Raw genomic sequence first — 130,502 nt, forward strand, 5'->3', positions numbered from 1 at the left:
TTTATCTCAGTTTTATTTGCAAAAATAGTATACGCAAAATACATCGAGTGAATGCACATCAGGCATATAGAAGATCTGGCAGAAACATGTTTTCTCCTGCCCATTTCCAGTCAGTATTTGAACACAGAGGCTTCCACGGTTTTGATTCTTTCCACAAAAGGTGAGTTTTGTCTGTTTTCACCATTTATGTAAGTGAAACTATAAATTATATAATTTTTATGTTCACTCACTAAACATGCTTGTGACACATCATTTTGCTATTATTCATTAATTTTATTTTGTAATACTCAATTTTATGACTATACCACAGGTTTGAGGCCTTTGCTATTGATAGACACAAAAGCAGTTTCTGATTTGAGGCTATCATGAATAAACCTGCTACGAACAAATCAGATATACATGTTTTTCTGTAATAATATTTTCACTTTTCTTGAGTTTAAGTACATAAGAGTGGATTTTCTGGGTTATAAAATAAGTATATATTTGGCATTGTATGAAATGGGGAGACATTTTCCTAAGTGGTTGTGTCATCTTAAACTACAATGAAAATGTTTGAGAGAATCAGTTCCACTTTCTAACCAATACTTGATGATGTCAGTTGTTTTAGTGTTATCCATTCTTATGGGATATAAATGCTGAGTAGCTGTCTGCCTTCCCCCACAACACAGAAAATTGAGGGCCTAGAGGACAGTCTTATTTTCATATTTGACATCTTCTATTATTTTTTATAGAAGGGTGATATGTGGGTAGTAAAATTTTCTTTCAATTTTCTAGGCTGTCTCTGAATCTTACTGGGGTTCCTTGTCCTAAACCACATTCAGAAATTTTCACGACCGACTTCTTTTTATCTTTGTCATACCAGGCCAATGAGGGATAGCATTCCCGAGACTTAAGTACTTTGTGTGTGTGTGGTGGTCTAATAATCATAGCCTTAAAACTTTCTGGCTGGGCATGGTGGCTCATGGCTGTAATCCCAGCACTTCGAGAGGCTGAGGTGGGCGGATCACCTGAGGTCGGGAGTTCGAGACCAGCCTGACCAACGTGGAGAAACCCCCAACTCTACTAAAAATAAAAAATTAGCTGGGCGTGGTGGCACATGCCTGTAATCCCAGCTACTTGGGAGGCAGGAGCTACTTGGGCTGAGGCAGGAGAATCGCTTGAACCCACGAAGCGGAGGTTGCAGTTAGCTGAGATCACACCATTGCACTCCAGCCTGGGCAACAAGAGTGAAATTCTGTCTCAAAAAAAAAAAAAAATTTCAGACTTCTGGGAGACACTGAATTTATGAATGTGTACAGCATGTCACAATAACTTTTTTTTTTTTTTGAGACCAAGTCTCACTCTGCTGCCCAAGCTGGAGTGCAGTGGCCCATCTCAGCTCACTGCAACCTCTGCCTCCCGGATTCAAGCAATTCTCCTGTCTTGGCCTCCCCAGTAGCTGGGATTACAGGTGCTGCAACCATAGCTGGCTAATTTTTGTATTTTTAGTAGAGACGGGGTTTCACATATTGGCCAGGCTGGTCTCGAACTCCTCACCTCAGATGATCCACCTGCCTCAGCCAATGGGTGGATTGTTAACTCAAAATACGTACCATTGAATACTGAGGAAAAGGTATAGCCATCATCACCAGCAGCTGAGATGCCAGTTGAGATACCAGAAATGCCCCAGCACGTAACTCCTCTTTTAATTCACACACACACACACACACACACACACACACACACACACACTCATGGTAACCACTTCAGGATGGACACAGAAACAGCCATATTCTTTTTTGGGAGCACATTCCCCTATGACACTTAGATCCTAATGCTGACTCCAATTCCCTCCCGGGACCTCCCCTCTCCTTACAGCATGCTGGGCTTTCCCTTAGAAAACCCCATGTCATTTCCTGCAATGGAACATCCATCAGCTTCACCCACAGTGTCTGCATGTCTCTGTCCACAGCAAATGTTTTTATTACTTTAAAATATAGATTTTTACCTTAACTGGCCAAAGACTTAGGACCCTTTTTCCAAGCTCTTTTAGATGAATAAATGCAAATATTAGAGATGTGTATATGTGTATAAATATATGGGGAAAAGATGTTGCCTAGTTGTACAAATTAGCTTTAACAAAACTCCTGATTCAAATTATTTGTGAGAAGGGCGATTCTAACTCAACACACCAACAAAATAAAAGCCTTATCCCTCTGCTCCGCCAAAATATCCCATTCAGAGCCTGCGCGTGTGTGTACACACACTTGTGCACTCATCCCCACCTGACCGTATCAAATTATTATTTAAACTAGATATTTTTACTTTGTTGCATAGTAGTAATGGTTTCTGGAATGAAAAAAAAAACAGGAGAATAAAACTGTTTAAATGTATCTCCGGGTGGACGCTGTGGCCACTGCACCAACCCCGCCGGTGGCGCCGAGTACCTGCGTCTCAGGAAGAGGTTCTGGCCGGGCCTCCGCCTGAGGCCGCGCCCCTGGGACCTGTGCGAAGTCCACGTGAACGCGGAGCGCAGCATTCACCATCCCCTCCCTGAAACAGCGGTACCCGAGGCGCTCCACAGGCAGGGCCGAGCTGGGCGAGGGGGATCTCAGCCCCTGCACGGGCCGCCCTGAGCGGCGGGGACGCAGGAAGAGGTCGCTGGCTCCACCCGCCCCTACCCCAGACGCGGGACCTCGCGGCCAGCGAGGACCTGGAGCCCCCGCCCCACGGCTGCCAGGAGGCGGACAGGGGCAGTTCCTGGGGGGCTACCGCCCCGAGGCCATTCTGCCAGAACTTGAGCGACTTGGCAAGGGGCAGCGCCCCGCCCCTGAAGAGGAGCCTGTGTCCTAGAGGCAGCAGCCTGGGAGCTCCTCCGAGGAGGACACGGCACAGGCGAGTGACTCTGGCGGCGCAGCGCTGGCTTTCCCGTCTGCGGAGGAGGAGAGCTGCGGGGCTGGGTGAGCTGGACCCAGCAGCACGGCTGGCTGCTCTTGGCCTCCGATGGGGAGTGGACAGCTTAGGGGGTTGCCCTCGTGCCAGCCGGCCTGCTGGCCACGCTGGGCTTCATCACCTCCTCACTTGCCTGCACAGGCGCCTAGCACCGCAGGCCAGAGCTTCTGGCCATGCTGGTCAACTTCCCCAAGGAGCCTCCGCTGCCCGGGAACAGCAAAGCCAGGACTAGCAAGGCTACACCGCCCTGCACTTGGCAGCCATGTACCTTGGAGATGGTGAAGCTGCTAGTGGGGACCTAGGACGCCAATGTGGACATCAGGGACTACATTGGGAAAAGGGCCTCCCAGTATGTGAGTCAGAGCATCAGAGAGGAGATCGAGACCCTGGTGGGAGTCCTGGACGAGGACGACGGGGAGAACACCGCCAGCAGCGAGGGTGGGTACTGTTAAGATTTAAAAGGTGCCCCCTCCATCTCATCACCTACAAACTCTCACACGTCCTGGAAGATGGGGGGACCCTCTTCACCATCACTTCTTGGCTGAAGGTGGTCCAGACGCGAAGCCAAGGATTCCAGGGCACAGAGCCTCGGGCAGGACTAATGGACTTAAAAAACACAGGCTCAACAAAATCCACTTCACAACCCAGGTGGTTCACATCACACCCTCTTTCAGGGACCCAGAGCAGCCACTGGAAGAGGAGGAGTAGGAACGCTCTCTTAAAGGCCACTTATTCTATTCCTTCAAATTAAGACCAAAGCCCAATGTATTTAGGTAAAAATAATTTCTTTTAGAAAATGCTAAGGTTTGTCTTCTGAAATTTAATAACAAAAAAAGAACACTAGATGTCAGTAAGGAAGTGAGACCAGAAAAGACAAACTAAATTATCCTTACTAGGTTGGAATGGATGGGGTGGAGTTCCCATCAGGCTAGCATTCTGGGCAAAGCGTTTTTTTTTTGTGGGTGGGGGGGATGGAGTCTCGCTCTGTCGCCCAGGCTGGAGTGCAGTGGCGCCATCTCCACTCGCTGCAAGCTCTGCCCCTCGGGTTCATGCCATTCTCATGCCCCAGCCTCTGAGTAGCTGGTACTATAGGCGCCCGCCACCACACCGGGCTAATTTTTTTGTATTTTTAGTAGAGACAGGGTTTCACCGTGTTCACCAGGATGGTCTCGATTCCTGACCTCATGATCCGCCCATCTCGGCCTCCCAAAGTGCTGGGATTACACGCGTGAGCCACCGCGCCCGGCCGGATTTCTTTTTAAGAGATTCATAATACCTTGACCTGTGCCCCATTTCCCTCCTCCACCTGTCTGACCTGGCGTCCCTATTTCGGGAGACCAGAAGTAGGGGGAAGAGAAGGGATGACTGTTTCTTTGCTTTCACCATTCCTGGATGCCATGCAAAGGAAAGAATATTGCACTTTTATGTATCTGTTTTATTAAGTGGTTACTCTTCCAAGGACAAAAAAAAATGCAAATTGTTACGAAACTGGTAGTATTTTTAAGTGCAAGTACTACATGCTGCCTTGTTCTTTTACCAATTGCATTTGCATTTTAATGTACTACTGGTACAGCCATGGTTGAGAACAGTTTGGAGGTTCCTCTAAACACTGAAAATAGAGGTATCACATGATCCAGCAATCCCACTGTTGGGTATATACCCCAAAAATAGGAAATGAGTATATCGAAGTAATTATCTGCACTCCCATGTTGGTTGCACCACTGTTAACAATAGCTAAGATTTGGAAGCAACCTAAGTGTCCATCAATAACTTAATGTATTAAAGAAAATCTGGTAGATACACACAGTGGAGTATTATTCAGCCCTAAAAAAGAATGAGATTCAGTCATTTGCAACAACATGGAAGGAACTGGAGATAATTATGTTAAGGGAAATAAGCCAAGCACGGAAAGGCAGACATTGCATGTTCTCACTTGTTTGTGGGATCTAAAAATCAAAACAATTGAACTCATGGACATAGTAAGTACTAGGGAGCTGGGGGGGGGGAAGGCAGGGGATGGGTAATGGGTACAAAAATAGGCAGAAGGAATGAATAAGACATACTATTTAATAACACAACAGGGGGACTCTAGTCAATAATTGTTCATTTAAAAATAACTAAAAGAATGTAATTGGATTGTAACACAAAGGATACATGCTTGAAGGGATGGATACCCCACCCTCCATGATGTGATTAGTTCACACTGCATGCCTGTATCGAAACATCTCATGCACCCCATAAATATATATGCCTATTATATACTCACAAAAATGTTTGAAAATAAAAATAAAGGAACTACTGAAGGTTAGGTCAGAGTCGAAATGCAAAAATACTAATTAGAGAATAATGTGAATACAACAGGAATCCTGTTGGTGTTCTATTTGTATTGTAAACAGCAGCAGTTCAATTGTTTTGTCAAAGCAATTTCAATTTTAATCACTGAGCTAAAGAAATGGGCAACACTGACTTCCGTAATATAGGTTCCACCTAACCATCTCTAACACCGCTGTCAAGGAGGACCAGTGTTAGGGTACATTATTAACAACCACACAAATTTTTAAAAGAAAAGAACACTCTTAGCAGCCTATGGTACTTTTAAATGAACTATTGCCTCTCATTCTAATTCTCACTTGTGTTGCCATTCTAAAAGTTTGAATTTGCTGAGGGTTATATTCTGGGTATTATATAACCATTGGTTCTACTTGGCATAACCCTACTAAATGGTGCTTAGAGCTGAATTACCTACAGAAACTTTCTGGTTTAATTAGCATAAATATTAGTGAGCCCATACTTCTGTGATATAATTATTAAACCAACTTAATGATTCTCACATAAGGTGTGAATTTTACTAATGCATTCATAATCTATGCTTTGTAGCAACATTTTTCAAATGTTTAAAATGCTAAATCTTCTCAATTTTCCAATCTTTTCTTGAATCTATTAGATACCTATAGTTACTGAAAAGCTGGGTAACAAATACACCTAGTTAGAAATGGCACTGCTTTATAAAAGGCACTCAAGACGAGACTATTTCTATACTTAAATGCTGCTGGCAAGTGAATTCCTTTGTATATAAATGAAAGATACCATTCATTAAGATGAAAGACTTGTTTTAAGTGTGGTTCTTACATTTCATTCATGATAGAGTAAATGGCTTTATAATTACTTTAAAATTTAACTCACTAGTATGTTAAATCTGTTCATTGCAAGATTAGAATCAACTGTTAGGGAAACTAATTTAAACAAGCCCTTCCTTAGTCTTTTGAGTCTCATATTTGCTGAAAGTACCTACAGCTTGCAGGATAAGGGAGTTCACGGACCACAGGGTGAGTGAACCCATGCACAAATTGCAAACTGCCCAAAGCTACAACATTCAGGATTTTCAGACCTTTAGTTTTCCAAGTCATAGAAATTTGTTACGAGTTCATCACATCTTTATCTAAATGGCAACTGAATTTCTTTAAAGATAGGTTTAAAAAAGGCATAAAACTATGAACTATTATCCATTTGTGTGCCTCTATTTTTGCTTTAGAATTATGGAAGTGGACCCTGCGCATTTGGGAAACACTGTTATGCATACACATGGGTGAAAAAAAATCTAATATTGTGTAAATTAAAATACTTTTTTTGAAGTTGAAAAGCATCCATTTGTTCTAAATCTATATATATTATGTGTATCTAGTACAGAATAAGCTGTAACTTCTCATTGAGGAATCTTAGGTTTTTACAGATATGTAAAGCTAAAACAACTCTAAAGAGTAGACACTTCAGAACAAGAAGGTTCTGGTCAATGTTGAGAGCAGACACTTTCACTGAAGGTTCTGGTGAAATGTGGGTAACTAATTGCTCGAAATCTGTAATTTGCTATATAGTTAACTATTAAGTTAAAATGTCATTTACCATGCTTTTTACACTAAAAGCTTTAACTTTTCTGATAAAATAATATTTTAAATGTTCAATTATTACTTCTGAGGAAAGCTACTTCTAGCATTCTTTGTCATGATGTGCTTGTGTGCAGTAAGTGGAGCATTTTCAGCTACTTACCTCTACATTCTTCCAGTTTTTCAGTTTCTGATTTAGCTTATAAAAGGCAAATGATCAATTTAATTTGATACTCAGAATTGTGTTTACCTTTAATGGACAAATATATGTCAGATACTTTGGGGTTTATTGATATGACACTGTGTGGTTAAACAACGCAAGTATGTCCATGTGTTTCTTACAGGGTACACTTGAAACTAGTAGTGTTTATGCAGCTCACTTATGTAACTTGAAAATCTGGTACTATTGCATTCAGGACTGAAATCTTGGAGTTTAGGTGTCTTGTCTCTCATTTTGAAAGTAAGTGAAAGTTGAGAATGTAAAATCTATAAAGTTCATTTTTTTAACTAGGAAAAAAACACAAATTAATGACAGAAACCAAATTACAAATCCAAAAAGCTCAGAGAACACCAAGCAGGATGAATATTTTTGAAATATAACTAGGAATATCATATTCAAACTGTAGAAAACCTATAACAAAGATAAAATATTAAAATAAGGCAGAGGAAGAAACATATTGTCTACAGAGAAACAGACGTAAGAATTACATTGGACTTCTGTTTAGAATCCATGCAAGTAAGAAGTGTTGAAAAAAATTAGAATACAGTGGGTATTTATTATCCAAGTATTCATTATCTAAAACTGCAAAGCAAAAATAATTGTAACAAGAACATATTCACTAGCAATCTGAGCACTCATGATATTAGTGACTGTTCTGGAGAGAATTATGTCCCCCCAGAATTCCTAACCTGAAGCCCTATCTCCCAGTGTGACTGTATTTGGAGAAGGAGCTTTTAAGAAGGTAAAGGTTAAATAGGGGCAAAAGGTTAAGGCCCTAATCTGTTAGGACTGGGGTCGTCATCCAAAAAGGAAGAGACACCAGAGATATCTCTCTCTCTCTCTGCCTCCCTCCTCCTCTCTCCCTCCCTCTCTCCCTCTCCCCACATGCATTTGTTAATTTGAGGTTTTTTGTTAGAACATATATAGTGGCATTTTAATAAAGTGTTACTCTACTTAAAACACTCACACACACATATACATACAATTTTGATAAATTCTTTTTTGAGAATAAGGCCAGGCATGGTGGCTCACACCTGTAATCCCAGCACTTTGGAAGGCTGAGGCAGGTGGATCATCTGAGGTAAGGAGTTCAAGACCAGCCTGACCAACATGGTGAAACCCCATCTCTACTAAAAATACAAAAAATTAGCTGGGCGTGGTGGCGGGCATCTGTAATCCCAGCTACTCAGGATGCTGAAGCAGGAGAATCCCTTGAACCGAGGGGGCGGAGGTTGTGGTGAGCCAAGATTGTACCATTGCACTCCAGCCTGGGCAACAAGAGCAAAACTCCATCTCAAGAAAAATAAAACAAAATAAAAATTAAAAAACACAAAACTGGGATGTGTCCCTGTCTTTTAGGAAGATATAACTTTACCATTACTAAAATTGAGCCTCAGAAACATTAATCATGCTACACAAACTTAGCTGGAAATGGATACTGAAATGGAACTTTGAATCCAAGATGATTTATTTTGAATCCCATGCTAATGCCGTTAACTCCTATAGACCCTTCTCAGGTGCAGCCAGAGACACACTAGCCCACTGATGGACGGACAGACGTGGACAGGGTCCATCTCACTAAACCACCCACCACTGCCACAGCTGCCTACAACAGACACATCAGATGAGACTCCAGGCAAATACATAATTTTCACTGAGGACTTATTGGTTTTAAGAATAGGTCCTGGTGTAGAGAAGTCCCTCAACCTACTGTGCAACATGTTTTGAGAAGCGGGTAAGCTATATGTTTTGTGGTTTTGTTTCATAAATGCATCTACAAGAAGACCAGTATTGACTGAATGAAGCTTTTGTTTAAAGGGCTAAAATATGCTTTGTGGTTTTATATGCAGAAACTACTTTAAACCTAATGACTATTAATTGTATCATAGCTTGTGATGTAGTCTGCTCATGGCTTTTAAGGTAAATTGTGCCATGATCCACTGCCATTCTAATTGCTTTAATTAACAAGTCATTACCACACTACTGTTACATCTTAATTATGCATACAGACAGGTAGACTTATTTTACATATGTGAACTAATAGTTGTCAAAGCAAATGCAAATTGTATTCCGCAAGTAAACTCTCTCTGAAATTTCTAGGGATGTTCTTTAAGTGAAATTAATATTCAAACTGAAGATTTTAGTTAAAAGAACTGAGTGCAGATTAAAGTCTTGTTGTGATTTAAACATAGTCAAGAGTACAACTGTGATACTTCATGGAAGTTATGCAATAAAATGTCTCTAACCTGCAAACAAATCTATCAAGCAGACGGCACAGTACTGAATTTGAAACCAGAAATACTGGGTTTTTATATAAATGCTTCATAGATTTGTTTTATGATAAAGGGTACATAACTCTCCTAAACCTCACACCACCTCTTAAATAGGGACAGTAAGTCCACATCAACACGCCTGCCTTAGCTATTATTAAACTCTTACAGTATGATGTAAAGTGAAAGTACAATGTAACATCATTCCTAGGCCAACTTTGTCCAGTTTTATACAGAAACGTGCCAACTTTTCTGTTTGCAAGGATAATATCAAAGCAAACACCAGAAGGTTGTATCTTTGATGCATTTTTTCCAAATCATACACATAATAAACCAAAGACAAATGATGAATATTATTTCAGAAAATATAAAGTCTTCCCCTTTCTTCTTTTGCCAAGGAAGTCTAATATTTTCACCATTTTTATGCACACAATCAACTTTATTTAACCTGGAAGTTAATGTCTCATTGTTTTCATTGTTCTAAATAAACACCTTTTCCCTTGAGTATTGTTCTAAAAATTTTGAAGTCGTCTGAAAAATTTTGTTCTGATTTTTCACGGTTGTGTTGATGATATGCGAAAAGGAATACAGATGGTATTTAATTATGAACAAGAAAAGGTGTTAAATATCATTAGTCATTAGAAATTTGCAAATTAAGACCACAATGACTAACACATATATATCAGAATAGCTAAAATAAAAATAAAACATCAAACGCTGAGGAGCATGAGTAAAAACTAGAGCTTTCACACATTACTGGTGGGAATGTAAAATCGTACAGCTATGCCAAAAAGGAGTATAGTAGTTTCTTAAGAAACTAAAGGAACTCAAGTCCCCAGGCCTGCAGTCTGGGCCAAGGTCACAGGCCCTGGATCAATCAGGATGGGGTTCAAGGGCCTTCCTGGGGCCATCCAGTGTTCAAGGTGCCCTTTGGTGGCCTCATCTGCCCCTCCGCCCCTGAGCACGCCCCTCTGTCCCTCCAATCCTCCCTGTCACAGGGACGTCTGTCACAGAGCCATGCCCCACCTCCTGCTTTCTGGAGATGCCAACTGCCCTCCCCATCTCTGGGTCCTGACCAAGGTGCTCTAATGGACACCCCCTGACCCAGGTCTCAGGGAGCTGCCAGCACGATGGGTCCCTAAAGCTGAGATCCAGCAAGACACATGTGGCCTGAGGGTCCCACTCTCTGGCTGGCAGAACCCAGAGGTGGGAGCACACTGGAGTGTCCTTCAGGGCATCTTCACCCCATGAGAGGGCTGGGGGCTTTGGGAGTTTGCAGCTGGCAGGAGTGAGGGCCCAGTCTCCTATCTCTGATGCGTCCTTGGTCAAATCCTGTGCCTCAGCCTGCAGGGCCTATCGTGGTCACCACATGAATGTGTTCCCTTAGTCTGGGAGCCCCAAGCAGGCAGCACCCCCTGCCAACGACTTCAGGGCACCTGGAAGTGGAGGCTGAGAAGTCTCCCACTTCGCAGAGCTGGGCTCTGGCCCAGAGGCCTTCTCGTTGGCTCAGGTGGTCTCTCGGGCTCCTGGGGCCACAGATCAGGGGACAAACACGGGCAGCTCTGCTCTGCTCTGCCTAAAGAGAGGTGCCCAGTGAATGCAGGTTCCAGACAAAAGGTGGAGCCTGGCATCCTGCCCTGCGTGTGGGCTCCAGCCTGCTGCCATCTGGGGAAACTGAGTCATGGCGAGGCTCGAGGATGTTTCTCAGACCACACCAGTCCCTGAAGGTCCCCTGACCTCCCAATTTTGATGGACAGTAAGAAGAGGTTCCCAGGCCGCCTGCCACAGGTTCTGACTCGGCCTGGGTTAGGGTAAGTCTCCGGGCTGCTGTCCTCAAAAGCCCCATCAGGAGGCTGTGTCAGGCCAGGCGCACCGTGGTGACAGCAGCATGGACTGAGGGTTCTGGCCGCGGGAGAGGCCAGGACGGGGGGAGGTCAGGTCCAGGAGGAGGGCACTGGCCGGCACATGGTGGGGCTGGAGAGACCCTGGGCGGGGTGGTGGGAATGGCCCAGGAGGAGCTCCGGCTCCTGTGGCTGGAGTGAGGGTGTGGGCTGTGGTGGGAGAGGGGGTGAAGGTGGAGAGAACAGGGGCCCAGAGGTCTGTGCTGTAGGAAGGGTATGGACTTCCTAGTGAGGACTTTCTGGTGGGGGGCTCTCAGAGAAGAGGAGGCCGGAGGGGCTGGGGGTCCCCAGGACTGCATGCGCCAGGCAGACGGAGGGGAGGCCGAGCCAGGAGCCGCAGGCTTCTCAGTGCCAGACCAACGTCGCCCTCCGCTGGCCGTGTGGGGAATCGCGCCTAGGCTGGGGCTCCCCTGGCCCCAGGTTAGGGGGACTCCGATGTGTCCTGGGGCGCTTCCTGCCCATCCAGCCTCCGCCAGGCAGCCTGGCCCTGAATGGCTTTGAGGGCAGCCTCCGCAGCACAGGACCTGCCTCCGCCCTGTGGGGCAGATTTGGGCGTCTGACTCTGGACACTTACCCAGAGGCTGAATTCAACTCCCCAGCGAAGAGCACACTCAGACTCCCTCCCCGCTGTGCCCAGCCTGAGGGGACCCTGGCTTGGACTTGGGAGGAGAAGGCCAGAGGCCAGGGCCTGGCTCTCAGGCACTAGGTGCAGGAGAAAATGGAGCAGAGTTCCTGCAGGAACTGCCTCAGACTGCCCCCGAGGGGACCTGGCCTGGAACCCTCCCTGTGCTACCAGGCTGCTGTTGGGGCCAGGAGGGCAGGGAGAGCAGCCACCTGTACGGCATCAAGTAACACTATCAGTCAGCACACCCAACACCCACACGACAGCCACAGCCCTCTGCCCTGAGGTGGCTGCAACTGAGCAGAGTCTCCTGTCTTGTTCACCCTGAGCGCGGAGCTCCGCACAGGACAGGATCAGAGCGCAAACCAGGAACAAATGGATGAACCAAGGAAGGGGCCAGGGCAGTAGGTCCCCACCCACACCCTGAACCCTAAGGGTGGGACTCAGAGGCTGGAGACGGGCTGGCCCCAGGATCCTCTAAGTGACAGGAACCCTTGGCCACTGTTGATTGCCCCGAGGCGGGGACAGGGATGGTGGGGCTGGGGCTGCCTGGCCCTTTAAGAGGGCAGTTCTGCCCACCACCCTGAATGCCCCTCCCCTAGCTACTGGAGAAGAGATCCCGTTTCTTGGCAACAGGAAGCTCTTGGTTTACACAGTGTCACCCAAGCGACTGGGAGCCGCGTCCTGCTCTGGGACTGAGCCGTTGGAGCTGCCCCGCTGACCGCACTAGGCTGACCGCAACCGGCTGACCACACACAGTCCTCACTCCCCTGGCCCTGGTGGGCGGCAGGCACCATGGCGCAGACAGTGCCGCCCTGCGAGCTGCCCTGCAAAGAGTACGACGTGGCCCGTAACACGGGCGCCTACACGTCCTCCGGCCTGGCCACCGCCAGCTTCCGCACCTCCAAGTACCTGCTGGAGGAGTGGTTCCAGAACTGCTATGCTCGCTACCACCAGGCCTTCGCCGACCGCGACCAGTCGGAGCGGCAGCGGCACGAGAGCCAGCAGCTGGCCACAGAGACCCAGGCGCTGGCGCAGCGCACGCAGCAAGACTCCACGCGCACAGTGGGCGAGCGACTGCAGGACACGCACAGCTGGAAGTCGGAGCTGCAGCGTGAGATGGAGGCGCTGGCTGCGGAGACCAACTTGCTCCTGGCCCAGAAGCAACGGCTGGAGCGCGCCCTGGACGCCACAGAGGTGCCCTTCTCCATCACCACTGACAACCTGCAGTGCCGTGAGCGCCGCGAGCACCCCAACCTCGTGCGCGACCATGTGGAAACGGAGCTGCTGAAGGTGCCAGCACCCTTGGGTGGCCGGGATTTGTGGGCGCAGAGAGGAGGAGCCCCCCCCCCCGCAGTTCATGTGGACAAGCCACGTGGCTGCTGCAAGCACGCGGGAGCCCAGCCCTCTGCACGTGAGACCCCTGAGTCCCGAAATCTGGCCCCTTAGTGACAGGAGGCAGCTTTGCCCCAGAAGACCCCTGACTTCCAAGCAGCTGTTTCTCCTCTCCTCCTCTAATCCCTTTGAGTCCTGGCACAGTCATCCTGACCCTGGGCTCCCTGGGCTAAGCCACAAGGCACCTCCCCAGAGACCCTCCCTCGCTGGGACAGTTGCTCCCAAGGTGGAAACCCAGGTCTGGGCCAGCACTGCAGGTGTGGACAGGTAAGGTGGGGTGGGCTGGGAGCCACTGCTCCCATTCATCCTATACAGAGCCGGGGACACAAAGATCTGCACCCACAGGTCCCCTCTCCTCCATGTCCCCTATAACTTCCCAATCCACCCCAGCTTGTCTGTGGGGCAGCCCCACAGGGTGAGAGAGTAACTCAGTCCTGGCCCAGATGCTGGCTCTGGAGAATTCTCTGACCTCTCAGAGCCTGGGGCCTCCCTGAGAACCACTACAGGCCTGTAGACATTCGTGAAAGATGTGGGGTGGGGGCAGCTGGTCTCCTGCCATACCCCAAGCTCAGGCAAGAACCCTTGAGTCCCTCCCTCCCCTCATGCCTTCCCTCCTCCCTTCTTTACCCTTCTGCAGGCCCTTCCCCCTGCACTCTCTCAGTGCCTCAAGAACTCCTGCAGCTCCCGCAAACTCTCTGCCCGCAACAAGGGCACCTGCCAACTGATGGAGACACTGACAGTGCACGGAGAGGCAAACCCAGGGATAGAGGGGCGCAGGACCCGGGCCCTGGCACACAAGGAAGTACCCAGTGGTTGAGGCAAAGACCCCAATCACAGAGAAAAGGCTTGTTCCTACACACAGCAAATTAAACTGGCCAGGCAATAAGAAGAAACACAGGGTCCTTCTCCTGTTCTTGGTGTGAAGATGGCCTTTCCCAGCACAGAGCCCTGAGGGGCAGCCTGGGCGGGCATCTGGGCCCCCAGAGTTTGGGTCCTCAGGGGCTGTCCAGAGGCCAAGGGCAGGCCAACGTTCCCAGGTGCACTGAGTGAGCAGCAGCGATGACTCCTGAAGCCTGGGGCGTGGGAACTGCCGCTGAGGGACCTTCCCAGCAGCCCACAGAAGGCCCTGGAGGAAAACACCCCACTTACAACGCACCAAGGAGAATGCCCAAAAGCCCAAGATAAACCCAGTGAGAGAGCAGAACTTACACAGTCAGAGCTCAGGCCCGGCATTCAACTCCTTGTGGTTGCTCAGGTGTTGACCAAGGCCTGCAGCAGCTGGGCCTCCTGGGATCCTCACCAGGGACTGGCTCTGGTGCTCAGGGCGTCTCCTCCCTCAGGAAGCCGAGCTCATCCGGAACATTCAGGAGCTGCTGAAGAGAACCATCATGCAAGCAGTGAGCCAGATCCGGTGGGTAGAGGGCTGCCCAAGGGATGATTCCTGACCCTACCCACAGCTGGTCCTGGGGCAAGGCATTGAACGACAGGACCCTGAGACTCAGAGCCAGCAGGGGCTGCCCCAGGTCACAGTGGAGCGCAGGACTGGGTGGGGGAGGTTCCGGCGCAGCCTGAGGTTGAGTGGCCAGAGCCCAGTGCCACATCTGATCTGCAGCCTCCCAGCCTGGGCCGCAGCTCCTGGTCACTGCTGAGCACGAGGGCTGCCCGGGACAGGCCCACCCAGAACTCCCTCCTGAGGCAGGCATTGGGGCCCAGCCTGCAGCACAGAGGGTCCCCAGCAGGGCCCTCCCTGGGCACACATCAAGGCCCTGCCCCACCCCGCCCCAGACTGAACCGGGAGCACAAGGAGACCTGCGAGATGGACTGGTCAGACAAGATGGAGGCCTACAACATCGACGAGACCTGCGGGCGCCACCACAGCCAGAGCACCGAGGTGCAGGCTCATCCGTACTCCACCACCTTCCAAGAGAGGTGGGCCCCAGCTCTGCCCCTGCACTTGCCCTGGCTGTGGTCTCGCCTCCCTCTGCCTGGGGGCCCCAGCGGCGCTGCTTTCACCAGCCTGGCCCGGAGGCCCTCGCCCCCGAGGGCACTTGGGCAACTGTCTGCCCCTGGCATGAGCAAGCGACCAAGACCTCCTCAAATGTCCAGCGCGTGCACAGCCTGGCTGCCGGCAGACAGGACAGAGTAGGGTGGGGTCAGACCCAGGCGCTGGCAGGATTGCGTTTCCGCCCAAGGCCAGCAGAGGGAGCCTGACCACCGCCCACTAGAGGGCGGCAAACTCCTGGGAGCAAAAAGAGGGCGCGGGCGCTGGGTACTAGGGAAGGGGGGCTGCGGGGGCCGGAGGTGCTGCAGAGGGGGCCTCCGGGGCAGCGGTGCTGGGAACGGGGTCGCGGGGGCACGAGGGGACTAAGTGCCCGGGGTGGGTAGGGTGTGGGGGGACTCAGAGAAGTTGTGGCCAGGGGGCACTCGGGGGCAGGGAGCCTGAGGGACTGGGCTTTGTGGGGCAGCATGGGGTGCATCGGAGTCCATGCACGTCCTCCAGGAGCATGGGGCGCGGACAGGGCATGGGGGCGCAGCAGGGCTCCCAGCCTTCGGCAGAGCCTCCCCGACCCTCTCCTGGCTGTCCCCCGCCCCGCAGCGCCTCCACCCCGGAGACCCGGGCCAAGTTCACGCAGGACAATCTGTGCCGTGCCCAGCGCGAGCGCCTGGCCTCGGCCAACCTGCGGGTGCTGGTGGACTGCATCCTTCGCGACACCTCCGAGGACCTGCGGCTCCAGTGCGACGCCGTGAACCTGGCCTTCGGGCGCCGCTGTGAGGAGCTGGAGGACGCGCGGTACAAGCTGCATCACCACCTGCACAAGGTGGGGCACCCTGAACCCCGAAGACGGCCCCCTCTCATCACCTGGCCTGGGCCCTCAACACCTTTCTCCTCTGTCCCATTTATCCCGAGGGACCCCAGAAGCAAGTGTCTCCTCTCCGTAAACCTATGTAAAACCAGGTGACACTGGGTATGATCGACCGGTGTTGCCACCCCTATGACTCAGCAGGAGGAGCTGTGGGGAGGATGGAGGCAGGAGGTGGTCTGGGGAACACTGACCGCCCGGGAGGTCCCCAAGAGTCCTGGCCTGGCAGGCAGGGCTCTGAATCTAGGGTCTCAGCGTGGCCTTTACCACCTCTGAGTCCCCAGTCCTTGAGCAGGATTCAGGTCCTGGTGACCACCAAGGATGGGGGTTCTTGGACCACAGCTAAGGGACAACAGGCTTCCTGACTCTCCAGAGCCCACTGGGGGCCCCGTGCACATTGTTCCCCTCATCCACGCCTCCCCAGGGCCACTGGTCAGGACTGCCCTCTGGACACAGCCCCAAGACCTGGGTAGGACCAGCCTGGTCTCGGCGTTCTATATACCCGGGCATGGGGGCACAGGCCCAAGGAGAACTGTCCTGTCTGCAGACACTGCGGGAAATCACAGATCAGGAACACAACGTGGCGGCACTGAAGCAGGCCATCAAGGACAAAGAGGCACCTCTGCACGTAGCCCAGACCCGGCTGTACCTGCGCTCGCACCGGCCCAACATGGAGCTGTGCCGTGACGCAGCCCAGTTCAGGTGCTGCCTGGGCCTCTGAGGCAGTCCCAGGTGGCCCTGTCCACCTCCTCCCTGTGACTCTCTCCAATAAACACTCCAACACCCCGCACACACATCCCCCGCAGGTGCTGAGAGGGGAGGGAGACTTTGGGGCCACACACAACAAGCAGGCATGCCTTAAACACACAGACATACACATGACACTGGGCAGGTCATGGGTCGGGGGGCTCCCAGTGCCAGGGACCTGTGCCCACGTGGTCTCACCCCACCCTATGCTACCTCATCTTCCCGGGAGGAAGCTCCTTCAGACAAGGTGAGCTCCAGGAGGCCACAGAGCCAGAGAGGCCAGGCAGGGCCATTCCCTGCTGCCCTGAGCGTGCTGTCCACACCTCTGGTGGGAAGTATGACCTACGCCTGCGCTACAGGCATAGATGTGCCGTCCTTTTGTTTCCCTTGATAACGGATGCCCGGTGGCCCCTTCTAAGTACCTTTCTTCTTTCCCTGCCCCTCAGTTCCTTCAAGGAACTGGGGGCCTCCTTCCATCAAGTATCAGGAATGGAAAGAACTGAGCCTGGTCGGCTGAGGCCAGTCCTGTCCTGCCAGGGTCGAGATTGCACACGGGTCACTCATTCCCACTCAGGCCCACGCTCCCTGGGAGGACCCTCGTAATTTATGCTCTGCCCTAGAGCTGCTTTCCTGATGGGGTTCTTTCATGGAGTCTTCCCAGGACCTCCTGCCAGCTCCCATTGGGAGTTTTGGGTCCCCTACACCCCGGTAGGTGCATACTTCTGCCCTCCCTAGCCCCGGCTCACACCCCCCCAACACCCCCAGGCTGTTGAGTGAGGTGGAGGAGCTGAACATGTCCCTCACAGCACTGCGAGAGAAGCTTCTAGAAGCGGAGCAGTCCCTGCGCAACCTCGAGGACATCCACATGAGCCTGGAGAAGGACATTGCCGCCATGACCAACAGTCTCTTCATCGACCGCCAGAAGTGCATGGCCCATCGTACTCGCTACCCCACCATCCTGCAGCTGGCTGGCTACCAGTGAGCAGCGGCACGGTGCTTCCCCCCAGTCCCCCAAATAAACAGCGCGTTAGCTTTCTGCACAGTGTGTGTGTGTGCACGGTGGGACCTCGAGTTGCTGTCCATCTGAACTGGCCTTTGGGTCCCCTGTGAGGCTGGCTCTGCCTATGGACTCATCATCCTAACAGTTGGAGATGAGGGGTCAGAGCCAGAACCAGGAATCCCTGTGCCTGAGAGGACAGGAAGTGCCCAGGTGGGGACTGGGGCTCCACAGCACAGCTCAGGTGTGGGCGCAGACGGTGTGTCCAGCTCAGAGCCAGGCCATCCAGCTCCTCCCTCCCCACTTCCCCACCAGTGCTGGCTCCTCCATTCCTTCACCAGGGTCTTAGGACCATGGGACATCTTTGGGACCTCTGCATCTCCCCAACTCCTCCCCCTGCACCTCCAGGCCCCCAGCCTCAGCTCACATACTCCTGTGGACAGGGCGCTTACTCTGCTAGAAGCTTGTCTGGCTGCTAGGTGCACCTGCTGGGGTGATCCTCCAGGCAGGCCCCACCCAGAAGCGCCCGCTTCAGCATCCCCTCTCTGTCCCCAATGACAGTGTGTACCTGAGCTCAGCCCAGCCCAGCTCTCAGTGCCCACGACCCCTGAGGCTCAGATGGGCAGATCGGCAGGGGTACATGGAGTTCCCTCCTGGGTGTAGGCCCAGTGTGGGGAGAGGGGCCTGAGAACAGCCCAGAGTGGGCATCCACCTGGAGAGCATGTGGGTGGGGGTCCCATCTCCAACATCCAGGCCCACAGGGCTCTTGTCTCAGCCTGGAGGGGACCAGGAGGTAACAGCCCCTTCCCCCAATCAACCACAAGGACACCCAGCTGGGCAGCTCTGTGAGCTGGGTGGGGTCAGCCAGGTGGAAGTTGCTGCTGGGGGTTGCTGGGAGGAGAGGCATGGGCTGCCTTTCACGTGGGGCTAACTCAGACCTCTCTCCCCGACCTGCTAGGACCCCTCCAGAGGCCACTGCTGAACATGAAAAACACTACTGCTGTTCACTGGGGGAGGTGATAATGTTGACTGCAGGCAGTTGCCTCGGGGAGGAGCCCTCTTGGGAATCTTACTCAGCCTGGATGGGGAGAAATCTGGAAGAGGCTGTGTGTGAGCAGGCAGTGCAGGGAGGGCTTCCTGGAGGAGGGAGCCTGGCTTCCACCGCACAGGCCAAGGCACAGGGGCTGGGACCAGGGAAGGAGGTGTCTGGGCTGGGTCTCTCGCTTTATCTCGCTCTGGTTCACTGCAATAGGCTCATTGCTAACCAGGCCCGTCCCTCCCCAGCTCCAAACCCGACTATCAGGCAGGGAGGATTCTTCTACCCACCTGGCCACTCTCGGAGATGCAGACCCAGACCCTGGAGGGTGGGCCCAAAAGCTTCCAGGACCTTCTCTCCAGTGCAGATTCAGGGGGAAATGTCACTTCCTGTCACCACGGAAGCCGCACTACTACTTGTCGCAAACCACCAGTCACTACAGTAACACCCAAGCCCACTCTTATTCTTTGGGGTGCCATTTAAATTCGCCCTGGATGCTGTTACCATGGGGCTTTGACAGCCAGGAGCAGAGGCAGTGGGACACAGCAGCCAAGCCTCACCTGGGGGCTGCAGACAGTTCGTGTCCTGTCCATGTAGCTCCTCAAAGCTGCTCCAGGACACCAGGCAGGAGCTGAGGCAATGACCTGCCCAGGGAACACCAAAGAACCATCTCCCTGCAATCACCCCCAGCACAGGGAAAACCTGTAGTGAAGCAGATGGTGGTGAACTCAAAGGCCCCTGAGCTGGGGGGAGGTTGTTGGGTGGGGGCTTCACTCCCTGCCACCCTAGACACGATGGCCAGGGAGGGGTCAGGTGTGTGTGGGTGGTGGCTGCAGAGCCCTCCCTGCCTGCTGCAGGGGGATGCAGGTGGTCCAACACCATCCTGGGCCTGGTCAGCCCCGGTGCCAGCCTCAGCACAGTAGCGAGGAGTCCCCCAGGAGAGCCAGGAACCTCCATGGGAGGTGGGTGGGGGCGAGGCCCCCCCATGCTGTGCCCACCCCAGCCTCAGAGGGAGCTGCTGGCACTGTCCCCTCTTGAGCAGCAGCGCTTTTCCCGGACTCTAGGGAAGTAGCCATTAAGAGGCCCAAGAAACAATGGCTCCCTCCATGCAGGCCCCACACTCAGGCTCCCATTATCGCCCAGGCCCAGGTGGCACTGCCCAGCCCTGTCGGGTCCTCATCAGGCTCAGGACCTCCTTGTCCCACCCTGGAGGGGGTGGCTGATGGAGAGCTGAGTGTGGGGGGTGCCAGGGGAGGGGGCCTGGGAGAAGTGTTTCATCTCTGATGCCAGATGGTGGCACCAGGCTAGGAGGCACCGAGCTAGGTGCCATCCTGAGCACATGGCAGGTTTTAACTCCTTCAGGCCTCATGACAGCCTCACTATCACATGCATTTTACAGCAGGGAAAACTGAGGCCTGAGGGTCCCTGCGCCCACTGTGCTCCCACCCCAGTAACAGGTTGATGCAGGGGAGGCTAATGACAGCAGTGATGTACGTCACTCCCAGCTAGAGAGAGGCCAACGCCCCTGGCCTGTAAGCTTCATGACTCAGTGCAGAGCCAGCACCTGGGGCTGCTGGGCCAGAACTCTGAGGGCCGTCTCCTCATGCTGAATTCCCTACTGACTTCCAGATTGTCCAACCCCAACCCCTGAGGCCATCTGGACAGTGGCAGCTGCTGCTAACCCACAGGCCCCTCTGTGGAGTCCCTATCGGCCTGGCCTTGAGCTGCTACCCATGGTGGAGAGCAGGTGTGGCTTGCTCCAGCCAGGAAGCCTCTGGGCTCCTGGGGATTGGGAGAGTGGCCGGGGGTGATTCAGACCTCCAAAGTGGGCAGGAAGGTGGATGGCCCACACTGGGCTGTTCTCAGGCCCCTCTCCCCACACTGGGCCCACAGCCCAGCCACCCTGGGCTTCTAGCACAAGGATAAAGGAGGCTCCAGCAGCTCTTGCCTGGAAAAGACTGTGGTACCTCCTGTCCCCGACAGTTCAGGGAGGGAGGGGTTGCTGGGGGCTGCTGGCCCGTGGCTGTTACTGACCGGGTCAGGGTGGGAATGGAGAGGTCCAGGCCCTGACATCTGCGGGGTGCAGGTGGGATGTGCCCCAGCTGCAGCATGGCCCTCTCCCAACCCCAGCCTGTCCTGACCCTCAGTGACCCACACCCTAGAGTCAGAGCTGTGTTCTGTCCTCTGCGGAATCCAGTGGAGCCTGGACACAGCTGCCCCCCTCCGTGTTGGGGTCACCCTCGGCTGTCCCACGTCGGGGTTCCCTCATCTGCCCCCTTGTGCAGTGGTTCCTAGAGATCACTCTCACAAGCATCACATGCATGGCTCAAGGTCAGCACCAGTGCCCCTGGTGCAGTGCCCGCTGTCCAGCCCACACCGGCCACCCTGGGGGGCGCAGTGGAGCCTGCGGTAACAGGAGCCTCGCTCCTTCAGGCCCCACTCCCCTTCCACACAGGCTGGCCGCTGGACTGAGGCTCATGGGCTGCCTGCCTTGTGCTAAAAATGGATCCCCAGACTTTCTGGGTTTAATAATACAATCCTGACCTCCCCAGGGCCCTCCCCATTTTGTGGGAGCACCCCAAACATCTTCCACTGGAAAAATAGGCCACATAAGCCCAGGCATCCAGGAGCCCAAGGTCTGATGCCCAGGGAGGGAAGGGCTTTCCAAGGCTCTTCCCCCAGTGCCCAGCACCCCTGCCAGCATCCCACAGTACAGTGGGGGAGGTGCTGTTGGGTGTCCATTGGGAGCCAGCCCCAGGGGCACAATGTACAGCAGCACTTTCCTGTCGTCATGGCTACACTGCAGCCATGAGTGACCAGGGCTGTTTCTGTCCAGGAGACACGCTGTCCCGCCCCGTACACTCACCCTCTGCTCTCCCTGCCCACCCTACTCTGGCCTGGCCTGGGGTCCCCGAGCCTCAGTGGCTCAGCCACCAGCCCCGCCAGCTGCCTGCCCAAACGGATGCTCCCCAGGCCACCCAGACCCGAGGGACTGGAGAGAGCTCTTCTCCTGGCCATTCAACCACCCCTCAGCCTCCCTCCACCCTGCCCTGCATTTGGAGAGTCTCTGTGACCCATCCTCCACACAAGGAACTCACAGGAATGCCCCTCTCTTTTCAGGGACAGGTCTGCTGGCATCAGGGAGCATTGAGGGAAGCACATGGAGAGGGGGACTGGGGTCCCCCATGACTGTGCCCCAGCAGCCTCCCCCACTACCTTCCCCAACAGGGGATGCTCCCAGACACTTCTGAGCTGCCATGGGTGCCCATTTCACAGGTAGGGAAACCAAGGCTCAGATCCAGGGAGCTGCATTTATGTGCGCCTCCACCCGTCTTTCTCCACAAGCCCCAGGAGCTCAGGGGCAACAATGGGGACTATGGGGAGCCCGTGCCCTGCCTGCCCCAACCCTGCCACAGGCCCACAGGCTCCCCCTGGGGATGTGGCTGCCCACCTGCGAAGCTGTGTCCTCATCACTCAGGTCTGAGCTGTGCAGAGCTGGTTCCAGTGGCTGCAGGAACCACAGTCGCAGACCTGGAAGAAGCAAGGATCCTCCCCAAGAGTCTGCAGAGGGAGCGCATTTCTGCCCACACCTTGATTTTGGACTTGTGGCCTCCAGAACTGTAAGAGAATAAATTTCTGATGTTGTAAGCCATCACTACAGCAGCCCGCGAACACTAACGTAGCTCAATACGTCCAGGCTCCTCTCTCTGTTTGTTGTTGTTCTAGGTTTTTCTGAGACAGGGTCCGGCTCTGTCCCTCAGGCTGAAGTGCAGTGGCACAATCACAGCTCACTGTAACCTCCATCCCCTGGGCTCAAGCCATCCTCTTGCCTCAGCCTCCCCCCACAGCTGGGACTACAGGCAGTGTTGCCATGGCTGGCCAACTTTTAAATTAGGTAACCCTTCCCAATAACTTTCACGATTAGTTAACATCTTCTACCTTCCTATTTATTTTCCCCTTTTTAATACAAACACATGCCCATTAAATAAGCAAAATAGGAAAAAATTTTAATCACCCAAAGCCCTACCATCTACTTACCAGAGAGACAATAATGGCACAAGGATATACTGCCAAATTACACTAACTTTTAGTAATCCAAAGCAATAGAAAAATCTCCAGTTTTCAATTTATTCTTCTTAGATTTCTAATCAAGAAAACCTATTTTCTATACTAATGCAAATACATACAAAAGGAAAAGACACACTTATGAAGCAAAGGGATGAACTGGAGTCCTAATGTTACGAGAGGCTGGTAGTCATTTATTTGTCATCACTGAGGTATTTTCAGAAAATAGCCATGGTTCCCAGAACTTTAACAAGCACAATGATCCACTCTTAGATACTTGAAAGTCAGATAAGAAGACATCTATCCCTTAACTAGTTGTTATGCACTATATGTGAATAAAACCATATAATTTAAATTTCCTCAATTAATTCTCACAGACAGTACGCAACCTCACATCACCATGATCTTTTACATAAATGTCAATGTTCTATTGTAAATCGTGACAGACTATCTACATAGAATACTCATGATTTACAATTTGAGATTGTCAACCCAGCCAGTAACCTGTGTAGCACTGAATTCAAATACCAGAAAGAGGACCCAGATTCCCTCACCACCTAGCAGAGCTCAAGTGAGCTACACAGCCCGGTAGGAAATGGGGACTAAGTAAAAGGTTGTAAGCAGGTACTACTATAGTCAGATGAGTTTTTGACAGGTTATTCTAAAAGCACTGAGAAAAGAAAACTGTTGTAATATTCCAGATAAGATCACTTGGTCTGTAAAAGGACAGTGTCAAGGATATAGAAAAGAACCATCAAGGAATTTCAGAGGGTAACCTGGATGTGATTATATAGTACCACATCAAATGATCATCAAGCTCAAAGAAGGCACAGGGGAGCAGGAGGCTGCTTTCCCCAGGTACTGTCTTTCCCAGGCTTGCCCAGCAGTCCTGGAAACTGACATACACACACACACACACACACACACACACACACATATACACACACACACATATATATACTTGTTCTTTGCCATCTGATCACACTAGAAATGCCTGAAAATAAACCAGTTCCAGTATTAGTACAAACACTGTGACTAGTGTCCTGAGGACCGCTTTGATTGATCTCATTATCCCTGCTTTCTAATCTAACCTCCATCTCCTGGGCTCAAGCCATCCTCTTGCCTCAGTCTCCCCCCCATAGCTGGGACTACAGGGAGTGTTGCCATGTATTAAATATTAAATCTGAAAATTAAGTGAGAAAAGATTTAAAGAATGGCAAAAAGAGACAGGAAGAGAGATTTTAGGATGTTACTGCTGTGTTGGTAAGAGATAAAAAATAAATGTCTTCCTCCAGCGTGGCAATACCTCAAGGATCTAGAACTAGAAATATTTGACCCAGCCATCCCATTACTGGGTATATACCCAAAGGATTATAAATCATGTTGCTATAAAGACACATGCACACGTATGTTTATTGCAGCTCTATTCACAATAGCAAAGACTTGGAACCAACCCAAATGTCCATCAATGATAGACTGGATTCAGAAAATGTGGCACATATACACCATGGAATACTATGCAGCCATAAAAAAGGATGAGTTCATGTCCTTTGTAGGGACATGGATGAAGCTGGAAACCATCATTCTGAGCAAACTATCGCAAGGACAGAAAACCAAACACCACCATGTTCTCACTCATAGGTGGGAACTGAACAATGAGAACACGTGGACACAGGAAGGGGAACATCACACACCGGGGCCTGTCATGGGGTGGGGGGAGGGGGGAGGGATAGCATTAGGAAATATTCCTAATGTAAATGATGAGTTAATGAGTGCAGCACACCAACATGGCACATGTATACATATGTAACAAACCTGCACATTGTGCCCATGTACCCTAGAACTTAAAGTATAATAAAAATAAAAAATAAAAAAAAAAGTCTTCCTCAAGTTTACCATCAAAAAGTGCTATACATGATTTGCAAGTATTTTCTTCCATCTTGTGGGTTGTCTTTTCAGTTTCTTGATGGTGTCCTTTGAAGTGCAAAAATGTTTAATTTTGATGAAGTCCAATTCATCAATTTTTATTCTTGTTGCTGGTCTCATATTTAAGAAAACTTTGCCAAATCCAAGGTCATGACAACTTACTCCTGTTTGCTTCTCAGGATTTTATAGTTTTAGTCCTTACATTTATGTGGATTCACTCAAAATGGATCCATTTGATCCATTTTTTTTTTTGCATCGTTTTTGTACATGGTGTTGGGTAAAGGTCCTACTCCAGGTTTTGCATATGTTTACATATCTAGTTGTCCCTGGGCCAGTTTTCAAACTTCTTTCCCCACTGAATAATCTTGGCACCCCTGTCAAAAATCAGTTGGTTATATATGTATGGGTTCATATCTGACTGTCAATTCTATCCCACTGGTCTATACATCTACCCTTCTGCCAGTATTATATTGTCCTTATTACCATTGTCTTGTAGTAAGTTATAAAGTCAGTAAGTATGAGTTCTCCTACACTGTTCCTCATTTTCAAAAGATTATTTTGGCTATTCTCAGTCCCTTACAATTCCATATGAATTTGAGAGTCAGCTTGTCGATTTTACAAAGAACTCATCTGGGATTCTGACAGGGATGAAGTTAAATCTGTAGATGAGTTTACGGAGGACTGCCATCTTAAATGTTAAGCCTTCGGTCCATGATCATGGGATACTTTTACATTTATTTAGATCTTCTTTCACTTCTTTCGACAATGTTTTATAGTTTTCAGAGTACAAGTTTTACACTTCTTAAATTTATTAGTAAGTATTTTATTCTTGTTGATGCTATGATAAATGAAGTTGCTTTCTTAATTTCATTTTCTGATTGCTCATTGTGAGTATGTAGTACTCAGTTAAAGTGTGTCAAATACTATTGATTTTTGTATATTGATCTTGTATCCTGCAACCCTGATGAACACAAGGGATTTGTATCTAGAATACATATGGAAGAATTACAATTCAGTAAATAAAAAGACGAAACAACCCAATTAGAGATGGATAATTCAAGAATGGATAAACAAACTGCAATACATGCAAACAAATGGAATATTATTCAGCAATTTGAAAAATAAGCTATCAAGCCATGAAAAAAACACAGAAGAACCCTAAATGTATACTGCTAGGTGAAAGAAGCCAGTCTGAAAAGGATACATACTACATGATCTATTACATGACATTCTGGGAGAGGCAAAATTAGAGAGAGTGAAAAGATCAGTAATGACCGGGGGTAGGAGAAAGAGGAGGAGGAGGAACGAATCAGTGGAGCACAGGAGATTTTTAGGGCAATGAAATTGTTCTACATAATACTGTAATGGTGGGTACATGACATTATACATTTGTCAAATCCAAAAATTTATGAAACACAGAGTGAACCCTAATGTAAACTATGAACTTCAGATATAAGTATCAGTTCATCAAATCTAATAAATGTAGCACAGTAACGCAAGATGTTAAGAGTCGGGAAGACTGGGCGGGGGCATTGTAGGGGAGCATATGTGAACTCTCTGCACTTTTCTATTTTTTCTAAAACTGCTAGGAAAAAAGAGTCTACTATGTTTTTAAAATAAAATGATCCCTAGCAGGAAAAAAAATGGCAAAAGATCTCAACAAATATTTCTCCAAAGAAGATATACACATGGCCAATAAGCATGCAATAAGACACTGGACATTACTGTCACCGTGAAAATACAAATCAAAACCACAGTGAGATACAATTTCACATACATTACAATGGCTACAATTAAAAAGTCACAGTGCTTGTGAAGATGTGGAGAAACTGAAATTTTAATACACCGCTGGAGGGAATAAAAAATAATGCAGCCATTTCAAAAAGTAGTTTGGCAGTTCCTCAATTAGACAGTTATCACGCATCCGAGCAATTCTGCTCCAGATATACACCAAAGAGAAATGTCTACACAAAAACTTGTACACCAATGTTTATAGCAGCATTATTCGTAATGGCCAAAAGGGGTTAGCAATGTCCTAAATGTCCATCAACTGACAAGTGGATAAACAAAATCCAGTGTATCCATGTAACAGACTATCATTCGGCCATAAAAAGTAAGTACTGATACATGTTATAGCATAGACAAATCTTGCAAGCATTATGCCAAGTGAAAGAATCCAGTAACAAAAGCCCGTATGATATATAATCCCATTTATATGAAACACACGCAATAGGGAATCCAGAGACAGAAAGATTGGTGATTTCCAGCGCTACAACTGCGGGGGTGCAGATGAGGGATGTGGAGAGATGGAATTGAAAGCTAAAGGGCACAGGAGGCAGGGTGTTGTGGTCCATGCCTGTACTCGTATAGCTACTAGGGAGGCTGAGGTGGGAGGATCATTTGAGCCCAGGAGTTCAAGGCTGCACTAAGTATGATTACACCACTGTACTCCAGCCTGGGCTGGTTGACTGAGCAAGACCCCATCTCTTAAAAAAATAAATAAATAAAAATAAAATAAGGTAAAGGGCATAGGATTTGATTTGGTTTTTTTTGAGGTGGAGAAACAATTCTAGAATTGATTGGAATGCTGGTTACCAACATCTGTGAATATGCTAAAACCACTGACCTGTATACTTCAAGTGGGTGAATTACATGGTATGTCAATTACCAATAAAGCTGTTTTAGAAATCCTAGTATTTGCTGTGCTGTTACTGTGGCAAAGTACCACATGGCAATAATTGCACAGCCAGCCCTACCATTACAGTATGACACAGGAAAACTTAAAACTGCACTTGCGATCAAGCTAGATGCAGAGCATATTAGCACAGCAAAAAATAAATGACTACACTAAAGACCCATCCTTCAAGGATTACAGAATTTAAATGCTGAAAAGGAGAGTACAACTCCTCTGTTTTTTTAAAAAAGGTAAGAACTCATAACTCAGTCACTTGTAAAATTCTGGATTGCTAAGAGATTTTCAAATAGAATTTAAAAGAAAACACACGACCAAGACAATAATGAAAATCTATAGATAAATTTACTATTACCTTTAGCTTCTGAACATACAGCCAAAAATCCATCTTCTGTCACTGCTTTAAACGAAGGTCTGACTCCTCATGTATCTCTGCCCAGGAACACTTTCTTATTGGCAGAATCCAGTAAAACAAATGCAAACACACCATCCAACACACAAATTGTTTGCTCAATTCCTCCTTTGTCATAAAGACGAAGGATTATCTCACCATCCACTTTGGTCTGGTATTCAAATTCAAAATAGTGTTGCACCTTAGGAAGCAATAGCAAAACCAAAACGTTATAGACTCCTTGTGCATTCACTAATAATTTTTTATTGCAAAGTTGCTTCAGTATTTCTGGAGCTCTAAAATTATTTCATGCACTTTGGTGATTTAGGAGAATCATAGCATTATCCAACTAGGGTTTGCTTCAACTCATAATTCTGCAAATTCTGTTCAACATAAGGCTGAACCCATGAAAGTTTTAGGTGCAGTCTGATAAACAGAATATAATGGGAATGTACCAGAATAGCAACCTGTAGAGGAATGGAAATGCATATTATATACATACTATGTATGTGATACATAAATATTTATGTATACGCAGATTGAGTATCCCTTCTCTGAAATGTTTGGAACCAGAAGTATTTTGGGTTTTGGAATTTTTTTTGGATTTTAGAATATTTGCATCTACGTGAGGTATCTTGGGGATGAGACCCAAGTCTAAACGTGAAGTTCACTTATGTTTCATATATCTTATACACATAGCCTAAAGGTAATTTTATATAATATTTCAAATAATTTTGTACAGGAAACAAAGTTTGTGTACACGGAACCATCAGAAGCAAAGGTGTCACTATCTCAGCTACCATGTGGAAAATCTGTGGCTGTCTGACATCACTGACCACCATTTCTGACTCCGAATTTATATGCTACTGATGAGCAATCATTTTCACACACTTATTCACACAGAAGTAAAAAATATGACATGCCATTAATACAGTAAAAAATAATAAGCAACACAGTAGCATCACCAGAATACCTGCATCAGCTGTTAAACAGCTGTACAAACAATGGCAGGCTTTCAGGCTCCACCTACAAGGTTGTGTTTTGATTAAACGGTTACTGTACATTGTATTTTTTTTCTTTTTTTAGGTGAGAAGAAATATCAGAAGAGCTGAGCAACTAAGGAGGTGAGTCCTCTGAGACTGAGGTGGCATTCTGCCAGATGGCTTTTTATAATGTTTCTCCAGAGTCATCTGCCTCATCATCAACGGCTTTTGTCTTGGAAGTCTCTCTTTAATTTTATAAACTGACGTGACCTCTTGTTCTGTTATGAATGCAGGTAGCTCTAGTCCTTCAATATCTTGAATATCTCTATCACACATTTTCACCATGTCATCCATACCTTTACACTACAGTCCAATTTCTCCAACAGCTTGACTTTCTGTGTTATAAGCGTTTCTACTTTTCCTTATCATTGCTGCTCGTAGGGATATCTACAGGCCTTATTGACATTTTCAGTATGTTAACACCACAGAGCAGAGAATAAGCAAAAATACACAACGGGTAATGCACTTATGTCCCATCTGTGGGGATCCTGCCATTGGCGTGTCCAGCTTGCACATGTGCCATTCTGTGACCCTTTGTGGGCGTGCTTGCATGGGGAAATCTGAGCACGTGTAGACAAGTTATACTGCAGCTGAAGGGGGCTGAGAGGGTCTTTTTTCACTACGGAACGTCAAATAAACTGTGTGTTGTACACCTGCATTTTGACTGGGACATCAAAATCCACACGTAGTGTCATGTCAGTGCTCAAAAAGTTTCAGATTTTGGAGCATTTCAAATTTCAGATTTTCAGATTAGGGATGCTCAACCTCTAAAGTTAAGGTAATAGGTTGCTTGGTTGCCATGACACTAAAAAATGTGTCTTCTGCAACTGTAAACTTTGGGTTTGAGAAGACAGTATTGGCTAAGAAGTTCCTCCAGTTCAGCTTCAAAGACCTAGCTATAAAAATGCAAAGCAAAGGGACAAACATTATTTGGCATCATTCCCTGAAAAATAAATGGCTCCATCACAATAACAGATACATGATCCAAAACAAAGCTGCTTGTCCTCAGGGGTGGATGACAACGCCCAGTGCTTCCACCACTGCAGTAGCATTAAAACTACCCCTCACTGAGAGATAAAATGATGGTGGCGCTTTATTAGTCTGCATGTCCCAAAGGAACAGCAAAGGGACTGTCTGCCACTGCATGCAGAGTAAGAAGGTTTGATTAGGATACTCCCCAATTCTGACACTCTCCACCATCACTGGCAAACTATGAGGATGAAAAGTCCTTGATGTATTACTGTTTGTATGTCATACTCACATTTTTGGCTGACATTAGAGAAAGAAGAGGTTTAAATCAGGTGGAAATCCTAGGTTAAGTTTAAAACATGTTTTCAAATCTCAAAAACTAAACCTATTATGTATGTGCACGACCCATAAATACGCTTCACACTCCATCCGGCTCACTCCATAATTTGTGAACCTTTTGTCTGTAAGCCCTCAATGAACGGTCCAAAAATGGGCTTTGCCTCCAGTGACTATAAAGCCACTACCTGGTCACCACTCTCTGCTCTATCAGGGATGATCTGTAACTAGCAGGTGGGGTCTGGAAACAGTCTTCTGCTGACTGTCCTGGGCTGAACTGCCTGAAGGGTAAGTGACCATAAAGCATGGAAAACTGTCATTAGCTGAAAAAAATAAACTCAGCACCTAGGACAATAGATACATGCCATATACTCCAAAATAGATGACGGGTCTCCAACTTGTTTTCTGCCTCTTAGGAGCTTATAAAACTAAGGTCACAATTAGTGGGGAAGGGAGGAGACAGATGATCTTCACTGCCTTAGTTATAAACTTGCTTTGGTCTATGGTGATCCTGTGTTAAACTGTGAAATAGAATCTATCATCCTGGCTCTCAGAGGCCCTTGACTTCATCCTTTTAGTGCTTTTCTTACTTATTTTCAAACCTTCACGTCTCTCACATTGAAAATCCCAACTCTTAATACCCTCTCTAACAAACTACCCCTTCCCACCAACCACCACCACCTACCTCACTCTATCATCTAAATCTGTTTCGAGATATAAAAATCTTAGTAATTTATATCTTAACACAAATTACATACTACCTCTTCAAAAAGCAAGTTAAGCCTGATTCTAATTGTGGGATGAAAAGCTTTTTCCCTATGAAGAAATTTTAAATATCATCAAGCATGTGGAGAGGTGCTAGCGAGGGCATGGAGCAAGGATCAAATTCCATAGGCGATTGTTTTCTCTATTTTTGTATAAAAATGTCCTTGCCCCAATTACAGCCTCCACCAAGTAAAAAAAAAAAAAAAAAAAATTTGGTGATATTAGCAAGCAAGTTTCCCAACTCTCCCTTGCCCACCTCTTTGGCCTAAACTCTGCAGGTGATTTATTTAAAAAAGAGAAGCGTCCTTTGGGTAACGGATGTATCACTTCCTACTCTCTTAAACCAAACTCCAAAGCTGCATCTTAGATAAAAGCCCTCGAATCTGGCCTCCTGAAGTCATGCTGTCATTTAACTTGGCTCCAGGCCCCCGATACTCCCCTGCAGGGAGAGGGCCTGCTCTTTGCCCCAGCCTGTATCCCATTCCTACTTTCTTTCACTCAGTCCCCCTCCACATCCAGCACACCTCTGGCTATATTTTATTAGTAGTAGTAAACTTTATTTTTTATCAAAAAGGGGTGGGGGTATTTTTGAGCTTATGTTGCAGAATACTTTATATAAGCCTACAATATACATTCTGTTCATTAGATTTATAGCTGCGCCAACTACATAAGCTGAGACGCTTGGTAGAAGCAACAGAACAAACTTCTCTAGTTTTGCAAATATAACATTTGACTAATACTAATTTAGAATGGAAATTAATTATTTTCAAAATATTTAACTTCTTGTAACTTTTTAGCAAAAAAAAAAAAAATACACTACTGTCCGAGTAAAACAGGGCACTTCCTATTTAAGGAGAAAGCCAAGCTGATAATGCCATCATACCGCCTAGCATTCTCATGTATATGACACTGATTTGACTTAGAAAGAAAAAAGTTTTAATACTCTCTTCTACTTCCCACTAGCAGGCAATTCCATTCTTGCCTTTCCTTTTCACCATTTCTTCTACGATCACCTAGAAAAATGATGTCTGGTGCATATTAGGCCCCTAATAAAGGAATAAAGAAATGTGTGAAAGGAATTTCTTGAATAACTATTTCAAAACTTTTTGAGCAAGAAGACTATTATTAAGAGTGTTCCCATGAGCAGGCAACAAACAATGACAAAAGCTATTATTCAGAGATAAAAATGTCCAAAACATAGATAGGATATAAATCTCTATCAGTGCATGACAGGTATCTATCAAAAAGTCTCAAAAAAATACCAAGAAACATCACAACCAAATGCATGAAACTTGAATGAAATCTGGATCAAAACAAACAAAAACCAGCCATAAAGATATTCTTGGTAGCACTTTGAGAGGCCAAGGTGAGCAGACTGCCTGAGCTCAGGAGTTCCAGACCACCCTGGGCCCCCGTCTTTACTAAAATACAAAAAATCAGCCAAGCTTGGTGACAGGTGGGCCTGTAGTCCCAGCTACTCAGGAGGCTGAAGAAGGAGAATCACTTGAACCTGGGAGGCAGAGGTTGCAGTGAGCCAAGATCACAACACTGCACTCCAGCCTGGGTGACAAAGTTGAGACTCTGCCTCAAAAAAAAAAAAAAAAAAAAAAATCCTCCAGACACTTAGGGAAATTTAAGTATAAACTGGATATTAGGTGGTATCGTGGTTTTTTTTGTTTTTTTTTGAGACAGAGTCTTGCTCTGTCTCCCAGGCTGGAGTGCAGTGGCTCAATCTTGGCTCACTGCAAGCTCTACCTCCCGGGTTCATGCCATTCTCCTGCCTCAGCCTCCGGAGCAGCTGGGACTACAGGTGCCCACCACCACACCTGGCTGATTTTTTTATTTTTGTATTTTTAGTGGAGACAGGGTTTCACCGTGTTAGCCAGCATGGTCTCAACCTCCTGACCTCGTGATCTGCCCACCTTGGCCTCCCAAAGTGCTGGGATTACAGGCGTAAGACACCGCGCCTGGCCAGGTGGTATTATGGATTCTTAGGTTTAATAATGGTATTGATGTTATGTAGAAAAATGTCCTTATTCTTAGGAGATAAATGCTTATATATTTAGAAGTGTCACAAAATCTGCACCACACTCTCAAATGATTTGGCAAAAAATGTGTGTGTGTGTGTGTGTGTGTGTGTGTGTAGAAAGAAAAATCAAGCAAATATGGCAAAACATTAATGATTATTCAATCTAGGTGCTCACTATTCTGTTCTTTTCTGTATGTTAGAATTTTTTTCAAAACAAAAAGCTGGGGAGAAGGAGAAAAAATTCTAAGAGTCAAAAAAACTGTGTAATCCCCATTTTTATCACTTTTTTTGTGACCAAGTCATTTCAATCACCATTTTATTGATCAGTTCCCTACCTACATACTTAGAGCAAATGAGATAACACAGAATGCTTTGCAAAATAAAAAGCATGATACAGAATATATAATATCATCGTAACCAACAAGCTCTGAAGTTTAATCGCATCCAGACATCTGGTTTCTTTTTCCTTACCTTCTTATGGTTGTAGATTTCACCATTGTAACAGAGCCACGTGTATGGATATTTCTTCACTTAAATTGGCTGCATTCCAAACAGCGGGTCAACTACCACCAACCGGTGAAATCCAAAGCAGCAGCTAGTGTATCCATTGACATTCTCAAAACAGAATGCATCTGGACCCCGTTTGCAATCTTCATAGCACACAGACACTAAACAGAAAGGCAGTCATTGCTGCCAAACAGGACCCAAATGCCACACATGGTGCAATGAAGCTGTAAGCTCCCTATGGAGAGAAAAGTAGACAAATCAAAAATATTCAATACCCAATCCAAGTCTGCATTAAATCTTGATTCCAAAAATGTGCATAAACCACTTCAAAGACTAAAATTTAAACCATCTTTTCTATAGCGATCTCCCATTAGGTTGACAGGCATACGGGAGTAGAGAATGATTTAATTTACCTACAACTATTCAGAAAAGATAGTGACCTCTACATTCAACCAGCTACAGCAGCTTAGCACCCAGCCAAAGCCTGCATCTCTCCCACCTTAAGATTTAGTGGTTGGCTAGAGTTAGCAGCATCCAGGCCACATCTATCTCTACATTCTAAGTTTGCTTCCAAGATAGAGAGACAAATGCAGGCTGGCTCCAACCTAGCCAGAGATCCCAGCCCCACTCTCTGCATCCCAAAATCGCTCAAAGATCCGAGAGACTTTCCGGATTTCTACAGTCTCCTCTGCGGTTCCCTTGACAGTTAAACGCCCTCTCTTTACCTCAACTAGCTGCAGGTAGAATATAATGGGTACAAAAGAAAATCACTGTAAGTGTAATATGAAGACACACAGCTCTTTTAAGCATTTCATTATATTAAATCTAGCTTACTTCTAAGTGATTTATTCAGATGTGACTGAAGAAAGTCTAAAGGGAAAAAAAGCAATTTAATTTGATAAATTATCAATTATAGCCAAATTATTTGGCTATAACAAATTAAACATTTTAAGTTGACAGAAGACACAAAATGTTTAAACATTTATATTATACAATGTTTATATAAATTAAACATTATAGCCAAATTATTTGGCAATAACAAAATTAAACATTTTAAGTTGACAGAAGATACAAACATTCTAAGTTGACAGAACATATAAAATGTTCACTATCAAAATGTCACAATGTCGCAACTGATAAAAGTGTTCTCAAATATTTCTGTCTCAAACTTGCATTGTTCAGTAAGCAAGCAAAATAGGTGGGACATATACAGCAACAACATCCCTCAAAAAACAACTTGGCTCATTCCTATAAGCCAGGCAGCAAATACATCATCCTTACATATGTTAATTACCTTCCAATTTCAAATTCTCAACTGTGAAATAAAGGGCTATTTTATTTGGCTGCTGCCAACTCAAAATGACTGTTTTTATTAAAACAACTCTAACTTGAAAAATATTTGGTGCTTTCTAAAAAACTGCAAATTGCAGCAAATGGCCAGATAATTTGGGATAAACACCCTACAGAAAAAATATATATTCAAGTTGCATAAGTCACTTTGTGCAATCCTTTGAGGATATTTCATTTATATCTAAATGAACCACAGGTTTAGCTGGCTTTTCCGGAAAACCAGAAGCAAATAATGTATGATTATAATGAAAATCATCTCAAGCAATTTGGAAATGAAATACCACATGTCCTATGCTGTCCCTTCCATACACTTGACAAAACAGCCTATAACAAATTTACTTTGAGATTTAGCAGGAAAATTCCATGAGATTTAAATGAAATGACTACTAATAAGCCATCTGCCTTTGACTCTATACCAATTAAAAACGGGTTAGGAAAGTGCTTTGAAAATCAAGTGTGTTCATCAGGGAATCATTTACCTAAGTCGTCTTAACACTGCTTAGTGAATATTAAGCCTGATATAGTAAATACACGCTAACCACTAAACTGAAGGGGAAAGAGGGAGAACAAAGAGGCATGTAAAGTACACTTGCTTTTTCTAGTAGGAAAAAGCCAATTAGAACTATCATCTAGGGCCGGGCGCGGTGGCTCACGCCTGTAATCCCAGCACTTTGGGAGGCCGAGGCGGGCGGATCACGAGGTCAGGAGATCGAGACCATCCTGGCTAACACGGTGAAACCCCCGTCTCTACTAAAAATACAAAAAATTAGCCGGGCGTGGTAGCGGGTGCCTGTAGTCCCAGCTACTCGGGAGGCTGAGGCAGGAGAATGGCGTGAACCCGGGAGGCGGAGCTTGCAGTGAGCCGAGATCGCGCCACTGCACTCCAGCCTGGGCGACAGAGCGAGACTCCGTCTCAAAAAAAAAAAAAAAAAAAAAAAAAAAAAAAAAAAAAAAAAAAAAAAAAAAAAGAACTATCATCTATTATTTTTATTAGAATCAGTCTTGTAAGAGGGCAAACTTCCTACTGCCCCTACCTATTCTATTTTTCTTATTTCTTCCTAAACTAGAGCTGTGCTGTCCAATAAATATGTGAGCCGCATATGTAATTTTAAATGTACTAGTAAGCCCCATTAAAAGAAAAAAGGTGAAATTAATTTTAAGTATACTTAATATGTCCCAAATAGTAATCATAGTAATAATAATTTTAACAAGTAATCAATATAAAAAATCATCAAGCAGGTATTTTTACACTGTTCTTCCTACTCCAACGACAAAATCCAGTGTATTTAACACAACACATCTCAGTTAGGACTAGCCAGCATTTCAAGTGCTCAACACTTACAGGTGGCTAGCGCCTACTGAACTGGACACTGCAGTTTCAGTGCATTGAATTTCTATCCCACTTAGCGCTACTTAAAACTTCACCCTCTCACCTGACAATTATGCTAAGATCTCAGTAAGTAACCAACTACAGGCAGTTTCAAGCCCCACTTTACCTCTGATTACTCTTACAGCAATGCAATGAATCATGATTTAAAATTTAAAAAAAAAAAAATTGCTGTTAAATTATTAGTCAAGCGCCCAGGGCAATGGACAGCAAAGAAATAATGTAGGCCACGGGCCGAGATGACAAAACGGTCCTTTTACTTAAAGCTGTAACAACAATCTGAAGCCAGCCCTGTAAAACAGACATCCATTGAAAAAGGCATGCTAGTTCTTTTGCCTTTTTGTGTACTTGGCCTCCCGTGTCCCTAAACAGACCTCTTCTCGGCAGGCTTTGCTCAGCAAGTCACTTGTTGAGTCTTGCAGTCTACAGAGGGGGTGGGGAATGGCAGGGGCTGGCATAGGAGTGAGAGGGGAGGAGGCAAGGTGAGGGGGGCCAGGTGAGGAGGGGAGCAGTTGAAGGGGAGTTCAAGACCAGCCTGGGCAACATGGTGAGACGCCCCCTGCTCCCCGCCGCCACCATCTTTGGTCTCACTAACATACAAACATGCACAAATTACATTTAAAAATTAAAAAATTGTCTAAAAAGTGAAATATTTACATGGATTATGTTTATATTCATTTTGTAGAACTATCGATCCCATGGAACTGGGAACTCTTTACTCTTCCAACACAACATTTATTTAGCCACAAATAAAAGAAGACCAGTGATATAGCCTGTACACAAAAAATAAGAAAACACTGGTTAGGCTGGGGCAGGGGTGGGGGGAAGAGATCTACAAAATTAAAATTTTATTGGGAAGGATCACTAATTAGAATCAGAACAATTACTGCTTTAAAGTAGTTAAGAACAGAGCACAAGGAACCCAGAGAAGAAGCAGATATGATTCAGAGCAGAGCTCACAGAGCAGATGGTATCTGAGCTGAGGCTGATAGAATAACATTAATAAGGGCATTCATGGCCATTTATCATCACTTAACTGCAATGCATTTTGTATAAGTTATTTCTACTCTTCATATCAACCATGGAAAATAATAATTATTCTTCTCTTTTCAAGTTAAGGAAGTGGTAAGTGGTCTAAGAAGATAAATTAACATACCAACACCAAACAGCCCAAGTTCAGTGACTCAAGAGTGCCCGTGTCTCCCCAAGAGGTTGCTTAGCAGGCAGACGAGGTAGAGAGAGCCCTTCCAAGAAGTGACAGTGAGATGTAAAAGGTCTCAGTGTGCCTCTGAGAACAACAGAAAGCAGTACGTAGACCAAGAGGGAAAAGCCACAGAAGAGGCAGGGATTTCCTCTTAAGAGAGCAAGAATAAACAGAGCAGGGCTGAAGGAAGCCATGGAAAACGGGCAGAATACCATGCATTTAGCAAGAAAAAAACAACTTTTACTTTAGAAAAGGGGAAAGAATGGTGGTGGTCTAGGTAAGCCTAGAAGAAGAGGAAAGGGCAGTGGAGAAAAAATAAAAATCTATTAGTCAGGGTTCTCCAGAGGGACAGAACCACCAGGATACACGTATATGTATAAGGGAGTTTACGAGAGAGAATTGGCTCACACAGTTACAAGGCAAAGTCCCACAACAGGCTGTCTGCCAGGTAGGGAAAGAGAGAAGCTAGTAGTGGCTCAGTCCAAGTCCAAAAGCCTCAAAACCAGGAAAGCCCACAGTGCAGTCTTCAGTCTGAGGCCGAGGGCCTGAGAGCCTCGGGGAAGCCGCTGGTGCAAGTCCCACAGTTCAAAGGCGTAAGAACCTGGAGTCTGATGTCCAAGGGCAGGAGGAAGGGAAGCAAGCGTCCTGCACGGGAAGAAGAAAAAAAGAGAGCCAGAAGCCTCAGCCAGCAAGGTTATCCCACCTTCCTCCGCCTGCTTTGTTCTATACAGTGCAGCGTGTGTACACCACTTCTGTGATATTGTTCCTAATATCCATGGGAAGAAAGGGTGATATTACTCCCAACAGCGCATGGGAGTGTACACCCCGTGATATTCCTAGTATGCAGGGGCGGGAAAACGATGACATTACTCCCAAAATCGCAGTGTGTGTACTCCCTGCCTTGTGATATTGTTCCTAATATTTAGGGGCTAGTGGATGATATTACTCCCAATATCGCAGGGGGTGTACACCCCCACCCCGTGGTATTCTTCCTAATATCTGGGGTGGGGGAGAGGATATTACTGTCAATATCGCAGGGGGTGTACACCCCTTCTGTGATATTGTTCCTAATATCCAGGTGGGGAGAGGATCATATCACTTTCAATACCGCCAAGTGTGTACATCCCCCTTGTGATACTGTTCCTAGCATTTAGGGTACAGTGGATGATATTACTGTCAATATCACAGGGGGTGTGCACCCCCCCGTGGTATTGTTCCTAATGTCCAGCAAAGGAGAAAACACTACTGCTCCCAATGTGGTGGGGGGTGTACACTTCCCATGCAATATTGTTCCTAATATCCATGGGGGGAAAAGATATTGGGAACAATATTACAAACAATATCACAGGGGGGTGTACACACCCTGTGATATGAGGTGTAATATCATCCTCTCTCCCCTGGATATTACAAACTATATCACAGAGGGGTTTAAACCCCCTGCGATGTGGAAAGTAGTATCATCCTCTCCCCCACTGGATATTACAAACAATATCACAGACGGTGTACACGTGAGGTGTTTATGATATTGGGAGTAATATCATCTCCCCCAGTGGATATTATGAACAGTATCACAGAGGGGTGTATACACACACTGACTTATAGGGAGTAATATACTCCTCTCCCACCCTGGATATTACAAACATCATCACAGAGGGTGTACACACAGGGTGTTTACGATATTGGAAGTAGTATTATCTCCCCTATGGGTATTACGAATAATATCGCAGGGGGATGTACGTCCCCTGTAATATAGGAAGTAATATCATCCTTTCCCAGCCTGGATATTACAAACAATATGGCAGGGGGCAGTACACCCCGGCGATATGGGTAGTAACATCATCTCCTCCCGCCGTGGATATTACGAACAATATCCTAGGGGGTTGTACACCCCCTGCAATATGGGTAGTAACATCATCCTCTCCCCCACTAGATATTATAAACAATATCTCAAGAAGGGTGTATACTTCCTGTGATAAAAGGAGTAATATCATTCTCTCCCCCCCCCCCAGAGATGATATGAACAGTATCTCAGGGAATTGTTCTCCCATGCTATATGGGGAGTAACATCTTCATCTTTCCCCTGGATATTAGGAAAAATAATGCAGGGGAATGTAAATCCCCTGTGATATGGGGAGTAAAATCATTCTCTCTGGCCGGGTGCAGTGGCTCACACCTGTAATCCCAGCACTTTGGGAGGACGAGGCAGGCGGATCACGAGGTCAGGAGATCGAGACCATCCTGGCTAACACGGTGAAACCCCGTCTCTACTAAAAACACAAAAAATTAGCCAGGTGCGGTGGTGGGCACCTGTAGTCCCAGCTACTCAGGAGGCTGAGGCAGGAGAATGGCATGAACCCGGGAGGCGAAGCTTGCAATGAGCCAAGATCACACCACTGCACTCCAGCCCGTGCGACAGAGCAAGGCTCTGTCTCAAAAAAAAAAAACAAAACCAAAACAAATCATTCTCTCCCTCCCTGGATATTATGGACAATATCACAGAGGGGTGTACAACTAGTTTCTAGAATATATTTGAGGAGGGTGATGGGCGGTGTGTGCGTGCTCATGGCCTTAATTCAATTAAGCACTCTGCTCTCAATTTATTGCTAAATCCTCCTTGAGCCCTTAGATTTCTTAAAGGTTGTCCTGAGATTTTTCTGGGTGTAGAAAACGTACCCATTTCTTGCCACCTCATGGGCTACACCTTGACCTAACGTTTTTATGTAGATACTTGTGCTTACCCTGCGGCCTTTCCAGAGTTTGCTGAAGATGGAGGTATATAGGCTGGGCAAGAGGTGGTGAGGTAAATTGGGGTTTATCGATTATAGAACAGGCTCCTTTAGAGGGATATAAAGCACCGCCAAGTCCTTTGAGTTTTAAGCTGTTGCTTGTAGTGTTCTGGCAAACAGTTTTGTTGATCTAACTATTCGAGTTTAGGGTTAAGCATAACGAGGTATCTACTCCCAGTTTGGGTCTTAGCTATTTTGTCTTCAGAATATTAAAGGCACCTTCGCAGTTATTTCAGCTTGGGTTTTTTACAACTTTTTTACAACTAATTTACAAACTTTCAGGTTTCTAAATATATAAATGAACCGTAATATAAGCCTCAGCCAACACAATGCCAGTTAGGCCTCCTACTGTAAAAAGGAAAATAAATCCCCAGGCTCAGAGCATTGCGGGGGATCATTTGATATTCCCGCCATGAAGTGTAGCTAGCTAGTCAGCTAAAAACTTTGACGCCAGTAGGAATAGCAATAATTATAGTAGCAGAGGTGAAGCAAGCTCATGTATCCACATCTATCCCTACTGTAAATATACAGTGGGCCCATACGATAAACCGTAAGAACCCAATTGATCCTATAGCTCACACTAGGCCCATATACCCGAATGGTTCTTTTTTTTCCAGAATAATATGTTACAATGTGGGAAATTATCCCAAAGCCCAGTCGGATGAGGATGTAGACTTCAGGGTAACCAAATAATCTGAATAAATGCTGATATAAGATAGGATCACCTCCGCCAGCCAGGTAGAAAAAAGTAGTACTAAGATTGCGGTCATTTAACAACATAGTAATGCCGGCGGCTAGGACTGGGAGACAAAGGAATAAAAGAACTGCTGTAATTAGGACCAATCAGATGAAGAGGGGTGTGTGATATTGGGACATGGCTGGGGGTTTTATATTAACAATTGTGGTAATAAAGTTAATAGCCCCTAAAATAGAAGAAACATCTGCCAAGTGGAGTGAAAAGATAGTGAAATCTACAGAGGCGCCTGCATGTGTTAGGTTTCCTGCTAAGGGAAGAGAGACTGTTGAGCCGGTTCCAGTGCCGGCCCCTACTATAGTGGATGCAAGTAATAACAGGAAGGAGGGTGGGAGGAGTCAGAAGCTCATATTATTTATGTGGAGAAGTGCTATATCGGGGGTGCCAATTATCAGAGGGACTAATCAATTGCCAAGACCTCCAATTATAGTATTACTATAAAGAAAATTATGACAAATGCATAAGCTGTAACAATGACATTATAAATTTGATCATCTAGTAGAGTACCTGGGTGACCCAGTTCAGCTCGAATAAGGCTTAAAGCTGTATCGACTATCCCTGCTCATGCACCAAATAATAAATACAATGTCCCGATATCTTTATGGTTGGTTGAGAATAGTCAACTGTCGGCGAACATAAATGAAGTGAGAAAAAAGGGTAAAATGACTTGAGTAGGGCTTACATCTACTAGATGTACATCTAAAAACAGAGTCTGTACATCTGAAAACAGAGGTCAAGACCTCTTTTTACCAGTCCCGAGATGATTTTCATGTTGAATTGTAAATTCAAAGAAGCAGCTTCAATCCTGCTTCTCTCACCTTTTTTTCCCCAGCGGCTGGAGAAGTAGATTAAAACCAGTTGACTAGGGAGTTTAGCTGTTAAGTTTTCGTGGGTTTAAGTCTCATCAATTTAGTAAGGACTTAGCTTACTTACAGTGATTGATTTGTATTGAACTGACCAAGGGTGATCTGTATCTGAGAAAGTACACTTCAGGGCCACCACACAACAACTGTTCAAAAAGGCCTCCGATATGGGATAGTCCTATGTATTATCTTGGAAATATTTTTTCTTCGCTGGATTCTTTTGAGCATTCTACCATTCTAGCCTAGCCCCTACTCCAGAATTAGGAGGACACAGACCCCCAACAGGTATTTCTCCCCTCGACCCCCTGGAAGTACCTCTCCTGAATACATCTGTATTACTTGCATCAGGAGTTTCAATTACTTGAGCCCATCACAGCCTAACAAAAAATAATCAAAAACATATAATCCAAGCACTACCTATTACAATTATATTAGGTATTTACTTCACCCTCCTACAAGTCTCAGAATACTTCAAAGCTGCCTTTGCTATTTCTGATGGTATTTGGTATTTATGGCTCAACATTTTTTATAGCTACAGGCTTTCACAGACTTCATGTCATTATTGGATCAATATTCCTCACTGTCTGCCTTCTCCGCCAATTAAAATACCACTTTACATCTAGTCATCACTTTGCCTTTGAAGGTGCTGCCTGATATTGACACTTCATAGATGTAGTATGACTATTCTTGTATGTTTCTATTTATTGATGAGGATCTTACTCTTTTAGTATAAATAGTACCATGATTTCCAAAGTTTCGATAGCATCCGAAAAACAGTAATTCACCTAACATTAACCCTAGTAATCAACACTCTATTAGCCCTGTTACTAACAATTATTACATTTTGGCTCCCACAACTTAATATATATATATAGAAAAAAAAAATATATATATATATATATATATATAATAAATATATATAGAAAAATCTAGCCCTTACGGATGCGGATTTGATCCTATCCTCTGCCCACATTCCCTTCTCCATAAAATTCTTTCTAGTAGCCATCACATTTCTTCTATTTGACTTAGAACTCGCCCTACTACTACCCTTACTGTGAGCCCTTCAAACAATCTGATACTAATAATCCCTGCGATATGTGTAGTGACATCATACTTCCCCCCCTGGGTATTACGGCCAATATCAGAGTGGAGTGTGCATCCCCTGCAATATGGGGAATGACATTATCCTCTCCCCACTGGATGTTACAGACAATATCACAAGGGGTTTACCTTCCCTGCGATAAGGGGGAATAATATCCTCCTGCCCCCGCTTGGATGTTAGATATATTTACAGGGGGGTGTCCACCCCCTGCAATATGGGGAGTAGTAATATCCTCTCCCGCCCTGGATGTTATGGACAATATATAGGGGGGTGTACAATCCCTTTGACATGGGGAGTAATATCATCCTCTTCCCCTTAAATTTTACGAACAGTATCACAGGAGGATGTACACCCCCTGCGATATCTGTAGTAGTATCATCCCCTTCTTCCCTAAATGTTACAGAGACTACCACAGGGGTGTGTACACCTCCTGAAACATGGGAATAATATTTTCTTCCCCTCTGGATGTTATGGACAACATTACAGCGGTGTGTACACCCCCTATGATATGCGGAGTAATATCCTCTCCCCCCGGATGTAAGGGACAATACCACAAATGGGTTTACATCCCCTGTGATATGGGGAGTAATATCATCCTCTTTCCTACTGGATATTACAAACAATATCATACGGGGATGTACAACCCCTGCGATATTAGAAATATCTTCTAATCCACTGAAAATTATAAACAATATCACGAGTGTACACTCCCTGCGATATTGGGAGTAATATTATCCTCTCAGCCCCTGAATATTACGAACTATATTGCAGAGGTGTTTACACCTCCTGCCATATTGGGAGTAATATCATCCTCTAATCCCCTAAAAATTACAAACAGTATCACAGGGGAGTGTATACTCCCTACGATATTGGGAGTAATATCATCCTGTCCTCTTCTAAATATTATGAATAATATTACAGGGGATTTAACACGTCTTGCGATATGTGGAGTAATATCCTCTCCTCCCCTAAGTATTGTGAACAATATAACAGGAAATTGTACACAACCTGCGGTACTGTTTGTGGTATCCAGTGGGAAAGATGATGCTATTACTCCCCATATCGCAGGGGGTGTACACCCCCACTGTGATATATTCAATAACATCCAGAAGTAATATTACTGACAAAATCGCAGGGGGTGTAAACCCCACCTGTGATATTGTTCCTAATATCCCGGGGAAGAGGATGATATTATTCCCAATATTGCAGGGGGTGTACACCCACCCTATGATATTGTTCTTAATATCCAGGAGGGAAGAGGATGGTATTACTCACAATATCAAAGAGGTTGTACAGCCCCCCCGTCACAGTTTCTAATATCCAGGGGGTGTATCCAGCCCCCTCTTGTGATATTGTTCATAATATGTAGGGGGAAGGACCATGATATTACTGTCCATATCGCAGCAGGTGTACAACCCTTCCCCGGGATATCATTCCTAATATCCATGGGAAGAAAGAATATTACAATATCGCAGAAGTTGTACACCCCCTCTGTGACATTGTTCCTAATATCAAAGACGCAAGTGTATGATGTTACTCCCAAAATCACAGGGAGTGTACACACCCCGTGATATTTTTCCTAATATCTAGAGTGAGAGAGAGCATTACTTCCAATATCGTAAGGAGTGTACACTCCCCCCGTGATACCAGGTGGGGAAATGTTGATATTACTCCAAATATCACAGTGGGTGTACACACGTTTTGCCATATTGTTCCTAATATCAAGTGGGGGAGAGGATTATATTACTTCCAATATATTACTCCCCCCCATTATACTATTCTTAATATCCAGATTTGGAGAGGATGATATTACTCCCAAAATCTCAGGAGGTGTAGACCCCTTCTGTGATATTGTTTCTTATACCCAGGGGAAGACTAGATGATATTACTCCCAACAGCGCAGGGTGTTACACGCCACCCCCCATGATATTGTTTCTAATATCAAGTTGGGGAGAGGGTGATATTACTCCCAATAGCGCAAAGGGTGCACACCAGCCCTGTGATATTACTCCTAGTATCCAGAGGGGGAGAGAATGGTATTATTTTTAACATCGCAGAGGGTGTACACCCCCCTTGCGATATTGCTCCTGATATCCAAGGGGCAGAGGATGAAATTACTCCCAATATCACAGTGGGTGTACGTCCCCCCGTGGTATTGTTCCTAATATCCAGGGGGTATAGGATGGTAGTAGTGTAAATATCACAGAGGGTGTACACCCCTTCTGATATTGTTCCTAATATCCATGGGGGGAGTGGATGATATTACTTCCAATATCACTGTGCGTGTACACCACCCTTGTGATATTGTTCCTAACATCCTGGGAGGAGACGACGATATTACTGGCAATATCGCAGGGGGTGTGCATTCCCGTGATATTGTTCCTAATGTCCAGCAAGGGAGAAAGTATTACTCCCAATATAGCAGGGGGTGTACACTTCCCATGCGATATTGTTCCTAATATCCATAGGGGAAAAGGATGATATTACTCTAAATGTTGCAGGAGATGTAAACCGCCCCTGTGATATTGTTCTCAATATCCATGGGGGGAGAGAATGGTATTACTCCCAATATCACAGGTGGTGTACACACCTCCTGTTATATTAATCCTAACATCCAGGTTGGGAGAGAATAATATTACCGACAAAATCGCAGGGGGTGTACACCCCGCCTGTGATATTGTTCCTAATATCCCGGGGAAGAGTGGACAATATTACTCCCAATATCGCAGGATGTGTACACCCCCTTTGTGACAGTGTTCCTAATAACCATAGGAGGAGAGGGTGATATCACTCCCAATAGTGCAGAAAAGGTACAGCCCCCCACTGTGATATCATTCCCAATGTCCAGAGGGAAGAGGATTATATTACTCCCAATATCACAGAGGGTGTACACCCACCCTGTGATATTGTTCCTAATATCCATGTGGAAAGGGTATAAAGTTACTCCCAATATCTCAGGGGGTGTACAACCCCCTTGTGATATTGTTCCTAATATTCGAGGGAGAGACAATGATATAGCTGTCCATATTGTAGGTGGTGTACAACCCCCTGGGAATTTGTTCCTAATATTCAGTGGGGAAGATGATATTAATTAAAATGTCACGGGGGGCATACACCCCCTTTGTGGTATTATTCCTAATATCCAGGGAAAGAAAGAATATTATTCCCAATATCGCAGGGGATGTACACCCCTCTTTGATACTGTTTCTGATATCCCTGGGGGAGTCTATAATATTACTGGCAAATCACAGGGAGTGTACATCCCCCGTTATATTGTTCCTTATGTCCAGCAAGGGAGAAAATGATATTAATCCCAATATGGAATGGGGTGTACACACCCATGAGATATTGTTCCTAATATCCAGGGAGGGAAAGGATATTATTCCCAATGTTGCAGTGGTGTATAACCCCCCCGTGATATTGTTCCTAATATCTAGGTGGGGAGAGTACAATATTACTCCCAATATAGCAGGAGTTGTATACTGCCCTTGTGATATTGTTCTCAATATCCATGGGGAAAGAAAATGATAGCACTCCCAAATATCACAGGAGGTGTACAACCCCGTGATATTGTTTCTAATATCCAGGTGGGGGGAGGATATTACTCCCAATATTGCACGTGTTGCACAGACCCCCTTTGATATTGTTTCTACTATGCAGGGGGTGGGGGGAGAAGATGATATTGGGAGTAATATCACCCTCTCTCCCCGGGTATTAAAAGCAATATTCAGGGTGGTTGACACCTCCTGCAATATTGAGTGTAATATTATCCTCTCCCAACCTGGATATTAGGAACAATATCACAGGGGCGTGTACACTCCCTTCCTTTCACCATATACAAAAATCAACTCAAGACGGATGAAGGACTTACATAAGACCCTAAACTATAAAAACCCTAGAAGAAAACTTAGGAAATATCATTCTGGACATAGACGCTGGCAAAGATTTCATGATGAAGATTCCAAAAGCAATTGCAACAAGAAGAATTGACGAGTGGGACCTAATGAAACTAAAGAGCTTCAGCACAGCAAAAAGAAATTATCAACAGAGAACACCCTACAGAACAGGAGAAAATATTTTCAAATTACACATCTGAAAAAGGTCTAATACTCAGCATGTATAAAGAATCAATAAGCAAAAAACAAACCCACTACAAATAGGCAAAAAACATGAACCCCCACATTCACCATCCTCAAGTCCGTGTGCAACTTCTTCCTGGATGCTGGACAAGGACTTGGGTACCAAGGGCACTGAATGGGTTAACACTTAAGCTGTCTGTGGATTCTTTTTTCAAAAGATGACGTACATGTGGCAAACAAGCATATGAAAAAATACTCAACATCACTAATCATCAGAAAATCAGAACCATGAGATACTATATCACTCCAGTCAGAATGGCTATTATTAAAAAGTCAAAACATAACAGACGGTGGTGAGCTTGCGGAAAAAAGGGAATGCTTATACACTGCTGGTGGTGATACAGACAGGAGGCAGGGAAATACTGGATAGAAGAGGGCGGTTCCCTGGCAAAGCCCTGCCCACAAGCCTGGAAACCCATGGCCCTAAATGGGAACAGGCATTCCTGCTTTTGCACCCAAAAGTTGTCTTTCAGCTTACCATGCCCCTCTACCTTGTACCCATATAAACCCCAGACCCCAGGCTCCAGAAGCAGACAAGCCGATGAGGAGATGAACAGAAGAGCAGAACTGCAGAATGATGTGGCAGAAAGAAGAGAAGGAGCATCTGAATGCCAAGAGGAGTTTGGCTGGCAGTGGTTGGAGAGATCAACCTCTGGATGGCAAAGCTCCTGGGGAAGATCATCTTCCCATTCCATCCCCTTTCCAGCTCCCCATCCATCCCATTGAGGGCCACCTCCACCACTCAATAAAACCCCCACACATTCACCATTCTCAAGTCTGTGTGCAACTTAATTCTTTCTGGATGCTGGACAAGGACCTGGGTACCAAGAGGGCACTGAACGGGTTAACACTTAAGCTGTCTGTGGATGACAAAGCTAAAAGAGTGCACTGTAACACATGCCCACTTGGGCTGTGGGAGTCGCAGGCACCCACCCCTAGACGCTACCATGGCCACTTGCCCTGGCTTTTGCACCTGCCTGTCTGCATGCTCTCCTGCCCAGTAGGGGTTTGACAGCGCACACGGTGGCCAGACAAGCCACACCCCTGTTGCACATCCTGCCAAGGGGAGTCAGGGAACTCTCCAGTTTCATCAGGAATGCAATTAGTTCAGCCACTGTGGAAAGCAGTTTGGAGATTTCTGAAATAACTTAAAACAGAACTACCTTTCAACCCAGCAATCCCATTACTGGGTATATACCCAAAGGAATATAAATCATTCTGTCATAGACATATGCACACATATTTTCATTATAACACTATTCACAACAGCAAAGACATGTAATCAACTTAGATGCCTGTTAACAGAAGACTAGATTAAAAAAAAAATACACCATGGAATACTACACACGTATAAAATAGGATGACATAATGCCTTTTGCAGCAACATGAATCGAGCTGGAGACCATTATTCTAAGTGAATTAATGCAGGAACAGAAAACCAAACACACACTGCATGTTCTCACTTATAAGTGGGGGCTAAACATTGAGTCCACATATGTGGACACAAAGAAGGGAACAATAGACACAAGGTCTACTGTGGGTGGAGGGTGGGGGGAGAGTGAGGATCAAAAAACTCCCTATTAGATACTACGCTCACTACCTGGATGACTACGTAATCTTTACACCAAACCCCACTGACACACATTTTACCCACATAATAAACCTGCACATGTACCCGCTGAACCTAAAATAAATGTTGGAAGGAAATAAAGTTACAACCAACTCTTGTACTGTTGTGAGGAAACAATCATATGTGTTGACAAAAAATCAACTACTAATAGATTTATAATAGTATATATGTAGCAGGAAAATATCAGATATAACCTATGTACCCAAAAGTATGACTTAAAAACAGCATGACAGTCTTTATGAAGGGATATTGTGCAACTACCAGAAGCATATTTTCAGAGATTATTTATTAACATACGATAATGACTACATTGAGTGGTTTTTAGAAGCATGAATTGAAACTATGTACAAGCATGACTTTATTGAACTTACAAATAACATTACACACACATTTACATAATTATAAGTATGCTTATACGTTAATAATTTTTACTTATTTATATTCATATGTAAGGCCAATAGGAACTAATCTCTATATCTGAGTGATTATTTCATAGATAATTTATGTTTGTTCTGTAAAAATATAAACACTGTTATGGCTCTTCCAAGTATCCTGAAAGGATACAGCTTATAATTAAACAACAACAATTTTAGAAATAATTATTTTAGATGAGGCTATGACGAATCTAGTTTCATTGCACACTTTAACTTTGGAACATTTCATGAAGCGTCCCTTGATCACGACTCTCATATTCAGGAGTTTTTTGAGATCAAAATGGGACAATCAGTATGAATCCATTTCTTAGACATGCAAATGGATAACTTCAAATAACAGTAGTGATTTAATCAGCGTGCACAGTTGCTCTGGGACAAAACTTGGAAATGAGCATATTTTTAGATTCTTAATGTTTTACACACTTTAGCAGTCCACAGCACCATTACATACTTATTTTTCTACTAAAATACCTTGGTAGAAATTCACAGTAGAGATCAGGCTTGTCCTTCATACATTAACTAATCAAGTAGGAAAATGCAAATGAGAACACAGTGCCAAACATAGGCACCACATGGAAACAAGTATGAGGCTGTCAGGAAGCCATTTTTGTAGCTTTGTAGCCCAATTATATTTTTCCTAATGTATTGCACACAAAACTTGGGGGAAAAAAAAGAGGCAGAGAGAAAACAGGTTCTATCAGCCCTGTCTCACAATCCACAAGTTCATCCTATCAGAGGAGGAACTATGTAAAACAAATTTTATTGATTGAATGTCCTATTTAATCGCAAAACTGTATGAGAACACGCTTGTGACTTATTTAGCAGCTTGTTTGCTTTCCACTGGCTTCACGAGTGTCCTCTGGAAAAAGAAAGTACATTTGGAACCCTGTACACCTTTTCTTTCTCCAGTACCCTCTTCTCACTTCCATCACTAAGGTGATAGAAGCAACTAGGGGCAATGCATTTGTAGCACACCTGAGTCAGAGGTATCCGCCAGGGGAAGGATCAGACCTGATTGAAAGCACGTCGTTGGAATTCGGAGGCTTCCAGTAGCTGTAACGTAAACAATGATGTTTACTGTTCCCTGCCCTCCACTTTGATCACTCTGGGAAACGTTTTTTTAAAAAATCAATTGTATTGAAACATAATTTACATAAAATAAATACTCCTATTTTAAAGTGCACAGTTTGCTGAATTTTGCCAGATGTAACCTCCCAGGTGTATAAAATTGATTAAACTGATCTTTCAAATAATAAATTAACCTTGCAATCTTGTTAGAAATTTCATTTGCTCACAGTTTATTATCCATTCTATGTACTGCTATATTCAATTGGTTATTATGTTTTAAGAACTTTTGAGTCTATGTTTATGAGGAATAAATATCAAAGTTGTATAATGCCTTTGTCTCGATTTAGAATCAGGGCAATACTGGGTTCATAAAATAAGGCAGTAAGGGTCCCTTTAATTTTTTTTTTTTTTTTTTTTTTTTTTTGAGACAGAGATTCACTCTTGTTGCCCAGGCTGGAGTGCGATGGTGCAATCTCGGCTCTCTGCAACCTCTGCCTCCCAGGTTCAAGCTATTCTCCTGCCTCTGCCTCACGAGTAGCTGGGATTACAGGCATGTGCCACCATGTCCGGCTAATTTTGTACTTTTAGTAGAGATGGGGGTTTCTCCACGCTGGTCAGGCTAGTCTCAAACTCCTGACCCCATGTGATCTGCCCGCCTCGGCCTCCTAAAGTGCTGGGATTACAGGTGTGAACCACTGTGCCCGGCCCTTAAATTCTATTTCTTAAAAAGAGTCCGTTCAAGATTGGCATTATAGATACTCCTCAACTTACAATGGGCTTGTCTTAATGAACTCATCCTAAATTGAAAATATTTTAAGTCTAAAACGCATTTAATATATTTAACCTACTGAATATCATGACTTAGCCTCGCCTACCTTAAACTTGCTCAGAACACTTTTATTAGCCTACAATTGGGCAAAATCATCTACCACAAGGCCCATTTTAAAATATTGAGTATCTCATGAAATTTATTGAAAACTATTCTGATAGTGAAAAACTGGTCATATTGATGCTCATCATTAATGTACACACATGAAAGCACCATTATCAAGTCAAAAGAGCACAAGGTCAAACCACTGTAAGTTGAGGACTCTCTGTACTTTCTTAAATGTTTGATAGAATTCACCTAAGAAACCATGCAGCCCGGAATTCTTATAGAAATTTTTAATTAAAAAAAATTCTTCAATACATAGAGAAGCTATTATTTCTTTCTTTTTGCATCAGTTTTAAGAATTAGTTTTACAAATAATTTCCCATGTTATTTGTCAAATTGTATTGGCCTAAAGTTTTCATAATTATATTGATGTCTATAGGTTCTGTAATTACAAACTATTTAATTCCTGTTATCTAAATTTTGTAGCTTCTCTAATTTTTTTCTGTGATAAATCTTGCTAGCCATTGTTCATTAAAACATTTTTGTCAAAGAACCAATTTGTGGGTGTATTAATTAGCTCCACCTTTGGTTATTTGCTATGTTGTTGCTTTTTTATCTTTATCTCCTTCTTAATTTGGATATACTTTGCTCTTCATTTTTTTAGCTTTTTAAAAAAGAACCTAGAGGTCATTGATTTAAGCCTTTTATTTTCAATATTACATCTAAATTTACCTTTAAGAAATGATTTATCTGCATCCCATGTTTTAAGTTTTTAAAAATTTTTCTTTCAGTTTAAGCTATTTTGTGTGTGCGTGTGAAACTTTTCTTGGCCCATGAGTTTTTCTGAAGTATTTTGTAGCTTAATGTTCAAATGTTGGGGTATTATTTTATACATCCTAGTGTTGTCCATCTCTGGTTCATGAAACAATCCATGTTCTCCATTGCACTTAGTTGACATGTCTCCATGTCTCTGGAGAATTCCTCAGTCTTTGTAAAATGCTTTTGAAGAATACTGGCAGTTATTCTGTAGAACGCCCTTCCTCGATTTCAATTTGTCTGATGTTTTCTCATGATTAGGACTAAAGTTACACATTTTGTCTAAGAATACCATAGAACTGATGTTTTGTCCTACTCAGTGCATCATATAAGAAGTTACATGAAGTTCATTTACCTTATTATTAGTAATGTTAACTTTGATCACTTGGCTAAGGTAGCATCTCCACTTTGAAGTTACTATTCTGTAATTATCCTGTGGGAAGATACTTTCATATTATGCAAATATGTTCTTTCCCAACATATATTCACCACTAATCTTAGCATCCCTCCAAGGTTCTTTCTTCCTACAATTACTATGATATTTGCAAAATGATGATTCTTGCATTTTATGTCTCCTACATTTAATAAAATCTTACTGTAATAAAATACTGCCCATTCTCCCCCTTTGGTTTATATTTAATGTATTATTTATGTCAATATGGATTCATTAATTTTTTTTTATTTTTGAGATGCAGTCTTGCTTTGTCGTCCAGGCTGGAGTGCCAAGGTGCGATCTCAGCTCACTGCACTTCCACCTTCCGGGATTCAAGCCATTCTCCTGCCTCAGCCTCCCAAGTAGCTGGGACTACAGGCATGTGCCACCATGCCCAGCTAACTTTTGTATTTTTAGTAGAAGCGGGGTTTCACCACACTGGTCAGGCTGGTCTCGAACTCCTGACCTCAAGTGATCTGCCCGCCTCGGACTCCCAAAGGGCTGGGATTACAGGCATGAGCCACTGCACCCGGCCTGGATTAACTGAAAATTTTCTTCTGTAGATTGTAATATATTACTATTGTTATTTATTTTATTGCCCCAATTTTCTCAAATTTGGCTATGTAACTTTATTCAAAGTGGATTCTGTTTCCTTTTCACATTTTCCCCGTTTTGTATTTCCTTACTTTCTAGCATGACAAAATATTTCAAACTAATCTTCTATTTTCCCTGCCTAATCCTGATGTCAAATATGTTCCCAAGGAGCCTTGGTTCCTTTAATTGGAGAATGGTTTTCTCATTGTTACTGGGATGATGTTTCTAGGCCCTTTTGTTAGAGGAGCTAGAAAATGCATGTATGTATACTCACACATTTATACACATCTATATGTATACAATTATCCGTCTGTACATATACTAAAAACAATGACTTCATATAATACTTTTGATTCCAATCCAACACTACAGGATGCATTATAGCCTTTCTCCTTCCCTTATTTGTAACTCCATGCTCTGATGGTAGAAAACCTGGCTCTCATCAGACCACCATCACGAACGTCACCGCTAACTATCCACGCTAGAAAGTTCATGACCAACAGACTACTTCCGAGGAAACAAATGCTCACTGATGTCCTTCACCTCGGGAAGGCAACAGTGCCTAAGACAGAAATTCGGGGAAAACTAGCCAAAATGTACAAGACCACACCAGATGTCATCTCTGTATTTGGATTCAGAACTAATTTTGGTGGTAGCAAGACAACTGGCTTTGGCATGATTTACAATTCTCTGGATTATGCAAAGAAAAATGAACCCAAACACAGACTTGCAAGACATGGCCTCTATGAGAAGAAAAAAACCTCAAGAAGGCAATAAAAGGGAACGCCAAGAACAGAATGAAGAAAGTCAGGAGAACTGCAAAGGCTAGTGTTGGTGCTGGCAAAAAGCTGAAGGAGTAAAGGTGCTGCAATGATGTTATCTGTGGCCATTGTGGATTTTTCATGAGATTAATAAACCAAAAAGAAAAAAAAGAAAGCCTGGCTCTCATCCACAGTATATTTACATTTTGTTCAATCCTAGCATACACAAAATTTCACATTTGCAAACTCATACCCTTGTGAAAACACATTTGTAAACTATAGTGAAGTATTTGTGCAGTTTTGTCTTTAGCCTTAAAGATACAGTCAAGAACTCTTGCTTTTTTTAAGTTACTTTGTTTAGCTCTTTTGTGCCCCAATTCTGTGTGGTTCTAATAATAATTTGTAAGAGTTGAGTTCATTTGTTACTGTTTGTATTCCATTCCCCCATATCTGGTAAATTTAAATTATTTATTTGAGGGCATGTGAAATATTATAACTCTTAAGAATTAGAGCTAAGAAAAATGCTCAGCAAAGTGTCATTCTTCCCTCTTTTGTGCTATTGTTTCTATTACCCCATTCTTTCCACCCCATTCACACTCACCCTCTGTAGGTAAACAATCTGTTTCTGGATTTTATTTCCCTGTATTTATTTTGCACAAAAGATCATACATGCATATTTCCTTAAATCCTATCCTTTTCTACATGAAGCATAGTACACTATACATACTTTTTGCACTTTGCTCTTGCTTTTAACACTAGTGCATTATATTCATTTTAAAAGTTAAACATAGTTTTATGAACTCTAATAACATTTTTATCTTCTAGTTTCAAGATCCTTCACATTTCTGATTTTGTTTCTATTGTCTAATTTACTCCTGATTATGCTTCACATTCTCCTGCATCTTGGCATGTCTAGGAATTTTTTTTTTAATGCTGGAAATGTGAGTGGTTGCACTGTTGTTTTTTTCCTTTAAAAATGCTATACTTTCCTCTGGCAAGCAGTATGAGTTACTTGTATCAGTTTGATCTTTTAAGGCCTCTTTTTAAGCTTTATTATGGTTGGCATACAAACAGGCTTCATTCCTGGTGTACTTTAGCTCGACTACTAAGGCATAGTCCCGTGAGCTATCACCAGGGACTCTCAGTAGCCAGATTGCATATATCTTTCCTCTTTGTCTCAACTCTGGGTATTATTCAGGTTGCATATTCCTAGTTATCTTATGCCAGTCTCATGGACTTGAACTCTATGCACGCACTGATTAGTTCTCAGCAAAAATGCAAAGGGTACTCCAAGGGTATTACAAGAGCTTCTTCTCTTCATACTTTCATCCTTTCTGGAGCTCTGCCATGCACCCTCTGTCTCTCCAGTCTCTGGTTTCCTCAACTCAAAAAGCCTTTGAGGTTCTATTTGGGCTCCTTTCTGTGCCTGTGATTCAGAAATTGCAACTATGCAGAAAACTGTGGTGATCATATAGCTGGCCTTGTTTGTTTCCTTTCACTGTTTTGTTCCATTGTTCAATACCTGAAACTAATTGATAAATATATTTGGTCCAGTTGTCTAGTTATTTACTTCTAGTTATTTACTTCTAGTTATTTGCTTCAAGAAAAGCAAGCTTGATCCTTGTTATTCCATCAGACCTGAGGGCAAAAATTTGGTCATTCTTATCAAATTGTAAGTTTTTGATATCAAATTATAAGTAGCACTCACTGGCCAGAATGCCACCTTTGTGCAATATAGGAACAGCTGACCATTATTTAAGGTACTTTGTTACCATCTTCAAATTGCAGCAGTAAGTAATATACCAATCTATTATATGATGACTCTGAGGTAAAGAGTGCCCCTGGAGCTGTGCAAACTACAACTTGCATGATCATGAACTGCAACTCTGGAAGAATTCTAGAAATATGGAGAAAAAAATGCTGCTACATGTCAGCTGGCAAAAGAAAATGGGGTAATGATCACACTTTTTCATTAGAGGCTAGAATGGCTTGAAGGGAGTCTTAAGATAAATTAGAAATATGTCAACTACTAAAGGAAACATAATTCAAGAAGCATGACAAGCTGGTGAATGTATACACTGAGAAGTAGTTATGGAAGACCAAATGACTGGATGCTTGACACTAAACCACAGTGTGTGATACAATCAAGAAATTAGAAATCATCAGAATGTATGCAATTACACATTATTTGTACACAGATATGATATGTATATTTAGGGTATGTATCTACAAAATAATACATAATAGTCCCTCTATCTAGAAAAAAACCACTTAAATAAGCAACAGGAAAACTACTTAGTGGGAAAGAGGAAACAAAACCTGAGTATGAGAGTATGGAGGATCTATTCTCTTGACACTCACAGGGATGATAGATAAGACATTGAGCTAAGACCTTTTTTAGACTCAGTAGCAATTAAATAATTCTGTCTATGAGACAGTCAAGTTCCATGCCTTTTCATCTTCTAAAGCCTGCCTGTATTCCATGACTCACAGCCTCCTTCCAGCTTTGAAGCCAGAAATCACATCACTCTGACTTCTGCTTCCATCAAGTCTCCTTCTCTGACTCTATTTCATACCTACCTCTTTCTCTTATGAATATTCATGCAATTACTCACCTAGGTCATCTTCCTATCTCAATCACATATGCAAAAATCTTTTACCATGTAAAACAACAAACATAGTTTTAAAAATATTTGGGATATAATTACATGCTCAAGTGTTCTATGAGGAGTATTGTGTGCCTCTACAGCGTATGCTAAATTAAATGAGTATCTTCCAAGGACTTCTCCAGAAGTGGAGAATAAAGTATAGTCCCTGAAACCTGTGAATATGTTACCTGACATGGAAAAGGAGATCTTGTAAATGTGATTAACTTAAGCACCTTGAGATAAGATTATCATGGATTCTTCAGAGGGCCCAGTATAATCACAAAGATCCTTTGAAGAGAAGGAAGGATGCATAGGAGAGTCACAAGGAAATATGAATAGTAGGAGATTTAAATTGATGTGATCTAAAGAGGACTCAACTTGGTGTTGTCTCATTTGAAGCTGTGGGCAGCAGGGCCATGAGCTAAGGAATGTAGTCAGCTCATACAAGCTGGAAAAGGTATGAAAACAGATCATTCTCTAGAGCTTCCAAAGGAAGCCCAGCCCTGCTAACACTTTAATTTTAGACTCATAGAACCATTTAGACTTATGAATTCCAGAACCAAAAGGTTAAAAATTTACATTATTTGAATCTACTAAGTTTGTAGTGATGTGTTACATCAGAAATAAGAAAACTAATACACATGAACAAGAATATATCAGAACGATTAGTATCAAGTATTAGGAGTGGTAAAATCAACCTCAGACAGAGGTTGCAGTGAGCTGAGATTGTGCCACTGCACTCTGGCCTGGGCGACAGTTGAGACTCCGTCTCAAAAAAAAAAGTATCCCTGATCCTAGGACAAATTCCTTAAGCTCTCCTATAAACTGCATAACCAGAACCCCTCACTGCAGACATACCTAGACAAAGCATCCTCTGTCTCCTTTCTCCCAATAAGATGAAGGGCAGCCCCCACTGTGTGTACATCCCCTAAGAAATGCTTTGGGCTCATCATCCCAAAGTTTAGAGCTTATTTCTTTGGAATACTAACCACCTCCATCTCAGAACAGTCTGGGGCAGTCCCTTGTGGAAATTCCCCTGTGGTCACCTTTAGGGCAACTCCAGCTAAGTGCTAGACTAGAGGAAGAAGTCGGGGAGTCAGCAGAATTTTAAGGAATGGGCTGGCGCAAAGAGGATCCCACTGGGAGATCCTGAGATGCCTGCAAAGGTCTATGTGGGCTTTGTTGCCTGCCCCTCCCTGATGCCTGTGGGCTGCCCCGGGGATGCTGAGATGCTCCAAAATCTCCAGCGGGATACAGAGGGCCGATGGAGGGTCTGAAATTGCAAACAGTCAGTAAGGAAGTCCGGTGCTTGGATAGACAGGGAAAGGATTGGTTGGCATCAGCCATGGGCGGCCTGCCAAGAAACAGGCTAAGCTGGGGGCCCAGAGCAAGGTGTCAAGGTATGCAAGGCTCTTGGGAAACAATGATGAATAAGATGATATCCTCAAGGGACACAGGGTCTAATAGAAGACATAATTATACAGAAAGATGATTCTGGTTTCTATGTTCTATGCTGGAGTAGAATTACATACCAGGGACTGAGGTGGGCAAAAAAATGGAGTGTTTAATTCTGGGTATGGTAGTCTGAGAAAGTTTCCCAAAAGAGAAGGCAGACTGATAATAATTATCAGTGAGAAATGTTTCAATAAAAGTGGCTGCCAAATGGAGGGAGGGATTTCCCCTCTGAGGGAGTTGGGGTGATGGTAGGAGTGGTGGACTCTGGAAAGCTTCACAGAAGAGCTGATGCGGTAGGCTTTGCAGGATAATTATGGGTGTGTAATTTTGAAAAGCAAAGGGAACCAACCTGGCAAACGGTTGGCAGCACAGAAGTGTACAGCGAGTTTCGTAAATGGTGTGTAGTACAGTGGCTAGGATGTAGGTGTAGGACGGAAGTCTAGTGTAGTGCCCAAGTGTAGGGGGCTTTGATTTTTATATGAGGGACTGTGACTATTACAGCAGGTCCTTGAATAATGTCTTTTCATTCAACATCATTTTATTGTAACGTTGATGAGAAAAAAACAATTCTCAGCCAGGGACTGTCTGTGTGGTCTTTCCACATTCTTCCCAGGTCCCTGGGGGTTTTCTCTGGGTATTGCAGTTTCCTCCCACATCTCAAAGATGTGCCCGTTATGTGAACTAGCATTTCTAAATGGTCCCCATCTGAGCCGTGTGTGTGTGTGTGTGTGTGTGTGTGTACACTCTGACATAGGATGGCATCCTATCCAAGATATAGGGCTGGGCTGGTTCTGCCTAGCGCCCTGAGTTGCTAGGGGACACTCTGGCCACCCACGACCCTGAACTGAAACACGTGGGTAAGTAATAATCTTACTTGTTTTTGTCACTGGTAATTAACAGGTTTTTCCCTGCTCTGTAGTAGTTGCAAAGCAAGAAAACCCAATGAGAAACAAAGTCAAACAGGTTTTCTTCCTGGCTGAGCACGGAGAAGAAAAGACTTCTTGCTCTAAAGACACTCTCCCCCTGAAAAATAGAAGGTATGGGGTTTTGAAGAACTGGGTACAGGGAGGGAGAGCAATGTTAGCATGTGCAGGGTGGGACTCCAGGTGCACAGGTTCAGTGCATAAACATACATCCTTATGCAACCCACGACACAAAATGGCAAGATTTTTTGGGGGGAAGGAATTTTAGTATTATAGTGATATGTTCATGATCTGGGCTGGTCGCTCTGGCTCATGCCTGTAATCACCAGCACTTTAGGAGGCCAAGGTGGGTGGATCACCTAACGTGAGGAGTTTGAGGCCCGCCTGGCCAATGTGATGAAACCTGGTCTCTACTAAAAGAAATACAAAAAAAAAAGTTAGCCGGGCTAGGTGGTGCACACCTGTAATCCCAGATACTAGTGAGGCTGAGGCAGGAGAATCGCTTGAACCTGGGAGCCGGAGGTTGCAGTGAGCCGAGATGGTGCCAACTGCACTCCAGCCTGGGCAACAGAGTGAGACTCTGTCTCAGAAAAAAAAAAAAAAAGATCTAAAAGCAACTAGAGGTCACCTGTTCAAGTTTGTGCTGGTTGTGGTTGGGGATGTTACCTCCTTCTAATATCTGGTTGGGGTGGAGCAACTCTGGTGCTGTTGGGCCATCTGGTTTCTTTATGCATTTGTGCCTACAAATAAAGAAACTAAAGACAACACAGTAAGAAAAAAAACTTCCCCAATTATTTCATCAGGGCGGCCCTGGTAACATTTTCATTGATTTTTTTATCTTTTTTTTTTTTTTTTGAAACGGAGTCTTGCTCTGTTGCCCAGACTGGAGTGCAGTGGCTCGATCTCAGCTCACTGCAACCTCCACCTCTCAGGTTCAGGCAATTCTCCTGCCTCAGCCTCCCAAGTAGCTGGGATTACAGGCACGTGGCACCACGCCCAGCTAATTTTTTGTATTTTTAGTAGAGACAGGGTTTTGCCTTGTTGGCCAGACTGCTCTCAAACTCCTGACCTCAAGTGATCCTCGTACCTCAGCCTCCCGAAGTGCTGGGATTACAGGCGTGAGCCACTGTGCCCAACCTAATTTTTCTTAAATGTATGTAGAGCTCACATTTATTTCAGAGTTTAATACTGGAAGTGTTCTGGGCCTAAGTTTGGTGATGTTTTCGTGACCAGAAATATGCCATGGAAACAACTATTTCTATCAATTAGGCTATGGTAAAATTGGCGTAATTACAAGTCACAGTTTTCAAGAACATATTAAATCCTCACACTATGTGAGAACTTACTGTATTCAATAGGCAATGGAGAGTCAGAAAAGTTTAAGCAAAAATGTGTAATTCTTCTATCAGAACATAATTGATAACACATAATTTTATGAAACATCATGTTTATAACAAAGTTTTTAAATTATGTAGATATTATTAGGGTTGTGAAGATGAAGACTATATAAGCCCATTTATTTGCAAATCAGCACATAAACATAGTAGGATTAACAATATAAGCTGTAGCTTATGCTAAATGTTGGTGGCAGCAGACAATAAATTATGGAGAACTTCAGAGGACACTAAGGTTGGATGGGATCTTGGAAGTTTTTTTTTTTTTTTTTTTTAATTGATCACGGGATCTTGGAAGTTTTACAGGTCAATGCCACTCCATCTATTGGCTGAGTTTCACTAGGTTAATACATGAACAACAAAAAAATAACCTAGATCAGAAGTTAAACATCATTTTATTGAGTATCTGCCACGTCTGTGCCATTGCAGTGTACTAGGTGCACTTATGAGTCCTCTACTTACAAATTGCTTTTCACAAAATATGAAACTCCAGGCAAAGGTTCAGACATATGACATTTGTTTTTAAAATCTGTATACAGCCTTGTATCCTTTTTCCTTTCCTTCCTTTTACCCTTTTTAAAATGTGCTATGGGTTTTATCTTAGACTAACATCTGTAATGTTGCTATACGCCAGGATTAAGTTGCTGTGTTTGATGAATCATAAAATGGTATAAAACTTCAATTAGTGTACTTTTTAAATAAAGTATCTATGAATGTATCCAGCAAAATGCTTATGATTTGAGTATTCACAAAATATTAGTTTTCTCTGGATCTAACAATAATGTGAAAACCCAAAATGAATATAAAATATTAGCTAATAGATTTCAAAGTATTCTAAAAGCACAAAAAGTATATGACGTTATTACTTTCATATACGTAAAACATTAATTTTTAGTCAACATAAACATCAACTTTACACCTAAACTTGTATTAATTCAATTAAGAGTAAATTTAGTATCCTAAAGTCATCAAATATTAAAAAACAATGTATTCTGACTTGGAATATACATAAAATTAACTATTTTCAGCTGAGCACAGTGGCTCATGTCTGTGATTCCAGCACTTGGGAGGCTGAGATAGGCAGACTGCCCGAGATCAGGAGTTTCAGACCAGCCTGGCCAACATGGTGAAACCCTGTCTCTACCAAAAATACTAAGTTAGCCAGGCATGGTGGAGCCTGCCTGTAATCCCAACTACTGTGAAGGCTGAGGCAGGAGAATCACTTGAACCCAGGAGGCAGAGGTTACCGTGAGCCACGAATGCACCACTGCACTCCAGCCTGGGTGACAGAGTGAGACTCCTATCAAAATAATAATAACTATTTTCTGCAAGTCCCAAGATAAAATAGCATTGCAGAATACCTAATAATCCTGAGTTTGGTTTTCTTGGTTTTATTTTGTTTAGTTTTGTTCACCTTGACCCGGTGGGCTGGTGGTTCTTAGGTGCACCAAGGTTTTCATTTCTCTGTTCAAGATTTTAAAATCTTAATGTGGTAATTTCTCTAATTTTTTTTGACAGTTACGTCCCAGGTTGCAAATTAAAATAAAATTCCCATTTTACTAAAGCCCTTGGTTTATTAATGATTTTATAATGACTTAATATATAATTTAATGAGTAATGAGGGGCACTACATTTCAGAAATCAACACTGAAGAACTTATTCATGGACCCAAACACCACCTATTTCTCAAACACCTATTAAAGTAAAAATACATATAAATAATTTTTAAAAATAAACACTAAAAATAAAGTGAATATGAAAAAATATACATCCAGGTTTAAAAAAAAACTATTTCAGTTAAACAACAAATACTTTTTGGGGGGACTCAACTCTACTACAAAATTATTTGTTGTTTATTATAATTAATAATACAGGTAAAAATGTATTTAAAAATGAAAATATAGTAAAAAATAAAAAGATATTAACAAATATTGGTATACTGGTGAAGGCCAGGCTCAATGGCTGTTTTCCAAAGTGGTTACACCAGTCGGGTTTGGTGGCACACACCTGTAATCTCAGCACTTCCGGAGGCTGAAGCAGGCAGATCACTTGAGCTCAGGAGTTTGACACAAACCTGGGCTACATGGCAAAACCCCATCTCTACCAAAAACTGTAAAAATCAGCCACACATGATAGCATGCACCTGTAAGTCCCAGTTACTTAGGAGGCTGAGGTGAGAGGATCACTTGTGCCTGGAAGGTCACAGCTGCACTGGCCGTGTTCATGCCACTGCACTACAGCCTGGGCAACAGAGCAAGATTTTGTCTCCAAAAAAAAAAGTTGGTAACAATGTGGAATAATTGGAACTCACATACATTACCGGTGGGAACATAAAATGGTGTCATCAATTTGGGTGTTTTCTTGGCATTTGACTTTTTTAAAAATCAAGATATTGTCTCCCTATGTTGCCCAGGCTGGTCCTGAACTCCTGGGCTAAGACAATCCTCCAAACTCAGCCTCCCGAATACCTGAGATTAAAGGTGTGAGCTACTGTGCCTGACTGGTGTAACCACTTCGAAAAACAACGTGGCAGTTTCTCAAAGGCTAAATGTATAGTAATCACATAATGCAACAATTTCACTCCTGGGTGTAAATCCAAGAGAAATAAAAATATATTTTCACACTAAAACTTACATATGAGTGTTCATAGCAGCCTGACTCATGGCGGCGAATACACAGAAACAACACAAATGTCCATCAACTGATGAATGGATAAACATAAACTATTACTCAGCTATAAAAGGAAAGACATACTGATACACACTAACCTGAAAGAAATTTGAAAACATTGTGCTAAGAGAAAAAAAAGCAAACCACAAAAGATCACACATTGTACAGTTCTATTTCTATAAAAGGTCCAGATTAGGCAAAACTACAATGACAGAAAATAAATCAGTGGTTGCCTATGAAGACACAGGAACATGGGGGAAGTAGGAGGTAGCGGCTAAGAGGTGAGGGTTTCTCACTCATAAGTGGCTAACTCGTAAGTGGGTAATCACTTCTAAGAGAGACTATGGTGATGGATGCCAGCTCTGTGAATATTCTAAAAACCAGTGAATTGTATACCTTTTTTCTTTATTTAGAGACAGGGTCTCCTTCTGTCACCACGCTGTAGTGTAGTGGCGCCATCTGGTCTCACTGCAACCTATGCCTTCTGGGCTCAAGTGATCTTCCAGTCTCATGTCCCCAAGTAGTTGGGACTACAGGCATGAGCCACCACACCCAGCTAATTTTTGTATTTTTGCTAGAGATGCTGTTTTCTCATGTTGCCCAGGCTAATCGCAAACTCCTGAACTCAAGCAATCCACCTGCCTCAGCCACCCAAAGTCTTAGCATTATAGGAATTAGCCACTGCGCCTGGCCTGAATTGCATGCTTTGATAAATGAATTGCATGATATGTTAATCATATTTCAATATTATTATTATTTTAAAAAGGGCCGGGTGTGGTGGCTCACGCCTGTAATCTCAGCGCTTTGGGAAGCCAAGGCAGGCGGACTGCCTGATTTCAGGAGTTCAAGACCAGTCTGGCCAACACACTGAAACTCCGTCTCTACTAAAAATACAAAAACATTAGCTGGGAGTGGTGGTATGTGCCTGTAATGCCAGCTAGTCGGGAGGCTGAAGCAGGGGAACTGCTTGAACCAAGGAGGTAGAGGTTGCAGCCAGCCGAGATCATGCCACTGCACTCCAGCCTCCGTGACAGAGCGAGAGTCCGTCTCAAAAAGAAAGAAAAAGAAAATGGGCGTTGAACACAGGTGGCTCCCACCTACATATAATCCAAGCACTTTGGGAAGCTGAGGCAGAATGATCACTTGAGGCCAGGAACTTGACACCATCCTGGACAACATAGCAAGATCCCGCCTGTACAATAAAAAATCAAGAAGTTAGCTGGGCATAGGGGCAAATGTTATGTTAGTCCCAGCTACTTGGGAGGCTGAGGTGGGAGGACTATCTGAGCCCGGGGTTTCAGGCTGCAGTGAGCCATGATCACGCCACTGCACTGCAGCCTGGGTGACAGAGCAAGACCCTGTCTCTAGGGGGGAAAAAAAAGAAATGCAAGTTTTTATCACCTACTGAGAGTAATCAACGTTCAGGAGGAACAGAGAAGAACAAAAGACCACTGAATGGTTGAGGGTGGGTTGCTGGTTAGGCTCAGTCACTAGCTGAGTAGTATCTGAAAAATTTATTAGTAAAATTACGGCGCTAGGGGTGAGTCATGCAGTCGAATGATGAATACTAAATCCAGTACAAACGCCCACGTTCTTTCTTTACATGAATTCCAGTGAAAAATTCCTAAGTGCCTAAATAGTAAGTAGTCAGAAACGATGGCAGCAGTGGTTTATTAAAGACTGAAAAAAGAGGCCGGGCGCGGTGGTTCATGCCTGTAATCCCAGCACTTTAGGAGTCCAAGGCCGGTGGATCACAAGGTCAGGAGTTCAAGACCAGCCTGGCCAACATGCTGAAACCCTGTATCTAATGAAAATACAAAACTTAGCCGGGCGTGGTGACATGCACCTGTAGTCCCAGCTACTTCAGAGGGTGAGGCAAGAGAAATGTTTAAACCCGGGAGGCAGAAGTTGCTGTGAATCGAGATTGTGCCACTGCACTCCAGCCTGGTGACAGAGCAAGACGCCGTCTCAAAAAAAAAAAAAAAGAAATGGCATCTTCAAGAACCACAAGAGAGTTCCACGCTGAAGAAGCTCTAATTCTGCATTTGCTCAACTATTGATTTGAGTTAACCAATATGACACTATCTTAGGTAAAGTGTACAAATAACTCAATTTCATCTCCTCGTTAATAACTGATTAGGTAGTTTAATATCAATTCTGATTTTTAAAAAGCCAATCAGAAAAAGAATTATGGAACCAATAAGAGGTTTGAATAGTTACAAACTGTTCAAAGGCGAATTCAAAAAACCACTCAGGTATGAGGCCATAAAGTATGATGAAATGAATTTCATTAATGTATTTTAAAATAAACCGATTAGACAGGCAACAACAGCTGGGCACGGGTCTCCTCACCTCCAGCAACACAAACCCAATCACTCAGCTATGGGGTTGCAAAGGCTGCATAGTCACAAAGAGACTGGTCTGAGTTGAGATTTCTTTACTTGTATTTGTATTCTAAGACAGGGTCTCACTCTGTCACTCTGGCTACAATGCACGGGTGCACTCACAGCTAACTGCAGCCTTGGGCTGCAGGGATCCTCCTGCCTCAGCCTCACCATAGCTACGACTACAGATGAGCACCACAACACCCAGATAATTTTTTTTTTTTTTTGTAGAAAGAGGAGCCTTGCTATGTTGCCCAAGCTGGCCTCAAACTCCCACCCTCAAGAAATCTGCCCACCTCGACAACCAGAGTAACTGGTTCTACAGGAAAATACCACTATCCCTGGGTAATTATATTTTATTAATTTTTATTTGCATAGACAGGAGGTCTTGCTATGTTGCCCAGGGTGGTCTCAAACTCCTGGACTCCAACAATTCTCCCATCTCTGCCTCCCAAAGTGCTGACACTACAGGCATAAGCCACTGCACCTGGCCCGACTTAAGATTTCTTTAATCTAGCATCCCATACTTCATATAATTGGGAAAATCGGTAGTTTTTTTTTAATTACTTAGTATTTCAACAAGAATCAACCATCTCTCACCATTGCCAGGACCCTGGTCAGAACCACTATCATCTCCTACCTGGATGTTGCCACAGCTTGGCCTCCCTGCTTCTACCCAAATCTTCCCACAATCTTTCTCAACTCAGCCACCATGGGATGCTTTTAAATCAGTAGACAGTTCATGTCACCTCTCTGCTCAGAACCCTTCCGCATCTCCCATCTCAGACAGAATAAAAGCCAAAGCCCCAGCAATAGCCTCCCAGGGCTTACACAATCTGTACTGATCTGAGCCCAACAACTCCCTGGCCTCCTCCCCTACCTTCTCTCCCTCTCTCTGCTCCACAGGGCTCTTTCCTGAGCTTCAAACACACCACGGAGTTCCCTCTTAGCATCTTTATTCTGTTTGTTTCTGCCTACAATTCTCTTCCCTCAGTACCTTGGCCAGCTCCTTCCCCTCCTTCAAGTCTTTGCTCAATTTTCACTTAGGAGGCCAACCCTGACCACTCTGTTTAATATTGCTATGTGTCCCCATTCCTGCCATGCTCACTCATTTCTTTTTACTTTCTTTTTTTTTTAAGATATAATCTCGCTGTGTCACTCAGGCTGAGGCACCATGGCACCATGGCACGATCACAACACACTGAGACCTGGAACTCCTAGGTCAAGAAATCGTCCTGCCTCAGTGCCTCTAGTAGCTAAGACTACAAGTGGATGCCACCACGCCCGCTAATTTTTTTTTTCCATGTAGACAGGGTATCACTTTGTTGCCCAGGCTTATCTTGAACTCCTGGGCCAAAGCAACCATCCTGCCTCAGCCTCCTAAATAGCTGGAATTATAGGAGTGGGCCACTACCCCTGGCTTCATGTTCATTTCTTCTTGCTGCTGTTACAAACTACCCTACATTGAGTGGCTTAATACACCACAAATCTACTACCTAACAGGTCTGGGGGCCAGAAGTCCAAAATAAGTCTATTAAGGCTAAAGTCAAGGTGTCAGCAGGACTGCATCCCTTCTGGAGGTTCCAGAGAGAATGTGTTCCCTTGCCTTTTCCAGTTGCTAAAGCCACCCCTATTCTTTGGCTCATGGCCCCTAACTGCATCTTCAAAGCCAGAAGCAAAGCATATTCGAATCTCCTTCTGTGACCTGTGCTTCCATCATCAAATCTCCTTCAATTCTGACTCTCTTACCTCCCTCTTTCACTTATAAAGACCTCTTGTGATTGCTGGACACAGAGGCTGTGGTTCACAACCATAATCCCAACAGTTTAGGAGGTCAAAGCAGGAGAAACGCTTGAGGCCAGAAGTTCAGAACCAGCCTGCGAAACACAGTGAGACCCCCTCAATTAAACAACAAAAAGAAGTAAGAAAAAATTAGCTGGGCATGGTGGTATGCATCTGTAGTTTCAGCTACTTGAGAGGTTGTGGTGAAAGGATCGCTTTAGCCCCAGAGTTCAAGACCAGCCTCAGCAATATTAACAAGATCCCATCTCTACAAAAAAATACAGAAATTAGCTGGGCATGGATGGTGTGCACCTGTAGTCCCAGATGCTTGGAAGGCTGAGGCGGGAGAATTGCTTGAGCCCAAGTGTTTGAGGCTGCAGTTAGCTACGACTGCATCATTGCACTCCAGATTGGGTGAAATAGACTCTGTGTCCAAAAGAAAAAGAAAACAAATACACATTTGGTTTCTGCCCCTCGTCTTGGCACAGAGCTTCTCAAGTTCTTATAAAGGCCTTGGTGATAAAGATGATAGGAGCATTTTTTGTTTGACTATTTGGTCTTAGTCCCAGGTTTCTAACACAAGAGCCTCTAAGACCTTTGGGTTCACCATAGTACGAATGCATTTGGTGATATTACTGAGATGACTGGGTGACTGAAAGCTCCTAGACAGCTTCAGAAAAAGGGCTGGTTGCCAGAAGAACAAACCATGCGCTTGATTAGAGGCTTGGTGTCAGCCTCACCCACTGGGCTCCAGGAAGAAATAGCGGCCTAAGACTGACTTAATCACCAATGGTCAATGACTTCATCTATCACGACTGCTTAAAGAAGCCTTCGTAAACGCCCTCAACAACTGGATTTGGAGAATGTCTGGGTTGCTGAACACAAGGGAGATACCAGGAAGGTAACATGCACAATAGAGGGCATGGAAGTTCTGTACCCCTCCCGACACACCTTGCCCTGTGTTTTATTTTTTGTTTTTGTTTTGAGACAGGGTCTGGCTCTGTCTCCCAGCCTAGAGTGCCGTGGCACAATCGTGGCTCACTGTGACCTATGCCTCCCTAGCTCAAGCCCCGTCCTCTCATCCTAGCCTCCTGAGTACCTAGAATTACAGGCACTGAGTAGCTAGAACTATAGATCACTGCACCTGGCTAATTTTTAGAAAAATCTTTTTGTAGAGATGCGTTTTCACCATGTTACCCAGGCTGGTCTTAAACTCCCGAGCACTTAAGCGATGCTCCCACCTCAGTCTCCCAAAGTGCTGAAATGAGCCACTGTGCCCAGCAGGTACATCTCTTTCACTGGCTATTTCTGAGATATAGCCTTTAAAATGAACCAGTAAAAGAAAGTAAATTGGTGAGATGCAGTGGCTCACGCCCATAATCCCAGCATTTTGTGAAGTTGAGGTGGGAGGATCATGTGAGTCCAGAAATTTGAGACCAGCCTGGGCAACATAACAAGACCCCATCTCTACAAAAAATAAAAGAACTTAGCCAGATATGCTGGTGTGGGCCTGTAGTCTCAACTATTTGGGAGGCTGAGGTGGGAGGATCACTTGAGCCCAGGAGTCCCATGCTACAGTGAGCTTTGATCACACCACTGCATTCCAACCTGGCAACAGACTGAGACCCTGTATCTCAAAAAAAAAAAAGGAAAATCTGTTTTTCTGAGTTCTGCAAGCTGTCGGAGCAAATGATTCCACCCACCAATGGGGTCATGAAACCCTGTTTTCTAACTGGTTGGTCAAAACTACATGTAACAACCCAAGACTTGCAATTGGCATGTGGAGTGAGGGTAGACTCCTGGGACTGAGCCCCCATCCTACAGGGTCAGCACTAACTCCAGGGAGTGTCAGGATGGAATTGTGGGATACCCAGTTGGGATCCAGATTGTCTGAACATCAGTGTAGAAACTCCACACGCACATTTGGTTAGAGGTGTTTAACCCTAACTACTGTTCACGAAAAGGGTCTACTCATTAGAACTGAAAATCATAAAATTGTAAGTTCTACAAAAATAAATCAACCTTATCTACTGGCCAGTCCTACCAAACTACAGAATGTGAGAACAGAAGGTCTAACCGTGGACTCGAGAGCTGACATTAGGAATGTCACCATCATCCTGCTCTCCAAGGACTCCTCATCTTCAACAGACTCCTCATCTTCAATGGGCAGGGTGGAAACTGCAACTTGTGCCATGATCCTTGCACAAGAAAAGCAGTAAGAAAGTGAGTGTAGAAATCCAGTGTCCTAAACTCACATCCAGAGCTGTGAGTTTTTCACCGGCTGGATAATTCACAGTTTTCTTGAATTAGGGGAAAAATAAGACTCAGAAACTAGGAATTCCTTTTGCCCAAAACTCTCATCAGATAGAGAATCCATCCACTAACTTTCTATCTAGTATTATTTCCATAAGTTAGATCAATATCACTCCCAAAACAAATGTACATGGCACCCAGAATCTGTGCATCTGCCAAGTAAAAGAGGAGGCGGACGGGCACAGTGTCTCATGCCTGTAACCCCAGCACTTTCGGAGGCCAAGGTGGGCAGATCACTTGAGGTCAGGAGTTCAACACCAGCCTGGCCAACATGGTGATACCGTCTCTACTAAAAATAAAAAAAATTAGCCACGTGTGGTAGCACGTACCTGTAGTCCCAGCTTCTTGGGAGGCTGAGGCAGGAGAATTGCTTGAACCCAGGAGGCTGAGATTGCAGTGAGCAGAGATCGCACCACTGCATCTGAGCCTGGGTGACAGAGTGAGACTCTGTCTCAAAAAAAAAAAAAGGAGGGGGGAAGGAGGTAAGGCACCTTACAACCCAGTGATGGGCTACCACAACTCAACACAGCAAAGAGGTGCCAAGCTCCCTTTCTCCCCTGCACACCCCGACACAGAAGAGTTGGTGCAGTGGAATGAGGCTGGATGGAGAGAAGTTCCTCTTCTTTCCTTTCCTTTTTTTTTTTTTTTTTTTTGAGATGGAGTCTCACTCTATCACACAGGCTGGGTGCAGTGGCGCGATCTCGGTCACTGCAACCTCCGCCTCCCGGGTTCAACCAATTCTCTGCCTCAGCCTTCCGAGTAGCTGGGATTAGAGGCGCCCACCACCACACCCAGCTAATTTTTGATTGTTTGTTTGTTTGTTTAGTAGAGACTGGGTTTCACTATGTTGGCCAGGCTGGTCTTGAACTCCTGACCTTGTGATCCACCTGCCTTGGCCTCCCAAAGTGCTGGGATTACAGGCATGAGCTGCTGCACTCAGCCAAGAAGTTCCTCTTCTTACTGAAAAAATAGATCACAGGGCATCAAGTAACACATGAAATTCTTTATAATAAGCAGTATTATTTTTGGAAAACCTTTCCTAATATTTTGGTATCAGCAAAAACCCTCAAATTAATTTCAAACACTATAAAAATACAATACATAAACAGAAAATATTAACTGTCAGCAATGCTATAGAGAAATTGGAAGCTGTATGCATTGCTTTTTGGAATGTAAAATGGTACAGCCCACTGTAGAAAATGGTTTAGCAGCTCCTTAAAAATATTAAGCAGAGAATTATATGATCCACCAACACCCTTTAAGTGTATATACCCAAAATAACTGAGAGCAGGGACTGAAACAGGTATTTGTACACCCGTTTAACAGCAGCATTATTCACAGTGGCCAAAAGGTAGAACCAACCCTAATGCCCATCAGTAGGTGAATGGATAAAGAAAATGTAATATATACATACACAGAGTATTATTCAGTCATAAAAAGAAAAATATCTGGCCAAATTCAGGGGCTTACACCTGTAATCCCAGTATTTTGGGAGGCCAAGGTGGACAGGTCTCTTGAGCCCTGAATTTTGAGACCAGGCTGGACAATATGGCACATTTGGTTAGAAGTGTTTGACCGTAACTACTACTCAAGAAAAATATCTACTCATTGGAACTATAAATCATAAAATTATAAATTCTACAAAAACAAATCAACCTTATCTACCACCCAGTCCTACCTAATTATAGAATGTTAGAACAGAAGGTCTCACCGTGGACTCAAGAGCTGATATGAGCAATGTCACCAGCATCCTGCTCTCCGCGGACTCATCTTCAACGGACTCCTCGTCTTCAACAGACTCCTCATCTTCCATGGACTCCTCATCTTCAATGGGCAGGGTGGAAACTGCAACTTGTGCCATGATCCCTATGCAAAAAATAGTAAGATATTGAATGGTAGAAATCCAGTATCCTAAACTCACATCCAGAGCTGTGAGTTTTTTTCACCGGCTGGCAAATTGTTTTTTTGCATCAGAGAAAAAAATAAAACTTGGTAACTTGGTATTCGATTTGCCCAAAACTCTCATCAGATAGAGAATTCATCTGCTAACTTTCTATCCAGTATTATTTTCCATGAAGTTAGATGAATATCACTCCCAAAATAAATCCACGTGGCAACCAGAATCAGTGCATTTCTCCCAAGAGGAGGTGGCCAAGCGCCCACATCTGTAATCCCAGCATGTTGGGAGGCCGAGGTGGGTGGATCAGGAGGTCAAAAGATTGAGACCATCCTGGCCAACATGGTGAAACCCTGGTCTCTACTAAAAATACAAAAAATAGCTGGATGTGGTGGTGTGTGCCTATAATCCCAGCTACTTAGGAGGCTGAGGCAGGAGAATCACTTGAACCAGGGAGTCAGAGGTTGCAGTGAGCCGAGATCGTGCCACTGCACTGCAGCCTGGCGACAAAGCAAGACTCCCTCTAAAAAAGAAAAAAAAAGAAAAAAACAGTAAAATACAAAATGTCTTTTTCTCCTAACCTTCTTAGCCTTCTGCTGGTACTTCAATTTCTGCTGGTACTGCTTGGTCATTGCCCTTTAAAGAATGATGGCTTCCTAAAAAGAAAATAAACAACATACAATAAACCAATAAAAACTCACATTGAAAGATAAAAAATAATCTAGGTGACGATGCAAGCACTTTCAAGACATAATAGGCCAGGTGCGGGGGCTCACACCTGTAAACCCAGCAGTTTGGGAGGCCGAGGAGGGCAGATCACCTGAGGTCAGGAGTTCGAGACCAGCCTGGGCCAACATGGTGAAACCTCATCTCTACTAAAATACAAGAAATTAGCTGGGCGTGGTGGCGTGTGCCTGTAATCCCACCTACTCGGGAGGCTGAGGCAGGAGAATCACTTGAACCCAGGAGACGGAGGTTGCAGTAAGCTGAGATCGCGCCGCTGCACTCCAGCCTGGGTGACGAGAGTGAAACTCCGTCTCATGAAAAAAAAGAAAAAGACATAATAAACACAAAATATGATTCTATTAACTATTAATCCAAATAACGTTTTCTAATTCAGAAGAAATATATAACATGTCTATTTGGTAGCTTGAAAACATTATTTTAAAATACAAATACAATACACCCAAGTAGGCTTGGGAATTTAATATTAATTACTCTAACCACATGATAAAATTACTGGATATTGGAATCTGAAGAAGCACAACTATGCTTCAAGTACCATGCTCATCTGTCACTGACACACACACATACACAAGTGTGAATGCTTGCTTTGCTCAGACAATTAACTGTAAATAAGCTCAGGGTTTGCTGTGGAATGTTCCCTGCTTTCCATTTTCACTATGGTGAAAGTTATGGAAACTCAATCTCCATAATTTAAGCAAACCTGTACTTTAAGTAACTCATAAGTAAAAATTTAAGGTACTACCCTTTAGTGTCAAAAACATTTTAATCCAGGTAACATAATCTGTCTGCTTCTAAAAACTGGCATATAAAGCAACAGGTCTATTAGGCAGTCACAAGGTAAACAGGCTCATCCTACTGGAACAGAAGTTTTACTCACAAATATGAAAGAAATAATCTAAAATATCAGAATGCCAGTTAGGATTAAGACCACAAGCTGCCCCCAGTACACATCCTCTGTCCTTAAAGATCTGAACTACTAACATGGAAAAGATTGAAAAACACTGTCTTCAAGTATAAATAAAAATATATTACATTTCAGTAAGAATACATTGTTTAGGGGGAAGGGAAGCAGATGCTCATCTATTTTGTCCTATCTATTGATAACTAAATTCAGAAGCTGTACTAAAAGTAAAGTAAAAGTTATTAATACATCTCTTAATTTTTAAAGAGCAATGATTACAGTCAGAAAAACTCATTTGGTGGCTAGTATTCTTGAATTAAAAGTGCCATACTGAAGTGAAATCTTTTTGGTTTTCAACATCTACCTTTTTCATGGCACAATTACTTTGGGATTCTTTTCCACTTACTGCATATTGTGAAAACTCACCTGAACTCAAAACTCTAGGTAAATCTATAAACCTGTATCTCAGAATCCATGTTTAATTCATTTGTAAAGTATACTTTCTCTGCACACATTTCCTCTCTCCTTTTAACCTTAATATTCGGATTTAGGGAGCATTAAGTTCCTTGACTGTAAAGTCAACAAAAAAAAGAGATATGAAGTCAAAGGAATGGGAGATAATGTACAAGAAGGCAGTAGTTAGAAAGTAAAATTTCAATAAAGAATAACAGTTAAGATGGTTGTTCATGTTATTACCCAAATGCCAGGAGTTTTGTCCAGGTCCTCCTGCTCACGGGACAGAAAGCCAGTCACTGAGGTGACAAGTACTGCCAAGGAAGAAAGCTTTAACCTGGTGCTGCAGCCCAGGAGCTGGGAGCTCAGTCCCAAATCCATGGGCTTGACTAATAGGAGCAGGAAAGAAACATAACAATGTGTGAGAGAACAGAAATTAGGGAAGGGCAGGAGGCATGTGGTGCTGTGATCTGGTATGTTTCAGTTATCTGATACTTCCTGAAGGTCTTTTTTTGAGGAGAGAACTCAGATAAAACAGATCCAAGTTTCAAGCTTTAACAGCAGGGTCAATTTTTACGTTCATCCAAAAAAAACACATCCATCAAAGTGGGTGCATGATGCACTTACCCATTCAATTGTGTCAATGTAAGCAATGATTCTGTAGTTCCTCTTTGTTCTTCCAAAATCTGAAATAAACAATTGAATTTATATTATATGCTAAACCTAAAGAAAATACATCTTGTGCACTTGAGGCCAGAAGAGATAGAAGTAAAACTTATTACTAATAGCCTATGAGAGAGTCAACTTTGGGAACACTATAAAAAACTCAAAAAAAGTAATAAACGCATAAAACTTACAGATTAACAGGTGCTATTTCAGAATTCTTCTAAATACCAAGTATCGACATGACCTTATCAATATTTGCATTACCAACCATACAATAAGAACCTGACTTCTGACTATACTGAGATAAGGGATAAATGTGTACTTTACCTTAAATGGCAAAGTGCATCATGTACCCACTTCGAGATTCACAACAGGGAAAACTGATTTGAAAAATTGTTGCTTGTGAAGTTCATTTGTATGTTAAAAAAAGGCCAATACGTTTTCCATTTTCCACATAGAAAACGAATACTATACTTATAAATACTAAAACACAGTCTGTGGAATACAAGGAACCATTAAATAGAAACGGTATGTAGGAAAATGGAAATGAAAAGATTATACATTGCAAAGACTTCAGTAGAAGGAGTTTTTCGTCAATATCATCAGCTTCAGAAGGGCCTGCTTTGGGATACAAAGACAATACTTCAACAGTAACTCCCCCAAGCCAGACGCAGTGACTTATGCCTGTAATCCCAGTAATTTGGGAGGCCAAGGCAGGCAGATCTCTTGAGGTCTGGAGTGCGAGACAAACCTGGCCAACAGGGTGATACACCGTCTCTACCAAAAAATACAAAAATTAACCAGGTGTAGTGGTATGCACCTATATACAGTCCCAGCTATATGGGAGGCTGAGGCCAATGTACTCATTTTTTCATTCCTGCACCCAAGAAACTGCAACCAATCTACTCTGTTAAGAGCAGAGATAAAGGGTTTAGACTCCATATTACATGTAAAATAGAAGAAACGAATCAGTTTAGTATGAACTTGTATGCACTGTTGGAGAGGAAAGTAGGTTAAGAAGCCATTAAGATACATGAAGGAAGATCAAATGTCAAAGAAAACTAGAAATTCAGATTTATTTATGTAGCTCTAGAAGGAAGAACCAGGAATGGTGGAGAATGAATGTAGAAAACATTTTTAGTGAATAAAAGCATGAGATGATAACACAAGCAGCCACCAATGGAACAAACTGATGTGAAACAGTGGATTTGCCATCACTGAAGCTATCCAGTCTCTGACTGTTGCAGGTATTACAGAGCTATCAAGAGTTTTAGTAGGCGGCTGGGGTTCCTTTCAGATCTAACATGCCATGATGCCAAAATGCTGTACATGCTCTCATCTTTTTCTGGCTCATTTTTTTTTCTCTCTTCAGGTTTCTTAACCTTTTAACTACTTCCCTGTATTAATAATCACGTAAACCATGCACTCAGTCTTCTGAAGTAAATTTCTTTATCTTTCGCTTCACAAATAAACATCTTTGATGGATGCAAACACCGCAGGAAAGCCACCTAAGCAGATATGACTTCTCAACTTTTTTTAAAGTGATTTCCATTCATCGCTAATTCCAAACAAAACAATTGCAAACTATCATAAAATTATTAGAAAGTGAAAATGGGAGGCATTGGTTAAATATGTGTTTAGTATGCTTCACCATGTCCTCAAACATATTTAAAAAGTTAATTCACACTTCTTTAAGTGCATTGGGGGACTTGCTTTAGATTAAGAAATATGTTAACTATTTCAGGACACTAAGGACCTTACAAATCTGAATTAGCTCAGATTGGCTGCTATCTCCTCAATTATTTTCTGATAAATAAGAAACAAACAGTAAATAGCAACTTCCACAAAATCTACCAGTAGTACACAAGGGCAGCCAAACTTCAAAATTCTTGCCACTCAAACTCTAGATGGTTACTATTTACTAAAATGTAAATAATAAAAAGACTTTTCTCAATCTTGTCCTCCAGAAGAAAAGCCATGAAGTTCAAACACTAACCAAACAAAGGGTAACCAAACAAAGGGTAAGGAGAAACATTTATATATTGGTGTTCCTTTTGTTAGTGTCTTCACATACAACACTCCTCAATTTTAAACAGCACTTTCTTTCAGAAGACAAAACCAAGACAAAATGGTAGAAATCAAAGGGTTACAGACTTTGATTTAAAAGGCATAACCTTTTCAAAAATGAGAGTTATCGATGGATCACTTACGAGAACAAATTCCCTGGCACTAGGATAAACAGAGGTTGGAAAACCATCTTTCCAGGTGCTATAAAACAGAATCCTCTCATGGTGCAAGAGTCCTAATTCTAGGGGTCTAGGATTATTTTTATTATTATTGTTACCTTTCCCGTTCTGGAAAATCTTCAAGACTCTCTTGTAAATGTCACCAACCCAGTAGGTTCTACAGAAGCAATAAAAGAAAAACATACCCAAAATAAGTTTCAATTTTGAAAACATTATACACACGCGCACGCACACACACTCGGTAAAAGAATAGGTCTAACATTGACTATAAAACTAACCAGGAAATACAAAGCCTAGCATTGGAAAATAACAGAATATTGATTGAAAATAATATTCTCCTTACAGTAGAAACTCCTTGTATAAAACTCCTTCAGTAAGGCTTCACTAAACAAAACTATACAAATAACAGCACAACATAGAATTTGAGTGCTAGTACTTTTTGCTAAAGTTTTGAAGCTGAATACACTTTTTTTAAAAAAAAAAAGCATTAAAAAAAGGGTGTATAACTGGCACAGCTTATGCAGTAAAGACAAAATTGAATTCAAATTTGTAGACTCCTTTACAAAGAATGGACTTAACCCTACATTCAAAAACTGGTGAATAAATACACATTTATGTACTTTATAGTAAACTGAAATGCCACAGATTTAAAAAGAAAATCATTTGCACATCCTCTGGAGTTAGTACAGCTAAGTCTCAGGCTTAAATAGTGGGCAATCACTCTACTTGTTAGTAGCAGTCTTAGCCAGAGAAGAAATTACTGGTTCTAAGAGTTTACAGAACAAGGATGACATATTTTTCAAGGAGCAATAAATTTGGGAAGAGCAAAATGGAGTACTATTAACGTAGTCAATAATTTTAAGAGGATGAGATCCTCTTCTAGTCAGATTTATTTTTTAAAGCTAGTAGCAAAAGAAACAAATAAATCAGCTGGCCAGAGTAATCTGTCTGATTCAAATCAAAGAAAACTAAAAAGGCCATGCCATTTCTATTTTCTTGAATAGAAAAAAGCTCTTAAGGAAAGAGAGAGATGTCAGGAACTATTAGTGATGACAGTGTATAACCCAGTAAAAGCCTGGCCATCATTTCATTCCTATGCACACAATTCCACATTTCTCCTTGTTCTCAGTCAAAAGCAGGAACCACTCAAAAACCATATGGAGCAGTTACAGAAGAAAACAAAATTTTTTGTTAACATGGGTCTTACATTCTTTAGATACCTAACTTTAAGATAAATGGATAACATATTTAAAACTCACAAGTAAGTGGTCAAACAACTCAAACACTAGAGAAGCAATTCTATGAATATAATAGAAAACATCTCTCTTGTCATTCGGTAACTTAGCAGAGAAGTAAGAACATCAAATGTCCTTCATACATACTGAGAGATGCTAAGAAAAATTCATAAACACTGCTGGCAAACCAAGAAAAGGCAGAAGAACATGGTTTCTTAGATTAACAAAAAATGCCTTGAGAGCACGTCTGTTAGCTTTCTTTCAAAACAAGGCAACTTTCATCTCAGAATAGGATACTTTAATTCATCAAATACTTCCCATAATAAAATCACAATATATACTACATTCAGGTCATGGATACTTTATCTAAAACTATACAGAAAGTAATTTAATTCGGAAGGCTTTTAAAAATATTTCAGTCTCAAGATCTTCATCAAATATAAAATACACATGTTTAATAACACTGAAAGGTTGGTCCTGATGGAATTCTATTTTATCAATTCTAAAAGCCAGGTTTTTTCACATACTACATTTCTGAAACTGGAATACATCTTTTATAATGGAGATATCTTACCATAGGTCTTGACTAGAGAAGAATTTTCCCAGAGAAGATGTACATCTGCTTCTGCTGTCATCTGGGAACGCTATCAGCCCGATACCATCTGAATTAATCCTTTGGGGCAGGCCTTTGTAGACCACACTGGTGGTAAGGCTGCACACCCAAAGCTTAGGGCTTGTGGTTCAAATTCTGAGAAATTTTTTTTTTTCCATTCTCTATGTAGTGTCAAGGTTGAGACCTGCATGTTTCTTTATGGTCCCTTTTCTGGATGGCCAAGTTAATTTCTCATTTATCCCTGGGTGTACCAGCCTTGTGGGTTAGGTCTCCTACTGAACTCCCTGTCCTGAGTGTTTTTTCCTTCTTAGAGGTATATAATGTAATAGCACTTTTTAAAAATAATCTATGACATCTTAGATTCAATGAAATATGGTACATTAAGCTTCTCAAGTCTACTGAGTAGGCTCCAGAACTTCTACACAATGACTCATTATACTGCAAACCTCTTTTATTCTCTTTAGTATTTCCTCTTTAAACCGTTAGCTTTACATACTGCAGACCAAGAGCAATGTTGTACTGCATTTCTACAAAGAACTTTATTAACATGTACACTGAAAAAGTCAGAAAATAAAATGTCTAGTTATAATTTATTTCTTCAAATTCCCAATACTTATAATGGCATATACATTTCTAGTTGAAAAAACAAACTTTTAGCTTTTTCCTCGAAGTATCTGAAACCCTAAAATTTAGAAAGCCAAGTTAGTTTTTAGAGAAGACATACATGATTTGACTCCCAGGACAAAAAAGTAAACTCTGTACTACTTAGTTATAATAATTCTACATAAAACGGCAACTCAAAGTACTGTAAAAAACAAACAAAAAAGACCAATAGTAATAATTCTAACTAGACCTAGAATAGCCAAAAAAAGTAGTCATTTTTTTTTTTTTAGACAGAATCTTGCTCTATCACCCAGGCTAGAGTGCAGTGGCACAATCTCAGCTCATTGCAACCTCTGCTTCCCGGGTTCAAGTGATTCTTGTGCCTCAACCTCCTGAGTAGCTGGGATTACAGGCTCCGCCACCGCACCTGGCTAATTTTTGTATTTAGTAGAGACGGGGTTTCACCATCTTGACCAGGCTGGTCTGGAACTCCTGACCTCGTGATCCACCAACACCTGGCCTTACGTAGTCATCTTTTTAACAAGTCATTACAAATTCTAATTTGATTTTGTGTCTCAGAGGTCCAAATGATTCTGCATTTTAATATTTCATTCAGCACAGGACACAAAACTGAAATTCAATAAGCTATGAGATAAATAATTCCATATCAAAGAAGCATATAATTTTCCCTTAAATATCAAAATCTTGATAATTGATTTCATTCTAAAAATTTAACAATGTCCAATAGCAATACATTCAAAGGAGAAGATGCCAAGTACATTGTAATGCAAGAGTAAAAGAAGGATATGAGAAAAATGACCTTAAAATTATTCAAAGACATGTTTTCAGACAATCCTACAACCCAGAACTGAAAAAAAGCCATTTCACTTGACCAGGTTGACATTACCTACTTAGCACAAAGAAACTTTTGAGGTGTTCTGGTTTACATCCACTTGTAGGAAAGGCTACCAATTGACAATAGCTTACATTTATTAAGCATGTATCTTCTTAATATCTATAACTACCCTGTAAGGTAATGGCCATTAGTATATTATTTCATAGATGATAAAACTGAAGCTTAGAGGTGTCAAGAAACTTGACCATGGTCATTCAGCTTCTGAGATAAGAGTGGCAATACCAATCTATTATCAGCTGGTCATTACCAGTATTTGTTGGACATTTACTATTACTGTCTCAGCTGCTATCGGGTTTTGGGGAAGCAAGAATGTTAAAGTTCAATAGAGGAAGAAGGAGATACAAAACTCAGTACAAAAGTTTTTATAAGAGCTCCACAAAGGGCTTAGGGGGGCACAAAAGAGAGGAATGGGTAGAAAAGCAACGTGTCAGTTGACTTATGCAAATAAACTACTGAACGTTTCTTTAAGTAAAGAGCATCCAAAATTTATTTCCTGGTCAATATACTTTCTCTGGTTTTTATTCATGAAAATCTTTTGATGTATACTACAGATTTCAGAGAATATGGGTCCAATTTCAGAGTATGTAAACCCCGTCCCCTTACATTTATAGCACACATTTATGCTTATACACAACATAAGCATAAAATCTAGGTTATCTTGTCGCATCATTACTACTGTTTCAATGTGGTTGGGAGAGGAAGGTTTACGTTAAACACAAAATGTTCCTCACATGTCACTTGACTTGAACTGTTCCCATCATCAAGAAAAATTACGGTAAGAATGAAAGGAGTTTACTTTTCTCTGTGACTGTTCTAAAGAAGCAGAGGAGCGTTTTAAGTTTATCTGGTTTCCTTGATGAACGTCCCTCAAACAACCTAAAAGAGTTGAAAAATAAAAGAGAGTGGAAGATGACTTAAAATGCCTTAATGATTCACAAAACTACATCCATATTGCTACCACATAATAAAAAGAAATAATTGTTCCAGAAGACAATTCTGTAATGATAAGAACTAGAAAATTCGTTTAGATTCAAACGGCATCTGGAGAGAACTGAAACCAACTAGAACCAGACTTCTCCAAAGCTGTTCAAACCAGACAGCATTTGCTACCAACCACATTTCTCCAACCTATATCTTCCACCACAAAGAAGGCACCATGCACCATCTAGCCCTCCCAGTCAACTGTGGTCAGTCAGTGCAGTCAATGGCTAATAACATTTATAATTCATAATGTTACTAGTTTGGTAAGTAACAAAAACAGTATCTGAAAAAAATCATCTGAGTGTTTGTGAGGAAATTAGAGTGGAGGGGAATGGGGGAAGGGACACAGGCAGGTATAACAAGATATCAGGGCTCAACAATCCTTGTTAATTATACTAGATTCTTTTATGGATTGAATGTTTGTGCCCTCTCAAAATTTACATATTGAATCTTTAAACCCTAATGTAGCTAAATTTGGAGACAGGGCCTGTGAGAAGGTAGTAACAGTTAAATAAGGTCATAGGGGTGGGACTCTAATCTGATAGAACTGGTGTCATTTTAAGAAGAGAAGGTGAGACTACGGTACTCTCACTCTGCCACATGAGGACAAGATGTTAGCAAACCTATAAGCCAGGAAGAAAGCCCTCATCAGGAACCGAACCAGCAGCACCCTGATCTGCAGCTTCTAGCCTCCAGAACCGTGAGAAAATAAGTTTCTGTTGTTTAAGCCACCCAGTTCTATGGTATTTTATTATGGCAGCCCAAGCTGACTAATAGAGATCCTTGGCATGGTAACCAAAACAGTGCCTACCCTGTGTCATCTAGTTTTCAGCAACCTGGACTTGGATTACTTAATTCAGTTTCCTTTGAAATGATGTGGCATTGTTATTGGTAACACGTAATTCAGTTTATTCTGAGAAAAGCAGGGCTTTAAAAGCATTATCACCCGAGTAAGTAGTTCACTAAAAGATTTCTAACACAAAAGCATGCTTTTGAGTATAAGATCTAGCTTTCCAAAGGCATTTAAAAATTATAGAGACTCAGTGGCCATGAATGATGAGGTACTCTTCATCTGCCTCTAGTCATGTGCTCTAACTTTAAAACCAGAGACCCTTCAAGTAAAGTCCACGTTAGTAAGTGCTGAAATGGGTAATTATTTTTCATGATTACAAGAGTAAGCTTATGTAACTACGCTGAGAGAAAAGTTAATTCCATGAGAAAATCCTATTGAGTAACTGAAATAAATTAGGAAAAGGAAATGCAGTTTTCAAATGGTTCCGTTTTCAACGATCTGAAATCTCTATTCAGGGTCAATTTCTGGAAAAACAGTTTATATGAGTATTTATTTCATAAAAAGAATACTTATGTAGGCTAGTATTTTAACAAAATCTAAAATCAGATCTCTTTTTAAAAAGTTTAAGACATCCTGTGTGATAATTTTTATTTATTTAAAAGAACCTATCCTTCTAAAATATTTAATACACATACTCTTATAATCCAGTCGCCAGCTTAAACAGGGTACAGATTAAATAAGATAGTATTTCTAAATTGATTCCGAATGGATTAAAACTCAATAAAATGGACATTTTATTGAGTGAATGGAGAGAGCTAATACATCTGGCAAGTCAGTTAAGAGAGCTTCTGCCATTTTTGTTGACATGTAATAGTGTAATAAAGTCACATGTAATACCATAAAGCTCTGTAAAGAAATTTTAACCTAGCCTATTTGTTTAAAGGAGATGTTAACAATTCATGCTCCCTTGAACCACTTCATTTTTGCTTTTAGGACAGGAGTGTTCATTAACACACACAATCAATTACTAAAATAAATATTATCAAGCAGTAACCAAAAAATTCAACGTAAGGCTATCATACCCAAACTCAAAGATCCAGAAGCCAATTTAACTAATCCATGCCTCCTTGGCAAAAGTGTATGGATATTACCTTTTCCTTGTGATAGTAAAACCTACCCATTTTCTTACCTCACCCAGTATCAGGTTTCATGTTTCCACAAATAAAGCAGACAATGAACATACTGTGTAGAAATCTTGAGCTCTTAATTAAAAAGTACTCACCGAGTTGTATCTAAATAATTGGCTACAATGATCTAAAACACACAGTTATATCTGGATCATTTGCTACAATTATCTAAAACCACTTTATTTACATCTTAGTATTAATCACAGGACAAAAACGCTAATATTTTCAGAACTACAGCCAGTGTTGCTATCTGGCGCAGGCAACATGTCTTCAAAACCCCATGATACTATGTGTTTGCCCCCAAGTAAACAGGAGGGAGATCCAGGCGCCCCTTCCAAAAGCAATAGCTTAGAGGAGAGAAGGAAAATCAAAGACACTGAGACGATTCATGTTAGCAAAAAGTGAACCTGCCACCCCAAACAGCAGAAAACAAAATCTGAAAACTAAGATGTATAATATGTTATGTATTATTCACAAAATTTATTCACAATATCTTTAAATAATTACAAAACCGTGTTTCTGAAAATGTTACAATAAAATTATATGTGTGTAAAGTGTATCTATTTTATGTGTACATTTGTGTGTGAGAGAGAGGGAGGGGATTATGAATTAGGAAGAGTATGTACCAAAATATTAGAAGTAGTTATCCTTGGGTAATGAGATTATGAATGATTTTCACTTTCCTCTTCATACCTTAACATCTCAAAATTTACAATCAGAATTCATTATAAGCTATTGTATTTTTATTTATTTATTTATTTTGTGAAACATGGTCTCACTCTGTCACCCAGGCTGGAGAGTGCAGTGGCACGATTTCAGCTCACTGCAACCTCGGCCTCCCAGGCTCAAGCAGTCCTCCCACCTGAGCCTCCTGAGTAGCTGAGACCAATCAAAGTTAAGTTTTCTTCGGTTTAAAGTAACTTGTTGTAATTATGTTGTTTAGCCTCATGGTAACCAGAAAGCAAAAATCAATAGACACCCTAAACATGAAAAGCAAGTTATTGAAACACACCACCAGAAAAAATTACTTTACTACAAATAAAGACCGGAGGAAAGGCAAGGAGGAAAGTAAAAAAAGGAAGAAATAAAAAGAGAGATCAGAGAGAAAAAAAAGAGGAAGGGAGAAAGAACAAAAGAAAAAGTAGCAACACAATCAAAAAAGAAGTAAAATATGGCATAGTATGTTTTTACCTGTAATAATCCTGAATATACATGAAGTAAGACAGAGTGGCTGAATGGATTAAAAGAAAAGACCCAATTATGTACTGCCTACAAGGAACTCAGTTCACCTATAAAGACATACACAAAGTGAAGGGATGATAAAAGATATCCCATACAAACGGAAACAAAAAAAGGAGTAGCTATACTTAGATAAAATAGCCTCTAAGTCAAAAAAAGAAAAAGATCATTATATAATGAAAAAAAAAGTAGCCGTTAAATGCACATGCAACCAACACTCAAGCACCTAAATACAGATGCAAATATTAACAGGCTTTAAAGGACAGATGGACTGCAATACAATAATAGAGTACGTCAACACTCCACTGTAATCAACACCCCACTATCGTGAACGGACAGATCATCCAGACAACAAAACATCATCAGTTAAACTGTACTCTATACAGAATGGACCTAACAGACATTTACACAGCCTTTCACTCTGCAACGGCACAACGCTCATTCTACTGAGTGGCACACATCGATTATTCTACAGGACAGACTATGTGTTAGGCCAAAAAAAACAAGTCACAACACATTTTTTTTTTTTTTTTTTGAGGTGGAGTCTTGCTGTGTCTCCCAGGCTGGAGTGCAGTGGTGCTATCTTGGCTCACTGCAAGCTCCGCCTCCCGGGTTCACGCCATTCTCCTGCCTCAGCCTCCCAAGGAACCCGCCACCACGCCCAGCTAATTTTTTGTATTTTTAGTAGCGACAGAGTTTCACTGTGTTAGCCAGGATGGTCTCGATCTCCTGACCTTGTGATCCGCCCGCCTCAGCCACCCAACACATTTTTAAAAACTGAATTCATATCAAGTATCTTTTCTGACCACAATCGCATAGTATTAGAAATCAATAACAGATAGAACTTTAAAAACTGTACAAACATACGGAAATTAAAATACACGCTCATGAACCGATAAACGAAATGAAAAACAAAGAAAATTAAATATTTATTGAAACAAGAATAGAAACATAACAAATCCTGTGGGATGCAGCAAAGGCAATTCTAAGAGGAAAAGTGCATAGCTATAAATGCCTACATCAGGAAAGTAGGAAGATCTCAAACAGCCTGACAGTACACCTCCAGTAATGAGAAAAACAAGAACAATCAAATGCTAGAATTAGCAGAAAAAAATATCATAAAAATTAGAGAAGAAACTTTAAAAAACAAACAATACAAAAAGTCAATGAAACAAAGAGCTGGGGTGTTTTAGAAAAAAAATCAAAATTGACAAGCTTTAACTAGATGAAGGATAAGAAAAAGAAAACGAAATCATAAGACTTACAATCGATAACCCTGAAATACGAAGCATTTTAAGAGGTTACTAAAAACATCTATATACAAATTGAAAAATCTAGAAGTGAATAAATTTCTAGACACATAACAAATTCCCAAGATAGAATGATTAAAAAAATGAACAGACCAATAATGAGTAATGCAATTAAAGCAGTCATATAAAGTCTCCTGGCAGAGAAAAACACAAGAATCATGGTTTTCCTGCTGAATTACCAAACATTTTTAAAAGAGTTAATATCGATTTTACTCAAAATATTCCCCATAAAATGAAGAGAAAGAAAGGCTTCCAAATTTGTTCTATGAGGACAGCATGACCTTGGCACAAAAACCAGACCAGAACACAACACAGAAAGAAAACCACAGGCTTTCCCTGATGAACAGAGGTGCAAGAAATCCTCAACAAAATACTTCAAAACTGCATTTGACAACACAATAAAAAGATGATCTGCCATGACCAAGTGGATTTCATCCCAGGAATATGAGGATGATTCAATAAACACAAATAAATATGCGACATCACATTCAGCAATCAAGAACAAAAACCCTATAGTCATTTCAGTAGACGCTGAAAAAAATAAAAATCAACATTCCTTCATGATAAAAACTCAACAACATGAGTACAGAAGGAACATATCTCAGCGCAATAAAGGCCATATATGACAAACCCACAGCTAACATAATAAGGAAAAGTTAAAAGCTCTTCCTCTAAGATCTGGAACAAGTGTGGCTACTTTTACACCACTTTTATTCATCATAGTACTGGGAGTCCTAGCTAGAAAAATTAGACAGGAGAATGCAATAAAAGGCATCCAAATTGGAAAAAAAGGAGTCAAATTGTCTGTTTCCAGGTGACATGAACATATATAGAAAGAACCCTAAAGATTCCACAAAAAACCTACTAGAAATAATAAATTTAATCAAGTTCCAAAATACAATATCAAAATATAAAAATGAATAGTACACCAATGCACCAATAGTGAAATACCTAAGAAAGAAATCAAGAAAGCTATTTCATTACAAAAAAAATGGTATCTAGGAATAAACAACCAAAAAGGCAAGAGATCCCAAAATGAAAACTTCATAAAACATAGATGAAAGATATTAAAGCAGACACAAGTAAATGGAAAGATATCCCATGTCCATGCACTAGAAAAATGTTAAAATATATATATCACCCAATGTGATCTACAGAATCAATGCAATCCGTGTTCGATTACAAGACATTCTTCATTGAAATTGAAGAAGAATCTTAAAATTCACATGGAAGTTCAAAATACCTCAGATAGACAAAAGAATCTGGAATAGAAAGAAAAGCGGGAGGCATCACACTACCTGATTTCAAAATACACTGCAAATCTATAGTAAGCATGGTACTATCAAAACAGTATGGTACTATCAATAAAAGGGGTGGGAGAGAGAGAGGTGAACGAATGACAGACAAGTGAAACAGAATAGAGAAATCAGAAATAAATTCAAGCGTTTACGGTCAATTCTTTTTTAACAAAGTCCCCAAGAACACACATTCGGGAAGGACAATCTCTTCAATAAACTGTACTAGGAAAACCCAACACCCACATGTCCAAGAATACATCTAGGCCATTACCCTTACCGTATGCAAAAATCTACTCAATATAAAGATTTAAATGCAGGACCTGAAACTATTAAACTACCAGAGAAGAAAACAGGATAAACGCTTCATGAAATTGGTTAGGACAAGGAATTTTCAAATAGACATCAAAAGCACAAGTAACAAAAGCAAAGATGTAATTACATTAAACTTAAAACCTTTTCTGACACAGAGTTAGCAATCAGTATAATGAAGACAGAACCCAGAGAATGGAAGAAAGTATTTGCAAACTATGCATCAGGCAAGAGGTTAATACACAAAATATCTAAAGAACTCAAACTACTCAAAAGTGAAAATACAAATAATCTTATTTTTAAAAATCTACCCAAAACCTTTGTCCCCCACCATTTCCCCACCTTCTTTTCCCGACCGCATTTGGCCCTCTCCCTCTCACCACCATTTCTCTTCCTCTACCTATCCCCAAACTTTCTCACCGTTTTCTCCCCACCATCATTTTGCAAAGCCTTCTCTACGCTCCCGCTCACCACGCTTTTCCCCATCCATCTACCCAAACACTTTCTCCCATTTTTTCCCACCGTATTTTCCCCTTCTCTCTGGCCACCCTTTTTCCCCCTCCCGATGTCATCACGCCCTTTTGCTCCTTCAGCTACGCAAAAACATTGTCCCCCATCTTTTCCCAAAACCTTTTCCCTACTCCTGCTGCTCACCATCCTCTTTTCCCCCTTCATCTACCCAAAAACTCTTTTCCTCATCTTCTTTCCCCCCGCTCCTCCTTGCCACTCTCTTTCCCTTCTCCATCTACCCAAGAACATTTCCCCACCATCTTTTCTCAAGGCCTTCTCCCCACTCCTGCTCACCTCCCTTTTCCCCCTCCATCTACCCCCCAAAATTTCCCCATCTTTTCAGTCTTCCCCCCCTTCCCACTCGTCCTCTTCTCTCCCCTATCCTGCTTGCCACCCTCTTTTTAGCCCTCCATCTACCCCAAACTATTTTCCCATCTTTTTCCCAACCTTCTTGCCCTGCTCCCTTCTCGCCACCCTCTTTTCTCCTCCTCTTCACCCTCTTTCCCCCCTCCATCTACTCACTTTTTACCTACCATCTTTTCTTTCTCCACCATCTTTCTTTTCTGCCACTGTCTTTTCGCAAAACCTTGTCTTCCTCCCGCTGGTTACCCTCTTTTTCCTTCCCCCACTTGCTATCTTCTTTTGCTCCTCTATCTACCCAAAAACTTTTCTCCCCACCCTCTTTTCACAAAACTTTCTCTCCCTACTGCTCGCCCGTTGTCCCCCCTCACCACTCTCTTTCCTCTTCCCAATTGCCACCCTCTTTTCCCCCTTCATCCACCCATAAACTTTCTACCCACCGTCTTTCTGCAAAACCATCCCTCCCTCCCGCTCTGCACCGTTTTTCCACCTCCATCTACCCAAAAACTTTTTTCCCCACCATCTTGTCCCCATCGTCTTTTTGCAACGCCTTCTCCTCCTCGCTATCCTTTTTTCCCTTTGCACTAACACCACACTCTCTACCCACCTCTATCTATCCCAAAACTATTTTCATTCTCCTACCCCTTCAGCCGCGCTGCAATCTCCATCGCCACCACCAACCGCAGCAAGGCGAGTTGCGCCGCAGTGCTCAACAGGAAAGTACGGAAACCTAAAGAAACCCTAACCTCTCTTCGGCATTACATATATACTGAGGTTTTGCGCATGATGGTTCCTGGACTGCATGTTCTGATTGGATGAGAAAAAAACTCCAGGCTTACTCGGATTGGACTTTATTATCATGTTCTGATTGGATGAGAGCAAGTCTTAAGATAACCAATCACAGCATGAAAATAAAGTCCAATCAGAGTAGGCCTAGAGGTTTTTCTCTCATCCAATCAGAACATGTAGTCCAGGATCCGTAACCTCAGTATATAAAGCATGCGGAGGGAGCCACACGTCATTTTTGGCTTTTCTGTATTGGTGTGCGGGGCTGCTACGTGCTCGGCTTAGAGAATTAGAAGGGTCCGTCTCTTTTTGCCCACTGGAGTCTGGCACTTGGGGCACTGCCTCCCTGTTGGTGGTGGTGGTGATGGAGCTGTAGGAGGGAGGCTAGCAGTGGGAGCTTCTCCTGCTGGGCTGGAAGACAAGCAGAAGGAAGAGGCACCACCGCATGCTGGAGGCTGGAGCCACGGCGGCTTGCCTCGCTGCGGTTGGTGGTGACATCGGAGACCGCAGCTACGGTAATACAAAGCCGTGTCCTCGGCTCTGAGGCTGTTCGTTTGCAGATACAGTGAGTTTTTTGCATTGTGTCTGGAGGTGGTGAATCGGCCCTTCACAGAATCTGCGTAGTATATGGTACCACCACTGCTAATAACTGAGACCCACTCCAGCCCCTTCCCTGGAGCCTGGCGGACCCAATCCATGGTATAGCTACTAAAGGTGAATCCAGTGGCCTCACAGGAGAGTCTCAGGAACGCCCCCAGGCTGTACCAAGCCTCCCCCAGACTCGACCAGTTGCACCTCAAACTGGACACTTGCAAATAAAGAGACATCCTGGTTAGAAATTGCCACACATATTCACTGTTTCTCTCACTTATATCCACTCACACTCTAACTCCCTAGTTTTCCATGAATCACCTTCTAAAATAGCAACAAGGAAAACTCAGCTCAGCCCGAACTCCATGGTGAGTCCTCTGTGTTCGGTGCTGATCACCAAGTGGAAATGCCTTGGAGTCCCGGGGTTAAGGCTCCTCTCTCAGAGCTGCAGGGTCGGGTTTGGGTTGGTTTTCATCAGTAGAGGGAGGGCACTAATTTCGTATCTCCAACTATATAGCAAGTGCTAGGGTGGGACACTTGAGAAGTAGGCTGTATCCAGATAAGAAGCTGTTACCCGCAGAAGTTGGCTGGTAATTATGGTATTTGGAAAATACGCTGTCTTATTAATGAAATTGTGCTGTGATAAACATTTTGCCTTTATCACCCTATTTCATTTTAAAATAATTGTGTAAATTATGTTCTGTAGGAGTCAATATTTTTTCATTTACAGATGTGGAAGTAAATCCACACACGGAGGGGGCTCTGTGTGTATCTAAGAGCTCATGTCTAGGATGAGTGAACCCTGGTATCTAGCCCTGTGCTTCTCATCACCGGCTCCGACTGCTCCCTAAGCCAACTCCAGTACAAAGCTGGATGTGTCTAGTGTTTTTTTTCAGAGCCCACTTTCCGTAGTAAGAGCATGTGTGGTTTTGCTGCACTCCAGCACTCATCTGAAAATACGGGGAAAACTAGGGTCCAGGCACATTAATTTTCAGGTACTTCTGACATTTAACATATTTGTTCTGTCTTTCTATTACTCCTTGTCTAAGGTTCCATTTGTTTGCTTGTAATACAATTTATGAGGCTTATTTGAAAGATAATGCATTTCACATATTTAAAATGTACAATTAATAAACATGATAGAACTGTCATCATTATCAAGAAAGTGTACATGGGAATTCTTCTCAACATTTCCTCTTGTTCAGCTATATTCCTCCTCCTTTCCCCTTCCCTTCTTCTACCAGTTTCCCGGGCAACTACTGATCTTCATTATTTTATGTTAGATGCATTTTTATTTATCAGGATTTATAACAATGAAATAACATAGTATACTTACTGGTTTAGCTTATTTTACTCAACACAAATACTTAGATATTTTAGCTTTTTCTTGTGTGTATCAGGCATTTATTTATTATAAATGATAGGTAGTATTACAGTGAACACATTTATCGTAATTTGTTTTCGTATTAAGCACCTTAACAATATTTGCATTTTTTAATTATACTTTAAGTTCTAAGGTACATGTCCATAATGTGCAGGTTTGTTACATATGTATACATGTGCCATGTTGGTGTGCTGCACCCATTAACTCGTCATTTATGTTAGGTATATCTCCTAATGCTTTCCCTCCCCCTCCCCCAACCCCACAACAGGCCCCAGTGTGTGATGTTCCCCTTCCTGTGTCCAAGTTTTTTCATTGTTCAATTCCCACCTATGAGTGAGAACACGCAGTGTTTGGTTTTTTGTTCTTGTGATAGTTTGCTGAGAATGATGGTTTCCAGCTTCATTCATGTCCCTACAAAGGACGTGAACTCATCCTTTTTTGTGGCTGCATAGTATTCCATGGTGTATATGTGCCACATTTTCTTAATCCAGTCTATCATTGATGGACATTTGGGTTGGTTCCAAGTCTTTGCTATTGTGAATAGTACCGCAATAAACATACATTTGCATGTGCCTTTATAGCAGCATGATTTATAATCCTTTGGGTATATACCCAGTAATGGGATGGCTGGGTCAAATGGTATTTCTAGTTCTAGATCCTTGAGGAATCGCCACACAGTCTTCCACAATGGTTGAACTAGTTTACAGCCCCACCAACAGTGTAAAAGCCTTCCTGTTTCTCCACATCCTCTCCAGCACCTGTTGTTTCCTGACTTTTTAATGATCACCATTCTAACTTGTGTGAGATGGTATCTCATTGTAGTTTTGATTTGCATTTCTCTGATGGCCAGTGATGATGAGCATTTTTTCATGTGTCTTTTGGCTGCATAAATGTCTTCTTTTGAGAAGTGTCTCTTCATATCCTTTGGCCAATTTTTGATGGGGTTGTTTTTTTCTTGTAAATTTGAGTTCTTTGTAGATTCTGGATATTAGCCCTTTGTCAAATGGGTAGATTGCAAAACTTTTCTCCCATTCTGTAGGTTGCCTGTTCACTCTGATGGTAGTTTCTTTTGCTGTGCAGAACCCCTTTAGTTTAATTAGATCCCGTTTGTCAATTTTGGCTTTTGTTGCCATTGCTTTTGGTGTTCTAGACATGAAGTCCTTGCCCATGCCTATGTCCTGAATGGTATTGCCTAGGTTTTCTTCTAGGGTTTTTATGGTTTTAGGTCTAATATTTAAGTCTTTAATCCATCTTGAATTCATGTTTGTATAAGGTGTAAGGAAGGGATCCAGTTTCAGCTTTCTACATATGGCTAGACAGTTTTCCCAGCACCATTTATTAAATAAGGAATCCTTTCCCCATTTCTTCTTTTTGTCAGGTTTGTCAAAGATCAGGTGGTTGTAGATGTGTGGTATTATTTCTGAGGGCTGTGTTCTGTTCCATTGGTCTATATCTCTGTTTTGGTACCAGTACCGTGCTGTTTTGGTTACTGCAGCCTTGTAGTATAGTTTGAAGTCAGGTAGCGTGATGCCTCCAGCTTTGTTCTTTTGGCTTAGGATTGTCTTGGCAATGTGGGCTCTTTTTTGGTTCCATATGCACTTTAGTTTTTTCCAATTCTGTGGAGAAAGTCATTGTTAGCTTGATGGGGATGGCATTGAATCTATAAATTACCTTGGGCAGTATGGCCATTTTCACAATATTGATTCTTCCTATCCATGAGCATGGAATGTTCTTCCATTTGTTTGTATCCTCTTTTATTTCATTGAGCAGTGGTTTGTAGTTCTTCTTGAAGAGGTCCTTCACATCCCTTGTAAGTTGGAAACCTAGGTATTTTATTCTCTTTGAAGCAATTGTGAATGGGAGTTCACTCATGATTTGGCTCTCTGTTTGTTATTGGTGTATAAGAATGCTTGTGATTTTTGCACATTGATTTTGTATCCTGAGACTTTGCTGAAGTTGCTTATCAGCTTAAGGAGATTTTGGGCTGAGATGATGGGGTTTTCTAAATATACAATCATGTCATCTGCAAACGGACAATTTGACTTCCTCTTTTCTTAGTTGAATACCCTTTATTTCTTTCTCCTGCCTGATTGTCCTGGCCAGAACTTCCAACACTATGTTGAATAGGAGTGGTGAGAGAGGGCATCCCTGTCTTGTGCCAGTTTTCAAAGGGAATGCTTCCAGTTTTTGCCCATTCAGTATGATATTGGCTGTGGGTTTGTCATAAATAGCTCTTATTATTTTGAGATACGTCCCATCATTACCTAATTTATTGACAGTTTTTAGCATGAAGGGCTGTTGAATTTTGTCAAAGGCCTTTTCTGCATCTATTGAGATAATCATGTGGTTTTAGTCTTTGGTACTGTTTATATGCTGGATTACGTTTATTGATTTGCATATATTGAACCAGCCTTGCATCCCAGGGATGAAGCCCACTTGATCATGGTGGATAAGCTTTCTGATGTGCTGCTGGATTCGGTTTGCCAGTATTTTATTGAGGATTTTCGCATCAATATTCATCAGGGACATTGGTCTAAAATTCTCTTTTTTTGTTGTGTCTCTGCCAGGCTTTGGTATCAGGATGATGTTGGCCTCATAAAATGAATTAGGGAGGATTCCCTCTTTTTCTATTGATTGGAATAGTTTCAGAAGGAATGGTACCAACTCCTCCTTGTATCTCTGGTAGAATTCAGCTGTAAATCCCCTGGACTTTTTTTGGTTGGTAGGCTATTATTGCCTCAATTTCATAGCCTGTTATTGATCTATTCAGGGATTAAAGTTCTTTCTGGTTTAGTCTTGGGAGGGTGTATGTGTCCAGGAATTTATCCATTTCTTCTAGATTTTCTAGTTTATTTGCATAGAGGTGTTTATAGTATTCTCTGATGGTAGTTTGTATTTCTGTGGGGTCGGTGGTGATATCCCCTTTATTATTATTTACTGCACATATTTGATTCTTGTCTCTTTTCTTCTTTATTAGTCTTGCTAGCAGTCTATCGATTTTGCTGATCTTTTCATAAAACCAACTCCTGGATTCATTGATTTTTTTTGAAGGGTTTTTTGTGTCTCTATCTCCTTCAGTTCTTCTCTGATCTTAGTTATTTCTTGCCTTCTGCTAGCTTTTGAATGTGTTTGCTCTTGCTTCTCTAGTTCTTTTAATTGTGATGTTGGGGTGTCAATTTTAGATCTTTCCTGCTTTGTCTTGTGGGCATTTTGTGCTATAAATTTTCCTCTACACACTGCTTTGAATGCGTCCCAGAGATTCTGGTATTTTGTGTCTTTGTTCTCATTGTTTTCAAAGAACATCTATATTTTTGTCTTCATTTCGTTATTTACCCAGTAGTCATTCAGGAGCAGGTTGTTCAGTTTCCATGTATTTGTGCTGTTTTGAGTGAGTTTCTTAATCCTGAGTTCTAGTTAGATTGCACTGTGGTCTGAGAGAGAGTTGGTTATAATTTCTGTTCTTTTACATTTGCTGAGGAGTCCTTTACTTCCAACTATGTGGTCAATTTTGGAATAAGTGTGATGTGGTGCTGAGAAGAATGTATATTCTGTTGATTTGGGGTGGAGAGTTCTGTAGATGTCTATTAGGTCCGCTTGGTGCAGAGCTGAGTTCAATTCCTGGATATCCTTGTTAACTTTCTGTCTCGTTGATCTGTCTAATGTTGACAGTGGGGTGTTAAAGCCTCCCATTATTATTGTGTGTACTTAACCCATTTTCTAAACACGTTTAAACCTCATAAATCCTGTTATCTTCTCATCCCCAGCACAGCTGCCTCCTTCCTCGAGGTTTCTCACACTCTCAGTATGTGGATTTTCACACTGTGTGTCTTGCACTGTAATATATGGCCGTGTCCTCAGATCTCACGCTGCTCAGCTCCACATAGGCTGTGTCTGTAGACATGCCTGCGGTCATGGTGACTCTGCCCTGGAACTTCTGTGCATATATTGTTTCACCATCTTCAGGATCAACATGTCCCATCCACTCAAGCCCTTTTCCAGGGGCCTGTGGCACCCAGTGCATGTAGTGGAAGGTGAAGGTGTAGCTGGAAGCCTTGGGTAGACCTTCACTAAGGCCCCAGGTTTCCTCACCTCAGCCCCAGACTGCACTTGCTGGACCTGGGACTGGGCACCTGTGGAGAGGACAGAGGAGTGAATGAGACCCCACTTAACTGGACCCAGTCCCGTCATCAGCCATGGAACTTAGAATTCTCTTACCTGTAGCTGCTGCCACCAAGAGGAGGATCCTCCAGGTCCAGTCCATGGTGATGTGCTGTGCTCTGGGGACTTCTACAGGGGAGAGATGTGGTTGTTGTGTGATGCTCTCTGGGCAAGGACAGATCTGTATTTACCTCGGTAAACACCAGTGCATTTGCATATTCATGAGGCAGCTACCTATTTCGTAGCTCAAGCCCCCCAACCTGAGGAAGAAGTTAGGTGACACACGGACCACGCCACAGTGGGATGCTGAGCTCCATGCCCTGTACTTTGTTTAATGATATTTGTCCTCTGACATGCTCAGAAGTCCATGAAGACAGAACTCGTCTCACAGAAAACCACAATCTCCCAGGACATTGTCCTCAATGTGATTCCTTGTTCCTATGGAACTCTGACAACCTGAACATTTCCTGGGCCTTCACCTCTGCACCTTAACTTCTAGGATGAGTGTATCTCCCAGTAGTAACACCCATTGAATTAATAAAACCACCACTCAATTCCTAACTATAAATACATTTGAAAAGACTAGACATTTCTCCATTTAAATATGGTTTGCATTAAATTATTGGGTTAGGTATCGGCTCCATATACAATAAAATACTTAACGGTACATCAGTACTTGCTAAATTCTTATTTAAATTTTAGGTCATTATTGCTTTGAAATAAGAAACATTCAATTCCTGAGAGAAAACCCCACCCTGTCCTCCTGTGCACCTGCTCCAGGGCTGAATCCTGTGCTGGGTGCGCCCTGAGGACCCCCCTGAAGCTCAGCTCCTGCCCTGCATAGAAGTTCCTGTCTGGGCTCACAGAGAATTCTCCACCCAGCATATCAAGCCCAGTATGAAGTGGCTATGCCTTGGCTCAGAATGAAGTTTTAGTGGCAGCAATTGCTTCTCCCACCATCTCTTACAGTAGGAAATAGGCCTTACAGTAGGAGTAGGCCTTATCCTACAGGGAGACCTCAGCACAGCAAGCAAGGGATCACTAAGGCCACGAGGGAGCCCCTTCCCTGGAGCTCCAGGTGCACTGATACGGTCCAGACACATGTCGAGTCCAGGAACTGATGGGGACTTTGGGGCAGCCTCTTTTTTAGGATTCTGTGTTTGAATATCCCATCAGATTCTAACTTTACACACAGACCCTATGTCTCAAAGCCCCCCAAAACACACAGTGGCATATTTGCACAGTAATGGGCCTCGAATTTGCCCTCCTTCATAGTGTCTTCCCAAAGAAAGGTGCTTCCAACACTGACCTTAGTCCTGCTTATGTTTGTTGTTGTTTTGTTTTTTCCAGAGCTAAAGCAAGCTCAGTACTACTGGTGATTTGGAAAGTGCCTTCATATTGTTTTTGCCAGTTCTCACCTGAGAACCCTGCAGATGCCCCATGAGAGGTAAATCTAAGGCCATTTAGGGAGGGGCTGTGATCTTGGTTCTGAAGCTGTTGGTCTCAGAGGCCTGTTGGTCTCACTTCCCTGTCCTTGATTTGTTCTCTCCTACCACCTTTGGTTTCCCTACATTCTAGTCGTTAGACGGAGTCTGTGCCTTGCCACACTTCTCTCTTTAATCCATATTAATCCTAGTGGTGAGGAGGTGATGTGGTGGGCAGGGAAGCAGTAAATGTTCTTGACATTGAATTCCAATGATTTCTTGCTGTGCTTTCTCTAGGCTGTGCCCTTTACAAGGAGTCTCCAGTGATACAGCTGATTTTCCTCCATACTCTAATCCCCTTCATGGCTGCAGCATCAACAGATTGCTCTCTTGAATCTGACCCCAGTTGTTTTATTAATTATACCCCTTTTTGTGACACAGGAAGGCTAAGATGAAGCTGTCTTGGATGGAAAAGAATTCGTTCTCCTCACATGGAATAAAGATCTTGAAAAGTATTTTTTCTATGTAGGGTCTGTCCGGACAAAGTTCTGGGCATATTTATCAGAGAACAGTTCTCCTGATATCAGAGCCATGAGGGAATCTGTTTGGATTCTCATCTTGAGAACCCAGAAGTTTCTGGAGGGAAATTTCATAAAAGTGTGGGGTGCGTGGCCCCCAGGAGTTCTTACCCTACCCTATCCACACTTGTCTGCTAGGCATTTATGGAATTATCATGTAACTGTTTCCACCAGCTTGTGCTTTCAATGGAAGAATCACCCAATTTATAAATTTAGAAAAGAAACTTTATTTCTGATAAATGGGTGAAGCTGCAGGATGGCCATCTTAACAGGCCGGAAAGCAAAGCCTCCCACAGAGACAGTGAGCAGGCACTTCAAGAGAGGGAAAGGTGAGAAATGAGTTCATGCAAATGGATTGGCCAAGTGCACATACTCAGCGGGCTATAGAAGGAGCTATGAATATTCACATGGTGGGCAGGCTGTCATGCATAATAAGCAAACACAGATGTTACATGCATTTCATGTTTGCTTTGGGGCGAGGACTTAAGAACTAAACAAATTACAGTTGGGCCGTGTACATCAAAAGGGCTTTGTGCAGAGGCAGAAGGACACACAGTGCACAGCCTCCATAATTTGGCAAGGACAAGTCCATGGTGAGTGGTCTCTTCTCAGGAGAAAGTTACTGAAATCAGTCCTTCTCCATTCAAAGCTCTTTTTATGGCTGTGGAACGGGCACAGTTACCCAGTGTCTTGAGTTCCATGAGCTGCAAATATTTTAATATTCTTATCGTAGGACCAGTGCTTTTTAGCTGCTAGAGAAAATGAAAAGCCCTGTGGCAGTTACAACATAGTCTATTTTTTAAGTGTAGGAGTGAGTGACTTAATTTTTGCTTGATGTGGACTTGGGTCTTGTTTATAATTTGGTATCTTATTGCCACAACAAGATTGTTCCATCAGTCTGATGATCTCTATTTTAATGTCTTTCTAGTTTTTGGGTCTTGGTTTTCCCTGCAATTTGATTTCTTAAATAGATCCAAGAAGTTATTGATAATCAATTTTCCAGGCTTTCATTGTTGTAGGAATGTAGGGGATGACTGACATGCTCTTTACATATTAAAGTGGAAAACAGAAGTAGCTTCAGAGATCACCATTGACCTGACAAGCAGCAGGAATCTCATCTCGTTAAGTGTAAGTGGCACCACAGATGTAGCTGAACATGCAGTGACACAGAAGACCCACACCACAGAACACATGAAAAATTTTATGATTCTGAGGTTTTCTCCAGGAAGCTGGAACTCAGGTGGTACTACAGAGATGGACTCAGTTATCTCTCAGGTGATACTATGTTTTGGAAGCTTATTTCCACTCCTGCACTGGACTCATTAGCTGCACCTCGACCAGCACACCTAAAACAGAAACTCTCAATAATTAAGCACAAAACTCACCAATAATAAAGCTGTCCCCAGAGAAGGTGCAGAGCAGGGAACTCTGCTTTTGGGAACATGCTGGTGTGCAGGGAGTGTCAGGAGCGTGACCCATTTCCTTCTGCTCCCCCTGCTGGCTTCACAGACAACTGCATCCAGGAGCTTTATGTTGCAAAGTATATAAAATATGTTATAATTGTAGAGAAATGTAATACACAGATTAAGGAATGAGGAACGTACATGAAATTAAACATAATATTATCACGGATAAGACAACAAACAAATATTAAAAACCTGTGTGTGTACGTGTTTGAGATAGTATTCTTGTAAATTAAATCATAATTTGTTTATAAAGTCCTTCAACTATGTACAAAATCTTTGCCTTTGATTGCCACAAAGATGAAGAAGGATGTGGCACCAGGACTCCAGGGCCATGCTAGTGATTTCCCCTCCTATCTCCTGAGGACACGGTGCTTCCAACTCTGAGGATCAGGATGCTGAAATTGGCTGTGTGAGAAGAGAAAATGGGATTTTCTGTGGGAACAGACTAGTGTGAATGTAACTTTCAAGCAAGTAAGTTTATTCTACCATGAGACACACAGCTATCATGCTGACTGTGTGTTGCTTTTGACATTAATATGATATTATCAGTATTGGGTTGTTCCATGGAAAATGACCAATTGTCTCAGAATTAACTGGAGTCGTTTTCATTTCAGTTTTTTCACACTTCTAGCTAAATCACCTAATTTTACTGTGTTTGAGCTTGGAAAGTTTCAGGGCGTGGGTTACAAATGATGGAGTGGAAGGTCTCCCAAGAGTTAGATGTGGTTCTGCTAAAGGATGACCCAGGATTTGTCCAGAAGCTCCCCTCCTTGTCTGTCCCAGCACTTGCTCCTCAGTGCGCCCCATCCTGCCAGAGTGCTGAGCTTCTCTGCGTTCCTGGACAATGCACGTCTGGGGCATCTGCTTCCTAGATGTGCATACATAGGGCGGGCTGCTCTTCATAATGGTTGAGAGGGAGCTGGGCCTGGATCCACCCAGGTGGCCCTACCACTGTGAACTGGGCTTCCTCCCAGCAAGGAGACAAGGTCAGTTGAGTGCCTTCACTTCAGACAACTACTAGGAGGTGATTTTAGTCAAATTGTCACATCCTTTGTCTATGTAATCCAGCAATCATGCTTTTAAGTGTTTATCTGACTGCAAAAGTAAGTCCACAAAGAAAACTGCACATGAGTAATTGCAATAGCTTCATTTACATTTTCCCAAAACTATAAACATTCAGAAAGTTTTTCTGTAGGTGAAAACCAAACTGTGATAAATTCATATAATGGAATTATATAGCAATGATAAAGAAGTGCTAGCAAACCATGAAAACACATGAATAAATCTTAAATGCATATTGTCAAGTAAAATAGTCTGATAAAGCTATACAATATATAATTTAATTTATTTGATCTGGAGAAGGCCAAACTTTAAACAAAGTGAAAAAAATTATATTTGCCGGCAATTTGGGGAGAAGGTGAGAATAGATTAAAAAATAGAAGACTTTAAAGGATGATGAAACTATTATGTATAATATTGCAATGGTAGATATATGATGTCATAAATTTGTCAAAATCCACAGACTATACAGCATGAAGGCTAGATTTTACTTTACAAAAAATAAAAGATTAGGGACCCCAAGATGGAATGCAGATCGTACAGAAAATATCTGATGTCCTTATTAATGCATGAAACAACTTTGTCGAATAAAGTATGTGAAAAAGGCTGCTAAATCACTTTAGAAATAGTGACACCAATAAGACTAAAAAATAAACCATGTCAGCACTGTCCTCTAGTTGATGATGATGTTCCACAAGGAGCACAGCTTACCAATTGTGATTCCACGCTACAAGAATCCTAGAATTGGACAACACGGGGTATAGATGGTGTGTGGTGGGAGGGGGTTCCTCACACTTGGAGTGGGAGGTTACAGACAGCAAGGAAGAACGGTGAGAAATGTCCATGTAGTACTGGATTAGAGTGAAAGTGCTAGTAATTTTGTATGATTGACATAATCTGCATGCAATAAATTAAACGAAAATACTTCTTTGAAGAAAGTGCAAAATAGGCTATGACCTAAATAACTTTGGAAATGAGGGAATTCTGAAAGTCTAAAGTGTAAGTAAACTGCACGTAATCACTGTACTCTAGTGGATAAACATGTTTCCGGCAGAGGTACAGCTTCACAATTTTGATTCCGCTATGCACGTTTCCTGAAATTGTGCTGCTAAGTAATACTATGGAATATGGTGGGATGGAGTTCCTCATTTGGCAATGGGTGGTGATTGACAGGCAAGGCAGGCAGGCTAGAAATGTCCATGTGGTATTGTAATTGGGTGGAGACAAGAATGTGTTCTCATTTTTAATGTGTTACAGGTACGGAAGACTAGATATGTAAATAGTCGAGATGTATCTCTAAACGTGGGTTAATAAACACCTGCACATTTTCTAAGCCATTTAGTTGAGAGGTCCTTGAGGCACTTACATCCCACTAACAGTATATACACCCAACTTCACAATTCTCTATTTTAATACCATTCTTCAACACCAGAAGCCAGTAATCTTCAGAAAAACAGCAGATTCTATGTATGGAAAAGATAATACGGAAAATAAGCTTAGGATTTCTTATAATACCAGAAAATAGGGAAGTGTTCAAAAACAAAAGGAGGAGATGTCATGTAAGGATACAGGATCCAAATTAAATGAACTCCAAGCACATAAAAAAAACTGTGATGATTTGAGCAAAAGCATAAATAATGAAGCATGGATCTTCCTCATAGTATAAAATAAGCATCTTTAAGCCAATACTATTATAATAGATGAGTAAATAAAATGTGAAAAGAAGGACGAATCTTCCTTACAGAGTTATTCAAAATATTTTAGGCTGATAGTATTCTCATCATGTAGGTGAGGTTTAAACACTCGTGTTGATTGTGGTCTGAGATTATAGAGATGGGAAAAAAAATCACTGCTAGTTTATTTTATAACCAGTTTTTAGAAATAATGCCAAAAACATGGTCTGTGAGTGAATACAATTATTCATGGTAATGTATCCAAATTTGCAAACACACATTTTTCTGCAATAAACACTGATAAGCAACTAAAAAGACAAATCACAGACTTGGAGAAAATATTTTCAAGTAGCATTTTTGTTAAATAATTTCTTTTAATTCAGTAAAGAATTAAAAGAATTGATTTCTATAATGAATATGCAAGTAAACTCAACAACATTATATAAAAATTGTTAAATATAAATTTTTCATTAGGGATATGAGCATTGAAACAAAAATTAGATTCCATTGCTCACCTATTAGAATGGTTAAAATGCACAATCCTCATGGTGAAAAATGGCCGTAAGAATGTGAAAAAACAAGAACTAATTTGCATTTATGTTGGGAATCCCAAATGGTGCATGCACAAAATGAAATACATTTTGACTTTTTTTTTAACAGAGATAAAAGAGTTGAAATATGATCTAGTGGCTGTGTTTCAAAATATTTAAAACACTGATTCAGAAATTGATGTTTACACAGGAAACCAGCTTCTGCTCTCTGACATATATCACCTGGTTTGTGCCAAGAGCATTAACCCTGGGAGCTCCTCCCAAAAAAATGGTTGTGCACAGGGGAGATGTTAAGCTATGGCTGCTCCTGGGACTCATCGGAGATTCCTGATGGGCATCTGTAATCAGGAAGTCATCAACAGCCTTGCCGGACTTAACTTGCTCCACAGGTTAACTAGGAAGCACCACCAAACTCCCACATTTCCCCATCACTAGTTGTAAGACTGGCATCCTGGCCTGACAGTGTCTACAGCCTCACCCAGCCTCCTGTGTGTTTTTCTGCCTGCCTTACTTACATCTCACTTTGGGACAAATAAGAAATTTTTTAAATAAACTTTTCTAATCTAGAGACCTCAGTGGTAGGCACAGAAACACAAATATAGAGAGGCTCCCAGGGAAACTGTTCGATGGAGAGGAAGCCACAGACCCTGAAGGAAAGCGGCCCTTGACCTTCAACTGCACCTGCCCTGGGGATGCCCCTAACTTCTGTGGGAGTGAGTGCCCTCTGCAGCCCAGGCTCCTTCCTTCTCTCTGCAGGATATTTTGCGTTTTGGCTGACACTGGTGTTCCCTCACTTGGTACCTTATGTACAATAATACGAGGCCATGTTCTCAGCTCTGACTGTTCATTCACAGGTACAGTGAGTTCTTGGCATTGTCTTTGGAAATGGTGAATCTGTCCTTCACAGATTTTGAATGGTATAACTGATTCATCATACTTCGTATTTACTGCTCACTCCAGCACCTTCTCTGAAGCCTGGTGGACTCAGCTAATTCAGTAGCTTCTCATTCAGTAGCTACTAAATTTGAATCCACGGGCTGCACAGAAGACTCTCAAAACCCTCAGGCTGTCTCAGGCCTTCTCCAGACTCCACCAGCTGAACCTCACTTGACACCTTCACATACATAGGCATGGTTAGAAACTGCCAAATGTATCCACTGTTCCTCTCACTCACATCCACTTATACTCACTATCTCTAATTCTCCATGAATAAGCTTTTAAAATAGCAACAAGAAAAATCTAGTATAGCTTAAAGCCCATACTGAATCTTGTGTTCAGTACTGATTACCAAGTGGAAACACCTGGAAATCCCAGGGCTGGTACTCCTCTCCCAGAGATGCAGGACCAGAACTGGGCTGTTTTTTATCAGTAGAAGGAGAACCCAATTGGAATGTCTCCTACTACATAGCAAGCTCTAAGGTGGGATGCCTTAGGATAGGACAGGGCCCAGAGCAGATGTGAGACTCCTGGAGTTTAGTGGCAACAAAAGAGTTTAGAGAAGCATAATTACTTAATATGTGATTGTGCCATGAAAATCACTTAGCAATATATTTTACATCTTTTTAACATTTTTAAAAATATATCTGCATTAAGCAAACTTTAAGAGATATAAAGGGTGAAATAGAAAAAAATACAATAATGGAAAAATATCTTAATATCTCACAGACCCCCACAGTATCTTAGCAGAAATCGGAGGCAGTGGAGGTCACCCCACTTGAATGAGAAAACAGCTGAGTTTGTAAAACTGCACTTGGCTTCTCCACAGGCTTTGAGGTGTGCAGGACCAGCCACTACCCCAGACTCAGGCATAGCCCCAGTCTCTGCTCTTCAATTTACACAACTATACAGGTTAATAATATATTTCAGAACTTCATAATCACACATACACATACACATACACACATATGCCCAGTACTTACAGGTACATAGGGAAATACAAAAATGAACACATCAAATACCAAAACAAAACCTGAATTTATTTACTACTGTTATAGTTATTGAATTTAATTGAAATTATTTTGTTTTACACTATGATGTAGTGCAAAATAATGTTTTTCTATGTGATTGTTTCTCTATCCCAATGCCAATAAACAAATATATCTAAATGCATGTTTTGGTAAAACTAAATGTAAATGCCATTCTTGCCAAATACATTAATTAAATGTACATAGTATTTATGCATAAACTCTGTGTTGGTTTATTTGTCATTTACATTTTTGGTGTATATATAAAATACATATACATATATATACAATGTATATATCATATATACACATATTATATATATGTATATATTTTATATATATGTGTGTGTGTTTGTGTGTATATATGTATTTTGAGATGGAGTCATGCTCTGTAGTCTAGGCTAGAGTGCAGTGACACAATCTCGGCTCACTGCAACCTCCACCTCCTGGGTTCAAGCGATTCTTGTGCCTCAGCCTCCTGAGTAGCTGAGATTATAGGTGCCCGCCACCACACCCGGCTAATTTTTTGTATATTTAGTAGAGACAGGGTTTCACCATGTTGGTCAGACTGGTCTCAAACTCCTGACCTCTTGATCCACCCACCTCAGCCTCCCAAATTGCTGGATTTACAGGCAAGAGCCACTGTGCCTGGCTGACATAATTTTTAAATATCAGTCAATTATTAATACATGTAATAACCAATAAGATAAACACCTTTAAAATTGTATTACATTATTGGTTAAGTTCACATTGTATTTTTTATAAAACTCAGGATAAAATACCTAATGCTAGATGACGAGTTGGTGGGTGCAGTGCACCAGCATGGCACATGTATACATATGTAACTAACCTGCACATTGTGCACATGTACCCTAAAACTTAAAGTATAATAATAATAAATAAATAAATAAAATTAAGAAAAAGAAGAAATTAGGTTTGTTTTTGACAATTGTTTTTGCATGAATTTTCAATACAAATTCTAGATGTTTATTTGCCAATACTCCTGGATGCCAGAGAACATCCAGTAATATGGAACTGAAATCAGCCCAGGATTCCCAGAATGCACTCACAATGGCAGCTTGCTAGATTGTCATCTGGCAGTGTTTCAACACATTAGGAATTTGGACTTCATCATCAAAGCACTAGTGAGTCCCAGGGATGAGCACACAGGAGGCAGCAGGAGCTGCAGAGCCCACTCTGTGGTACTTAGGGAAGAGACGGGATGGGGTGGGGTGAGTCTGAAGAACTATAAAAAAGGGTGAGGAGGACGGAGAGTCTACAGGTAGATGAGCATGTTCTAAGGATAACTGTTACCCTACTAAACATGGTTGGCTTCAGTGATCATGAAGAGAAGTGAACTGATTCACCAGACATGGAAGAGAGAAAATAAAAGGACTTGCTGTTTCCTTGCCAGGAAGCTGAGGAAGACAAAAGGCAAACAGAAGAAGGAAAAGTAGAGAAACAGTCTGAAGAGCAGAACATCAGAACCCAGCGAAGACAGAGGAACTGAGCATTTAAGGTGGTGTTTCAACTCCCCAAAGGCAGATGAAAGGAAAAGAAACTCAACACCATGCATATGCTGTGTTACAGTTAAAAAGGCATTTACAAGAGTGTGACGGACACAGCACAGAAATCAAAAACCCATGCATAGAACAAGAGTTTAAATTAGGCATACGCAATTTCTTATTATATTATCAAAATCATACTGAGTATTGCTAGTATTAGTATTGCTAGTATTGTTCTAAAAATATGAAAGATCAAAAGTTGAATTAAATCCCTCTTCTAAGTTAATGATTTGTAGTTGAAAGAAACCATAGATTACAAGGAAGAAATGGTGAGAGCTCCCGAGAAAACTTTTGCTTGACCAGCTCAGGAATCGGCAAGATCAAAAAGCAAACCGCACCCTCCCCAGGAATCTGATATGAAGCTGCCTCCTAAGAGAACCCTGGTGTCCTGAGCAATTCCCTGGTGGTTGCTGAGAGCTACATGGTGGCCTGAGCACTCCCCGTTGGCCCTGAATTCCCCCCTGGTGTCCTGAGTGCCTCCTGACAGTCTTGTGTGCCTTTAGGTGGTCATGTTACCCCTGGTGGTTCCTGAGAACCTCTTGGTGGTCCTGCGTGTTTCTTGGTGGTCTAGAATCCACCATCGTGATTCTGTGTCCCCTGCTTGTCCTGAGCCCCCTGGTGTCCTCAGTGCCCCCTGGTGGTTCTGAGCACACCCCCTGGTGTCTTCAGTACCCCCTGGTGTCCTGAGCGCCATTTATTATGAGGTCCCCTCCTGTCTCCCTGCAGGGAGGTTTGTGTCTGGGCTCACACAGATGTCCCCTCACTGTGTCTCTCACAGTAATACACTACCTACTCCTCGGCTCTCAGGCAGATCATTTTAAGGGAGACTGTGCTGGCAAGTCTTGTCCCTAGGAATTGTGAATCTTCTTTGTACTGACGCAGGGCATCACTGAGAACTTTCACTTGAATCACTCACTGCTACCATCCACTCCAGCCTCTGTCCTGCAGCCATCTGGGCCCAATTCATGCTGTAGTCAGTGGAGGTGAATCTTGATGCTTTGCAGAAGAGGCGCAGAGAACAGCCAGGCTACTTTGCCAAATAAAACAGTATAGATCTAGCAAACCTTTAAGGTTTTCCAGGAATTTGGGGAGAGGATGTGTGGAATAGGTGAAACACAGATGCTTTTTAATCACAATGAAACTATTTTTTGTGATAGCCAATGATGAACACTTGGCATAAATAATTTGTGAAAACTCAGAATTTTTTGAGACAAAGTGTTAACCTAAATGCATAACAGCATAAAAAGTATCTAGCAGGTCATGAAACACTGCAGGAAATGAAAGCTGTGTGAAAACATCTCACAACTACAAAAATGTTTGTTTGAACTAATTTCACTGAAGAAGGTGGGTCATAAATCTCTGACACAAGTAACTTTGGAAAGAATTCAGTTTTCTGTTTGGAAAATATAAATAAGCTGCACATAAGCACTGTATTCTAATTGATAAACACACTTCCAACAAGCATCAGTTAAACAATTCTAACACAATTTGTGTATCTTGAAATTATGCACTAAGTAAATTAATGTCATATGGTAAGAGAGGCTTCCTCACCTTTGAGTGTGGGATTATGGACAGGCAAAGAAGGAAGGCTATGAATGTCCATGTGGATCACAGTAGGGTGAAGACACCAGTGTATTCTTATGTTTAATGTAATATGGATACAGAAGTTTAGATACATAAACACTTCAATTTTTGCCAGTAAATAGTATATGTATATATTTATGGGTACATGAAGTACTTTGATACAGCATGAAATGCATAATAATCACATTTTGGTAAAGGGGTTATACATCCCTTCAGGCATTAATCCTTTGAGTTACCAACATTGCAATTGTACATTTTTAGTTATTTTATTTTATTTTATTTTATTTTATTTTTTGAGGTGGAGTCTCGCTCCGTCACCTAGGCTGGAGTGCAGTGGTGCAATCTCAGCTCACTGCAAGCTCCACCTCCCAGGTTCACGCCATTCTCCTGCCTCAGCCTCCCATGTAGCTGGGACTACATGTGCCCCCCACCACGCCTGGCTAATTTTTTTTGTATTTTTAGTAGAGACAGGGTTTCACCGTGTTAGCCAGTATGGTCTCGATCTCCTGACCTCGTGACCCACCCATCTCAGCCTCCCAAAGTGCTGAGATTACAGGTGTGAGCCACTGCGCCCGGCCCATTTTTAGTTATTTTAAAATCTACAATTAAATTATTAAGGACTACACTTATGCTGTTGTGTTATCAAATATTAGGTTTTATTCATTATCTCTAACTACCTTTTGTACCCTTTTACCATCCCCAATAACCCCCATCAACCACAGACCTTCCCAGCCTCTGGTTACCATATTTTTACTCTCTCTCTCCACGAGTTCGATTGTCTCAATTTTTACCTTCCAGAAATAAATGAGAGCATGTGAAGTTTGTCTTTCTCTTCTGGGCTTATTTCAATCAATATAATGAACACCAGTTTCATCCATGTTGTTGCAAATGACAGAATCTGACTCATTTTTATGACATAATATTAACCCATATCCTATATGCACCACATTTTATCTATCCATTCATCTGTTGATGGACACTTAGGTTGCTTTCAAATTTTGGTTATTATAAAAAGTGCTATAACAAATATGATAGTGCAGATATTCCTTTGACATATTAATTTTCTTTTTGGGGGGCACATACACCAGCAGTAGAACTGCTGATCGTATGATAGCTCTATTACTACTTTTTTAAGGAAATTCAAAACTGTTCTTTATAATGGTTGTACTAATTTAAATGCCCACCAAGTTTATGAGGGTATGAGGATTCCCTTTTCTCCATATCCTCACCAGCATTTGTTATTGCCTGCCTTTTGCATAAAAGCCATTTCAAATGGGACAAGATGATATTTCCTTGTATTTTTCTTTTGCATTTTTCTGATGATCAGTGCTGTAGAGCACATTTTCATATGCTTGTTTGCCATTTGTAAGTCTTATTTTGAGAAAAAAACTTTGCCTGGTTTTCATTTGGTTTACTAGATGTTTTTCCTGTAGAGTTGTTTGAGATCCTTGCATATTCTCAATATGAATCCTTTGTCAGATGGGTAGTGATGTCTCTTTACCTTACATTATAAAAGGCATGATGTCATTATTCACAGGTGCATCCCTGGATATATACACAATAGCCATGGAAAAGCTGTCATTCGGCAGTGTTGCCTTTGACAACCTGTTTACCTGATGTCTCTGTTTGGGTGTCAGTATCTCTTAATGTAACAACTAGATGTTGTTTTTTGCACTCATTGCTGGTATGGTGTCACTGTTTTGTGTCATAAATTGATCCACAGTCAAATGCAATTAAATTTATTCCTATTTGGAAGATCAGGTTTTGAGATTTGTCATGACCCATAATTTTCTTTTTCAAGAAATTGAGACTAGCAATGTTTCACAGGCTGGCCTTGAAATCCTGGGCTCAGATGATCATTCCACCTTAGTGTCCTGACTAGTTAGAAATACAGGCATGTGCCACAGTGCCCTGCTGATTATTCTTAAATTCTGATTTTTCTCATTCTCTCAGCTAAACTGAGTGTATTATTGTTTAACATATTGCTCTCATGGAGTTGTCAGCTTTCCATTAATTATTTACCATAAAAATATATCACATATTTTAGGAGAACCTTGTGGTAGAAATTATTCACATTCAACTGCAAATAAAGTCGCACCCTTTAGAGAGACTTTTGTATCTCTATTTTTCATGCCCTGCTACTTTAACTATAAAAATATAACTGCCCCTTCCTTGTTGCAGAAGAAAAGATTCCTGTATCTCAGAGGGACACTCCTGCTTTAAGAACAGAAACCCGCATGAGAATGGAGGACTCCTATAACCCCATTGTGCCTCTCCCAGAAAGCTACCCGGATCCTCTACCCTACAAGTGGGCTGGGGTGAGAATAATTGGGTGCCCCCTGTTCTTGTCCTACAGCACATGGCATAGAAGCTCTGTCTTGTAAGTGGGGCTGGGAGGAGATAGGAATCCATCACATCACAGACGGGAATTTAGTCTCCGCCATAGAGATCTGACTCCAGGGCCTCAACTGAGATCTGGGGAGAGGAAGCACCATCTTCTTGTCAGATCAGTTCAACGTCAAGCTTCTGTCATCCTGAGTTGCAAATGAGAGTAATTCTCATCTCACAAGTATGATGGACCCTCACTGCCCTTACTGAGACTTGGTAAATGATTTATTCTGTTTTAACTGCTATAAGAGAACTCCATAAAGTGGGTGGCTCCAAAATAACATAAACATATTTTTCTGAATTCTCAAGGCTACGAAGTTAAAGATCAAGATGCTTTTGAAATTGGTATCTGGTGAAGACCCAATTCCTTATTCATAGATGACCATCTTCCTACTGTGTCCTTACATGGGGGAAGAGGACAGAAAAGTCTCTGAAGTTTCTCATAAAGGCACTAATCCTACTTATAAAGATAGCACCTCGACACCTCCCCAAAACACCTATTCGTTTACCAAAGCCCCCACCTCCTAACACCATCACGTTGGGTTTAGAATTCCAACACAGGCATTGTCGGGGGTAATAAACATTCAGTCTATAGCAGTACATTTTATCAATCAATAATTTTTATTTACTGCATTTTCTTAGAATAATTTCCATTGATTTTTAATGGTTGAGATTTATAGTTTTTTTTTGTTTTTTTTGTTTTTTTTTTTTTTACCAGAAGTGATTGTTTCATTGGAAATCTTAAGGCTCCTCATGCCACCACTCTGGTAATTAGATGACTCTATTCATATTTGTGTTTGAAGCTTCTTCACGTTCTGAATGTCTTTCTCTTAAGCCAATTGCCATCTCTCGTTGGTATTATCATTTGCTTGGAAACACACTTCTCTCAAGTTTTCATGTAGTGAATCCACCTGTCTTTTATTTGGCTTTATTATGGTACATTTCTGCATATTTTAACTTTTTAGGCAAATATTTTGTATATTTTTAGATAGTTGTATATTTTGAAGACAGCTCCCTCTATTAGGACGTGTCCTCATGTCCAACTTGCCCCGTGTCCCACACACTGATCTGCACTCTCTCAAGCCTGGGTCTCTCTCCTACCTTCTGTGGGGCTCTCTCTCTGAACAGTGTTCTGCAATCCAGTGTCTATACTGGGGTCTTCACACGTCTTGGCCTATCTGGTTTTCCAGCTCCCTTTCCTCAACTCCAAATCTTCCTGGTTCTACACCAACACTGTGGCCTGGAAGCTCCCTTAGGGAAGTATCTGATTGTGCATTCATCACAGGGCTCTTTTTGATTATTTTCCCCATCTCATTGGCCACTGTCCTTGTTGCCTGATGTCAAACAGCTTAAAAATGTGTTTAAGATATTTCACTGTGTTTTCCAGTTATTTCTGGTGGAAAGATACATCTAGTCTCACTTGTTATACCTTGTTTGAAAGTCATCATCTTGCCTACAGATATTCAAACTAATTTTATGATGTCTACTGAGATTTATCTTGGAATATATACATATAGATATTCAACCCTAAATTCCAACAGACATTTTTGTAGACATCATAAAGCATATATATATAATATAGTATTTGGTAAAACTGATATTGTACAACTGTCACATGAGAAAAGCAAAAGTTCTAAAATTCCATAATAAAAAAAATTGATTTGTCTTTCAATGAATTTCTCCTATGGAAATACTGAGGTATTTTCTAGGACATTGCCCCAGGGGTGCTTCACGAGGCCCCTCTCAGAATTTGACCCAGCAGGGATGTGAGGGATTTCAATCCCTGTGCTTGGCATTCTGTCTCCTCCATAGGAAAATTTGAGATCTTCCTCCATTCCTTTGTTGGGCTGCTTCACCATTCTGGACACTGATGGACAGACAGAGGGTGTGGCAGGCCATAAATATCAATGACGCCAGTGTCTTTGAGGATGGAGACACTAACCTGCACCAGAAAAGCAGGGACCTGCATGGGGCATAGCCTCAGTGTATAAGCCTAACCATGTGGTAATATGTGTGCCACTCTGAGAGAAGATTCCACATGGAAACAGGTTGTGCCTTTCTGAGAGTGAAGGCTCATTCAGGAAGGTGTGTACCTGGACTTCAGTTGTGTTTGGTAAAACCTTTCTCAATCAAGGAATAATGAGAATCCTCAGAATGATTTGTTTGTGAAAAAGAAAAAATGGATCATGAAAAGAACTGACATAGAAACAGTCACTGAACAATATTCTTCATAACACAGTGGATTACCGATTACTTAGGACATGCCCATATAAAAAGAAAAACACTGCCTTCTTATTGACTAAATACTGCCCAAACTTATCCTAGACCTCTCACAAAATGAATATTGACATGACTTCTAGGATAACTGGATACCAAAGACAATGGTGCCATTAAGTTTTCTGATTCTTTGGTACTACCTCATTAATTGATCAGTTCTCACCTAGAGACCCATTCCCAAGAAATGTAATTTTCAATTCAAGAAACAGTTCTTCTGTGAGACAAATTGTCTTCGTGGTGAGTAAATGTGTGTATTGATTTTGACATCATGAACATGATGGTGATGATATTGATGGCATTCTCAGAAACATAACCCAGGTCCAAAAAGTTAACTGCAGAGTCATATTTATTTTAGTTCGGCTTTGGGTCAAGAAGGGCATACATTGAAAATGACATTGTGGGTCATTTGCAATCCTGAGGGTTTGGTGCTGTTAAGAAAAACAAGACAACCCTAAATGGTGGTCAAAGGCTCCCTGACTGGTTCCTCTCTGCACCTGCTCCTCACTGGACCTCTGCCTTGGGTGGGCTCTAAGCACCTCCTTCTGGTCATCTGCTACCTGTGCACCCAAGTAAAGAAGGCATGGGGGAATCTGCTTCTGAAACGTTTACTTGTACATCTGGCCCCCAGCAAGCAGCTCAGCCAGGACTGGGAGCTGCGCCTTGGATCTCCCCCATGTGATCTCACCTTGTGCGCTGTGCTTCCTTGCAGCAAGGTGACAAGGTCAGCTGAGTGGCCTCCCTTCACAGATATTACTGGAAACAATTTTTAGCAAATCTAGTTGTAGTTTGACAATAGGATTCAGCAATCATGCTCATAGGAAGGTGCCTGACTGAGTTATATCCACACAAAAAAACTGTGCGTGGGCATTCATTTACATTTCCCAAGACCTGGAAACTTTTAAAATTAATTCTCATTAGTTCAGCCATTCTCAGATTTTAATCAGAAAACTAAACAATAACATTTTCTTTAACCAAACTTACAACTGACTAAGATGAGAAAATGGGGTCAGAAAAATCAAGACTGAGTTCTTACCTGCAGTCTAATGGTGGTAAGTTACATAATGGAGCTATGGTGAGATAAGCTACTAGGTGCTCTAATTCTTAACCTCTCAATTACAGCCAACCAGCAACGCCTGTTAGCGAGGCATCTAAAGATCCCCCAACATGGGAAAACTCTCTGACTCCATAAAACTACACTGGGAATCTCTCCAGGCTCTAAGGTGTGCAGGAGCAGCTCCTATCCCAGGTTATGCAGTCAGACTAATCTCTGCTCTTTTCCTGGGAAAACAAGTGATGGTTAGGATAGGCAGAAGACATGCTCTACTCGAAGTCTCTGCACAAAGAGAAAAATCAACAAAAGTAGGAAACGCATTTTCCCGACACACTGAACAACATCTGTGAAAAACGCAACTCTGTGCCATGATGTCTTGCAAAATTAAGACACAATGCAATTGGAGTAAATGTGAAAATCACAATTGTTTGCAGACTGCACATTTGTTCATATAGCTTCCAATAAAATAACATCAAAGCCAGTGTTCTCCATAAGAACTCAGAAACAGTGAGCATTTCAGAAGGCATTTTCCTCCCACCTTCTACAGGCAACACAATGCGCATGGATCAGGTGCCCACCTGCTGCTTTCTGATGTCCATGGCGTGGCTTGTGCTGAAGCCCACATTATGTGGTCAACTTGAATGAAAGGACTGACTGCAGTGATTCTGAGTCAGAGCCATTGCTGGGAGTCATGGAGGTCCCCTGCGGGGTAACATTGACTTGCAGAAGACTCAATTATGTTCTGCACCTTATTTTCACAGCACAGAAATATAGGAAAGTTCTACCCAGTCCTGCCTCCCTCTCTCCTTCACTCAAGGACACACTTCCCTCATATGCCTTCAGCTTCCACAGCTTCATTTCACCCTTGTGCATTTTCCCTCAAAAAGGACCCCCTAGGCTGTACCAAGCCTCCCCCAGACTCCACCAGCTGCACCTCACACTGGACACCTCCAAACACAGAGAAACCCTGGTGGGAAACTGCCTCATATATCCACTCTTTCTCCCACTCACGTCCACTCACACTCAAAATTTCTAGTTCTCCATAAATCACCTTTTATAACAGCAACAAGAAAAACCCAGCTCAGCCCAAACTCCATGGTGAGTTCCCTGTCTGATCACCGAATGGAAACACCTGGAAATCTCAGGGCTGAGGCTCCTTTCCCAGAGCTGCAGGTTCAGGGCTCGGCTGTTTTTCAACGGCAAAGGGAGGGCCCTAGTTGCCTGTCTCCTACTATGTAGGGAGTTCTGGAAGGGATGCCTCAGAGTGGGCTGTGTCCCAGAGTGGATGTGAATGATTATACTTCATAAATAATTAATTCTCATTAGCATTTCTACTTATAGATGCACATGAAGTGTGTTCCGTGGGAGTCAAATTTTCCTTTATTTACAGATGCGAACGTAAACCCCCAAGCATGGAGGGACGAATGTGTCTAAGAGCTCACATCGGCTGGGCGCGGTGGCTCACGCCTGTAATCCCAGCACTTTGGGAGGCCGAGGCGCGCGGTTCACGAGGTCAGGAGATTGAGACCATCCTGGCTAACACGGTGAAACCTCGTCTCTACTAAAAATATAAAAAATTAGCTGGGCGTGGTGGCGGGTGCCTGTAGTCCCAGCTACTCGAGAGGCTGAGGCAGGAGAATGGCGTGAACCCGAGAGGCAGAGCTTGCAGTGAGCCGAGATAGCACCACTGCACTCCAGCCTGGGCGACAGGGCGAGACTCCGTCTCAAAAAAAAAAAAGCTCACATCTGGTAAGAGCCAGTCTCAGTGTCTGGCCTGTGTTTCTCACGACTGGATCTGACTGCTCCCTAAATTAACTCTAGGACTGAGCTAGAAATTCCGTGTAAGGTTTACAAAACCCTTTTCTTATAATGATATCATGATATTATTTGACTGTATCTTAGTGTTTTTCTAAATAATGTAGAAAAATTGACGATTAATTGACGTGTGTATTCAGAAGTCTATGACTTTTCTTTTATTAGTTTTATCTCTCTCTTAATCTTTTTCTACCAAATGATACACTTTTATTTGTAATCGTGACAAATAACAATATTCACATAATATCTCAATTTGACAAATATTGGCATAATCATTACCACTCACAAAGAAAACAAATCAATTAGCCTCACAATTTTCTCTTTTTCTCCTACAATATCCCTTCCTACATCTTCCCTCCTCTTACCAGGTAGAAGTCAGTTAGGGATCTTTGTTATGTAACTTGCAATGAGTGTTCACTTTGTACAGTTTATAAAATGAAATCATATGTATGTGCTTTGGCTTATCATACTCAGCATAAGTACTTATGAATTTAACCATGCCCTTGAGCGTATCCAACATTAATTGATTGTTGTAGTGGTACTATTCCAGTAAGTGACTTTTCCACAATTTGTTTACTGATAAAGCTGCTGATTAATATTTGGATTGTTTTCAGTTTCTGTGTATTTCCCATAAAGCTGCTGCTCAGCTTAGACAAGTACACAGTTGAGAAACATGTTCTTAATCTTACGACAACATGAACAACAGCTAAACTGGTCAAGTTGCAAATGAATAAATTTTCTTTAATATATCAGGTAATTAAAGTTACAGCACCCGGTGTGTTTGTCAGTGTATGTGAGAGAAAGAAAGAGGGAGGAAAGGAGGCTGGGAAAGAAAGAGAGAGGAAAGGAGGCTGGAAAAGAAAGTGACTCTACGTAATTATTAATTTATGAAATCTTCAAGTACAGGGACTTATTCCTAATGAATGGGGTCCACATAAGTTGATGAGGGTAACTTGATGTGCCCCCATATGGCTATAGATTTATAGTATAAATATTATTTTCTAAACACATAAACACTCATATTCATTAGAATAGATGTAGTGGAGGGAGTCTATTGGTGCAATGAGAAGGTGACACAAAACCCTATCTCCAGTGCCTTTCTCTGCTTCCTACACCTGCCCTGATGCTGAGCCTTGAGCCTGCCTGATCACTGAGCCCCACAATGGTCCTGAGCCCCCATGTGGTGCCAAGTGCTCCCTGGGTTTCCCTGCTGGTTCCTGAGTGCCTGCTTCTGTCCTCAGCACCCCCTGCTGTCCTGTGAACCCCCATAGGGAGATGTGTGTCTGGGCTCACACTGATGTCCCCTTACTGTGTCTTCTGCTTAAAAACGCATGGTTGTGGCTGGGCAAGGTGGCTCACACCTGTAATCCCAGCACTTTGGGAGGCCGAGGCAGGCGGATCACCAAGGTCAGGAGTTCGAGACCAGCCTGGCCAACATGGTGAAACCCCGTCTCTACTAAAAATACCAAAAATTAGCTAGGCATAGTGGCGGGCACCTGTAATCCCAGCTACTCAGGAGGCTGAGACAGGAGAATCACTGGAATCTGGGAGGCGGATGTGTCATTGAGCCAAGATGGCGCCATTGCACTCCAACCTGGGCAACAAGAGTGAAACCGCTTCTCAAAATAAAATAAAATTAAAATAAAATAAGTAAATAAATAAAATTTAAAAAATAAAAAAATACATGAAATACATGGTTGTGTGCTTGTTGCTCAGGTAGCTCGGCCGCAGGAAGAATTGTTTTTTGGACACAGATCTGGAGGTGGTGACTGGACTCTTGAGGAGTGGGTTGGAATTTGCGCTCCCTTCGTGACCTGTGCAGCTGACCCACTCCAGTCCCTCCCTTGGGGGCTGATGGATGAAGCTCCAGCAGGAAGTGCTGGTTGTGATGGGGAATCCAGCATTTAAACAGAAATGTTATTGTTGTTGATTCACTAAACAAAATGTGGTACTCATTTTTATTTTGTCGAAATACACAAAATTTAAAATTTACCATTTTAGCCCTCGTTAAGCGTACATACGGGTCAGTGATACTTTACACATTCGCAATGCTGTGCAACCATCACCACTATTTGGTTTGGGAACATTTTCATCACCGAAAAGGAAACCTCACCCCCATTGAGTGGTCACTCTCCATTTCCCCTCCACTGACCTCCTGAGATCTGTCTCTAGGGGTTTTCCTGCTCTGCATGCTACATGTCAACGGGACAATTCTGGATGTGGACTTCCGTGTGTCCCTCAGTTCACTCACCCAGTGTTTTCAAGGCTCATCCAAGTTGCAGCCTATGTCAGTGCTTCACTCCTCTTTAAAGCTGGGTTACAGACACACAGACGCACCGCAGCGCCTTCATCCCTGTGGCAGTTGATGGGTACTTGAGTTGTATTCTCCATTTGGCTACTGTGAGTGGTGACACTGGGTACACTTGTGTATGAGGTTTTCTGTGAAGACCATTTTCCAAAGTTGTTGTACCAGTTCAATACCAACCTGCAACCTATGACCATTCCAAATTCAATGTCTTTACCTACAAGTGATTATGTTTTTCTATTTAGTTTTGAATACTGGTTATCTTAGTGTGTGTAAGGCAGTAATTTACCGGGATCTTAAATCAGCAACATAAACCAAATAACCCCATTAAAAATGGGGAAGGGACATGCACAGAAACTTCTCAAATACAGACCCAGAAGTGGCCAACTAACATATAAAACTGCTCAGCATCCTCAATCATCAGATACGTGCAAATCAAAACCAAATGAGATACTATCTCACATATGTCAGAATTGCTATCACTAAAAGATCAGAACTTGACAGATGCAGGCAAGGCTATAGAGAAAAGGGACCACTTACACTCTTTTGGTGAAAATATAACTTGGCCCAAGCACTGTGGAAATCAGTCTGGAGATTTCTCAAAAACTTAAAACAGAGCTACCAGTCCATTCAGCATTCTCATTACTGGGTATATGCCCAAGAGAAAACAAATTATTGTAACAAAAAGACACATCCACTCATGTGTATCACCATGCAATTCACAGTACCAAAGACATGGAATCAACCTAAATGCCCATCAGTTATAGACTGAATAAAGAAAGTGTGGTATTTGTACACAGTGAAACACTACGCAGCTACAAAAAAAGAATGAAATCATGTTTTTTGCAGCTAGCTGGATGCAGCTGGAGTCCAAAATTCTAAGCTAACTGACACAGAAACAGAAGATAAGAGTCAGTGGGAGATGAAATAAACATTTTGGTTGCTTCTCTGTGTAAAATTGAGAAAAGAAATCACCTGGGTGCATGAACTCTTGAAATAGACAAGCCTAGAGCCACTCATGTCCTGACTTCCATTTCATTATGCTGTGATTTTTCTCATTTTTATTCAGTTAAAATTGCTTTCCTTCACTCTTGGCTAAAATAGCCACACATAATCATCTAGAGGCATTACAATAAAAATATAAAAATAATATATTTGAACATAAGAATAAGTGATAACTTTTATGTCAAAATTATTGCAGATTCAGCGTGATAGACAGATGCTCTGGAGCCCATCTGAGCTGCGGCGGCATCTGTAGCTCACTCCTGCTTACTGCTGAGTAGCGTTCTGTGGAATGGATTCACTGGTGTTCATTCCACCATCCACCTACTGAGAAACAGTTTGCTTGTTTCCAGTTCTTGGCTGTTCCAAATAAAACTACTGTGAACACTCGTGTCCAGCCTTTTGTGTGGGTGTAATGTTCACTTCTCTGGGGAAAATGCCCTGTATGTTTGCTGGGTGTAATAAGTGTGTGTTTTATTATGAAACTGACAAACCATTTTCCAGAGTGGCTGGAAAATAACTTTTGCATTTTACATTCCCACTAGCAACGTATGAGATTGTAGCATTAAAGTTCATGTTTTATGCAGTTTACTGGTGAATTTTTTGAATGGATGACTGTTAAGATGAGAACAGACATGCATTTATTTTCTCTCTCCTTCATGCAGCAAGTGTGTGTGCCTTGGAGAAGCCTAGGGAAGGTGCAGCTCACAGACCTGCCCTGCTCTGGGCCAGCTGTCTACAGGTGCTAAGGGACGACCACGCCGTTACCTGTGTGGTGCAAGTCAACTCATCGGCTATTTTACAAGCTGAAGGGTGGAAGCTGACAGCTCACCCAGTGACTGTGACCAGGTAAATGCTTTATGAACAGGAGTCCAGTAAATTCCTTTATCTGTCAACCTTGTCACTAGTTGACTTATGAGATTTTTGACTTCTTAAGAAGAAACAGCTAAGAAGATTTCTACAGGCTCAGAAAGTTAAAAAGGGAGACGATGCAAACACTTCGATGTTGGATGTTTTCCTTTGAGCTGCTTAACTCGCCTGCACGTGGGTCAGAGGGAAATCCTCTGAGGTCTTAGAAGTTCATCCCGAGCTATTCCAGCTCGACACATTTATCATGTCTTACCCAAATGGCCAGTATCGCCTTCATTCCAACCGGCGGCTGCTTTTACTCTGTTTAAAGATCCTGTTTGAAGTTCACTGAAGCCAGTCCTATGGGCCTCCCAGGAGCACCTAGGGCTCTGTGTGGACTAAAGTCACTGAGTGGGTATGCGGGAAGGAATTGGGGCTCCTCTTAGGCCTGGACTCAGGCAAGTATCTTCCCCTTCCTTCTAACATTTCCTTAGAAGGTGAGTTTTCCAAAAGGAAAAATCATCTCCCTTGCTTTCCTCTGTCCCCCTGTCAGCTCTCCATACTTCCAGGAGCAGCAAAAGTTAACACAATTTACCCCAGTTTTATTTCATCATTTGCCTTTCACGCTTCTGCCTTTTTGCTTCTTTCCCTGTGTTCACTCCTCTCACTGCCACGCAGCCTCTTCCCAACCTGGGCCAGGCTCCAGCAGGACGCTGCTCTTCCTTCCCTCCTGTTCTCCTGCAGGACATGGGAGCCACCAACCTCTGTGCCCATGGGACCCCTGGGTCTGGTTGGACTGATTCCTGAGGGTGTTCCCTGGAAGACAAGGAAGGGAGAACATGGGGAAAGGGAAGGCCTCGGGCTGGGAAACAGCAAGGCCTCCCAGGAGGGAAGATGAGAGGGGCCCTGGGATGAGAGTCAGGTGTGAGCCTCCCACACTGCCTGTGGCCACCCACGCTGCCTACGGCCACCCTGGCCTTTTTCCACTAGGCCCAGCCCCTACTCTGGGAGACCATAGTGTGTTCAGGTTCAGTAAAATAGAGTCAGTCAGGATGGGGTTTAAAGCCTGGCTGGCTCTGCTGCCTCATCGCTGTGAGACCCTGGGCAGGTTACTTAACCACTCTGAGCAGCAGTTTCCACAACAATGGAAAGAGTAACAGGAAAGAGAAACAAGGATCCTGTAAGACAGCTGCAGGGTTTGGATACAGACTTCACAGGACATGTCAGGACAGGGTGAGTGAGTGCTCCATGATGTCAGCCCCTACTACTTTGTTGTTGGTGGTCACTGGACCTCTTATTAGAAAGTGCAGGTCTCAAATGAGACCTAATTAAACTGAAGAGCTTCTGCTCAGCAAAAGAAGCTATCAACAGAGTAAACAGGCAACCTACAGCATGGGAGAATAGTTTTGCAAACTATGCATCTGACAAAAGTCTAATATCCAGTATTTGTAAGGAACTTAAACAAACTTACGAGGAAAAAAAAACCTCATTAAAAAGTGGGCAAAGGAAATGAACAGACACTTCTCAAAAGAAGACATACATGTGGCCAATAATCATATGAAAAAAAGCTCATCATCACTGATCATTAGAGAAATGCAAATCAAAACCACAAAGAGATACCATCTTACCCCGGTCAGAATGGCTATTAATAAAAAGTCAAAAAATAACAGATGCTGGTGAGGTTGTGGAAAAAAAGGAACACTTTTACACTGTTGGTAGTAGCATAAATTAGTACAACCATTGTGGAAGACAGTGTGGCAATTCCTCAAAGACCTAAAGACAGAGCAATCCCATTACTGGGTATATACCCAAAGGAGTATAAATCATTCTTTTTTAAAGACACGTGCACACATATGTTCATTGAGGCACTATTCACAATAGCAAAGACACAGAATCAACCTAAATGCCCATCAGTGATAGACTGGATAAAGAAAATGTGGTACCTATACATAACGGAATACTATGCAGCCATAAAAAAAGAATGAGATCATGTCCTTTGCAAGGACATGGATGGAGCTGCAGGCCATTATCTATAGCAAACTATCACAGGAATAGAAAACCAAATACCACGTGTTCTCACTTATAAGTAGGAGCAAAGTGATGAGAACACATGGACACACAGGGGTAATGACACACCCGGAGTCTACAGGAGGGTGGAGGGTGGGAGGAGGGAGGGAATCAGGAAAAATAACTAACAGAAACTATCAACAGAGTAAACAGGCAACCTACAGAATGGAAGATACTACAGGTACTAGGCTTAATATCTGGGTGATGAAATAATCTGTACAACAAACTCCCATGACACACATTTACCTATGTAACAAACCTGCACATCCTGTACATGTACCCCAGAATGTAAAACAAAAGTTAAAAAAAAACACAGATCTCTTATAAGACAAATACCAATTATTAAGTCAGCAAGTGTTTATTGAGATGCTACTACTCTATGCTCTGCTCTTAGGGGGATATAAAAATAAGACAGTCATCAAGGGATAGGGTTAGGCATAGGCCTCTACTGAAGGAATGGTGCAACTAACACACACTGAGTGTGCGACCAGCACCCTAGGGCAGGAGGCAGGTGAAAAGCAGGGGCTGCACAGCCACAGCTGCCCGGAGGCCCCAGGAACCAGAATGTCATCAAGGCAAGCTGACTCAAGGAGGAGCTTGACATTCTTGAGGGGTTTGGATTGAGGGGTCACACATTTGCTTGTTCAGATGAGGACTGTCTAGGACCAGGAAGTTAACAAATATAAAGTCAAGATGTAAGGAAAAAGGAAGACTTAAATCCCACGTGTTCATTCAACCAATATTTGTTGAGCAGCTACTGTCTCTCTGCCAAGCACTGGTGATACAAAGATAAACAAGACAGACATGGACCCTGCCTTGTGGAGCCCGATGGCTAACAAGAGAGATGGAGAACAGCCAAGGAAACCAATAAAGGGTGTTGTGCCCATCACAGTCCAGCAGGAAACAGAAGCCACGACAGGTATGTCACACAGAGGGGATTCAGTACAGGGACTTGTTGACACAGTAGCTGGAAGGCAGAAAGAGCAGAAATGGGGTGCTGAACAACCCAGAGAACAATAATCACTGGCAGCGGCTGCCACCCACCCCCAGAGTCAGGGACAGAAGGGCAACCGGGACTGATGCTCAAACCTCTAGACGGGGCCATCCCTGCCTCACTGGCACCCAGACCTGTGCGGGGATGCTGGAAGACAGTGGTCACCCCAAAGAAAGGGCACAAGGACCCTCATCTCCAGCGACTACTGCTGCTGCTGCTGCTGCTGGAGAGACAGTGGCAAAGCCTGGAAAAGGTGGCAGGAAGCCCCACTCCTCTCCTAACATCCCAGCCTCCCTCCAAGTCCTCCACTGCCAGAATCTAGCAAGGACTCAGATGCCAAGGGAGCCCGCGTCACGGAGCAGAGACACTCAGAACCAGCTGGCCCAGTCCCGCATCCATGCCCCGCTCTGCCCGTGTCTGAATTTCCAGCCCTGGTCTTTCCCTGACCATGCAGCCAGACCACAAACAGCCTTCCCTTCCCTCTCTGCTCAGCCAAGACAGACAACCAGGCATGCTACCAGAAGGCAAGCCCGCCTGGAGGGCCCACAGAAATGACGGGTGCCCTGAAGGAAGCCGCCGGCAGCTATGGTGGAGCCTCAGGGAGAGGGCCCAGGCAGTCGGACCTGCTGGACCCGGGGCGAACCCCAGAGAAGGAGCCTTGTTAGTTAGAAGCGCTGCTTCCTTCCGCCATTCCCAGGGGCTTTTTCCCTGGAGAACTTTCCCCTGGGCAGGGCAGGTCTGTGGGGGTCAGGAGAGGCTTCTAGAGTGTTGTCCAGACTAGCAAGTGAAGGGCCAAGGGCCAGAGCTGGGAGGAGTTCTGAGGGCCCCAGCAGTTGCCCCCTCACCTCCTGGCCCCATCTCTCTCCAGCCCCTCCCCTGCCTCATCCATCCCTGCCAGCCAGCCCCCAGCCTCGGGCCCCCATCACCTCCTGAAGAGACCAGCCTGTCCCTCAGTCATCACTTGGTCAGGCCTTCCCCATCTCGGCCATAAGGGACAGCTGCTCAAGCCCCACACAGGCCCCACCTGGTGGAGCAGGGCCAGCTCCTACCCACCTTCCACAGCACCAGCTCCCTGCAGCCACTTCCAGTCTCCTGGCCCCTGACAAGCTGTTCCTAGAAAATACTAGCTGGGCCCCAGAGTGCAGCCTCAGTGGGGCCAGGTACCATGGGTCTGGGACTCCAGAATCTTTAGGCCTCAGCCACTCACCTGGGCTGGATTTTCTGCGCTTTGCTTCTCTACCTCGGCACTGTTCGCAGCTTCCCCCCGCCCGCCCATAGGGACCCTGTCTCTGCCGCAGTGACACTGGGGGAGGTGTGGCAGGAGTGTGTGTATCTGAGCGCCATCCTCTCTGACAGCACATTTTTGTGTAGTCCATCCTAGGTACCAGGGTGGTAGGGTGTCTCAGGATGACGAGGGGTGCAGGTGGGGTCGGGGACGAGGCAGAGAAGTGGGAAAAAACCTTCCCTGGAAGTTCAGAGGGAAGATTGCTTCCTACTGGGAGAATGTCTAGGGGCTAGGTGGTCATGGAGCAGGAAATGGGTGGGGACGAAACAAATAAGCATCTGTCCCCATCTGGTCCAGGCTCCTGACAGGAACGGGATCTGAGGCTGGGCCACAGTGGAAGGCCAAGAAGGCACCAGGTGATGCCACCTTCACAGGCATCTGTCCCAGGAAGCTGAAGCTGTGAGTTGCTAGTGAGTGGCGTGTCCAGCAGCTGCCTTCTCCTTTCTTGAGTGGGTGAGTGACACGTATCAAACACCTGCTTTATGCCAAGCTCCATGCTGTACTCCAGGGACACAGGGACCTCAGGGCATGGTGCTGCCTCCAGGAGCTCAGGGTCCTGGCAGGAGGCAGGGAAGAGACAAAGAGAGACAATGAAAGTGGAGAGTGACCCAATGAAAGTGGAGGTGTGCTGGGGGCTTGGTAGTCAAGGGTGGCTTCCAGGAGGAGGTGACATTGGTGACACTGGCCCTTGCCTTGCAGGGTCTGGTCATAGATAGGCTGGGGGTGGGCTTGGGGAAGCAGAGCAGGCAATCAATCAATCAGGACTAAGTGACCTGGAGCCTAGTGAAAGGCAGGAACATGATTACCGGTCACAAAATGTCTGTGGCTTCCTGGGAGAAGAGGAGGGAATGGGGACCTCCCCTAAGCCCGAGTCCAGGGCTCATCTGAAAACTTCCTGGGGACCTGGGAAGGGATATGAAGTTAATCCATGCAACTGGGCCGAACAAGGAGAGTGGGAAAGAAGAGAGCAGGCAGGAGGCCAGGGTGAGTGGGATCCCGGCCTCGGGGCCACTGGAGGAGCAGGATGCCTTTGCCTGGCTGCTTTACTGCCTTTCTGTACTTTCTAACTTTTCTAAGGTACACAGGTAGAAAAAAGGGGAAAATGCCCCCAAAATGCTCGCTGTTTAATTTTGTCCTTTTTTTTTATTAAAGGGACTAGAAAACAAGGCCTTTAAATATTAGATAGAAAAGAATGTTCTAATTAATCCTTTTTATGTGACTTTGTAAATATGTGCTGTTTAATAAAAAGCTGGGGCAGTCCATCTGACTGGGCTGATGTGCTCCTGGGGGAGGAGGACACAGGAAGGGGAGGCCTGGCCCTGACTCCTGGCCCCTCTCGGACTGCACTTCCTACACACCCCAGGAGGCCCAGGGCACTGGCAGCCCCATCCTTGGAGCACTCATAGGTGTCAAGGAACCCCTTGTGTGACTGGTTCTGCCAGGAGCAGGTGCGATGGGAGCTCCCGCCAGCACTGTTCCTCCAGATGAGACAGGGGCCCTCACTGGAGGCCCAAGGGGACTGGGCTGGCAATTTCCTGCCAGTCTTAAAGCCACAGAAGGAGAAAATTCTCCCTCCATGAGTCAGGGCACAGTGACTTGGTGTCTGGAAGTATCCTAGGTTGAACTGCAGAGTGTAGGGAAGTATTTTATTTGCTAATTCAGTGTTCACTGGGACTTTACAAAACATAGCTACTACAAATAACAAGAATCAACTGTATCGTTAAACCATGTAATAAATATATATGTATATATGTTTATGTACATATATGTATATATATAATTTATGTGTATGTATATATAAAGTAGAATACAAAATGTATGTTCACCATAATTTACAACTTTATAAAAAATGTATGTGCATAACGATGAGGTCTGGGAAGGAACATGCCATAGGTAAAACGTCTTTACTGTTAACATTATTTTTACAATGAGCTTAAAACAGGTTAAAAACTAATAACAGCTCTAATTCCCACTATGTGGTTTCATCCTAAGCCATTAAAATCTCCCTGGAGTTGAGGCATTTTGAGTGAACAGCACCCAACTCCCGAGGGATGCCACGGTGGCGGGAACGTGGGCACATCTGTTTAACGGAGCCGTGACTCTTGAGGCAGTTTGCGTGGGAACTGCCTGATGGGTCTGAAGCACAGCCCCAGGATGGCCTTGTCTTGTTTTTTCCTTTTCTTTTCTTTTCTTTTCTTTTTTTTTGAGACAGAGTCTCCCTCTGTTGCCCACACTTGAGTGCAGTGGTGCGATCTCGGCTCACTGAAACCTCCACCTCCCGGGTTCAAGCAATCCCCCCACCTTAGCCTCCCAAGTAGCTGGGACTACAGGCATGCGCCACCATGCCCAGTTACTTTTTGTATTTTTTGTAGAGATGGGGTCTCACTATGTTGCCCAGGCTAGTCTTGAACTCCTGGGCTCAAGTGATCCACCCACCTCGGCCTCCCAAAGTGCTGGGATTACAGGTGTGAGCCACCACGCCCAGTTTTTTCCCCTTGATTTTTATTTTATTTTATTTATTTATTTATTTATTTTGAGATGGAGTCTTACTCTGTCACCCAGGCTGGCATGCAGTTGTGTGATCTTGGCTCACTGCAGCCTCTGCCTCCCAGGTTCAAGTGATTCTCCTGTCTCAGCTTCCTGAGTAGCTGGAATTGCAGGCATGTGCCACCACACCCAGCTAATTTTTGTGTTTTTAGTAGAGATGGGGTTTTACCATGTTGGCCAGGCTGGTCTCGAAATCCTGACCTCAGGTGATCCACCCACCTTGGCCTCCCAAAGTGCTGGGATTACAGGCATGAGCCACCATGCCCGGTCATGTTTTTTTCCTTTTAAAGCGTGTGTATCAGAGAGCTATTTGGACACTCATGTTCACAGTAGCACTAGTCACAACAGTGGAAAGGTGGAAGCAACCCAAGAGGTCAGCAGCAGGTGAGTGGATCAACACAATTCAGTGAAATATTATTTGGCCCTGAAAAAGAAAGAAATTCTAACCCATGCCACAACACAGATGAACTTTCAGGACGTTATGCTAAGTGAGATAAGCCAATCACAAAAGGGCAAATGCTGCCTGATTCCATGTATATGAGGCACCTAGAGTGGGCAAATCCATAGAGACAGAAAGTAAATGGTAGTTGCCAGGGGCTCGGGGGAGGGAAGAATAGGGAGTTGTTTAGAGTGGAGTTCCTGTTTTGCAAGATGGAAAGAGTTCTGGAGATGGATGGTGGTGACGGTTGCATGACAATGTGAACGAATATTAATGCCACTGAACTGTGCACCCAAAAATGGCTAAGATGGTTAATTTTGTGATGTGTATTTAACCACAATGTTTAACAAGGGAGGTGTATAATGGACAAGAGACCCTGGGAAGCAGCATGTACTGTGTGCACCTGAATGCGAGCATCAGTAGTTTCCTTCATCTTGAAACATTACACTGTCAAAGGGAGACTTCGCGGCATCCGGGTTCCCTCTGTGGGCAATGCCCGTGTGTGCCCTTCATGGAGCCCAGTTCTCCTGGGCCCTGGGTGGGACCAGGAGACCCCTGCTGCCTGGTGTGCTGATGACACGATACTTGCCCATCTGGAGTTGGGCCTTTTTCTCCCAGCCGGAAGTTTTTGAGGCTTCCTGGTACAGCCTGCGGTCACCCGAGTACCAGAGAAGGGAAGGAGAGGCAAAGCTGTCATGGAAAGGAAGACAAGTAGTAGAAAAGGCATCTGGGGTTGGCAGTGCATGAAACCTGCCTTGCTGAAAGAATGCCCAGCTATGCAGAAAAACCTGCCACCAGGCTACCCACCCCCGGTGCTCCTCCCCATTTCTCAGCTCCTCCTCTGCCCCAGCCCAAACCCATACTTCCCAGCCACAGCCCAAAGCCCTGCCACACTGACCTGAGAGCACGCATCCTCCTGACACCTCATTTGCCCTTCCCATGGAGTCATTACTTGGGTAGTGTCTGTCACAGCGTGTAAAGTTCACTTCTCAGCAGCAGTCCAGCCCCTGCAGCAGCCCCCGCCTGCCCATGAGAGGCTTCCAGCTGCTCTGTGCAACGGAGCAGATCCACTCTCCACAGAGGCTATCCTCCTTATTCTTTCCCATCTCAATGCTATCTCGCCAACCCAGCTGATTGGTCTCCCTCCCCTCTGTCCCAGGAGTGAACTTCCCAACCCTTAGGGATATTTCCCTCTCTGGGTCTTTCTCAGGGAACCTCCCCTCCTGCCGTCTGTGCCATTCCAATGGTTATGGTTATTTTGGCCAACACTCACCATGTGCCAGAGAAGCTTGTTAAGCCATCATGAGGACCGGATGATAGAGGGGCCAGCGGGACCCCCACCTCCTCTATTTGATGGACAGGGACACAGAGGCACAGGGGAGTTCAATGACCTTGCCACCAGGCAGAGCTGGGATTCAAACCCAGGAGGAACGCTCTTGCCTGGTGCGTGGATTGAGGGTGAGAGTGGAGGCAGAAAGCTGGCCTCAGGCTTCCTCAGCCCTGGCCACCCTGCCTGGGGAGCTTTCAACAATGCAGCCTCCCTTACCTGTTCAAGCAGAATCTTTGGGCAGGAACCCGACCCTCAGACTTTCTTGAATTCTGCAAAGGGTTCTAGGAGGAGAAGGACTCAAACAGTGCTGTCCAGAGGATGGTGCTCAGGTATCCATGGTTGTTTTTTATTTGTTTGTTTGTTTGTTTGTTTGTTTTGAGATGGAGTTTTGCTCTTGTCACCCAGGCTAGAGTGCAATGGCGCAATCTCGGCTCACTGCAACTTCCGCCTCCCGGGTTTAAGCAATTCTCCTGCCTCAGCCTCCCGAGTAGCTGGGATTACAGGCACCCAGGACCATGCCTGGCTAATTTTTGTATTTTTAGTAGAGACGGAGTTTCACCATGTTGGCCAGGCTGGTCTTGAACTCCTGACCTCAGGTGATCCACCAGTCTCAGCCTCCCAAAGTGCTGGGATTACAGGTGTGAGGCACTGCACCCAGCTGTATCCATGTTTTTAACAAGCTCTTTGCCCCATATCATGTTTTTTGCTTGCTTCTTTTTCTTTTGAAACAGTTTTCAAAATAATAAGCATCCTCCAAAAGTGACCAAAGAAGTTTTTGTTTTAAGTATCATTTTGAACTTGTGGATTTCAATTTAGTGCATTCCAATCCATTGTAGTGATAAGAAGCTCATGTGTTCCCATCTTTGGCCAGCAGGAGGCTGCTGAGTCCTTTTGACCAGAGCCCAGCAGCCTTTGGAAGTTTTCTCACCATCTGCTGTGGTAACATTCAGGCTCAACCTCCCTCTCCAAACCTGGCATCAGCCATTTCTTCCTGGACTCCAATCTGGGGGTTATTACCCCAGTTCTTATATTCTACTCTTAACCAACTTTCTAAATATAGGAGGCTCTTCTCCGTGTTCTAGAGAAGAATGGGTTAACACACCTGTTGTTAAGCTCCATCCTTCCTTAAGAAGTCCTTTCAAGTTTAAGTTCAGCCTTTTGGGAAATGTATACATGACTGCGTGTATTTGCTTATTTAAAAAAAAAAAGGATTCTGCCAAAGTTATACTTGAAATATACTCACTGTAAATGGCTCGCTGCAATCAAATATTTCTCCACTTTGAGGGCCAGTCCCAGCCACTAAAAAATATCTCCTGCTCTGAGAAAATACACAAATAAGCATTAAAATGAGAGGGAAGTTTAGGCCACCAGGAAATTTGGAAAACTAAGTATGAGTTTTAATTAAAAAGTAAATACAAATACTCAAAGATTTCACACCTAAAAAGAATCCAACCTAGACTACTTGAGACAGAAATGAGATAACAAACTCTACTACTGGGTTTACATCCACCTGTAGTCCTTGGCTGTGGTCCCTCCTACTGTTTAGGAGCCAGAGGGGTGTGGAAAGAGGAAGTGACTTTCTTCCGCACAACATTGATTCTGCAACACTGAAGCCATTGCAGGAAGGCTCCCACGATGTTTGAGTAGATTCCCAAATGCTCAGGGACCCCTGGCATGTCACGAAAGGTAGGACAGGGATCCCTAAGCCATAGCTGGAACCCGGAGAGAGGAAGCCACTGATGGGCTCCGTGGCACTGCAGGCATGATGCCCCATCAAGACTCCTAATTCCCCACGCCAACCTTGGCTGAGGCTCTGGCAGGCCACCCTCTGGGCTCATTCTAGGAGCCTCTACCTGCCCCTGCCCTCAGGTGTGAAATCTGGTTTTTGGGGGAGACCCACAAGTGTCCTACACCATGTCCAGGCAGCACCATGCCCTGCCCGTGTGACCTTGGGCCCCAGTCCCCTCCAGGACAGCACCACCTCCTGGACTATGGCGAAGATTAAATGTGCAAATGTAAGTAACGTGCATATGGCTACATCTGGCCAGGGAAGCTTCTGATGGCAGGAAGGGGACTGCGACCCCTCTGCAGACACTGGCTGGCAAAATGGGGCCCAGGTGCCGTTGCTGGCCCCACGCCTGGCACTGGTGAGCTGGCAGTAAGCAGCGGAAGGTAGCAAATGGCAGTTCTCTGGTCTTGCCAAGGGAGTTAGAGTTGCTGCGTGGACTACATGAGACAGTCAGAGTGAGTGCATCTTATAAACTGTAAAGTACCTGGTGAATGTGAGGAGGTGGTGGTGTCATCGCAGATTCATTCAAAAGAATGTACTTTGATGTCCCTCCCTCCCCACCTATTTTTTCAGACCCTGGGCTGGGCACCAGGAATACAGCAGTGAATGACACAGACGGCCAGGCTGCTGGAGGTGTTTCCCACCACCACCTCCTCACATTGACCAGGTACTTTACAGTTTATAAGATGCTCCCACTCAGACCATCTCATTTAGTCCACATGACAACTCTGACTCCCTTGGAAAGTCCAGAGAACTGCCATCTGATACCTTCTGCTGCTTGAATTCCTTGCCGAGGAGTCTATGCCTTGTGGTCACCTTCCTATTCTAGTCTGGCTTTTCATTTCCTTTTACCTTTTTCTCCTTAACAGCCCATAAATCCAAAAGTGTTTTTTCTCCTCAGGACAACCACAGTGGAAGCCTGAGAAGGGAAAGGGTGACATACCTATATCTATTTATTGGCCAGTTGTAGGATACAAACTGTTAGTCCCAGAAAACCAGGGATATACTTTGAAAAGCAGAACCTGAAGTTGTGTATCTTTTGGCTGAGATACACAGAAGGGAGTGAAGGTCGGGCACAATGGCTCACACCTATAATCCCAGCACTTTGGGAGGTCAAGGCAGGAGGATTGCTTGAGGCTAGGAGTTCAAGACCAGCCTGGGCAACATAGCAAGGCCCTGTCTCTACAAAAAATAAAATTAAAATTGGCCAGGCATTGTGGTGTGTGGCTGTAGTACTAGCTACTTGGGAGGCTGAAATGGGAGGACCACTTGAGCCCAGGAGTTGGAGGCGGCAGTGAGCCATGATTGCACCACTGCACTCCAGCCTGAGTGACAGAGAAAGACTCCAAAAAAAAAAAAAGTAAGTGTTTGGTCTAGAAAGACTCTAATACATCACTCAGAACTGAGCTACCTCCACAGACATGAGCTTCCAATGAAAACTCACCACACATAGGAAGAAACAAGTGAACAGGAATTGAAGTTAATGGAAGTAACTGCAGAATCAAGCTACTAAGACCAAGTGGGGGAATTTTCAGATATTGAATGTACAGTGAATACTAAGCAGAAGTAAAGAAAAGATATCTGCATCTCAACACCTCGTATCACTATTTCACAAACCATTGAATGTACAATGAATACTAAGCAGAAGTAATGAAAAGATATCCGCATCTCAACACCTCGTATAACTATTTCACAAACCACAGAACACCAAAGACAGAGGGAAGACTCTGAATGCAGCCAAACATCAAAGACAAATTCCTACAAAGCAACAGGTCAGCTGACAGCTGGCCTCTCAACAGCAACAGTGGAAGCCAGAATACAACAGAATAATGTGGAAAAATATAGAACACAGCGAGAATGTATCTTGGAAGTGCTGAGAGAAAATAATTGTCAGGGGAAATTTAAGGATGTTTTCTAACAAATCAAACTGACGACTTCCAACTGACCTTCATTAAAGAGACTGCTAAAG

General features: G+C 43.1%; 1 protein-coding gene, 2 long non-coding RNA genes and 4 pseudogenes across 8 annotated transcripts, besides 4 other annotated features; 5 read left to right on the plus strand and 2 right to left on the minus strand.

Annotated features, from left to right (window-relative positions):
- SOWAHCP5 (SOWAHC pseudogene 5) lies at positions 2,379-3,889 on the plus strand (annotated as a pseudogene).
- On the minus strand, positions 9,726-88,383 carry LOC442028 (uncharacterized). Its single transcript, NR_037597.1, has 10 exons — positions 88,255-88,383; positions 76,357-76,415; positions 73,974-74,032; positions 71,827-71,901; positions 71,060-71,214; positions 33,549-33,819; positions 27,900-28,137; positions 22,313-22,479; positions 14,430-14,593; positions 9,726-11,738 (listed from the first exon to the last, which is right to left on the minus strand). It is a non-coding gene; the product is annotated as an uncharacterized LOC442028 (long non-coding RNA).
- Positions 11,268-11,781: an enhancer, noted in NCBI's record as "H3K4me1 hESC enhancer chr2:95535972-95536485 (GRCh37/hg19 assembly coordinates)". NCBI's record gives its function as "activates a minimal SCP1, AML or CMV promoter by ChIP-STARR-seq in naive H9 embryonic stem cells {active_cell/tissue: H9 hESC(naive)}" and the evidence as "EXISTENCE:reporter gene assay evidence [ECO:0000049][PMID:30033119]".
- Positions 12,295-12,808: an enhancer, noted in NCBI's record as "H3K27ac-H3K4me1 hESC enhancer chr2:95536999-95537512 (GRCh37/hg19 assembly coordinates)". NCBI's record gives its function as "activates a minimal SCP1, AML or CMV promoter by ChIP-STARR-seq in primed H9 embryonic stem cells {active_cell/tissue: H9 hESC(primed)}" and the evidence as "EXISTENCE:reporter gene assay evidence [ECO:0000049][PMID:30033119]".
- Positions 12,471-17,864, plus strand: TEKT4 (tektin 4). Of its 4 annotated transcripts, none has more exons than NM_001286559.2 (6): positions 12,471-13,118; positions 13,858-14,631; positions 15,006-15,149; positions 15,817-16,039; positions 16,629-16,783; positions 17,594-17,864. In NM_001286559.2, exons 2-6 carry the CDS (start codon positions 14,609-14,611, stop codon positions 17,808-17,810), a joined length of 762 nt encoding a protein of 253 aa, NP_001273488.1. In that variant the 5' UTR covers positions 12,471-13,118; positions 13,858-14,608; the 3' UTR covers positions 17,811-17,864. The 4 variants fall into 4 exon arrangements, with proteins under 4 accessions (NP_001273488.1, XP_011508972.1, NP_653306.1 ...); XM_011510670.3 differs by having other exon boundaries at positions 14,561-14,631; positions 16,506-16,783; NM_144705.4 differs by having other exon boundaries at positions 14,561-14,631.
- Positions 14,709-15,570: an enhancer, noted in NCBI's record as "H3K27ac-H3K4me1 hESC enhancer chr2:95539413-95540274 (GRCh37/hg19 assembly coordinates)". NCBI's record gives its function as "activates a minimal SCP1, AML or CMV promoter by ChIP-STARR-seq in naive H9 embryonic stem cells {active_cell/tissue: H9 hESC(naive)}" and the evidence as "EXISTENCE:reporter gene assay evidence [ECO:0000049][PMID:30033119]".
- On the minus strand, positions 40,607-41,702 carry MTCO1P48 (MT-CO1 pseudogene 48; annotated as a pseudogene).
- On the plus strand, positions 42,031-42,643 carry MTCO3P45 (MT-CO3 pseudogene 45; annotated as a pseudogene).
- On the plus strand, positions 53,452-53,941 carry RPS24P6 (ribosomal protein S24 pseudogene 6; annotated as a pseudogene).
- Positions 84,330-84,515: a silencer, noted in NCBI's record as "fragment chr2:95609034-95609219 (GRCh37/hg19 assembly coordinates)". NCBI's record gives its function as "represses an EF-1alpha promoter that drives an FKBP-Casp9 reporter gene in an ReSE screen in K562 erythroleukemia cells {active_cell/tissue: K562}" and the evidence as "EXISTENCE:reporter gene assay evidence [ECO:0000049][PMID:32094911]".
- Positions 88,384-88,632: 249 nt separating the features above from the next.
- On the plus strand, positions 88,633-103,467 carry LOC105373487 (uncharacterized). 3 transcript variants are annotated; one of them, XR_923074.3, is made up of 3 exons: positions 88,633-88,913; positions 95,882-95,978; positions 96,253-103,467. It is a non-coding gene; the product is annotated as an uncharacterized LOC105373487 (long non-coding RNA). The 3 variants fall into 3 exon arrangements; XR_923075.3 differs by having other exon boundaries at positions 88,633-88,963; positions 96,253-96,470; XR_007087135.1 differs by having other exon boundaries at positions 88,633-95,978; positions 96,253-96,470.
- The last annotated feature ends 27,035 nt before the right edge of the window (positions 103,468-130,502 follow it).

The sequence above is a fragment of the Homo sapiens genome, chromosome 2, assembly GCF_000001405.40.
Source record: "Homo sapiens chromosome 2, GRCh38.p14 Primary Assembly".
In the NCBI taxonomy this organism is placed as follows: Eukaryota; Metazoa; Chordata; class Mammalia; order Primates; family Hominidae; genus Homo; species Homo sapiens.

What these genes read in the sequence shown, in the direction of transcription:
- TEKT4 (XM_011510670.3), top strand. Translation starts at nt 12,621, where the DNA reads ATGGCGCAGACAGTGCCGCCCTGCGAGCTGCCCTGCAAAGAGTACGAC. An exon ending in TCCACCACCTTCCAAGAGAG is followed by an intron (nt 15,150 to 15,816) that starts GTGGGCCCCAGC and finishes CCCGCCCCGCAG; the next exon opens with CGCCTCCACCCCGGAGACCC. An exon ending in CGTGACGCAGCCCAGTTCAG is followed by an intron (nt 16,784 to 17,593) that starts GTGCTGCCTGGG and finishes CAACACCCCCAG; the next exon opens with GCTGTTGAGTGAGGTGGAGG.